General features: G+C 44.0%; 2 protein-coding genes and 1 pseudogene across 3 annotated transcripts; all 3 read right to left on the reverse strand.

The window, feature by feature from the left end:
- Positions 1–21,128: 21,128 nt before the first annotated feature.
- On the reverse strand, positions 21,129–82,419 carry LOC309601580 (amyloid-beta A4 precursor protein-binding family A member 1-like; the record flags this gene model as incomplete). Its single annotated transcript, XM_082334677.1, has 13 exons — positions 82,308–82,419; positions 53,152–54,356; positions 46,461–46,559; positions 42,880–42,919; positions 39,744–39,889; positions 36,358–36,390; positions 35,344–35,430; positions 34,521–34,706; positions 26,430–26,609; positions 25,448–25,660; positions 22,343–22,462; positions 21,562–21,702; positions 21,129–21,200 (listed from the first exon to the last, which is right to left on the reverse strand). The coding sequence occupies exons 2-13, from the start codon at positions 54,301–54,303 to the stop codon at positions 21,129–21,131; spliced, it is 2,469 nt and encodes an 822-aa protein (XP_082190803.1). The 5' UTR covers positions 54,304–54,356; positions 82,308–82,419.
- A 42,692-nt stretch (positions 82,420–125,111) lies between these two features.
- LOC309601715 (purpurin-like) lies at positions 125,112–130,678 on the reverse strand (the record flags this gene model as incomplete). The annotated part of the gene is made up of 4 exons (XM_082334879.1): positions 125,112–125,356; positions 126,689–126,801; positions 127,985–128,121; positions 130,562–130,678. 4 exons carry the CDS (start codon positions 130,676–130,678, stop codon positions 125,112–125,114), a joined length of 612 nt encoding a protein of 203 aa, XP_082191005.1.
- Positions 130,679–141,102: 10,424 nt separating this feature from the next.
- Positions 141,103–142,478, reverse strand: LOC309601716 (cyclin-O-like; annotated as a pseudogene). Its single transcript has 3 exons — positions 142,143–142,478; positions 141,874–142,029; positions 141,103–141,758 (listed from the first exon to the last, which is right to left on the reverse strand). The product of its transcript is annotated as a cyclin-O-like (transcript).
- Positions 142,479–144,179: the final 1,701 nt, after the last annotated feature.

Consider the following 144,179-nt stretch of genomic DNA (forward strand, 5'->3'; position numbering starts at 1 on the left):
CTTTTTCCTCAGATGATAACCGTCTGGAGGAAGGAATGTAATCATGTTAGGTTTAAGGAACATAAACTGGTACATGACCATGCAAATAGAGGCCAGCATAGTATATTGAAAAGGGTCTATACAGTGATAAACCTTCACCTTTTCACTGTCCTCTTTCTCATAGAATGTGCAACAGGTCATCATCATAATCTCATTCCTGTATGATTGGCAGGCCTCCCTCAAAATTTTTACATCTTGTTGGCAATAGTAACTTAGTTATTTTTGCAAGTCAAAGGTAAAAATTTAAAGAGGCTATGAAACATATACTCAGGCTGTGTACTTGGGTACTGCGCACATGAGTTTTCCCCCTTGGGTGATTAATTGCACATCCATTTTTTCCTTCAGAAGCTGACTAACATCAAAATAGCCATCATAGCCTTTGACATTATGCGCTAGGAAAGTGTAGCCATGGAACTTTGTGCCCATAAACAACTGAATAAAGTCCACAAGACACCTGACCCCTTTAAACTCCCATTCCCATTCAGTTTTCCTTTCTGCCCCTTCTTCTTCATCCCAAGGGGCATCCGGTGCTAACTCCATGGCAAAGATGTAGTTTGGGATATGTGTTCTGGTTTCCTGCATACAGTCCATGTAATAGCTAATATAGCCCCACCCTTCTTGTGGATTTTTTGATCACAGGCATGAAACACTGGTGCTGGTTTACATTACAGATCTGCTCTGAAGAGCATTCCGCACTTCCAGCCTTTGCTTTGCCAGTGCTGTTTTTTCTAGATAGGCCTTACGCTTTTCACAGAAAATCATAGCCAAACAGTCAATTTCTTTTTTGATAGCCAGGGCCCTGTGCCTCTGTAAGCATTCCCCAGACCTGCACAACAGCCTGCAGCTGGGGTACTTTATCATTGTTCCCAAGTTAAATGCACAGTCAGGAGACAAGCAGAGCCAGCAATAATATTTACAGCTAAGGCCATGGTTATACAATGTCTGACAAAGCTCACAAAATTTTCTCACCAAAACAACTTCCTGACTTCCTTAACACCATAATAATGTTCATCATGTCAAAGGAGGAAACACGTCTTGGAATATTTAAGACTGTCGTTTAACTTAACTTAAAAATCCCCCAACCCTTTTCCCCCTTGGATAAGAGGATGATGTGTATATTAAACTGTAGCAGATCCTCAAGCAAAAGGATGTCACTCAGCATGACCTTCCTGTGCACAGGCCACCCCAGTTGGTCATGTAGCTCTTTTGCTCTGCTTAACAATGGTGCATCTGTCAGGTCCCTCATGGCTGTAAGTGCTGCGAGACTCTCGGCAAAACAGAGATTATTGTTGCTCTTATTTAGATCAATTAAATAGCACTGTGTCATGGTTTAACCCCAGCCGGCAACTAAGCACCACACAGCTGCTTGCTCACTCCCCCCACAATGGGATGGGGGAGAGAATCGGAAGAGTAAAAGGGAGGAAACTCATGGGTTGAGATAAAGACAGTTTAATAGGGAAAGCAAGAGCCGCACACTCAAGCAAAGCAAAGCAAGGAATTCATTCACTACTTCCCAGCGGCAGGCAGGTGTTCAGCCATCTCCAGGAAAGCAGGGCTCCATCATGCGTAACGGTTACTTGGGAAGACAGACACCATCACTCCGAACATCCCCCCCTTCCTTCTTCTTCCCCCAGCTTTATATGCCGAGAATGACGCCATATGGTATGGAATAGCCCTTTGGCCATTCGGGGTCAGCTGTCCTGGCTGTGCCCCCTCCCAGCTTCTTATGCACTGGGCAGAGCATGGGAAGCTGAAAAGTCCTTGACTGGTGTAAGCACTGCTCAGCAACAACTAAAACATCAGTGTTATCAACATTATTCTCATCCTAAACCCAAAACACAGCACTATACCAGCTACTGAGAAGAAAATTAACTCTATCCCAGCTGAAACCAGGACACTCTGCTTTTTGTCTATAATTTTGGAATGGGGGAGAGACTGCCCAATGGCTTTTACAATGATGACAACCAGGCGGAAAGACTGATCAAAACACAGCTCTCTCACGTTGCAGGAGAGTACTGACCCAGTCTAAAAATTTTACAGCATTCATATTGTTCTAAGTAAGTCATGCATGCTGACAGTTTCAAGATGGAGCTGAGCTTAATCACCAGGATCAAACAGCTGGCATAAATGATCAGAAATTTGCTCTACACCCCAAACAAATGTTTCATAAGCTTCATGTAGTGATATCCGATCTAAATTAACAAATCTGGATTCTTCTACATATTGTCTAGCTCTGAACCTCTGGGTCAGCCAGTCCCACGGCCTAACATGCTCTAGGGAAGCCATGGGGTGGTCTGCTGCCTCCTCCACCACCCCTGCTTCATTGGAGGGTGGGGGGCTTTCAAATTCCCCCTCAGGCCTTTCAAGTGCAGCAGGCAACCTCCCCTGGGAAACATCCTCATTGTGTTCGACAGCCTCTTGCTCTGCAGGGGGCTGCAGTAACCGGGAAGTCCCTTCCAGGGGGTCATCTTCTACCCTTGTGGGAGATGTAGTCACTGGCCCACCACGTTTGCATTTAGGGGCCTTGTGGTCCTCTAAGCCCCTTGCCAATAAGATGCGTGCAGCAACACAAAATTAATTTAGCTTTCCTAATTAACAGTCTTCATTTTAATAGTTTTTTCTGTTCTGCTAGCCTGTAAGTCAAGGCCTCAGAACTAACAGCCCCACCAGCACTTTTATTACCACCATCCTGCCTGCTACTCCTCTGTGCTCGAAAATCATCATGGTCTTTGAGTGCTAAAATCATTTGCTTACTGTTGCACCCTGCCAAAAACTGGCTTAGCTGTACTAATTAATGGCCTTGTTTGGAACTGTGCATTTTGCTTCGATGTCCTGTGAACAGTAGCCACAGCCTTATCAGCACAGCTAGCACTTGTATGACCACCCCCCTGAATTCTGACAGCCTCTGTCATAGCACCACTGCCTGCCCTTTTCTCACCAGCATCCTGCTGGCTACTCCTCTGTACCACATAACAATCATGGTCTTTCAGCTCTGCATTGTTCCCATTGCTCTTACTGATCTGCTTGCTATTTCTGCAGTAGCTGTGGTCTCCAAGAGCATGGGGCTGCAGTCTGTCCCCCAAAGCCTGGGTCTGGCTGCTTTTGCAGTAATCAGGACAGTCTAACAGGACAGTCTTGTTTGCATGCTCAGTCTTATTTGCAGCATCAACCTAAGGACAAGGAGACACATATAGCACCAGCCTGCACCCCATAATGGTCTTACAGGTAGCTGTAAGATCCCCCACAACCACGGGGAAAGGGAGCTCCTCCACCACCACCTGCCCGCTCTGCGTGACACTTACCTCAAAATCCAGTTTGCAGTTCATGGGCCCATTGGCCAGTTCTTCTGGTTCACGTGGTCTTTTTTAGGATCCCCTTAGGATCTTTTCCTTATTGTCCCCACTCACATGTTCTTCTGAAGTTGGCATTTTATTCTGGTTTTCCATTTTTGCAGTGTTGCCACCACGACTAATGCCCTCAGATACTGCATACCTCCTTCAGTGGTGGTCCACCTGCCTCAGTAGTTTACAAGATCTTCCTTGAGGGGATACCTTGTCTTTACACTCCACAGGAGCCACCTCCAGAGGCTGCGGATTGTTGCCCCTTTTGCGATCCCTTTGTCAATGCCCTGGTCCCTAGCAAGGGATACCAGTTGCTGGGCTTCCTTGCCCTCTAATTCCTGACTGTGGGCCCCAGTATCTCAGTATCGGAGCAACCAGGTGATAATTTGCTCGCCTGTATGATGGCCGTAATCTTTCCACAGCTCGCTCAGAGATAGGGACCACGTGGTTTCTGACTGGTTTATTATTTCTGTTTCTTCCTTCTCCTGTTCTTTTGACTGCTTTGCTGCAGAGCATGCTGTCTCTTCTGATTCTCCCTCCTGCTCTGTCTTAGGAGAAGTTTATCCCTTACTAATCGAGTTGTCTTCTGCTTTTTGTTGTTTCTTCTTGACTATAGGAGTGACTGTTACAGTCAAGGGTTGGGTCTCTGGCTTAGCCACAGTGTCTGTACATATTTGGATCCAGAGACCTTCACAGTGTCCATTTGTATGTCTTCAGATCCAGACACCTTCTCACCCCCTTGAGGGGGCTGGACAGAGGCTTGGTAGGTGTAAGACAGGCCCCAGCACAGTGTGAGAGATGCTGTATCTCTTTGGCATAGCCAGGGCATCCTTTCTTCAAGTGTTCTGTCACTTTCATCAGGATTCCACACCATTTGGGGTGTGAAGTCCCACACCATCAGAGGTGAAAATCACCTGCCCAAATTCTCCCATGCACCTTGCCACTCATGACCTGACTGCCTCAGGGAACATCCCTGCATGATATTCCTAAAACATTTGTTAACCTTAGGAAAGGCCAGAAACAGATACTTGACATACACCGATATGAGTATTCTGATTACCCAAGGATGTTCAAGAAACTGAAAAGCCATCATAACATGGCAGAAAACATCTGCCCTGGAGGAAAAGAAGGAGGTGCCATTCTTCGTTTCCTCCACAAATTGGCTCTCAGAGAAGAGGAAAAATATATAATTGTTAATTGTCTCCACGAGATGATTCCCGGAGTACTGGGACAGCAGCACTGCAAGGCCCAAATACCAGATTAGGCTCAAGGCCAGTGCTTTTATCAGTTTTCCCAGGCAAAACACAACAAAGTGATAAACAGCACAGCAAACTGCAAAAGCCAAAAGCCACCATTAACAGCTTATGGGTAAGGATTAAAGAGAAGACAGGTATGGGTGAAATTATAATGGGTGTCTGCTATAGGCCACCTGACCAGGAAGAACAAGCGGATGAGGCTCTCTGCAGACAGATAAGAGCAGCCTCACTTTCACAGGCCCTGGTCCTCATGGGGGACTTCAACCACCCCGATATCTGCTGGAGGAACAACACAGCAGGACATAAGCAATCCAGGAGGCTCCTGGAGGGCATCGACAACAACTTCCTGACCCAAGTGATAGAGGAGCCAACGAGGAGAGGTGCTCTGCTGGACCTCATACTCACCAACAACGAGGGGCTCATTGGGGATGTGAAGGTTGAAGGCAGCCTTGGCTGCAGTGACCATGAGATGGTGGAGTTCAGGATCCTGAGGGGAAGGAACAGGGCAAAAAGCAAGCTCACAACCCTGGGCTTCAGGAGAGCAGGCTTGGGCCTCTTCAGTGACCTGCTTGGAAGAGTCCCATGGGATAGGGCCCTGGAGGGAAGAGGGGTCCAAGAAAGCTGGTTAGTATTCAAGGATCACCTCTTCCAAGCTCAAGAGGGATCCATCCACAATGAGCAAGAGGTGCACAAGAAGCTGGGAGGGGGCACAGCCAGGACAGCTGGCCCAGCCTGGCCAAAGGGCTATTCCATACCATATGGCGTCATGCTCAGTATATAAGCTGGGGGGAGTTGGCCGGGGGCCATCGCTGCTCGGGGGGCGTGCTGGGCATCGGTCGGCAGGTGGTGAGCAATTGTATAGTCTATCACTTGCTTTGCATATTATTATTATTATTATTATTATTATTATTACTACTACTACTACTACTACTACTACTACTACTACTACTACTACTACTATTCTATTTCATTTTACTTCAATTATTAAATGTTCTTATCTCAACCCATGAGTTTTCTCACTCTTCCGATTCTCTCCCCCATCCCACCTGGGTTGGGAGGGGAGTGAGCGAGCGGCTGTGTGGTGCTTAGTTGCTGGCTGGGGTTAAACCACGACATCATCATTTGCTTGGTAACTGCCTGGGTATTGGTCTATACGTGGGAGGTGGTGAGTGATTGGCTTTGCATCATTTGTTTTGTTTTGTGTTCTTTCTCTCTGCTTCCACTTATCCTTCATTTATTAAACTTTTTTTTAATCTGGACCCCCAAGTTTTCTTTCTTTTATTCTTCCTTTCCTCTTCCCCTGTCCCACTGGGAGTGTATGAGGGAAGTGAGCAAGCAGCTGTGTGGTGCTTAGCTGCCTACCAGGGTTAACCCACAACAGGCACCAAAAAGGACTGTGGTGGGTTGACCCAGGCTGGCAGGTAAGACCCCACCCAGTCACTCGCTCACTCCCCCTGCAGCAGGATGGGGGAGAGAATTAGAAAGGCACAAGTGAGAAAAACTTGTGAGTCGAGACAAAGACAGTTTTATAAGTGAAGGAAAAAAACAAGAAAAAGCCCAAGTGATCCAAAAGCAATATTCTTGTATCCAAATTGGGAAATTACAATCTGTATAGGTGGACAACCAGGTGGGTAAAAAAACCTGTTGGATGATCGGGCTCAGAGGGTGGTGATTAATTGCTCATACTTCAGTGGGAGCTCAATAAAAAAGTGGAATACTGCAGAGGCCTAGCCTGTGACCTGTCCTGTTTAAAAACCTTATCAATAACCTGGAGGAAGTGCTTGTTCATGAAGTTTGGAGATGACCCCAGTTGGGAGGACTGCTTGAGGGCAGGGCTGCCATCCAGAGAAACCTAGACAGGCTGGAGGAATGGGCCAATAGAAACCTCATGAAATTCAACAAGGACCAATGACAAGTCCTGAGCCTGAGAAGTAAGTAACCCTGGCAACAAAACAGGCTGGGGATTGACTAGCTGGGGAGCAACTAGCTGGGGAGCAGCTCTGCTGAAAAGGCCCTGGGGGTCTTGGCAGACAGCAATGATTAACATGAGCCAGCAGTGTGCCCTGGCAAAGGCAGCCAACAGCATCCTGGGCTGGTTTAAAAGGAGCATAAGCAGTAAATTGCAGGAAATGATTCTTCCTCTCTACTCAACACTCATTAGACCACCTCTAGAATACCACGTCCATTTTTGGGCCCCCAGCCCCCCCAATACAAGGAAGGCATTGACAAACTGGAGTGAGTTCAGCAGAAAGCTATCAAGATGGTCAGGGGGCTGGAGCACTTGCCCTATGAGGAGAGGCTGAGGGAACAGGGCTTGTTCAGCTTGGAGAAGAGAAGGCTTCAAGGAGATCTAACAGCAGCCTTCCAGTATGTATCAGGAGATCAAGAAGATGGAGCCAGCTTCTTCACAATGGTGCATGGTGGGAGGATGAAAAGCAACAGGCATAAAATGAAACAAAAGAGGTACAGACTGGATACACGGAAAACCTTTTTCACTATAAAATGATTAAGATGATTAAGGGACTGGAGCATCTGACATACAAGGAAAGGCTGAGAAAGCCCCTCAGCCTCATACTCTGTCTCTTTGTTTAGCCTTAAGAAGGCTCAGGGGGATCTTATCAATATGTATGGGAGGGAATAAAGAAGATGGTCCATCAATACGTATGGGAGGGAATAAAGAAGACAGAGCCAGATTCCTCTCAGTGATGCTCAGTGACAGGACAAGGGGCAGTGGGCACAAATTAAGATACAGGAAATTCTGTCTGAACATAAAAAAAAAAAATTTTTACTGTGAGGGTGGTCACACACTGGAACAGGTTACCCAGAGAGGTTGTGGAGTCTCCATCCTTAGAGGTTGTGTTGGGTTCACCTTGGCTGGCCACCAGGTTCCCACCAAGCCACGATATCACTCCCCCTCCTCAACAGAACAGGGGGAGAAAATACAACAAAAAGCTTGTGGGTTGAGATAAGGACAGGGAGATGAATTACCAATGACCATCATGGGCAAAACAGTCTTGACTTGGGGAAATTAATTTAAATTTATTGCCAATTAATAACAGAGTAGGATAGCGAAAAATAAGAAAAATAAAATCTAAAAACCCTTCCCCCAGCCCCTTCCTTCTTCCCAGGCTTAACTTCACTCCCAACTCTTTTACCTCCTCCCTCCCAAGCAACACAGGGGGATGGGGAATGGGTGTTGCAGTCAGTTCATAACACTTCATCTCTCCCACTCCTTCCTCCTCACACTGTTCCCCTGCTCCAGTGTGGGATCCCTCCCACAGGATATAGTCCTTCACGAACTTCTCCAATGTCCTTCCCACGGGCTGCAGTACTTCAAGAACTGCTCCAGCATGGGTCCTTTCAATGGGGGACAGTCCTTCAGGAAAAGACTGCGCCAGCGTGGGTCCCCCACAGGGTCACAGGTCCTGCCAGAAAACCTGCTCCTGCATGGGCTCCTCTCCATGGGCTGCAGGTCCTGCCAGGAGGTGTCTGCATAGTTGTTTCTCTCACATTTTCTCACTCCTCTCTCACAGCTGCTGCGCAGTATTTTCTTACCCTTTCTTAAATATGTTATCACAGAGGCACTACCAACTTTGCTGACTGGCTCAGCTTTGGCCAGTGGCAGGTCTGTCTTGGAGCCAGCTGATACCAGCTCTGTCCAGCATGGGGGCAGCTTCTGATGTCTTCTCACAGAAGCCACCCCTGTAGCCCTCCCACTACCAAAACCTTGCCATGTAAACCCAGTACAGAGATTTTCAAGACCAAACTGTACAAAGCCCTGAAAAACCTTGTCTGACTTCATAGCTGATCCTACTTTGAGCAGGAGGTTGGACTAGGGGACCTTCTGAGGGCCCTTCCAACCTGAATTTGCCTATAATCCTATGATATTTTCTGCTCTCAACTTTCAAAGCATATCTCCCTGCATCAGGACAGTGAAGGTCTCCCAATATTTATCGCACGGTTTCAAAAGTGTGCCATACAGATGCACTGGTACCCAACACTTTTCAAAGAGTATTCTCAAAACCAGCCTGGACTCCTATGTTATCTGGATAATGTTACTGAATTTCGAGGGCATCCTTAAGTGCCTGAAAAAACATTTGGACAGGCTGTACCTTTGATCATACACTACCTCCTATTAGGGATATTGGTGATCTTCAACCACCTTGGAAATATAGGCACTGCATTTGGACTATGTGAGAAAAAAATATCCCACTGTTGAAAAGGAAGTATCCATCCTTATATGGACACAAAGCACCTGATTTTCAGACAGTTAATTCAACTAGTGTAGAGCTTGCAGCCCTCAGCACTCTTAACATCACAAGGGTACACAGGAATGTGAGGAGCCTGATGGTCAGTGACTCTACAAACAGCACAAGGTACAGAGTGAAGCACCAAAAATGTGACTGTTCTTGCCTGGACTTGCCCAACAGGTTCCAAGTGCACTTTTTGCAGTTACAGGAAAGCACTTTGAACTGCTTGCTCAGCATGACTGATTGAACATGGGCAAACTTTGCTTTTACTATTGTTTGTCCCTTTGTTTATATCCCTCTGGACTGTGACTGTTCTGTCACCTGGAAAGATGACTACTCTGTATGGCTAAAATGCATCTTTATGTTATAAGCAATTTTTGCTACTATAATTCTTCCTGGGCAGTGTTTTCAGCTGAGAAGGTGACCTGAACAAATGAGCATCTGCCAGTGGACCATAAATTCACCTCCTTAGAAAAGGAAGCTTTCCTCAGCAGGGTATAAATTGAACAGTCCAGCTAAAACAGCAGAAACACACCAAAACCACAGAGTTGTGGTGTCAAAGACCCACAGAGTGACTAGGGTTAGCAAGGGAGAAAATGAAAACATGCCTTTCCACAGGCACAAGAATCAAAGCCAGATGAGTGGGTCAAGAGTACTCACCTGGTACCTGCTTCTCAAGCTGTTTCTCCTTATGTACCTGACTTGCTGTCCCTCTAAGGTGGTGATGGCCACTCTGCTGCATGTGTGCCTTGTGCCTCTGACTCCAGCTATGGGATGGAGCCTGAATGCCTCCCTGAGCTCTTTCATAGTGGGGCATGTTAGAGTGTACTCCTCTCCACTTTGAACACTTTCTAGCTCTAGGTCTGTTGCATTACCAGAGCAGCACTTGCCTCAGTAATTTACCAGATCATCCTTGAGGGGATACCTTGCCTTCACATTCAACAGGAGCCACCTCCATAGGCTGTGGATTGTCACCTTTCTTCCAATTTCTTTGTCAATTTCCTGGTCCCTACAAGGGGATCCCAGCTGCTGAGCTTCCTTACCTTCTAATTCCTGACTGTTGGCCCTAGTATCCCAGCATCAGAGCAACCAGGCAGCAAACCTCTTGCCTGGCTGGTGGCCGTAATCTTTCCACATGTCTTGAAGTTCACCCAGGGTTAGGGACCAGGTAGTTTCTGCCTCTTGTGTGATTTTTCTGCTTTCTTGCTGAAGGACTAGCTTCCTGATCAGACCCTCCCTCCTCCACCTCTCTTACTAATCGATGGTATGGACCTGTTGACCTCAGCATCCAGTTTCTTTTTCACTGCTGGGGCGATTACTGTAGTTGAGGTTTGGGTCCCTTTCTCAACCATGCTCCTCTGATGATGCTGAACAGAGGCTTGATAGGCACAGGCCAAGCCCTAAAACAGTGCTAAGAGCTGCTGGGTCTCATTGGGGTAGCCAAGGCATCCTTTGTTGTGGATGAGTGGAATGCACCTCACTCAAAAGAGAGAAGTGGCAATATGTTTTATTGAGGTAAAATAATAATTTGACAGAGTTCAGTAAATTCGATGGAATTTAACAAAGTTTGACAGGGGTTTACTAAGGTTCAATAAGTTTGATGGCAAGGTTCACCTTATGTATGGAAGAAACATACAAAGGAAAATTGAGTTAGCGAAACTTACAAAGCTTAACAAGCTATTAGTCACTTACTGAGGATCTATTGTGGCAAGGAATCTCTCGACGTCGAGGAATAAAGGATCTCTCAGTGTCGAGGAGTAAGGGATCTCTCCGCCTCGGGCAAGGAAGGATCTCTGAGTCTCAGGTGAGGAATCTCAACCCTTGAGAGGCGTCCCTGCTCAAGGGGAGAGTCAACTGGTGGCAGTCTAGCTGCAATTCAGGGGGAGCTCAAATCAGGCTTGTCCAATGATCTGCTGTTGGTATAAGGTCTCTCTGCCTTGAGGAGCAACCTTGAGAGGTGTCCCAGCTCAAGGGGAGATCACTGCCATGCAGCCATGCTGCCTAGCAGGGAGATCTCAAAGGCGGCTCACTTAAGTTGTCATATTTATGGGATAAAGTGGTTGGCTTGTAGTCAAATCACATGCGATGGAAAGGCAGGCATGAAACTCCTTGTACACACAACTTTGTTTTTTGATAAATGAATTTTGGAAAAGCCACCTGTTATTTATGCATTAATCGCATGATCAATGTTCCAAACTCATATATATTGATATTTACTGTGTCACTCTGTTCCTTTCTATGATGTAAGATTCTTCTTATTCAATCTCATTAAAGCAGTTATATTATTAAGCCATTTGTTGTCAGGGTGGGTAGGAATCCAATTGTAATACCAAAGAGATTTCGATTTCACAAGTACGTTCAACTATCCCTCCAAAGACATTAATTTTTATCAATCTGTTTCTTGGATATTGGGATGGGTTACCGCAAATTAAAGTGACCTCAGTCCCTGTGTCCATTATAGAATCATAGAATTGTTTAGGTTGGAAAAGACCCTTAAGATCATCAAGTCCAACCGTTAACCCAGCACTGCCAAGTCCACCACTAAACCATGTCCTCAAGCACCACATCTATACATCTTTTAAATACCTCCAGGGATGGAGACACAACCACTTCCCTGGGCAGCCTGTGCCAGTGCCTGACTGCCCTTTCAGTGAAGAAGTTTTTCCTAATATCCAACCTAAACCTCCCCTGGCACAACTTGAGGCCATTTCCTCTTGTCCTATCGCTTGTTACTTGGGAGAAGAGACTGACCCCCACCTCGCTACAGCCTCCTTTCAGGGAGTTGTAGAGAGCAATAAGGTCTCCCCTCAGCCTCCTCTTCTCCAGGCTAAACAACCCCAGTTCCCTCAGCCACTCCTCATTCATAAGACTTGTGCTCTAGACCCTTCACCAGCTTCCTTGTCCTTCTTTGGACACGCTCCAGCACCTCGATGTCCTTCTTGTAGTGAGGGGCCCAAAACTGAACACAGGACTCGAGGTGCGGCCTCACCAGTGCCCAGTACAGGGGCACTATCACCTCCCTGGTCCTGCTGGCCACACTATTCCTGATACAAGCCAGGATGCTATTGGCCTTCTTGGCCACCTGGGCACACTGCTGGCTCATGTTCAGGCGGCTGTCAACCAACACCCCCAGGTCCTTTTCCCCCGGCCAGCTCTCCAGCCACTCTTCCCCAAGCCTGTAGCGTTGCCTGGGGTTGTTGTGACCCACGTGCAGGACCCGGCATTGAGCCTTGTTGAATCTCATACAGTTGGCCTCGGCCCATCGATCCAGCCTGTCCAGGTCCCTCTGTAGAGCCTTCCTACCCTCCAGCAGATCAACACTTCCACCCAACTTGGTGTCATCTGCAAACTTACTGAGGGTGCACTTGATCCCCTCGTCCAGATCATCGATAAAGATATTAAACAGAACTTGCCCCAGTACTGAGCCCTGGTGTCCTGGTTTCAGCTGGGATAGAGTTAATTTTCATCTTGGTAGCCGGTATGGGGCTGTGTTTTGGGTTTAGGATGAGAACAATGTTGATGATACACTGATGCTTTGGTTCTTGCTAAGTAGTGCTAAGCTGTTGCTAAATATGAGCTAAAAGTGGCGCTCACACTGGTCAAGGACTTTTCAGCTTCCCATGCTCTGCCCGGTGCACAAGAAGCTGGGAGGGGGCACAGCCGGGGGGAGGGCTGACCCAGACTGGCCCAAGGGCTATTCCATACCATATGATATCATGCTCAGTATATAAGCTGGGGGAAGAAGAAGGAAGGGGGAGACATTGGGTATGATGGCGTTTGTCTTCCCAAGTAACCGTTACACGGGATGGAGCCCTGCTTTCCTGGAGATGGCTGAACACCTGCCTGCCGATGGGAAGTAGTGAATGAATGCCTTGCTTTGCTTTGTTTGCGTGCACGGTTTTTGCTTTGCCTATTTAACTGTTCTAATTTATTTTACTTCAGTTATTAAACTGTTCTTATCTCAACCCACGAGTTTTCTCCCTTTTACCCTTCTGATTCTCTCCCTCATCCCACTGGTGGGGAGTGAGCGAGTGGCTGCGTGGTGCTTAGTTGCTGGCTGGGGTTAAACCACGACACCTGGGGAACACCATTTGTGACTGGCCGCCAACTGGATTTAACTCCATTCACCACCACTCTTTGGGCCCACCCATCCAGCCAGATTTTGCCCAGCAAAGAGTACACCCGTCCAAGCCATGAGCAGCCAGTTTCTCCAGGAGAATGCTGTGGGAAATGGTGTCAAAGGCCTTACTAAAGCCCAGGTAGACAACATCCACAGCCTTCCCCTCATCCACTAAGTAGGTGACCTTGTCATAGGAGGAGATCGGGTTAGTCAAGCAGGACCTGCCTTTCATAAACCCATGCTGACTGGGCCTGATCCCCTGGAGAAGAGGAGGCTGAGGGGAGACCTTATTGCTCTCTACAACTACCTGAAAGGAGGCTGTAGCGAGGTGGGGGTCGGTTTCTTCTCCCAAGTAACAAGTGACAGGACGAGAGGAAACGGCCTCAAGCTGCGCCAGGGGAGGTTTAGGTTGGATATTAGGAAAAATTTCTTCACCGAAAGGGCAGTCAGGCACTGGAACAGGCTGCCCAGGGAAGTGGTTGAGTCCCCATCCCTCGAGGTATTTAAAAGACGGGTAGACGTGGTGCTTAGGGACATGGTTTAGTGGTGGACTTGGCAGTGTTAGGTTTACAGTTGGACTCAATGTTCTTAAGGGTCTTTTCCAACCTAAATGACTCTATGATTCTATAACCACAGTCATGCTTTGACAGACACCCATAGAAAAACAGTGTGGCAACAACAGCTGTTCCACGGGGTGTGTGTGGGTGTGGGTGTGGGTGTAATTGGAGTTATCCCCTTCCTTGAACAAGTATGCATACAGTCCCTCCCCATTCCCATGTTGATACTACTTATATTTCAATTTATGATTAGTGAATCAGTGCATGAAGCTCCAAGGTCAATTTTTCCTCTAGAGCATCTATGGTGTATATATTTATTTTTGCAGATTTAAAGTACTCTTTACTGTTATGTTATATGACCAAAATCTCTTCTACACACACCCAAGGACCAGAGAGGCAATGGCAGGTGGGGGAACCCAAGTAATACCCTGCCCCAGCTACTCCCAGGCCCATCACAGGAGCTATCTGCTCATCAAAGGCCCATCTCCACAAGACCAGAGGAGCACAGAGGCACTAAGGCAGGCAGGGGAACTCAAATTACAGACTCAGAGGAAGGGACCCCCTGTCCAGGTCTTTCCTAGGGCTCTCCCAGGAGACCCTCAGCCCCAGTCTCCAGGTATGAAACCCATCACCATGAGTCATTGGGAGCAGCTCTCCAGATAACCTTTCGGACTAAGGGTGGTTGCTGCCTAGGGGGCTGGACACATTATGGGATGCAGAGGAAAAGCATCTTGGGGTCACACAGGACTTATTATGGGATGTTTAGAGGAACCACCAAAGGCAGGGAAACGGAGGGATCAAGTAGGTTTAGGGAGGAACAAGCATGGGAAAATAGAGGGATAAAGGGATAAAAAGAGCCAGTCGAGTGTAAATAGTTGGCTGATCAGTATGCTTGTCCGGCCATGCCCTGCACCTGATCAGCTCAGTCTGTCCTATCTTCTTATTAAATTCCTTTCTAACTCTTTTCCTGGATGTGGGAGGGCTGTTTTGTGTGTATGGGGGTCTGAGTGCCACCAACTGGAGTGAAACCAGAGGTTGGAGGGCCTGTGTGCCAGCAACTGGAGTGAGAGTGGGTGTGCGAGTGAGTGTGTGAATGCTAGCGAAGATCAAGCCAGACTAGCCAGTGAGTAGGTGAAATAGCCTGGGAACCAGGTGTGTGTGTGTCTCTAAGGGCAAGACCACAGGAGGAGCTGGCTACCAGAGGGACCAGGAGAGTTCTGGACAACTTCCAGAAAGCTCTGTGTGTGTGTGTGTGTGGGACAGTCTGTACCAGCAACTGGAGTGGGACTGCAGCCTTGGGAGCTTGTATGCCCAGGTGCCAGCAACTGGGAAGACTGGGATCCAGGGGCAGCTACTGGTCAGACTGAGTGTGTGAGCCCAGCTACTGGAGGGATCCACATTGTAAATATGTATATATATTCCCACTAGTGGACCTTCATATTGAACTACTAGAGAGGGGAACAGGATGAGGCCATTGCTGTTTTTTGTGTTTGTGTGAGTGCTGAGTATGTCTGTGTTTATCTGTGAGACTGACCATATATATGTGTGTGTGTGAGTGTATGTATTGCATATGTGTATTTGTGTGTCTACTGGGAGTACATGCTCAGCCCTTCTACTGGTTGGACCTGGAGCTGCAGCAGCCTCACCTCTATTGGGCTACCAGATTTGGTCTGCCCCTAACACAACCTGTGGTTCTATGAAAACTTTGATAAGGAAATACTCCCCTGTTGACTCTGGCTTGATGTACTTCATATTCTTTCTCATGAGGCATAAGAAATTTAAAAGTTCTATTGACATCAGAGCTAGAAATATTCACCAACCATCCCTTTAATTTCTCAACCTGCACTGATATGATGTGCATGCTCCATGAATTCTATCTGCCCCTGAATTTAAATTCTGTGGGTATTCTCTATGTTCTTCTTATGCTTTAAAAAGATCTAATTTTTTATAATATCATAATCTTTGTGCATAAATAATTTTTCAATATTACCATGTTGGTTTTAAGTCAGCCTATAATAATACAAATATTTTTCAGTCTTCACACAGGCAGTTCCAGGATTTGCTTTAATGACAAACATATTACAACTAGATGTTTTTTATTCAAGTTGTGTTAGGTGTTTAGAATATATCATATTGAAGACTTTGGAAAAAGAATAGTAGTTTAAGAATTAGAATCATAGAATCATACAACGGTTTGTGTTGGAGGGGACCTTCAAAGATCATCTAGTGGGCAGGGACATCTTCAACCAGATCAGGTTGCTCAGAGCCCCATCCAGCCTGGCCTTGAATGTTTCCAGGGATGGGGCATCTACCACCTCTCTGGGCAACCTGTTCCAGTGTCTCACCACCCTCATCATAAAAAATGTCTAATGTAAATCATATGTATGTATATCATGTATGTATTGCATATGTGTATTTGTGTGTCTACTGGGAATACATTCTCAGCCCTTCTACTGGTTGGACCTGGAGCTGCAGCAGCCTCACCTCTTTTACTTTAAAATCATTACCCCTTGTCCTATCACTACAGGCCCTGGTATAAAGGTCTCTCTCCATCTTTCTTATAAGCCCCCTTTATACATTGAAAGGCCACAATAAGGTCCCCCCAGAGCCTTCTCTTCTCCAGGCTGAACAACCCCAACTCGCTCAGCCTTTCTCCATAGGAGAGGTGTTCCATCCCTCTGATCATCTTTGTGGCCCTCCTCTGGACCCTCTCCAACAGGTCCATGTCTTCCTTATGCTGGGGACCCCAGAGCTGGACGCAGTACTCCAGGTGGGGTCTCACCAGAGCAGAGTAGAGGGGGAGAATCACCTCCCTCGACCTGCTGGCCACGCTGCTTTTGATGCAGCCCAGGATACGGTTGGCTTTCTGGGCTGCAAGCATGCATTGCTGGCTCATGCCCAGCTTTTCATCTATTAGTACCCCCAAGTCCTTCTCTGCAGAGCTGCTCTCAATCAATTCAGCAGCCAGTCTGTATTGATACTGGGGGATTGCCCTGACCCAGGTGCAGGACCTTGCACTTGGCCTTGCTGAACTTCATGAGGTTCGCATGGGCCCACTCCTCAAGCCTGTCAAGGTCCCTCTGGATGGCATCCTTTCCCTCTAGTGTATCAACAACTGCACCACTCGGCTTGGTGTCACCTGCAAACTTGCTGAGAGTACACTCAATCCCACTGTCTATGTCATTAATGAAGATATATTAAAGAGTATTGGTCCCAGTACGGACCCCTGAGGGGCACCACTCATATTACTGGTTTCCACTTAGACATTAAGCATTGACTGTGACTCTTTGGTCACAGCTATCCAGCCAATTCCTTATCCATCTAACAGTCCATCCATCAAAGAGAGATATGGATCTCTCCAATTTAGCAGCAAGACTGTTGTGGGGGACAGTGTCAAAGGCCTTACAGAAGTCCAGGTAAATGACATCCATAGCTCTTCCCTTGTCCACTGATGCGGTCACACCATCATAGAAGGCTGCTAGATTAGTAATTAGTAATATAGGAAGAAGCTGTTTGTACTGGGTCTGTATGGGATGGAGTAAACTTTCTTCATAACAGCCTGTATGGTGTTATGATTTGCATTTGTGGCTAAAACAGTGTTGATAACACAGCAGCGTTTTGGCTGTTGCTGAGCAGCGCTTGCACAGCATCAAGGTTTTCTCTCTTTTTCTCCCCCCCTGCCCCCAGCAAGTAGACTGGGGGTGGGCAAGAGGTTGGGAGGGAACATAGCCGGGACAGATGACCCAAACTGACTGAATCGGCTATTCCATACCATATGATGTTATGCTCAGCAGTAAAAGCTCAGGGAAAGGAGGAGAAAGGGGGGACATTTGTGGTTATGGCGTTTGTCTTCCCAAGCAATTGTTACATGTACTGAGGCTCCGCTTTCCAGGAAGTGGCTGGATATCTGCCTGCCAATGGGAAGTAGCGAATGAATTCCTCTATTTGCTTTGCTTGCGCATGCAGCTTTTGCTTTCCCTATTAAATTGTTATTATCTCAATCCATGAGTCTTCTTGACTTCCTTCTGTTTTCTCCCCACCCCACAGGAGAGGGGAATGAGCGAGAGTCTGGGTGGGTGTTTTGCTGCTGGCCGGGGTCAACCCACCACACTGTTTTCTAAGTGAAAAACATATTTAGACAGTGAAATAACATTTCTGCCATATGCATTACATATTTAAATAGTGAACATATTTATGGAAAGATCCACATGGCAAGAGTTAAAAATGAAAGCTGGGACACAACCTTAGCTAAGTAATTGATATATTTTAGGAGCAGTCGTGTCATTTATTACCATAAACCAATGCTGTTTTAAATACATAGTTAATATTATGTATTTGATTCTGCAGATGCACATATACATTACTGCAAACTAAGTGGCAGAATTTGGACACCTTATCATACATTCATTCAGTTTTGGCAAGCCACTTCCTAAATCATTATCAGGAAACTCTCAGCCTTGTCTGAGGTATTTTTGTTCTGTATTTTATTGTTGCAATTCTTATAGACATCAGTGCTCTGCTAAATAAGGGAATGTAGCACAGTAAATACATCACAACAAAACAGATGGCAACTTCCCCTCAACCCAAACTCCCCCCCCCCAAATGAAACCCTTGCAGCTCCATTACAGAGAACAGGTCAAAGACCTGTGACAAAAAAACATCAGAGGAATTACATTCAGATATGCAGGCTCACATTCTAGGCTCATTTATATATATAAAGAGAGAGAGATCACCAAGTTCAGTGTTTACAAAGAACAATATTGTTACAAATACAATACTATACTTTTCCCAATACTTTATAATAATTCCTATTCAACCTTTTTACAGAACAATAATACAAGAGAGTCTAGGCACTGCACAAAATATGTACAAGAGATCTCATGCATATTGCCATCTTCAGAAACTGATTTCATTTAGAAAATTAAGGAAAAAACACACAAAACAAATCTGGAAATTCCAACCAAATCTCAAATCAAAACAAGATTCAAAACAAGTGGGGAAACTTGCTAATAAAAATTAAAAGGATGTTTCATCCTTAATGTAAACATTGAAGCATTAATAAGAATATATGAAATAGCAAAGAGGGAAAAAACTTTTTAGACCTTTTACAGAAGAATGAATGTAAAATGGCAGCTTATTCTTTTGAATCCATGGAGAATTCACACATCTAATCTAATAAACTACTGCACTACTGTAGAAAATTGCCAATTCTTCCTTTTGAGCTCATTTTTCTTGCAACTATCTTTACTTTTGCAAACTAAAACGGTGGGATTGTTTACAAGACTTATCAGGAGTGCGCACTGGAAACTTCCCAGTGTAGAAATCGTATACACATATTACAATTCATTGGAACAATGAATATTCTTCACTAGGGTCCAATCCTACAAGCATTCACATGCTTAGCTTTAAGCATCTGTTCACCATGAAGTCAACGGTTTAGGTACTCAGGTGCTTATAACTAGGTATAAGCTCGATATTGCAGGAAAACAGCCTTGTTTTTAATGATTCAATTTTTTGTGTGCTTAGGTTTTCTTCATCTCCCACTGAAGTCAATGGGAAGACCCCTCAACATGAGTTGGACAGAACCACAAAAACAACAAGTGAAGTTGAGGGTGTAAAACACAGCAGGAATCAGAAGTGTGATAACTGTCTTCAAGACTGTTGAGTTTCCTCAGGCAACTTATGGAAAGGCTGCACTGTATATAACCTACTAAATAGTATATGGTTATATATCATATTTTGATAGATTACTATATTTATAAGAAGTTATGAAAAATTTCAAATGACCTCCATAAGCCAGATGTCTACAATTAAAAACTCTAATCACAAGTCATTCACAATCTATTTACATCAGTCTGATAGCAGAGGTAAATACTAACCTGGAATACTAATACCATTTGCTTGCAAAATCTGCTATTTCAGAGACAGGGATTAAATTATGCAACAACAAGAACTGCAGTAAATCAAGTCATTGTACATTACTTTCAAACTAAAATGTATTCACTTACTACAATAGCTTATGCTCCGTTCCATTATATCTATCTCCCTTACTGCCCATTGAAATATAAAGCTTATTTTCTCTCTGTTCAGCCCATGTATGTCTGTGGTTTCTGAAAGGCAACAATAAACCTCTAACCACAGATGGAAACCAAGTGCTCAGATAAAACCAGAGTTTTCATGGCTCTCATCAACAAAAGTGTGCATGTGTACACACACATCCATGAAATCTCTGGAATAAAGTCCAGGTATCATTACTAGTCTCCAAACACAATGCACTGTAATTGAGAAACTAATGGCTATAAGCATCACACCATTTTCAAGCGAAAAGGATGGGTTTTTTTTTTTCCCCCATATATGTTCTGGTCTTGTTTTTAATCACACTGAGACTTTATATTACAATAAGACACGGCAGAAACTGTTGCTTTCAGAAAATTCAAGGCGTCAGCCTGGTCTAAATATATGGTTCAAATTCAGTGTAAACAGCAGTATGCAGTATGGACAGATGTAGCTACACAAAATGGAATGTTTTCTTCTTGAGGAAAAAGAGCCATCAGCTGCTTTATTCTTTTACTGTTTTTCCCTTTTGTCCCTGATATAAGTTATAGACCAGTCAAATCCTGCATTTCATACATCTTTACATTTCTTCTTCATACAAATCCATATAGTACTCACACATCCTCTAAGTGTCATATGGAAAAACAAATCACAAATTAACTTATATAACAAAATAAATAAATAAGTTTATTCCCACCTTACCTTTACTTCTCCCATTTATGTCTAAAGAAAAATGTCAATAAAAACTAGACATCTTTCAATAAAAAATACTTTTAAATTAGCTCAGTGTAACAAAATTAATTAGAACACTGTGCAGACCTATTATTTTCAAGCTTCATAAATATCAAGCACAATTTAAAAATGTCAGTATACACAAGCACACAGTTGTGTGCACCAAATCTGTAATTAAGAGCTTAGAATGTATAGCTTTTCAGCAGAGCCCCTCAATATTACTCTTGCTGGATATTTAGAGATCACTCCCGCCCCCCCTCATTTAACCTCTGAAATGGGCATATAAAAGACACATAGCATTTGAAAAATAAATATTTTAAAAATTAGAAACCTGGGGGACCCAACTGCAAAAAATCACATCTCCTGAATTATTTGCTGAAACATGTCAAAATTGCATTGTCTGTACCAACTCACGGAGCACCTTTTGGGGTTCTACTATCCTGAAGAACAGAAATTAAAGGGTGTGCATTTGAACAATGGGTTTTATGACAGCACCAGTTACTCATTCTTCATAGGCATCCAAGTCTTCTTTTTGTGAATCTTACCATGGACACTGCTGCTGCTCCTATTTACTCTGTGTGTGGAGTTGCATAAAGCTTTACTTGTATAGAGATGCAACCAAAAAGTCTCATGGCTATATTTTCCCTCCCCCTCTATACACAGCAAATATTGGGGAGAGAGAGAGAAATGTATCTGTGGACACAAATGCAGCACTAGAAACAGAAGCAGTAATGAGGAAAACTATCCTTCATGCATGTTGTGAAGGTGAGGTGTCAGCCTTAGATATAAACTGGTTGCTCTTGTGCAGTCAACAGTCTGTACATAGCAGCTGGCATGGTCTTCATATGAATCTAGAAGATAATAAGACATGTTAATCAATACTCCTATTAGGCATGCTACCAAAAATGTGAGTGTCCATAGCCTAGGGAGCACTAGGGAAGAAACTAGCTGAGGTAACATAGGACAGAAGGGAAAAGGAAAGCCTGAGAATTTTCATATCCATACTAAGGTCTGAGGAAAAAGGATTCTCTAAGGTGTTGAGTATCTACCAACCATCTCAATTTTATCTGAAGTTGTGGGCACTTCAATAATAAGAAAAACCTTGGTGGTTCTCACTCTCACTTCTAGTATTTATGTTTGAACAGTAACAACCCAAAAGAGGCGATGATGATGAAATATGCAACACTGTCTAGGCACACTGCTTGCTCCTACCTCACCAACAGCATTTGAGAGAATGTGAACAATTTTCTCATGAGGTGTTGCTACAACACTCTGCCCATTGATTTCAATGATACGATGGCCAACTCGCACTCCTCCTCGCTCTGCTATACCTCCTCTCATAAGGCTACAAATCTGGAAGGGAAAGGACAAAATTATCACAGTTCTGATATGGAACAGAGGTTTTTGACCACAAACGATAATTCAGTATTTAAATACATGTGTTTGCAACAAAGTCTAAAATGTAGTGGATCACTGATTCAAAGTAACATTTATTAGCAATCGAGTACTACACATTCTCTTCCAAAAGCAAAAGAAACCATCCACCAAAAGCTATCTGTATTATACTTGTTACTTCATGGTTTGAAAATTTAAGAGTGTATGAAGAACCATAGTTTACAAAAAGTTCAAAGTGCATAAGCCTTGCATTAAGAGACAATCAAAGACGGACTCTTTTGAGACAATATACAATGGTTTGGTCAGAGACACAAATGGTACAGACTGAAAGCAGCCTTCTCCATACGCTTTTGTTTCTTTAACCTAAACCAGCCTTTTTACTCCTCTGATTGATGCTTAAGCTATGAAATAAAGTTTCTTTTCCTACTTTTGACTGGGAAAAACATCAGATGAATAACTTTGACCAGTTCAGCTTTTATATCTTAGACTTAAAATGTGTACTGAGCCCCTGCTGCAGTGAGGGAAAAAATACAATTCATTACATATGTAAACTTTAACATATGTAAAAGCATCACCAGAAGGTCTGGAAGCTACTTACAATCCCATTCTGTACACTGAAGCCTAACTGGTATCTGAGGTCAGGTCTCCTGATCAAGACTGTGGTTACCGGAGGACATCTAACTACATTCAGTTTAACTTGGGCTTGGTTTTTCAAACCCTGCAAAAAATAACCATCACCATGAAAAATGCTGACAAAGATGGAGTGAAACAATTTAACATGAGCACTAGGAAAAACAATACTTAGAATGTTAACATGGGAATAGCCCTGAATAAGCAGTTCTTTGAATGTATCATTATGAAACAGGATTCCTGAATACCAGACACAAGCAACAGGATGCTCAGTGAATTGAATGATGCAGTATAAACCTCTTCTTGTCAAGAAGCTCATGTAGCTGTTTTAAGAAATCTAGCTTCCTGTTGGCAATTTCTTCATTTGAGAACACAAATTATTGTTCTAAAGGAAGCAAAGGAAATAAAAAGCAGGTCTATGCAGTTGACCAGAAAAACGCCAAACATTCTGGCTGGGAAATGAAATTTAAAAAATGCAGCTAAGATAGATACAAATAAGTGGCTTTTCTGGTGTAGTTGTATTCAATTCTGTAATGCAAACGTCAAGTCCTTGTATAAGCAATACTCACATTTACATTACCCCTCCCTTCTAAACTGGATTTATCACATTCGCCATTAAATCTTTGCTACCAGAAGAACTAAATGAAGAAGGAAAACCCAAACATAAAAGGGAAGATAATTGTAGAGTCTGACCATTACACATATTCAAACATTCAGAGCTGTTTCTTGTAGATAAATCCAACTCCAATGTTAGATTACTTTTTTCTGTACAACATATAGAACACACATTACTCTTAAATGTTGCATTTACACACATTTATCCTTCAATAAACAGAACGCATATGGGAAAGAGATGCTATGTAGAGAGTACGGTAGCTTCAAGCTTCATTTATGTTAACATTTATCAATTCCAACGCCTGCTTTTGAATTTCTTTCATATGCACAAAGTGAAATATGGGTCCCATTGAAAACAATGGGTTGCCTTCCACTGACTTGAAAACAAGATTAGGATTACATTCAGAAAAATAACTCCTATTACAGCTAAGGTAATATACTGATGTCTCTACATGCAGTTTACTGCTGCTGATTTTGTTGAGCCTAACTCTAGACTTAGTACTGACTTGAGACTGACATTCTGCTGGGATGAAAAGTCAATGCTTCTAACTGTCTGGACATGACAGTTGCACAGTTCCTGCATCTGTTTCTGATAGTAGTTAGCACCAGATGCTTCTGAAAAAGACATAAGTAGCATAATACAATTAGGGAATAACCATCACATATGGAAAGTTTCTTCCTAGATCTGTCAGTTTGTAAATGGTTTATAGTCAATTAGTAGCAAGGCTTACATCTCTAATTTAAAAATAACCTTATGTGAAGTACTTGCAAGATATTCTCCTCATCTATATAAAATGCTTATCTTTTCATAGGAGTCCTTATAGCATACTAAAAAAGTTTGCAATCTTAGGATATTTCTGTAACATTGAAATATATATTTATTTGGGTGACTGATGTTTCATTTGGGGGGTCATTTGTATTATCCAAAAATGTTACATAAACAGTTCTAGATGCATGGCTATAAAGACCTGCAAATGCATCAACTACCTTCTTAACAGAAAGATAAATGGCTAGCAGTTCCTCTGGCAACAGCCTCACGTATCCATGAAAAAAGAGCAGAAAGGCCTCTAAAGGCAGGAGACAGCAAAGCTAGCTTTTTGATTGTTTTTATTTTGAGAAAGTACAGAAGATTCTTAATGCATCACAGCAAAAGTCCGTATGTATGAGAAAAGCACATATCAGTTTTAGAAATAAAAAAATCAGTTTTCGAAATAAAACTGATATGGGATAGAAAACAAGTATGACAAAGGTGATAACATGAAGAGTGGTGAGCTTTGTTCCACTGAAGTTGGCACAGATATACTTAAGGTTTTTTTCTGCTTCAGGAAAAAAAAAAAAGAGTGTTGTTAACAAGGTTTTAATATACTGCATTCACAAGATATCATTTGAATTCACCGAATCCAGAATGGTTGGTCTCAGAGACTTAAATATCTATTACTTGTCAGTGCACGGTGTTTACATTTTCAGAAACCAGAATATCAGATCTTTATAGCAAATTTTTTAGTTCAAGCATTAAGAAAGGAATCCATGGGCAACAAAGACATACTTATTTTGTGAATTACTAAACAAACATTTTTTTACTGCAGAACACCACTACCCAGCAGGGACACAGAAGGATTTCTGTAGTCCTATATAGCATTACATTGCATGTCTACATGCTACAATATGCAGCAGTTCTGTGGTGATTGACTATTTGAATAGGTAACCCAGAAGACAATTTAGCTGAATTTCCAACATTTCCAACATTCTCAAAGGTTGCATCTTTCCCCCTCCTGAAACTTTGATGTTTAAATACCCATTCTCCTGTATGTTGCATACCTACCCCAGAGGCTCTTCATTTCCAGTTGACTCTCCTGCTTTTTGCATTTACATGCTCTCATGTCAATTAAAAGAAAGTTCTTCCAATTAAAAAAATCCCACCATTTAGCCAAGTTCAAAGAAACATTATACTTTCCAATACACTCAAGTTGTTTCTACAGAAAATAAATAGGCTTAATTTTTCTTTTAAATTCAAAGTATAGAAAAATGTTAAAATATATTTAAAAAACCCAAGCTTTTTAAAAAATTACTCCCTTCTCTAGGAACTAGATCACAGGAATCATTTAAATGGCTAAAATTGCACCAATGCAGATTTTAGGCACCTATGTCAGACTGTCCTATGAAGTTTAGGTGCCCCCAGATAGTAACAGGCATCTTCCTTTTGGATCCAAATATTCCCTTGGGGCCTGAATTCCTGCACTGTGCCCTGGTCTAAGCAGCTAAATGCATAGCTCCCTTCTTAGGGCTCAGAAAATAGGTAAAACAGAATTTGCCCTCTACTTTAAGGTCATCAAAAGGAAACTGCTATAAAATGCACAAGATCAGAGTTAACAAACAACAAATAGTTCTATACTTTTTGCTTTCCCACTACTCCAATAAAGGTTTTAAAACATGTAATATCCCAGAATATTCTCTGTACCTTTATAATGCTCTGGCATGTTGAGAGTGGTAAGCCAACCAAACTGGTCCCATTAATTGACATGATCTGGTCCCCTATATTTAGTTTCCCAGACTTCTCTGCTGGTCCTCCATGCATCATGTTGGCTATGATAACTGTAGGCAAAATGGATCCCCAGCCAGATTCCACAATCACTACACCTAGAATTTCTCCCTTTTGCTTTTCAATGTAAACCTGAATCATAAGAAAGAGAGTTTCAAACAAAAGCTTTTTTCTCAACTATGGAACTGATGATCCCACCCCCCCATATGTTTCCATATAAACAAACACAGACTTCTCATTTGCAAAATGCCTTTCTTATTCAAAGGCAAAACGCAATAGGGTAGTGTTTAACACAGTTTAAATGCCTTCAACCATCAAATAACATTATAACTAGAGATTTTGTTTAATTCAAAATCCCCCCCAAATAGAACTCATCTGTTCATATGGCTGGAGGGAGCTGATATAGAAGCAATCCTGGCATAATGGACTTTGGTGGACAGAACTAAGTCAGGGAGGGATTTAAAGTACTTGTGACTGTGTTTTTGGAAACAATTACCTGTGTGTTGCAGTGGTACACTACTTCATCTTTATTAATAAAACCAGCAGCAAATATATAGTCTTTTAAAATCTGGGGTCAACCACTCTTATCAACCTCAATGCCTCCAAAAATTTTATACTGTCTACTGTATATTCACTTCACTGACATATAATGTCTCAAATGTGAAAATTTTTGGTAAACATTAAATCAGACAGTAAATCATTCCATTATTGATAAATTTAGGGTTCACTGCTTGCTTTTAAAACAGAATTGCCCGCAGGATAAACCTACTGGGAAGGATAGAAATTACCTCAGTGAGGTTATTTATTGGAAGCACTAATAGCTTTCTAATTGTTGCCAGTACAGGCCTGAACTCAGGATACATGAGCTTAATGGTGTTATGGAAAAAAAGCAGAGACATACATCTTTGCAGTTTTCAGATTTGGAAAAATGAATCAGGTCATCATTGTACATATCCTGGGTATTGAGCAAGTCACTATATTCCTTCTGGCTTAGGTCTTCTGGATTGATTCCATTTGCCCTCAGAAATTCCTGGTAGGCCACGCTAAATGCTTGACCTATAGACTGTGCAATCAGCTGTGCCTGTAGTAATTCCCAAAGAAAAAAAGAAGAACATCAAACATTCCAATGGTTTCATTCACTGACACTTTCTCTGTTATAAACATGCTGCAAAATGGTTTATGCCTACAAGTTAAGGAATTGCAATACATTTTTAAAAAATGAATCTAAATTAATAATTAAAAAAGCAAAACAGAACGTCAACATAGTCATCCATGCAGTGAACCCAGCTGAACAAGTAACTACACATAAGTAACACAAGTAAAGTCTTCCTTTCACAGCTAACTGCTGCTAACATAAAGGTATACCCATTGCATTACTTGAAATTGAGACTCCAGAGGGAGAACTTGAGCTCTCGCCTGTGCTAGTTTTCACTTCTGGCACAAAGTCAAGCCATCAATAAAAAATAAAAATATCTTCTAGAAAACACACAACAGCATTTTAAAAGATAATGAGAAGGCCTTTAAAAGAAGGCAAAAGTATCTTGGGCTGCATTAGGAGGAGTGTTGACAGCAGTTTGAGGGAGGTGATCCTTCCTCTCTATTCAGCACTGGTGAGGCCACACCCAGAGTCCTGTGTCCAGTTCTGAGCTCCTCAGTACAAGAGAGACATAGACATAATGGAGAGAGTCCAGAGAAGGGCCACAAAGATGATTCAGGGACTGGAACATCTGACATATGTGGTGAGGCTAAGAGAGCTAGGACATCCTAGAGAAGAGAAGGCTCATGAGGGATCTTATCAATACATATAAATAGCTGATGGGAGGGTGTAAAGAAGATGGAGCCAGGCTCTTTTCAGTGGTGCCTAGTGACAGGACAAGAGGCAATGGGCACAAACAGAAACACAGAAAATTCCACTTAAATCTAAGAAAACACTTTTTTACTGTGAGGGTGTGGTTGAATACCAGAACAGGTTGCCCAGAGAGGTTTTAGAGTCTCCATCCTTAGAGATATTCAAAACACAACTGGACAAAGTCCTGGGAAACCTGTTCTAATGGACCTTGCTTGAGCAGGGGGGGTTCAACTAAACACCCTCTAGAGGTTCTGTCCCACCTCAGCTATGCTATGATGCTATGGTATTTCCTACTCTTCCTTCTCGCCCATGCTTTCCTTTAAAATTCTCACAACCATGTTTGAAGTTACTGTCAGATAAAGTATGGAAGGGGTGGAAACAACTGGCCCATTGAGCAGATCCAGCCCTTAATGTGACTGGAAGCAGTCCATGATCACAGAATCATTCAGGTTGGAAGGGACCTCAGAGGGTCTCTAGTCCAACCTCCTGTTCAAAGCAATCAGCTGTGAGGTCAGACCAGGTTACTCAGGGTTTTAGTCAGGTATTGAAAATCTTCAGGGACAGACTATATAACCTCTCTGGGCAGCCTGTTCCAATGCTTGACAGTCCTCATGATGAAAAAGTTTTTCCTTGTATCCAGTCTGAACCTTTCTTGTTTCAATGTAGGCCTGTTAGCTCTCATACTCCCACCACTGTGAGGAGTCTGGTTCCACTGTGAGGAGTCTGTCTCTGTCTTCTTGATGATCTCCTCATGGATATTAGAAGGCTGCTGTTAGGGGCCCCTGAAGCCTTCTCTTCTCCAGGCTGAACAAGCCCTGTTCCCTCAGCCTCTCCTCATAGGGCAAGTGCTCCAGCCCCCTGACCATCTTGATAGCTTTCTGCTGAACTCACTCCAGTTTGCCAATGCCTTCCTTGTATTGGGGGGGCTGGGGGCCCAAAAATGGACGTGGTATTCTAGAGGTGGTCTAATGAGTGTTGAGTAGAGAGGAAGAATCATTTCCTGCAATTTACTGCTTATGCTCCTTTTAAACCAGCCCAGGATGCTGTTGGCTGCCTTTGCCAGGGCACACTGCTGGCTCATGTTAATCATTGCTGTCTGCCAAGACCCCCAGGGCCTTTTCAGCAGAGTTGCTCTTCAGCTAGTCAGTCCCCAGACTGTTTTGTTGCCAGGGTTTCTTCCTCCCTAGGTGCAGGACTTGTCATTGGTCCTTGTTGAATCTCATGAATGAAGTTCAGTGGGCTTCCAGCCCACTCTGCCAAGTCTATATGGCTCTCTCCGATGCCTATAGCTTGCTCTTGGCTGCTCTGCTCCTAAAGATACTGGATACTCCATAGCTTTCACTCACTGCTGCATTACTCCCTGTGAGCTGTTGTAGTAACTGGAGAAAAGGGAATATTGCACCCAATTTTAAAAAAGGTAATAAGGAGGATCCTGGAACTACCAACCAGTCAGCTTCACCTCCGTGCCTGCTAAGATCATGGAACAGATCCTCCTGGAAGTTATGTCAAAACATACGGAAGACAGGGAGGTGATTAGAGACAGCCAACAAGGCTTCATCAAGGGCAAATCGTGCCTGACTCATCTAGTGGCCTTCTATGATGGAATGACCGCATCAGTGGACAAGGGAAGAGCTATGGATGTCATTTACCTGGACTTCTGTAAGGCCTTTGACACTGTCCCCCACAACAGTCTTGCTGCTAAATTGGAGAGATCCATATCTCTCTTTGATGGATGGACTGTTAGATGGATAAGGAATTGGCTGGATAGCTGTGACCAAAGAGTCACAGTCAATGCTTAATGTCTAAGTGGAAACCAGTAATATGAGTGGTGCCCCTCAGGGGTCCGTACTGGGACCAATACTCTTTAATATATCTTCATTAATGACATAGACAGTGGGATTGAGTGTACTCTCAGCAAGTTTGCAGGTGACACCAAGCCGAGTGGTGCAGTTGTTGATACACTAGAGGGAAAGGATGCCATCCAGAGGGACCTTGACAGGCTTGAGGAGTGGGCCCATGCGAACCTCATGAAGTTCAGCAAGGCCAAGTGCAAGGTCCTGCACCTGGGTCAGGGCAATCCCCCAGTATCAATACAGACTGGCTGCTGAATTGATTGAGAGCAGCTCTGCTGAGAAGGACTTGGGGGTACTGGTGGATGAAAAGCTGGGCATGAGCTGGCAATGTGCTCTCACAGCCCAGAAAACCAACCGTATCCTGGGCTGCATCAAAAGCAGCGCGGCCAGCAGGTCGAGGGAGGTGATTCTCCCCCTCTACTCTGCTCTGGTGAGACCCCACCTGGAGTACTGCATCCAGCTCTGGGGTCTCCAGCACAAGACAAACATGGACCTGTTGGAGCGGGTCCAGAGGAGGGCCACAAAAATGATCAGAGGGATGGAACACTTCTCCTATGGAGAAAGGCTGAGCGAGTTGGGGTTGTTCAGCCTGGAGAAGAGAAGGCTCTGGGGGGACCTTATTGTGGCCTTTCAATGTATAAAGGGGGCTTATAAGAAAGATGGAGAGAGACTTTGTACCAGGGCCTGTAGTGACAGGACAGGGGGCAACAGTTTTAAACTGAGTGAGGGTAGATTTAGATTAGATATAAGGAAGACATTTTTTGTATTATGAGGGTGGTGAGACACTGGAACAGGTTGCCCAGAGAAGTTGTGGATGCCTGTGATCCAAATGTAATTGAGTCTGACAACATGTTATAAAACAAAGCTTTACTGAGGCAGTAGGAAAGATGAGCAACAACACGCCCATACAGAGATTCACCCAATCACCAATAGCGAACACAGGATCATAAGTGATGCCATGGCTCTGGTGGACTGCCAGTGACACTTGGTGTCCGGGTCATCTGGCAGCAACAGCCAATTGTGCAAATGCCTTTTGAATGTGGGTAAAAGAGTTGTGCCGCCCCATGGCTCCACCAATGGTAGTGTGATTTGAGAGAATCATACCTTACGTTAATAATGTGGGTGGCATCCTGCCTACACTGCCGATGTCAGTCTGGGGCAGGATGTTGGCAGTCTGTCTACGCTGCCGATACTGGTCAAGGGGCAGGGCGTCAGGAGGCAGGGTGTCAATGTCCCATCATTGGAAGTGTTCAAAGTGAGGTTGGAAGGGGCTTTGAGCAAGCTAATCTAGTGAAAGATGTCCCTGCCCATGGCAGGGGGGTTGGACTAGATGATCTTTAAAGGTCCCTTCCGACCCAAACCATTCTATGATTCTAGCTCCTACCACCTGCTACTGGTGGCACAGGTTGGGATGGGTAGAAAAACAAAGGCATGTAAAAGGAAAGCTCTGATCTCTGTGCCATGCAAGGAAGCAGCTGAAAAGAGCAGACTAGTGGAATCCTTTGTTTTGAGGTGATCAAGGTAAACTTGGAATGATATACATATTGTTTACAAGTGGAAAGTAACATGGCATGAGTACAGAGCTGATGGGAGCAGTGCAGGAAACTGAGTGTGGAACAGTGCTGTGCATAACCAGAGTGCTGGGTGCAGGAAGCACTGTGGAGTGTAGGGGTGCTGGTCACAGTGTGGAATGAAACTGCCCTCTGGTGTGTAGTTCTGGTTAGGGAGAAGGGGCGGGAAAGAGGATGGGAGGACTCCATAGCCTACAGTGTGGGGGTGTGCTGGGGATGTAGGAACACAGCTAAGCTGTGTTTTTACATGCAGTCCAATTCAGGCCCCAGTAAGGAAAAGGTTCCCAATCCCAAAATAAAAACTGTTTTTATCTTATATCTACTCAAGCTAGCTCTAAATTTGTTGATGACAAAAACATGATTGCTGGCAATGAAAAGGTCGACAGCATACAGAGTCTGGACTTCCATTATTTTGCAGACTTTCAAATCAAAACAATTTGATGGCAAGAAGATGAGTGCACTGCAACTCATTAGCTCAGCACGCTATCTGCAAGAGAGGAGATAAATATGGACTTGTACATTCAGAGACAGACATCCAAGAAGAGATCAGCTGCCATTTAGACACCCAGAATTTGGCCATGTTTTAAGAGCTGAGCTGTCCTGAATATCCAGTGCCAACTACACTTGGAAAATCTGTTGTTGTTGTTGCTTTTTTTTTAAAGATAAGGACAGTTCCAAGCAGGGACACATTTTGGCCATCACCCATTTGAAGGCTTAAGACATATCACAGTCACCTTAACTGGATAAATTCTTCTAGATACCCAGCTGTGCCAGAAGAAGAAAAGATGACAGTGAAATATGTGAGATTTATATATAAAAGAGGCTCTACTACTCCATTGGATTTACAAGCTCTTTAGAGTGGAAATCTCTTTGCTGCTAACAGATACATTTCTATCTTAACTCTTCCCGAGTTATATTTTTTCCTACTCATTTGGATTTTTTAGAATGTTTATAAGCTATTTTTGAACTACTCTATGACTGAGGAATGCTCATGTCCTGAAAATCCTCAGAATATGTTCAGACTATTAAGTGATCAATGCTTTTTTTAGACCTACAGACATGTTGTACTTTCCAGGATAATATTTTCTGGCACAGGAAGGATCATGTCCGACACAAATATTAAATCATCTGACCAAACCACAGAAGGTAATAACAACAGTCCTCTAATGGAAGCACACATTTTGAATAGCCAAGAAAATACTGAGAAATAGATCCAGGAAGGCTATCATATTCTGGAAGAAAAGCAACCACTGCCTCTGGCATCTGACAATTTGATCTTTGCTTTTTGAACTGGCCAGTGAGAGAGTCCAGTAACATACAAAATGTGTGATTTGAAATACAGAAGCAATAGCCCGAAACTAGGCAGCACATCAGGTGATGCAATCACTAGTGATCTAGTGATGTGCTCCCCCCTTGGAAAAAAAACAACAAACAAAACCCAAAACACCCCAAAACAACAAAAAACATAGACTAGTCTTTCTATTTGCATACCAAATTTCATGAAGGGCATTACAAGAAGAGTGGCTTATATGCTATTTTGCATAAAAATCAATCTTTAAGGTTTTCTATCAGATTTGGTTTGGTAGAGGACTACCTCTAAAAAGGTAAAGCAAAACCACTGAGAATCCCAGCAGTAGGTTGCATATGTACCTGCAACCACAGAATTTATATGAACATGGTGCCTTCAGAACAGGTTCCCAAATACATAAAACCAGACACTTCTTAAAGGAAACTTTCCCATCTGGAAGACCTTACAAATATTTTTGAAGGCATTTAAGGCATTAGTGAGAAATTAATATTTTCACTTAAATTTTTATTAGTTTAATATACTCTGAATTGTACTGCAAAGTCTTTTTGAAGCCTAAGTAAGTGAGGTGCAAGGCACGAGAAGTAGAAATAGGCTATTACCTCGCCATCTGTCATTTGGGCAGGATGCCTTAACTGGCATGACTGCTGTAGTCTAAGCATTGATTTTCACATGGGAGTGATTCCTCTCCCTCTATATGAACCATCTGATCGGCATAAACATGGTGGTCACCATGGAGACATAATATCCTGTTATTTGGAGGGCTGAGCAATAAATGAGATTTGCTGTCTTGTCAATTAGATAGCACTGTGTGAGATCATTTTATTTGGGACTAACCTGATTATAAGACTGACAACTCTGTATCTCCCAACTTCATTTTGATGTATTTGTGTATGATTTTACCCCTTGCTTATTTAGTTTAGTTTTTTTTTTTAAAAATCAAACTACATAAAATCAACAAGTTATGTGCATTGATATTTCTTTCTCAAAATGTTTGGGTTTTAATTAGTGAGAACAGGACATCAGGATTGATAACAGACAACTCAGCCCTCTGTGGGGGTGCTTGTGCACCCACACTTGGTAAAATGGCCTTGGTAAGAACAGACGATAAGATGCTAGTGTGAGTGGGTATATTGGGTCTGGCTGGAATGGAGTTAACTTTCTCCACAGCAGCCCTCATAGTGCTGTGCTTTGTATTTGTAGCTAGAACAGTGCTGATAACACACCAGTGTTTTGGCTACTGCTGAGCAGTGCTCCCACAGCATCAAGGCTGCCTCTCCAACCCTCCCTGTCCCCAAAGGCCAGTAGGCTGGGGGTGGGCAAGAGCTTGGGAGGGGACATAGCCAGGACAGCTGACCCAAACTGACCAAAGGGTTATTCCATACCATATGATGTTGTGCTCAGCAATAAAAGCTGAGAGAAAGGAGGAGGAGGGGAGGCATTCATTATTCAGGCATTTGTCTTCCGAAGCAACTGCTACATGTACTGAGGCCCTACTTCCCAGGAAGTAGCTGGACATCGCCTGCTGATAGGAAGTAGAGAATAAATCTTTTTGCTTTGCTTTGCTTCTGCTCGTGACCTTTGCTTTTCTTCACTAAAATGCCTTTATCTCGACCCACGAGATTTTCATCTTATATTCTCCCCCTGTCCTGCTGAGGAGGGAGAGCGGGTTGGTGGGCACCTGGCAGCCAGCCAAGGTCAACCCACCACAGTGGGTGAGTGTAACAGTGGGTGTGAATGGAACACCCACAACTGTCTGAGAGGGCATTTGCCCCAAATTGATAACAATGAAGAGGAAGATGACCATCACCTGATTTAAACAGCAACCAAGGAATTATAAAGAGACTTTGCAATTACAAAGGACATTCTATTGGAATTCCCAACATTATTGATTGGGCTTTTTTTTGGGGGGGGGGGGGGGAATAATTTCAGCTACTCCTTCTGAACTCCATCATCATATCAAAAGGAAACACAAACAAACAAAAAAAGCCCAAAACATCCCTTTATGGCATATATCAGCGATCCTCATGGCAACACTAGGGAATGGAAGCTCCCTATGAAAATAAGCTGCTTTGATGGATGATCACTCTCACAGATCCTGAGCTGGTATATGTAAGCTGTGGCAACAGTGTTCTTTTAGAATCTGCCCCTCACTGTCTCTAGGAAAGTATTAAATTTACTTGAAAAAAAGGAAGTTTAATAAATACTGACTTTGCAAGTAAAACACAGGGTTCCATCATGCAAAGAGAAAGCAAGTTCTTCTACTTTGATGAAATATTTTTATGCAATTACCAAACAAGCCAAACAGGACCATTGGCTGTCCTGTCCAAACAGGACCATTTCAAGCCTGTCAAGATGTGCTCACATTTTACCTCCTAGAAAAATCACAAGATAGATAGAAAAAAATCCTTACATCCTCAGACTCAAAGACGTGGCAAATCATTTTGTATTGCCTTTTTCCATCTTGGGAGGGGTGAGATGCTTCCACATTGTCCCGGGAATTTGATCGTGGCATTCGTCTACGAGCCATCAGAACAACTATATTCCCTATATCCGCAATGTAAGAAATGGTCCTCAGAGGATGATCCATCATAGTTTCCTGGAGGACAGAAAAAATGGTATCAGACGCTGTTTTAAGCAAATTCTTATTGCACTTTTGGTGTTTTATAAAGAGATTAATGGCAGTATGACACCTTTATTAAGTAAATGTCTACAAAAAGGAAAAAAGTCTCCTGTATGAAAGGAGGTGCCAAGAGGAACCAACAGCCTCACTTTCAAAAAAAGCAAACCAAAAAAAAGCATATTTTGAAAATTAAAGTTACTGTGGAACACAAAGACTTGGGTATCTTGGCCTGAACACACACAACATGCTGAGGACTAAGGACTTCAAATTAGTTATCACAACCAAATACTTTAGGCTTGTCTGGGGACAATTGGTACTTGTCATATTATAGTACTAGACTGCCTAGAATGCTGTATAATGTGAACAAAGCTTCTTATCTTTTGGGCTGACTGCAATTAGCATACCTGCCAAATCAGTCAGACAACTCTGATTAATTCCATGTGTGACGTGGTTCTTGAGCATAGATTTCTGACCAGGAAGTCTTGGAGGGAACTATAAGAGCCAGCACTCCCTGAAAGTCAAATTTTGGCAGGTAGATGAAGGTCTGTTTCAAAGGACTATTATTATAACACTGACAAGGCCTGACCTGGCGAAGGTGCTTCTTTGTCCATACCTGTGTGTCTGCATTCAATACTTTTATTCTCTGTGTAGAAATGAAGAGGTCCACTTCAGTCACGGGTTGAGATTCACCTTCTGGAGCCTGCAAATAAATGGAATAGAGTCAATAACATTAGGTAACACCCTTAATAATGATATTAGATCACAAACAAGACATGGTCACCAGAACAGCAATTCAAAACAAAGTATTAGATTGCAAAAGCTAAAGCTAAACAAAAAGATATGGAAACCCTGTATTAGATATGAAAGTGGGTTAGATGTAATTTGCAAAATTTTTAATCCCATAAAAATCACTCTGATCTCCCTTCCCATACAGGGGCTTAACAATAGTGACTGCTCAGAATAATGGAAAAATGTGTACCACAGGTGCAGTTTTAAATAACTTATAGTGCAGTTCTGGCAAGAGGGTCTTCACAGTCAGACAACATACTATTAACGCGCAAACTCCCTCCAGAAGACATACCTTTGTAAACAAAAAGCAAATGCTTGCAATTTTAAGTGCCTTTTAAAAAATCTGATAACTATATAAGAACTCCATAATCATAACATATTACTAAAATATGAGTCAGTCAGCATATAATTGTGTGTCTATATGTTTTTCCTTTATTTGACACAGCTGTGAATCAAGCAAACCACTCTCTATAGAGGAATAAAAAAGCACTTTTTTTTACTTTGCCAGTTTACAGAATAAAACCTTTGACACATCAGTCCTATTTCTTTGGTATGCATTTTCGGTACTACCTGTATCCCTTTAATAAGTCCAATCTTTACCCTATTTCTAACACAAAATGGCTAATGATAAGCAATGGCTAATGATGGCCAACCAGGCAATTGATTTCTGAGAAATGAAATTTTCTGAGAATTGATTCTGAGAAATGACATAGTAGCTCAGAAATAACCCTAAAAAAAACTTGCAGAAAAGAAAAGCACAAAATAAAAAGGCAAAAAACCCCAACAAAGCAAACAAAAGAACAGACATAACATCAAGCTGATGGTGGTTGTACTGCACCTTCTTCCTGCCTTTGGCTAATTTCTGGGCCATCTGTTTAGCATGTAATAAACAGAGATGGAAAATAGTTAGAGAAGAACTTGCAAAGACTCTTAAGTCAAACAGGAATCTATACCCTAATGCCAGGGCTCAATCTATTAGTTGTTCTGGATTAGTCTCTGCTTAGATTAATTTCCTCCTTTTCTTTTTGGTTTAAGAAAAAAAAAATATTTCATGTTTAACAGTTTTTTAAAAATGAAGAGAGATCTGCACCAGGAGAGTATATAAAAGGATTTTTTCCCCATTTAAACATTACTCTGAAGAAACAGTTTCCTCCCCCACTCTCCAAGAGCCTTTCCTCATTTACAGCAGTACAAATTGAGAGTGACTCCTCCAAAGTAAAGTCAGCATAAGATGCAAGAAAAGAATCCCGCTTATTATTATTCCAACTTTCTCAGATTTAAAGAATTTAAATACAAATTGCTTAATAGTTTCACACACACATGGAATCATAAATCCCAAAGCATGCAATCTTTAATCCCAGACACAGAAATATGTTAAATTTTCCTGAAAAAAACATAGAAGTTATATCTGACCAAACCCTTCTGCCCCCAACTACATCTCCTCCTATGCAAATACACCCATGCATTTGGAGACCAGGTTTTTCTGTGACACCTTCATAAGGATATTTCTATACCATCACATTCTTCCAAGAATGGGGAAGATAATATACTTCATAAACACCTGAAATAATTGTCTCTTATCATGAAGCAGTATTACTGTAACTCTAACTGCTTTATACCCAAAGATATTTCATCCTAATCCCATGAAAACCTCTTATGTACTATTACTGTGACAACAACAATGATTGAAAATAAGCATCATTGCCATTCTATTGCTTTGCAGTTGGTTTAAATATAAACCCAAGGTATCTAAAGACCTGAACTTATGGACCTACTTATTGAAGAAATGCAAGATTCACCCTACTGGTAGATATCCTTTTTACTTCCAAGATGAACATCTCTTCTTAGGTAATTAAGTTAACAGGTGTTCTGTGAGGGGGCAAGGGCCTATTATGCCAAGGCCTATTATGCTCAAAATCTTGTTTACTGTCAAAGAGGAAGCACACCATTTTTTTTAATATATATATTCAATAATCTATTGTTAGTATAATTGAAGTCTTAACAGTCTAACCATTATTAGTCCAGATCTAATTATTACAGAAAAAGAACGAATAATAGTAAAGTTGAAATTGTTATACACCCACTCCTTAGTTTCTACCCCTGTTCCTGGTGTTGTGTTCACCCTTCCACTGCTCCTCTTGGGCCTAAAGTTGGTGGTTTCATTCTGGTGGGGGGGTGGGGGGTGGGAGTGCTACAGCAAGTTGTCAGCATCTGGAGTCCTTCACCAGGAAGAATATGATGTTCGTGTTGGTGGCTTCTTCTTCACTCCAGGATCCACTTGGGGTAATTTTTATATGTTTGCTAGCATGCTTTTACAATCTTTGCTCTTTCTTCATTGGTCTGCAGCTCTAGGTTACATCTGAATTTACTATATATGGTGGCTTTTTACAGATGCTAGGTACTATTTCAATATTCTCTGTTACCCCTAAAATCAGTTTTGTCCAGCTCCAGGTCTGCATTTCTTTAACTGACCACTGGTGAGTTTATAGCCATGGGGTCTCTGTTGCCAAAAGTCTGTGCTCCATCTCTTAGCATCCCATGCCTGTACTCCTCTACACCGTGTCCTGTGTCTCCAATTCTCAAGGCCCCTGCTATCATACTGGGCCTGTATTTCTCTACACTACATTATTATGTCAGAATCATAAAACCATGGTGGCACCATACAAAGATAAACAAAAGAAAATCATATTATCCATAGACACCTGATCAATTATAAAAATTGCTTTTATAGCTAAACCAAGTTAAAACAAAGCTATGAGCAGATCAAGAAAAGTTCAGACAGAGCAGGCCTGACAAATTTCAGTCCTGAGGCCTTGCAAACTCAATACAAAACTACCAATGGTAATACGGTATTACAGGACTACAGGGTAACACTTTATAGATAAAGATTTATGAATAATTAGTATTAGGAACTGTAAACAGAAAGCCTGCATCATGGATGCACTCAACATTTTATGTTCATGCTCACAACTTAAGTCTGCCAGATTTACTTTAAACCAGTCTGAAAGCAGCCGCTGAACCATTCGATTCTGTTTCTTATTTACAAATAAACCCAAGCATTTTCACATTTCTAATCATCTTTTTCAGATAGAGAAATATGCTATAGTTTGCTATCACCAAGCTATTGCAAAAGCAATTGGAACTGGCTCATACTGAAGACTCTCCATTAAATTAATTGACACTGACATTAAGAAATAACATACATATCCTGAACAACAGCTTCTGCACACACTGGTAGGATTTATTTTTTTTTTTTCAAACTCCCCAGATAAGCAATTGTAACTGTTCCCAAAATCAGATTCTTTTCCAGACAAAACTAGAAACTGTACACAATGATGGATCTCACACACGAAAAACAAAAGCACATGTCAAAAATAGAAAGGAAAAAATCTTGAGCTAAAACTCCACAGTGCAGACACTATGTCAAAGATGACTCAAAATACCCTATTCAGATTCACCCTGTTGTTCACGTCTCTCCATTAAAAACCATTCACCCAGATCCCTTCTAGCAGCAACCTTGACCTCCGCCTCCAATTACGGTCCAGGGCCAGAGAGAATATCATTTCTGGGCTATTTTGGATTCCAGGATGTCCTGGGGTACCCTGCAGTATTTGATTGATTGGGTAGGGTATGGCCTGGAGGACCATTCCTGGGAGCCCGCATCAGAGGTGCATACCCCAGCTAAGGTTCAGGCTTTTCGTGTCCATTATTCTGCTAAGCCAGGTCCACTGGAGGGTGTGGAGGCACACCCTTGGGGGGGGGAGGGGAGGGGAATGGTGTCAGGTTTATGCTTGTATCTGTTCAAAGGAGATGATGTTTTGTAAATAGTATGTCTACATCTGCACTTGGTTTGTTATCAGGACAGCTAATAAAACTGGCTAGCAGGCAGAGCTCAGCCTCTTTGAGCTATTACTTGCCTAGAGCCTTTGAATCGTATGTCTTTGTCTCTCATTTTGGGCCTGCCCTGACAATTATAGATTTTTGGCTAACGGAATAGAGCAGAAGTTGTACTGTACAAATTAGAATTATCTGGAACTTTTTTTCCTTTCACCCTTGTTCCAAAAGCAGCATTAAATAAGTGGTTTATCTTGCACAAAGAGAGATTAGTCACTTAATGTTTCTGAAACGACAGATAACCCAACATGAGAAGACTTAAGCATACAAGAAGTTTACATCTGCAGCTTTAAAACACCAACTTGAGAAACAGTAAGAGTCATCCCTCACCTTGATTCTGCTGACAGCCTCTTGTGCCTGCATCATTCTCACATTCTTGGAGGGAGTTTTGTCAGAAAGGAGTTGAGTGGAGCCGAGATAATTGGCAGCAAAAATTATTCCATCAATCAAGTCTTCAGGATCACAAGGTCCAGGAACTACAAATATAGGGGGGAAAAATCCATTAAACCATGGTTAAAAAATAATATTCTCACTATTTGAGCCTGTACCTAAGAGCTGTAAATGCTCCCCTGAACTACTTTAGCATGATGGCATGACAACCAATCAAGGCATACAAAACACTGAGCATATCTTCTCAACATCTTTCCAGCAGAAACTAATTGCTAATTCAATTTCTCACAATAGATCATTCTCCAATAAGGCAGGGTTTACTCTAGAGCAAAATAGCCTCTTTAGTTTTGTTCTTACATAGAAACAAGAATACTTAAATTGTTCTCTCAGCACTTTGAACAGGTAGTGGAATCTCCTGTGCTTTACAATTATGATACACCCACCCCCATAACAGAGGAGATCAATATTATCAAAATCACACTCGTTCCCAACAAGGGTATTGTGTTGGGGTGGGGAGAGGGGGGTATGTGTTAAACAAAAAGATTTTGATGGTAAATATACAGAGCAAGGGCTCTTGCATCTGGAAAAAGCTACTGTCTTAGTCCTGCAAGATACTTAATGACCAGCTCTCATCAGCTTCTGTGTAAAGTTAAAAGTCAATGAGGTATTTATCACCTCACAAGTCAGTACAGAGAAACATGTATAATATACAGGTTTTCAGGTGTTTGGGGATTATATCTGCAGAACAGGGCTTTTCTCTCTATATGTTAAAATTCTCATGATCTGAGAAAAAAGAAGGTTTATGCAAGAAGCTTCTTGTTTTGCTACAAGTAAAAAAAAAATCTATGTTCAAGGCCAGTGAAAACGTACAGATAATCATCATTTGAGAGAATTGGTAAAATTGTCTATATTTTATCAAGAAGTATAAACTGGTTTTGCTCTCTATTTTGCTAGGAACAAAACCTGATCCTTTCAGAACAGAGGTTTTGGTCAACTCAGGAGTTAGCCTGAGATTTAAGAGGTGCTAAAGCCTGAAATTGAACATAACACAAAAATGCCAATTTTCTTCTAATTCACCAAAAATGACATTAACAAGGACTGAGAACTTTACCCCCAAAAGAATATGTCATTATTAAGTTAAAAAAATTAGTAGCTAGAGCGAAATCTTAATCACACTCATAATATACACACAGATATGAGTACATACACAAACTTTATCATGAAGCTTTCCCAGTTTATGGCTTCTTTATAGATGAAAGTTTATGACTACTGATTTTGAGGTACCTTGAGTGTGCTCAATCTGTTCAGATACTACATAAATGGACATCCAAAAAATGAAAGTAATTATGGTCACTAGTCACTTTCAAGAATGAAACCCAAAGGAATGGAATTTATATTGTTAGGGCTGCAGGCAAATAATTGGGCCACTGATTAGGCTGTGGCCCAAGGTTCAGCTAATTGAACAGGATGTGGAAAACTACTGGCCGTGACATGAGAAATTACCGGACGTGACAAGTAAGAGAGTGAGAAGCTGTCAAAAGTTACAGGCAGCGCTGTGAGGGATGGCTGGATTGCACTGGTGGTTAAGGGGGAGCTACGTGAGACTTCACAGACACCTGACAGGGAGCACTGGGGGCCTTTGGGGGAGTGGAACCTTGCAAGGCCAGTAGTGCCTGGGTAACTGTAGCATATAAGGCTGAGAATGTCTAGGGACTGGTATCAGAAATACCAAATTTGGGTACGGATGTAGCAAAATGGACCAGTGGGGAAAAAGTAATTAGAGGTGGGTTGTTTATTTGAGAGGAGACCAGGGTGGAGAATGGGAGGGATCAAGGTAGATGAGGGGGGAAGTACAAGCATGGGAAAATGGAGAAAAAGGGGGATAGAAGAGGCCGGTTGCATGTAAGCAGGCTGCCAGTCAGTACACTTGTTTGACTGAGCCTTGTGCCTGATCACTGCAGTCTGTCCTGTCTTCTTATTAAATCCTTTTTCTTAATTCTTTTTTCTGTGTGTTTTCACCCTCTGTCCTATGTGAGCACTGCAAGGTTTAAGTGCCAGCAACTGGAGAAGGGGCCACAAGTCACAGGGCCCATAGGTCTAGGTGCCAGCAACTGGAGGAATCAGGGTGTGTTTATATTTCCCTAATGAATTTTAATACTCTGTGTGTGTGTGCGTGTAATTTGCTAGCAAACATCAACCTGGACTAGCTGGCAAGTAGGAGACCCACATCTGGAAAGACTCAAGGTGTGGGTGAGGGGCCCCAAGTCCAGGCATGGATATTAGAAAGGGAGATACAAGGGTGACAAAAAGGAGGGCCAAGGAGCAGGAAAAAGGATAATAAATTATGTCAATCATGATCTGTGGTGTTTGTGGGCCCCCATTGGGCAACCCTGTGCTTGATCACTCACTGCAGTCTAAATCAGGACAATGAACAAAACCTGTTGTTCTGACCATATGACATGTCACAGGTTCTAAAATATGCAACGTATACTTTTAAAGACTAAACCAATGCCAAAATTTACAGTCTACAGACAATACACTATAAAGCAATCAAGGAATTCAAAGACATTCCAAATTAAATATATCAGCTTTTTTTTTTTTCATTCTATAAAGCATAAGGGTTATTTAATCAGAGGATAAGTACCTGAAAATCAGTGCAAGTTTCCTCCTACTTGCCTCCCAATTAAATCTCAGTTTTGTGGAGATTTTGACTTTCGTCTAACCTCTATTCCTTATCAGACAACAAATTACTCTCTACATACACATTCACATACATTATGAATTCCACAGTGTTTTTTTTTTTAATCAGTGATTTAAATGATAACGATAACAACCCAGTAGAAAGGTGGCAGGAGCCATCAATAAAATGTTACAAAATGAGAGAGAGATTTTACTCTACTTCCAAAAAAAGCCTACTAGGGTTTAATTCAAGTTCCAGGTTGGACACAGTTTAATCTAAATTCATCCAACCTTAGCAAGTTTTATGTTCTGCACATAAAAATAAAGTTCTATACATTAAAAACATTGGAGTTCTTCATATAATGAAAAAAAATTTAAATTATGAACTATATCTTACCTTCAACATATGTTGGGAATGAAGCCAAGCTTTTTCTGGACTGTAATCAAGACAAATAGGATTTCAAACAGAACAATGTATGCTTAAATACACATTAAAAATTTCTCCATAAAAATGAAATCACAGTAATAGTTATTAGCAAAAGATGGTGAGAGTTTATTAGGAAAATATTTACTTTAAAATTAAAAGTCTGACCAATTATTAGAGGGTTATTATCCCTAAATATGGTATATTCTATTAACACGTTCATCAATCAGGCAACAACACTACATTATTTTGAATTAGCTCTTAGTGTTTGGCAATATGCTTCCTGACTACTAATTAGTGCTGTGCTCTCTTTAACAAATGGAAATACAGGAAAATACATCATCTTTCAAAGACATTTTCTAAATAAATACATATGGAGATATTTAAAATGGACCAATACTATTATTATTCATGACAAAAAGCATTGATCTGCTCTGTTAATTATGAACCAAATTTAATTACTTATTAGGATCGTTCTTGACAGGCTATGTAGCCACCTATATCTGCTGGAGTAAATGCATTTAATAACGGTCCTACACTGACTATGTTTATGCTGTAACAAGCACAAAAGTACATATAAACGTGCATGATTTAGACAATGAAAACTGCAAGCAAGGCATTTATTCCTTGTTTGTTGAATCAAGTAAAGCCTCACTTTCATGAAAGGTGGACTAATAGAAAAAAAAAGTCTGTCCTACATTTGTAGACACACAGACTAAAATAATACCTAATTTCCAATTGTAATTTTCTATGAAAGATTCTGTGGTAACAATATAAATATCTAGAAATTATAACTTCAGGGAGACTCATCATTTTGTTGTATTCAACAATATATAGATATGGGAGAATTTACTAAAGACAACTTTGTATAAAAAAACATGGTAATAGGTATACTAAAGCATATGCTGCTATTAAACCTTTCTGAAATAAAAGTTTTGGATAAGCCAAGCATTACAAGATGTTGACAAACCTGAACCTCATTCTACAATGTATTAAATTTGGAGCAACTCATATCTATCTATCTATCTATATCTATATATATATCTCAAAACAAGATCCATGTATGATCAGGATAAAGTCCAGCGTCTCAGAAGAAGTTCAGTTGCATTTACATATTCACATATATACCAAGTTGTTTTCCTTTATGATAGGCAGTTTAACAGGTTCTGTACACTTGTGACAAATCAATCACTTGGGAAGTACACACTTATGTGACAGGTAAATGACTAATCCAGTGAGTCTTTTCCATTTATTGTTACAAGGATGCAAGGAATAAGTAATATTTTTCATCCTACTATGCTGTCCTCACTGTAAAATAATCGGCGGCAGAAAAACAAAAGGCGCATGAAACAGAAAACAGAGCCTAGAGAACCTTAAAATACTTGGCCTTTCCTCATGAAAGAGAGTTGCTGAGTCGTCCAGCAAAACCATGAAAGCTCCTGTGGCGAATTTGGCAGTGTTAGGTTTACGGTTTGACTTGATCTTAAAGGTCTTTTCCAACCTAAATGATTCTATGATTCTTCTTAGAGACAATATCAGCAGAGAGAAATTTGTGACTAATGACCGCCTGCTGTCAAAATGCTTAAGGGAAATCAAGTGCTGAGAGGACACAAGCATTTATATTCAAATCAGGTGTGGCTGTTCTTTGGCTATTCAATCTGTTGTGATGACTTTATTTTTACTGCGCCACCTATACCCACTTCAATAATTGCATGCAATTGCTGCTACTGTGATGCTAGCAGAGATTCAATTAGCTGGATTCTGACAGGCCTAGAGAACAAAACAACTGTACACTTCCAAAAAATCAGAGGCAGCTTATCCATATAAGTATCCTTTTCAAAGCATACGTATAATTTTTTTTAAAGACTCAAGGCCTAACCAAATTTTATGTATATAATTACAGGTTTGACAGATATTCAATAATCTGACTAGCCAATAAAACTTCATTTCAGGATAAAACTGTGTAAACAAACATCAAATTAATGTTTTTATTACAAAGGCTCTACGCAGACAATTTTTTTCATTCATTATCCATGTCAAGAAACACTGATAAAACTAAAGTAATAACAAGGTATCAGATAACATTATTGAAAAAGGGGAATCAATTTTAATTATATATCCATGAGTAATAAAAATATAGGTCATTAATGTTGAATTACTGTTTTTGTCCATCAACTGAACACTGTAAAATTTACATTTTAAATAAAGGCTTTGTTAAGACCTAAAAGTGTTTCCCAAAAATGATGAGGCTTTGTCATTATTATTTTTGTAAGGGAGGTACTAAACCATGCAGTGTTGCTTATTTGCATGGAAAAAACCCCAGCACCCCACAACACAACTGACTGAAATTACTCTGAAAGTTTATTACTTTTAACACTGTATGTGATCACAGAGTGAAAACTAAAATCTTTTTTGTTTTTTCCTTTGAGTAAGATTAATGATATCCAACAACTGTCAGCCTTTAGAGTTGTCACAAAGCAACTACATCTGTAAACTGAATAAAGCCTTTTAGCAAGCTAAAGAGTATTGTAGATGAAATCATAATGACACAATCCAATACTGTTGAAGGCTTTGGTGCAGGATAAATTAAGGACAAACTTCCTAAGTCTTCTGAAAGCTTCCATCCCCTTCTAAATGCGAGCATAGATTTAAATTAATATATATACACAGGCTACAAGCTTTTTTCCCCCTAGATGGTAAAGAAGAAAAAAAAAAGGAATGGACTAAGTTTTGTTTAAATTTCAACCAATATTTCTGGTTACAGTAGATTGGTTTATTCATTTGTAGAAGATATCATGCTGTTAGCTGATAGCTAAGCACAAGTTATCTATCAGCAACTGTGTCTACTTGCTTAGAGATCTCTGTTAACAAATCTAACATTGAAGTTTGAAAAAAAAAATTCTCATCTCATATCAGTGAAATAAGAAGCATTTCTCATCTCAGTGGAACTATTGCAGTGTGGAAACCTGCCAGGTACAGGCCTTGACAAAAAAAAATGAAGTGTATAGCTTGCTTTCAAGGAGCCCAGAGTCAGGACTCCTAGATTCCAGTTCCAGTTCTGCCTGTGAATCATTGGCAGGCTATTGAGAAATCATTTACTTGTTCCTATGGGTCAGTTTGCCCATCAATAAGATAGTAGGCAGCATTAAATTACTACATTGGAAGGGCCTACTCACCTGGCTGAGAAATGTTATTTTCTTTATGGCAAGATATTCTGCAGAGATAAGGAAGAGGGCTAGCTCCTCTTGCCCTGAATACAAAGGTGACGTTGGCAGCTGTTCCTCAATAAATCAATACCCTCTAGCCTGTTAAACAAGTGTTGTTGCAGCCAAACACAGAGTAAGGAATGCCATCGCAAATGGTCTTAGATACAGTATGTTATGCATTCAGTCAGACAGGGAGGCAAGCACAAAGGAAAAAATGTCAAATCAGTTTTTTCTTTTTGTTGCTGTTTTGGTACAAGAGAGGAGATTACACATGTACAAAGAAGTAAAGAAAATAGAAAGGCATAAGCAATACAGAGAAGATGGTGGCTTTTAAAAAGATTGCGCTACCTCTTTATTAGTGGAGGTCTCTGCTGTACTGCAGACATCCTGATGATGTTGCCTACTTGGTTCAGCACCCCAGGGTGAAGAGGAATCAGGAGATAGAGACTAGACATGGTAAGAAAATAAAATTACATAATTTGAGTGACCGATGTAGAAATATCTCTGGTTTGGCAGTGGGAATAAGAAATGAGGAAAACACCAAAACATGACAAACACTTTCTGAAGTGTTATAGCCCTTCCTTTTCATTGCAATGATCACACACAGTCTATTGGGATGTTGAGACTGCTAAATCGTCACAGAAAACTTTTTTCTTTGTCAATAATCTATTAAATTAAGCACGTTGAAAAATTAATAGCTGCCCTCAGTGGTAGACAACTATGGTGGGTTGACCTCGGCCAGCTGCCACACACCCACCCAGCCGCTCTCTCACCTCCCCTCCTCAACAGAACAGGGGGAGAAAATAAGATGGAAAAGCTCATGGGTAGAGATAAAGACAGGAAGATCACTTACCAATTACTGTCACGGGCAAAACAGACTTGACTTGAGGAAAATTCCTTCAATTTTTGCCAATTAAAATAGATTTGGATTGTGAGAAACAAAGAGAAATTAAAACAACACCTTCTCCCTACTCCTTTTTCCCAGGCTCAACTTCACTCCTTCATTCCTGACTCCTCTGTTTCCCCACACCCTAAGCAATGCAGGGGGGATGGGAAACGGGGGATTTAGGTCAGTCCATAACAGTTCTTCTCTGCCGCTCCTTCCTCCTCACACTTTTCCCCTGCTCCAGCGTAGGTCCTCTCCACAAGCTGCAGTTCCTGTCAGGAAAAATCTGCTCTAGAGTGGGTTTTCCACAGGTCTCAGTTCCTTCAGGAAATATCTACCTGCTCCGGCTGCAGGGGAATATCTGCTCTGGTGCCTGGAGAAACTCCTCCTGCTCCTTCTTCTTTGACCTTGGTGTTCATACTGCTGTTTCTCACTTTTTTTCCCCCTCACTCCTCTGCTCGTCATCTGGAATTTTTGTCCTTTCTTAAATGTTTTCACAGAGGCGCCACCAACTTTGTTGACTGGCTCAGCTTCAGCCTGCTGTGGGTCCATCAACAAGCTGGCTGGAACCAGCTGTGTCCGGCACAGGGCAGCCCCATACCTCTTCCCACAGAGACCACCCCTGCAGCCCCCCCCCCCCCCCCCCCCCCCCCGCCTAAACCTTAACTAAATCTTAATGGAGAAACCATCTTTCAGACTATTTCCCCCACTCATTCACTATCATAAAGAATGTTCTTCTCTGTTCTAACTATAAAACCTCCATCAGATATGATATGCTTGGGAAAGTCATATTAGAAAAATAAAGCAAACAGCATAGAAAACCAGTATCATGAATTTTCTTTCTCTATGTGATCCACCAGCAAATACCTTGGTAAGCTGCTATGAGAAATGCTATCATACTAATAGGAGACTCCTATGGAATGCTGCTAATATTAAAGAGCTAGGTATCTAAAGTCAAGAGTAATACTTTAGTGCAATAAGATACAAAAATACAGCATGTAAAAGAGTGTAAAGCTTTGACCCAGCAAGTATTTCAAAACCAGATCTTTAGGAGATGTGGCAGTGCAGATGTCACAAAGTGAACCCTCAGAGGAAGCTTTAGTATTCAGTTATGCACACTGTTTGTTTGGTTTTTTAGCCCAGCAGCCCTGAAATTCTACAAAGTCTCCTTCAGGAATCTTGGTCCTTGCTTTGCCAGATCAGTACAGTTTGTCACTAACAGTAAAACAGTCAAATACTATCCTTCTAGCTTCATAAGCAATTATTGCATCCTTTCTCTAAGCCAGCTAGTGTTATGACACTGTAATATGACTATATTTCTGCTTTGAGATGGCAGCAGCAATAACCCAGAAGCAAATTCTTGGCTGCATTCCCACCCCAGCTTAAATCTTGAACTCTATCAAATATCATGCTATGAAGTCTAATTTCTGCTGCTTTTTCTTCATAAACACACAACAACAAAAAAATCCACCCCCCTCCTCCTTTTCCTCATTTCTTGAAAAGGCCTATCTATCTTGTATGTTTACTAAAAAGAAATTCCAGAATCACATTCAACTAATAGAGGCTACCAAAGAGTTAGAAAGCAATTCTTTATACAGATGCATCCTAGGTAAACAGTAGCCCTTGCTTTTATTTATTTTATTCACAACCGTGGGGTAAAAAAAGACATACAGAAAAGGTGATTTTGTGAAATGGCACCTAGAATATGGGAATATACTTGCACTATGAAAATGATGAATCATCTATCACCCATAAGATCCCTGGCACGCTCACAAGTACTTTGAGAGAGTTATATACTTCCTAACTTACCACGTGACATAAAATGTTACAGTTCTGTGCTGACTCAACTGCATAAGTAGCATTTCCTATTCCCTTGGGAAAGCATTCCCATCGCATTCCTATTCCCATTAGATATATTGTTTATATTATGGTTAAACATAAAAGGTGTGAAATACTGTCAACCTAACAATGACATCATATACAGATATTGGAAGACTGAGCTTTAAGCAGTAAGCAAAGACAAAAAAAAAATAAAGCATATGATCCTTCAACACCAAATGTATCCACAAAGAATTCTCTGAAAAGCCTGAAAGCTCTCATATTCATATGTCACAATAATAATAAAAAAGCATAAACATACATAAACTAATCTAATTGCTGACATATAGAAATTCAGCACTGCTTAAAATGTGTTAATGGTTGTTCCAGTAGCATCACAAAAATCCTAAACTAGTCTTGTCTACAGAATATTATTCTTATTGACCTATCAGAAAGATCATACAGCTGCCTTCTAGGAACTGTCTTTCCATGTTTGCTACAAAAGTTTCTGAAAGAACTACTGCAGCCTGACCACCCACCCACCCCAAATCCAAACATCATAAAATCTACAGTGTGCTACAAGACATGCAATTAGAGTTATTCCCAAAAATGCTTGTATGTCCAAGTTTTGTCTTTGAAGAATAATTGCCTGTTTGTCTTCCTCAGCAAAATAAAAGCACAGAGGTACAATATACAACATACACTACAGCCTGCAAGTAGCTTTTATACCAATAGCAAGAAATATTTGATAAAACATGGAGGACAGACAATTTATGCAGCTACTTGAAAACACTATAAACTAATGTCTAAAGCAAATGTCCAATATTGCTTCTTTAAGAGTTAACAGAACTGCTTTAGAAGCCTAACTAAAACTTTGTCAAGATACAAACAATAAATGAATGTCAGTCTTTCTATTATTACCATAGAAAACTTTGCTACTGACTTGTGAAGTGTTTTTTTCCAGGAGTCTTAATAATAAGCACCTGCAACCTTTTTTTTTCTCCTCCTTGAAGCCCTACCTATTTTTCTCTTTTAGCCCAGTACATCCAAAAATTCTCCATCTTAATTGCATTGCTTCAGTCTAACAATGTGATCCACTTCACCTGAGAGTCCTTCACTGCCCTTTACAATGGGATTTAATAACAAAACTCATAATAGGAAAGACAATAGCACTGTGTTGCATCAAACGTATCCTGCTCAACCCAGTTAGTTAGAATGTCTTCTAATACTGAAATCTGCTTGTTTTAGAAGAGTGATGTTGTTTATCAATTTTTTGCAGAGTATATCTCAAGACCTATGATTTGTGCACTGCATACATCTTCTATTTGTATACTATATGTATACAATACATATATACAATATATGTATACTCATATATATAATATATGTATACTCAGCTAAGAGCATTCACAACATACATACAATTTCTGGGTGGAGATAGCTCTTGCCCATCATTCTTCTCTAGGAGACTACTTTGAAGATACAGCGCCCTGCCCTTCCAGAGGGATGAGAGTATATACCTAGGAGAACCATGGCCTTTTCTAAAGGGAATCCCTGTATGCCATTCTCTCTGATGTGTATGTGCCAAAAAAATCCACGCTGGTCCATCATGCATTATTCAGGAGGGCATGAACTGCACTTCTCCAGTTCTATGCACAGAATATCCAATCTAACTTCAGCTGCATAGCCTTTTCCGTACAGTGTCAGTTTCTCGATGTCATTACTCTTGCTGCTGTGCAAAATAAACTGATATTATATTTAAAAACAGATGATACAAAACTGGGAGAAGTGGCTGATACTCCAGAGGATTGTGCTGCCATCCAGAGGGACCTTGACAAACTGGAGAAACGGGCAGACAAGAACCTCATGAAGTACAGCAACGGGAAATGCCAAGTCCTGCACCTGGGGAGGAACAATCCCAGACACCAGTACATGCTAGGGGCCACCCAGCTGGAAAACAGCTTGGCAGAAAAAGACCTGGGGGTCCTGATGGACACCAAATTGAACATGAGCCAGCAATGTGCCCACACAGCAAAGGCAGCCAACAGCATCCTGGGATGTATTAGGAAGAGTGTCACCAGCAGGTTGAGGGAGGTGGTGAGGTCACACCGAGTCCTGTGTCCAGTTCTGGGCTCCCCAATACAAGACAGACATGGACACACTAGAGCCAGTCAAGCAAAGGGCCATGAAGTCGATTAAGGGATTGGAGCATCTCTCATGCAAGGAGGGGATGAGACAGCTGGGACTGTTCATCCTGGAGAAGGATCAGGGGTGATCTTATCAATCTATATAAATAGCTGATGGGAGGGTGTAAAGATAATAGAGCCAGACTCTTCTCAGCAGTGCCCAGTGACAAGACAAGAGGCGATGGGCACAAACTGAAACACAGGAAATTCCACACTTTTTTTTTTTTTAAAAATACACCATGAGGGTCATTGAACACTGGAACAGATGGTGGAGTCTGCATACTTCAAGATATTAAAAACCCAACTGGACAATATCCTGGGCAACCCACTCTAGCTGCGCCTGCTTTGAGCAGGGGGGCTGAATGAGACAATCATCTCCAGTGGTCCCTTCCAACCTCTGATACTGTCCCTCACAGCATCCTTCTGGACAAGTTGTCCAACTGTGGAATGAGCAGGTACATGGTACTGGGTGAAGAACTGGCTGAAGGGCAGAGCTCAAAGGGTTGTAATGAATGGGGCTACATCTGGCTGGCAACTGGTCACCAGTGATGTTCCTCAGGGCTCAATTCTATGGCCAGTTCTGTTCAATATTTTTATCAATGAGTTGATAAAAGTTTATCAGGAGTTGAATGCACCATTAGCAAGTTTGCTGACGATACCAAACTGGGAGGTGCTGTTGACTCTCTCAAGGGACAAGAGGCCTTGCAGAGGGATCTAGATAGATTGGAGAATTGGGCAATCATCAATGGGATGAAATTTAACAAGTCTGAATCCCAGATTCTGCACCTAGGATGGAGTAATGCCAGGCACAAGTATAGACTGGGAGAGGAGTGGCTGGAGAGCAGCCCTGCAGAAAGGGATCTGGGGCTGCTGGTCGACAGCAGGCTCAATAGGATTCAGCAGTGTGCCCTGGCAGCCAGGAGGGCAAACTGCGTTCTGGGGTGCATCAAACACAGCATAACGAGCCGGTCAAAAGAGGTGATGATCCCTCTGTATTCAGCGTTGGTGCGGCCTCACCTTGAGTACTGTGTGCAGTTCTGGGCCCCACAATTTAAAAAGGATGTGAAGGTCCTTGATTGTGTCCAGAGGAGGGCAACAAAGCTGGTGACAGGGCTGGAAGGCATGTCCTATGAGCAGCGGCTGAGGACACTGGGTTTGGCTAGTTTGGAGAAAAGGAGGCTGGGGGGCACTCTCATTGCTCTCTAGAGCTTCCTGAGGAGGGGAAGTGGAGAGGGAGGTGCTGATCTCTTCTCCCTGGTATCCAGTGACAGGACGCCTGGGAATGGTTCAAAGCTGTGCCAGGGGAGGGTCAGACTGGACATTAGGAAGCATTTCCTTACCGAGAGGGTGGTCAAACCCTGGAACAGGCTTCCTAGAGAGGTGGTCGATGCCCCATGCCTGCCAGTGTTTAAGAGGCATTTGGACAATGCTTTAACTTTTGGTCAGCCCTGAAGCAGTCAGGCAGTTGGACTAGATGATCGTTGTAGGTCCTTTTCAACTGAACTATTCTATTCTGTTCTGTTCTGTTCTATTCTATGCTATTCTATTCTATTCTATTCTATTCTATTCTATTCTATAATATAATGCATGAGGACTCATAGAAAATCTCTAGAGACTGCAAGCAGATAAGGAGCCTGAATCTTTTCAGATCTGCATCTGTGATATTACCTTTATAGAAATAGTAAATAATATTAACAAATTTTTCATAGAAACTGTTAGCATTATTATCTGACAGAAAACAAAACTCACAAGTCCAGAATTAACAGGAACACACAAGGTTCTATACCGTAAGGTAAATTATTTGGTAGTTATTCTAATTATCCAGTGGATGTTAGGAAAAAAAAATGTAGTAGCACTTGTTTCAGAAAAAAAGTCAATAGAGCTTTCTGTGTCAAATTCATCTCTAATACAACTCTAATGAAGTCAGCAGTGTTTCATAAAGGAAAATTTGGTGCACTGGCAACATATATGTATACTCCTTATGCATCCTTTTGAGTAAAAATTTAAAATAGATACATCATTACATACTTTAGTGAGGAATAAAATGAATCACAGAAGAGTATAACCCTCTCAGTTTCACTGTAATGTATATTACACGGTCCCTGTTCCTTTAATTGTAACATGTGAGCCTATAGCTCTGTATACTTACATCTCCATCTAGTGGCCTCTGATCATCACAGTCCCTGGTTGGGCTAATGTCCTGCCTCATCACCCAAATAGGTTCTTTTGGTTCATCAGGGGTATAAGGAGAACGAACAGTCCTTGTCTTCACTTCCTCAATAGCTTCTTTAATATCTTTTATGGCCAGTGATATTGCATCCCTTTTTTCCTTTCTGCACCTCTGTACTGACTCTCCTGAGTTGACTGTGGCCCTAGAGCCAGCTGACAGTTGACCATTGCTTTCATGCCCCCTGCCAGGGAGAGCATGAGCATGCTCCAAGCTCTGCTCTGCCTCTAGCATGTCTTCAGCAGCTTTGCCCAAGCTCTGAGAGCTCATACTCTGTTTCACCTCTGCCACAATCTGATCAATATCTTCCTCTTGTTCATAGCTCTCCATTCTTGGATATGGAGCAAACTCTGCCTCTTTCTCAGGGCTGTCCGACTCTCCATCAGATCGTTCATCATAATGGTGAAGGCGGGCACCAAGAGCTTCCTTGCGATAGTTGTCAGCTTCCTCCCTTTCCCACTCATAGAGCTGAAGCCCCTCCCTAACATTAAGGTTCAGCACATCCCCTATCTCCTCATACACATGCTCCTGCTGCCTATAGTCAGCATAGGGTTCAGCATACCGCTCATCCTCTCCTTGGTGGAGGGGCTGGTGAGCATAGACATAACCTGAGTACGCTGCATTCATGACTTCCTCATGTTCAATGGAGTGGAAACGTACATGATCAGGCAGTGTTCGATTATGAACAGCCTCAGTATGTTCTGCTTCAGCATTTTCTGTGTACTCCTCAGACTCAGGCCTGTACTGCACTGCATATGTACTCTCATCCTCATTCTCCTGAACTATAGCTACATCATAGCCATCCTCTGCTGTGGCTTCCACATCCCCTTCCACCATGTCCATGTGATTGTGGAAATCACTCTCGGTGATGGCTGATCGAGCTAGCATCCCTTCCTCTTCCTGCCCAGACGGTACCCCTTGGTTGCTGATTCTGTGCCTTGAATAGCAGATCACAGACTGTCGTTCCTCTTCTACCTGTGAGTGCTCCAAGTCAGCTTCCACTGATTCATTCATATCTTCATGTGCTGGCTCTTCATTCACCTCCACTTCAGATGGTATGACCAACTGGTTCATGGAAAGTTCTGGTGTGTAGACCACTTATTCTATAGACATTTTGTCTACCAGGACTGGAAAGAAATTAAGAGAGTGATGTTATTAAAAAAAAAAAAACAAAACACACAACCACAAACAAAACAAACAGTCAAACAAAAAAGCCCCACAATGTGGAGTCAACAAACAACCCCAGAGTAGCAAAAGGCACCCTTGCTTCTCCAACAGACAAAGTTTTGGCTTCATCAGCTCTGAAGTCAGAGGACAACCAGCACAACAGCATGACCTTCCAATGCAAATTGCTTTCTACCAGCACCATTCATTCAGAGATAGGACCACAATTCCTTTGAGAACTGCAGTTTACAGTTTTATGGACAAATTCTCTGGGAAAGAATCCACTATCTCAGACCAGTCCAAGAGGTGCTTCTATGGACTTCTATGGACTAGACATCTAGACAATGCAGACAAGATGCACATCAAAGCAACTAACTTTCACCAGGGGCTCAATTGTGGTAGACATATTGTGGCAGTGTAAAATGACAAAGAGATTTTATCCCATTGCAGTAGTCTGCAATTGGTCAGATAAATGATACCTTTGCAGACTAGACATTTCCAACATATCTTCAACTGAGATCCTCATCCTAGGGCTCCTTTTAGTCAATGGAGAGAAAAAGACACTTTTAGGGTGCAATACAAAGTGCCAGATTCTCTTCCCTAGAGAAGCATAAGATAGCTAGCTCCAGTACAGACATCTTCATGAAATACATTTAAAATTATGCAAAATTACTTTTGGCACAAATGTCTTTCCTAAAGCAGGGAACAGACATCACAAATATTCATAACTGTGACCCTCGCCACATTGAGACCAGTGAGACATTTTAGTTTTACCAAATGCATTCTGCTCAGAGTAAAAAAATCTCAAATGATGACATAATTACAACAGAGGTCTGCCAACAATGATAATTATATACAGCATGGCAATAAGAAAAACATGTAAGAATACAGCTTATCCTCTAAGATGTTTCTCAGAGCAACCAAGTTTACCTATCTCAGAGGGTATAGTATTTACCTGCCAGTTGCAGCTATTCAGAACCTTGTCCAATGTTTTAAAATGTAGTGTCATAAGACCATCTCATGTATTTCAAGTCTAATCGCATACCCGTTTGAAAAATATAATTTTAACCTGTGGTTTACTACCAAATATAGAATCATAGAATCGTTTAGGTTGGAAAAGAGCCTTAAGATCATCAAGTCCAACCGTTAACCTATCACTGCCAAGTCCACCACTAAACCATGTCCCTAAGCACCACGTCTACCCATCTTTTAAATACCTCGAGGGATGGGGACTCAACCACTTCCCTGGGCAGCCTGTTCCAGTGCCTGACTGCCCTTTCAGTGAAGAAGTTTTTCCTAATATCCAACCTAAACCTCCCCTGGCACAACTTGAGGCCATTTCCTCTTGTCCTGTCACTTGTTACTTGGGAGAAGAGACCAACCCCCACCTCGCTACAGCCTCCTTTCAGGGAGTTGTAGAGAGCAATAAGGTCTCCCCTCAGCCTCCTCTTCTCCAGACTAAACAACCCCAGTTCCCTCAGCCACTCCTCATAAGACTTGTGCTCTAGACCCTTCACCAGCTTCCTTGCCCTTCTTTGGACACGCTCCAGCACCTCCATGTCCTTCTTGTAGTGAGGGGCCCAAAACCGAACACAGGACTCGAGGTGCGGCCTCACCAGTGCCCAGTACAGGGGGACAATCACTTCCCTAGTCCTGCTGGCCACACTATTTCTGGTACAAGCCAGGATGCTATTGGCCTTCTTGGCCACCTGGGCACACTGCTGGCTCATATTCAGCCGGCTGTCAACCAATACCTCGAGGTCCTTTTCCCCCGGCCAGCTCTCCAGCCACTCCTCCCCAAGCCTGTGGCGTTGCATGGGGTTGTTGTGACCCAAGTGCAGGACCTGGCACTGAGCCTTGTTGAACCTCGTACAGTTGGCCTCGGCCCATCGATCCAGCCTGTCCAGGTCCCTCTGCAGAGCCTTCCTACCCTCCAGCAGATCGACACTCCCTCCCAACTTGGTGTCATCTGCAAACTTACTGAGGGTGCACTCAATCCCCTCGTCCAGGTCAGTGATAAAGATATTAAACAGAACTGGCCCCAGTACTGAGCCCCGGGGAACACCACTTGTGACTGGCCACCGACTGGATTTAACTCCATTCACCACCACTCTTTGGGCTCAGCCATACAGCCAGTTTTTTACCCAGCAAAGAGTACGTCTGTTCAAGCCATGAGCAGCCAGTTTCTCCAGGATAATGCTGTGGGAAATGGTATCAAAGGCCTTACTAAAGCCCAGGTAGACAACATCCACAGCCTTTCCCTCATCCACTAAGTGGGTGACCTTGTCATAGAAGGAGATCAGGCCTTTCATAAACCCATGCTGACTGGGCCCAATCACCTGGTTGTGGAAATTGAAGATTTCTTACAACATGCATTATAAATAATGAGAAACCCCCACAAAACAGATGACTAGAGCTATGTTATTTAAGGAATCACTATAAAGAACAATAGCATTGAAGAATGTTAAATCTTAAGCATGGGTTAAACAAAAAAAAAAGTGAAAATGATAATGCATATTCGGATTTAGAAAAATCCATCCCAAGAAGAATTCATTTTTTGCATTGAAGTTTGTGGTAAAATTCCCATTGATTTACAGAGACAAAGAATTAGGCCCAAACAGAATGTTATTTAAAAATCCTGCCTTCAGTCAGTTGCACTCAAAGCACCAATGACATCTAGATTAGAGCCAGTGGCTCACTCACAGAGAAAGGGTAGTAGCAGAGAGAACTGAAGTTACACACACCCACACAGAATGATAAATTTTCTGAAATCTTTATCATTTATATCCTGCCACATATCTTTAACTGAACAGCATCAAGTTATGGACTGTGGTGGGTTTACTTTGGCTGGCTGCCAGACCCCCATCCAGTCACTCTCTCACTCCCCTTCCTCAACAGGACAGGGGGAGAAAATAAGATGGAAAAGCTCATGGGTCAAGATAAAGACAGGAAGATCACTTACCAATTACTGTCACGGGCAAAACAGACTTGAGGAAAATTCCTTTAATTTTTGCTAATTAAAATAAAACTGGATGGTGAGAAACAAAGAGAAATTAAAACAACACCTTCTCCCCACTTCTTTTTCCCAGGCTCAACTTCACTCCTTCATTCCTGACTCCTCTGTTTCCCCACACCCCGAGCAATGTGGGGGGCATGGGAAATGGGGGATTTAGGTCAGTCCATAACAGTTCCTCTCCGTGGCTCCTTCCTCCTCACACTTTTCCCCTGCTCCAGCATGGGGTCTTCCATGGGCTGCAGTGTGGATATCTGCTCTAGAGTGGTCTCTTTTACGGGCTGTAGGGAAATATCTGCTTCACCGTGATCTCTTCTAAAACTTCCACAGGATTCAGGGGAATCAACGCCTGGAGCACCTCCTCCCCCTCCTTCTTCTCTGACCTTGGTGTTTCTCACCCTTTTTCCCTCACTCCTCACTGCTGTGCAACGTTTTGCCCTTTCTTAAATATCATAGAATAATAGAATGTCCTGAGTTGGAAGGGACCCACAAGGATCATCGAGTCCAACTCCTGTCCCCGCATAGGACAACCCCAAAATTCACACCATATGTCTGAGGGCATTGTCCAAATGCTTCTTGAATATTGTCAGGCTTGGCGCTGTGACTGCCTCCCGGGGGAGCCTGTTCCAGTGCTTCACCACCCTCTGGGTGAAGAACCTTTTCCTAATATCCTAATATGTTTTCACAAAGGCACCATCAGCTTCATTGATTGGCTCAGCTTTGGCCTACGGTGGATCTATTGTCAAGCTGGCTGAAACCAGCTGTGACTGTCACGGGGCAGCCTTTGACCTCTTCTCACAGAGGTGTTAGGGAATTTTTATGGTACCCCTTAAAGCGAATTAAACACATTTATGCTTAAATATATATAAAAAAATATTCATGAACAATGCACTGGACAGAGTCCTACTGCCATAAGCAGTTCTACAAGGAGTCTGCAAAGATGCATCATGAACTGATTCCATATATACACTTGCACCAGCACCAATCCCGTGAGCGGTTGCATGGGGATCCTCAGCACACCCTTGGGTCCATCCCCCAGCACCAGCTCTGCTGCCCAAAGGTGGCCCCTGAGTAAGCACATTCCAAGATAGCTACAAGAGGATGCTGCAGCTGTTTCTTATCACCAAGGGAAACTTCACTCCCTTACAGGGAATCCTTCTGTCTCTGGCATTCCTGCTTCCAGCCAGTTTAACCTCTTCTTGCAGTTGGGCCCTCCATGCCAGATCATTCCTCAGTCACAAATTACCACTCTTGAGCAGTTACAATTAGAATTTCCCCTTCAGTCTCTTGAAAACCAGCTACTGGGAGGGACCAGAGTGAGGTGAGTGAGGGGCTCAGCACTGGCAGTTGGATCGGGAATGCCGGACGTAGCCCACTGGCTGCTGGTGCAGGCAGAGTGTCTGTATCTTCCCCAAACCTGGTGTGTGTGGGGTGTGTACACGTATTTGCTACCAAACTTCAAGCTGGACTAGCTGGCTAGTAGGAAGCCCTGGGTATGGGCAGGGGTATCAGGCAGGCACGGGTCCATGCTGGTATACCCAGGAGGACTTGTGAGTGTGGAGTGCATGTGGAATGAGTGTGTGAGAGTGCATGCGTTTTTGCTAGTGAGCATCAAGCTGGACTAGCCGACGAGTAGGGGACTAATGAAACAGGTAAGAGGGCCTGGGATCTGGGCAGGAGTACTGGACGGACAGAGGGGCTGTGCCATTACTCAGGGGATCTGCAAGCGTGCATGTGCTTGTGACTCTAGAGAGTGTTGTGTGTGCCTTCACTAGTGATCTTCTATTGCTGACAGCCAAAGAGGAGGAAAGGGACTTGGCTGCCTGTGCTTACATTTTATGCAAGTCCTATATGTAGGTGCTCTTGAAGGCAGTGCCTTGCCTGTGGGAGTCTATGTAACTGGCCGTGTCAGTGTCCTGCACGTGTCCTGTGTCTGTGTGTGTGTCTGTGTTTCTGGGACATGTGCTCAGCTTTGCTAATGGTTGAACCTGCAAACAGGAAAGTGGCAGCTGCATCCCTCAGCCTGGGCAGAGACCCCAGGTCCCCGGGCACACCGGGCTGGGCTCCGGGAACACTGGGCTGGGCTCCAGCCACCAGGCAGGAGGGAGTCCTGAGCCAGAGCAGCTGGAGGCAGCACCTGTCTTAACATCCCTTAACACATTAAACCTGTACTTATTGACTACTTGCTATACAGCTAGTATGCAGTCAACAATGAAGCCAATCTAATAGATGCAGGATAAAAAAGTCCCTTCATTGCCTGCCCACATCTCCCCCTCTATCTGAGGAAAAAGGAACTGCACCTGACATAGCCAATCTCCACAAGTTCCTTTATTATTAAAAAAAGAAACAGACCTAGAATTAAGTCACTCCCCATTAACGTTCACCTTTTCTTCCAATTGGAAGTCCCAATTTCCAATTTCTATTCTGTTTTGCTCTAGCTTTAAGTTTTAAAAAACATGATTCAGGTTCAAATCTTCAGTTCAGACACACCAGACCTTATAAATGTGTACAAGTGAATGAGAACAAAGTGACAGCGATCTCTGGGACACGAGAGAGAAAGAGAGAGAGAGAAAAGAAAGAACGTGTATGAGCAATCTCCGCTCAGGAAAGGAGTAGGCCTTTCTTAGCAATAAAGTCTTGCCAACAGAAGAAACAGAGCCAATGGACTCAAGAGGGATTTGATACCATCTATCTACCACCATAGAAAGGTTGCCCAATGTTATAACGCAAAGTAGTAGCAAACCAAAAGCAGTGAAGACAAAAATCTTTGCAAGCCTCCACAGATGACCATCTCTGTAACAACAGATTTCACACACAGACTGGATCAAAAATGATAAAAAAGACATGAACAAATCCTAAATAGCAAGTGGTACAGAGAATAAATGTGTGTGTTCTCGCCAACTGAAGTTACGGCTTAAGCATCGTAAATAAAATTACTAGTATAAAAGCCTAAGCTAAGGAAATTTTATTTTCTTGTTCAGTTTTTACCTCACAATTATTCACTGATAGCTTACTCTTCTTTTTTTTTCTGGGTTTATTATAGATTGTATCTTAAATTGGCTGCCAAGATCACCTACAATTTTGACCACTGGAATTGCTGCACTGGCATTTAAATCACGATTATTAAGAAGTCAGTTTCCAAAGAAAAAAGAGAAATTAGAATAGCATTTAAGTGAATATCAATATTATAATGCGAGGCTAGCTTTAATCTTTCTTAGAGAGATAATCCTCAATTAGGCTCCTTGGACTGAGTGCAGCAAGTTATAGAATGCTGTTCCAGATTGTTTCAAAGCAGAAAAAAGCATTAAAAGGCTAAAGTAGTAGAATACAGAGCATATGCAAGATTTGAAGTGCCTCTAGAACAGTTAAGCAATATTTTTTTTACTTCTTAAAGGCATTTGTAACAAAGAAATAATTTTAGCAGTTACCAAGACAAGTAAGCAGTAGCTCTTGATCTAAAGACCTATTGCTTCTTACCCTAACCAAACCTAAAGTCAAGAGCACAAAATCAATCCAATGAAAAACTAGAGGAAAAAGTGTTGAAACTCCAGTAAACTTCCAGTTAGCTTCTGTCAGACATTCAGTAAATAAATTCCTTTTGAGGAATTGGTTATACTTGAAAACTTCAAGCTAAGAGGATATTCCCTCATGGGAAGCCATCAGGATTCAAAAAATATAAAAGCAAGAGGGACTTGATTCTCCTTTGACTCATTTTTGTCAGGGAGCAGCAAGGGCCAGCTGCTCCGCAAGCAAAGGTGAGCCAGGAGTGGAGCACAAGAATAAGGCAAGCAGGAGCAGTGACCTCACCAACAAGGAGCCAGGATGCAGAGCAGCAAGTCTGGGTCAGGATCAGGGCCAGAGACAGTAGTTGGGGTCAGACACAGTCCAGTGATCACCCAGCAAGTCCGTAGTGATGAGGCAGGTCCAAGGCCAAGCCAGGAAGCCAAGCCAGCGGGTCCAGGTCACGGTCAGAATCACGGAGGTCTGAGACTGGGCACAGACACAGCTGCAATGTAGCACAGGCAGGGGCCAGTGGTAAAGCCTCAGCTTAAAAGCAGCTCTCAAGGGAAAAGGAGGGTCAGGCTCTCACTTCTAGCTCTCTTCACAACAGCTCCTATCAGTGAAGGAGCTGACCTTAGACTCAGCCAGCTAAACTCTTTGACTTAGCCAACTAAACTCCTAGAAGGGGGATGCACTCCAGGTCCTTACAATTTTATTCCACAAATGTCAATGTCACTTCTGGCTTTGAGTGGAACAGCCAATGAATACTACATAATTTCTTTATCTTTTATATTGTAATGTGCAGTTAAAATGTACCACTGCCTGAGAACCATAATACTTAATTATGCAGAATGAGGGGTTTAAAAAATAAATTTAAAAAAAATAAATCCTTAAATCCTAGAGAAATAGAAGGTCCAAAACCAAGAGCCCTCATTTCAATTAGGGTTGGCACCCTAATTTTATTGGGGGGGGGGGGGGTGTTAATGACTTCTAGAAAGGTTTGAAAAGGACAACGAGAAAGATGTGAGAATTATATGTACATCAGGGAGGAGATGAAGAGAACAGGGGACATGTGTGAGTATAAAATTTCAAAGTATTTAATGTGAGCATATCAGATCATTCCCACTCCCTTCTCCCCCTTCAAAAACAAATTAATTAAAACTTTATTGCTGCCATATCCTAAAGTTCCTTCTCAAGGATCTGAAATATTATTGGATTACATTATTGAGAAGCAGATTTTAAATATTCGATAGTTTACCTCTCCTTTCTCAGAGCCAATGAACCTCAAAGGCCCATACATGCTTCCATGCACAGAAATTAAATAGGTAAGCAAGAGCATACAAGAGTTGCAGATTTTTTAATACTCATAGAGAAAGGATGAAAATATAAAATTGAAGCTTCACAGTCTATTTATAGTCTAATATATTTGCAAATGAAATATCTTTGTTAAAGTCCCAACTAAAATGAGATTCAGATCTGCTAACACAATGAGTTTACCTGGAATATCAGGGATGCAGCCTACTATTGGACTCTAAGCATTATCCTTAGCTATGCTGCTGATCTCACACTAATCTTCTGGCATGTTCCGTCCTGTCTGCCCCCCCCACCCCCCACCCTGTATGATACATATAGGTCACTTCTTGATCAATAAGGCATCCCACCAAGTTAACGGGTGATAACAGAGGAGTGTTATTAACCCTGCCTACCCATTGGAGTGTTCAGGCCATAGCATCTGTGATCACCACCTTTTTGGGATCTCTTCCCTCTTGCCTGTCAACACACTCCAGCAGCCCAAGCAACTGTAGTTGATTATCCCCTTCTTAGTCCTTCCACAGGTATATCACATTCATGGGATCAACAGGATTGGGCTATTGCTCAACATATCTCTCCATTGGCCAAGCCCAAAGCCCACCTCTGTTGCACAGGGGAACGTCTAAAAGTGGCATAGGCACCAAACTCCCCAGAAGCCTGCTCTCAAGCCATCAGCTGTATCCCGCTGGCTCCAGTTTCCCAGCACATCCATAGCCACTGCAAGGGTATTTCCTCATAGTGGCGGCTGTAAGTTTTCTATATATCCTTAATCTTGCTCTGAGTAAAGGACACATTCTGTGTGGTCACATTCTGGGGAATGGTACTTCAATTCTCATAGGTCTGCCTAATTGCTGTAACTGGTGCTGCCTGATAGGACTCTGCTTTTAATTCATCATCAAAGTCCTTGCACTTGGAGACAGTCCAGGTGTAACCCATGGCAAAAATACAGAAAGTTGACACTAGGGAGGGGAGAGTCAATAAGCAGCATAGTAGGTTGAGGTCATATGCATAAGGGTTTCTTCCTGCCACTCTATTAGCATACCTGCTTTGGTGTGGGTCACCCACAGGTCACAATCTCTTCAGGGGTGTATGTACCCCCCCCCTTTTGGCACAGAGTCCCCCTCCAAGAGGGTATCCAACCGTCCATAGCTGCTGATTTCTTTCTTAAATATGTTTGATCAGGGGCTCCATGTACTTCTCCAACTGGATAAAGTTTTGGCATGCAATGGGTTTTCTTCCACTGTTGTTTACATCTGTGTCAATGCTTCTTCAAAGGAAGAAACCCTGGCAACAAAACAGGCTGGGGACTGACTAGCTGAAGAGCAGCTCTGCTGCAGCAAAGGCAGCCAACAGCATCCTGGGCTGGTTTAAAAGGAGCATAAGCAGTAAATTGCAGGAAATGATTCTTCCTCTCTACTCAACACTCATTAGACCACCTCTAGAACACCACGTCCATTTTTGGGCCCCCAGCCCCCCCAATACAAGAAAGGCATTGACAAACTGGAGTGAGTTCAGCAGAAAGCTATCAAGATGGTCAGGGGGCTGGAGCACTTGCCCTATGAGGAGAGGCTGAGGGAATGGGGCTTGTTCAGCCTGGAGAAGAGAAGGCTTCAGGGGCCCCTAACAGCAGCCTTCCAATATCCATGAGGAGATCATCAGAAAGATGGAGCCAGGCTCCTCACAGTGGTGCATGGTGGGAGTATGAGAGCTACGGGCATACATTGAAACAAGAAAGGTTCAGACTGGAGACAAGAAAAAAATTTTTCACCACGAGGACAGTCAAGCATTGGAACAGGTTGCCCAGAGAGGTTGTGGAGTTTCCGTTCTTGGAGATATTCAAAATCCAACTGGACACAGTCCTGGGAAACCTGTTCTAGTTAGCCCTGCTTTGAGCAGGGAGGATTGGACTAGATGAACTCCAGAGGTGCCTTCCAACCTCAAATATTCTGTAACTGTTATGGATAAGACTTACCCAAAATCTCTGGGGTACATCTGCTCTGCTCTAACAGTTTAGGCATGCACAGGAAAGAAACAAAGCAGAACAGGTAAACTCTTAATAACTCTGCTTTACATCCTTAGAACACATTTAGGGCAGTAGACCAGACAGCAACCCAGGTAAACAACTGCTAATTGGCCTTAGATATGGAGTAAGTCAAAGATATTGGTGTGGGGTGATGCAACCAATGAGGCCACCAGCAGCTTAGGCCAATCACCTAAGTGCAAAAGCAATAAACAGTGAAGACGATAGGCCCTTATTGGGAACATCAATACACAGAGGTCCAACACCACACAGAAGTCTGAGCCCACAGTGTAACTGTTACACATAATGGCCGGGCCACCAACAAGGATCCAGACACATCAAGTAATCAGAATGGGTGTCTAGTTCCCCTGGGGTCCATGGTGCCTATTTAAACTGGACCAGAGAGGGAGGGGTCTAGACTGGTGCAAGTGTGAAGTACAAGCACATCATAGAAGAGAAATCTTAGGATAGAAATCACTATCCCCCCACTATACTCATCACACTCAATAAATTTCATGTCACTGAGCAGTGTGGTTCTGTTCTTGCTGCTACCTTACCCCTAAATGCCTGAATTCTTAACCAAAGGTCGCAAAGGCAAGAGTGTCTTCCTGATGCTGAGCAATCCTGTTCTTCTGTATATTAAGTATCAGTGGTATTGAACTCTCCTTTTTTAATGTTAGGCACCTTTGTTTGCAGAGAATCCTATTCTTTTGCACACTGAATGCATTTGTGAGGATTTTTTTTTCTGTTGTGTATTGAGCGTACAACACAAGCCTTTTCACATACTGTGTTTTGACAATCTGAGTAGGACCCCAGCCCTTGGCATGCTTGTTTGAGACCCTGTCTATTCATAGGCTGAGTACAGGTATTTGCACGGAATTTTGTTTTGTTTGTGGTGAGGACATATAATCAGGAACAAGTGTTTGCATGGAACCCTGTATTAGGTATGATTGTTTGTCAGGTGTATGTATGTGGGGTCTGTGTGATGTGAGAGAGATCGCTGCTTGGGGGACGTGCTGGGCATCGGTCGGTGGGTGGTGAGCAGTTGTAGAGTGTATCGCTTGCTTTGTATTGCTGTTGTACTATTATTGCTTGTTATTATTATTGTTGTTATTATTGCTATTGCTACTGTTCTATTTTTATTTTACTTTAGTTATTAAACTGTTCTTATCTCAACCCACGAGTTTTCCCCTTTTGCCCTTCCGATTCTCTCCCCCATCCCACGGGTGGGGGAGTGAGCGAGCGGCTGCGTGGTGCTTTGTTGCTGGCTGGGGTTAAACCATGACACCAGGTGAACAGTATGCAGATATACTGCAGTATCTGGCATCTTGTTTGTGAGTACAAGCCAAGGAGTACAAAAAGCTATCATCATCTGAGATGTATGTGAATGAGTGCATGAGATCTGCTGGCCAGCACTGAGTCTGATTTGCCAGAGGGTAAGAGGAGGATCAGGACATTTGTCCTGTCCATGTTTATATGCATGTGCGGTAGCTGTAAAAACACTATTCTTCCATCTTTGTTGATCTACTGATGGTTGACCATGCCTGTGCCTATTGGGAATTTATGCTCAGACCTGGGACAAGCAGAAGCCCTAGCAAGCTGCAAGAGGTGAGATGCCCCTCAAGCAAAGTCCACAGGACTTGGCTGCTCCTTAACAACTGTTGTGAGGAGGGAATGGCAGGTACAGAACCCCTATATGAGGAAGGGACTGCTCCTTTTGCAAATGTGCCCAAATCATTAGAGTTTGCAACCAAAATGTGTAACATTCACTTGAAGGAGTATATTCAGGGTCTATTGAAAGCAAAAGAATACCACAATTATTGAGCCATGCTATATTGGCCATAAAGCAGGCAGAGACCCAGAGGCTGAGTTCTCTGCAAACTGGTCCCTGGAATGTGAGAAAATCTGTTACACAGGGAAAACAAACAATTGCAAAAGGATGTCTCCTCAACCTAAAGCAAAGTTCAATTTATACAGAACCGAGCATTCAGACTCTGAGTTATACAGAAAAAAACAAACTACAAACCTTTGTAAAAGGTAAAGCATACAGCAATCAGCTCCACTTTCCTATGAAGAACCACCTAATTCTTTTGTCTGTCTCTCATCTCCCTTTCTCCAATAATCCCCTCCCTCCTTTTTTTATTCATTTTGCTATAAAACACTACTTAATCCTGTAAACCCCGTAAATAATATACCTAGTAAAAATATCAAATATCCAAAAGCTCCTGTCACTACACAAATACTTGCCACCCCTGATAGTCAACAAGAAGTGGTTGAACAGAGCACACCAGGGCCTGACAGTCTGGTATAACTCTGACAGCAGCATAGGAAGTTTGTGTTGCAAGGATGCTTGGAGAAGGACCTTGAGCCAAGGGGATAAAAGAAAAGGCTTCTTTAAAAAAAAAAAAAAAAAAAAAAAGCAGCAGCAGCTAGGGACACCCTTCCCCAGTCAGGAATCCTTAAAACTTATGCCCTTAGAAGAACCAAATAATAAGAATAATCTATTCCCTGCCTTTTTAGGATAAAATGCTAGGCTGGGGAAGTGGGTTATTCAACAGAAGAGCAAATGCTTTAAATCTGGATCCTTGCAAAACTACTTCCAAATCTAACCAAACTGCAAAATTTAAATGCACAGTAATACCAAAACCCTCCCCTAAAGAGCTCAGGAGTGTGTGCAGTACAGTGGGTACCATTTAAACTGTTACCTTTACCAGTGTGACTCCCCAATACCCTTAAAGGTAGCAAAAGAGGGAGATGCAAAGCAAAAAGAAATAGTAATTTAGAAATACAAATGTATTGCCAAATTTTAATTTTAATTTAATTAAAAATTAAATTTCAAATTTAAACTAATTGTAAATTTGGTAAATTCAGGAGTTGATTAGGAAATAAAGAGTCCTTGTATTCTGCTGGATACTAACACATCCACTAAAGTATGAAGAAAAAAAGAGGAAAAATTAGAAACTGAAATGGATCCAATTTAAAGGTGTTAATTTCCAAAAAAGAGAAACCCTGTTTCTCTAAAGTGAGGATGGACATATTTCCCATTTTTTAAATAGTGATCAATAACAAATCCCTGATATACAAATGTAATGTCTATGCATGGTCTGTGTGTGCTCACACATGTATGTATAAATATCACCTTATGTGTTTACAGAACATACTCTGCACAATATTGGAAGGGACTGGAGGGGCTAGGGGAACTCATACAAACCCTCCTACAAGACTTGGGCCAAACTATGAAACAACTCTCTGCTCTGACAGGGTGGTACCAGTTGTGGCACATTGTTACCTTAAGAACCAAAGCACAATGGTTGGCCTTTGACTAACCAACAAATGAGTAAACAGGCAAACAATCATGAAAGGACCAATGATCACAGAATTTGTGAACAGTGAAATGCCACTCAGTAGGTGTATCTCTTACACACCTGTGCTGGTTTTGGCTGGGATAGTTAAATTTCTTCATAGTAGCTTGTATGGGACTATGTTTTCGATTTGTGATGAAAACAGTGTTGATAACACAGGGATGTTTCAGTTATTGCTTAACAGCATTTACAAAGTGTCAAGGCTGAAGGGGAAATTCTAATTGTAACTGCTCAAGAGTGGTAATTTGTGACTGAGGAATGATCTGGCATGGAGGGCCCAACTGCAAGAAGAGGTTAAACTGGCTGGAAGCAGGAATGCCAGAGACAGAAGGATTCCCTGTAAGGGAGTGAAGTTTCCCTTGGTGATAAGAAACAGCTGCAGCATCCTCTTGTAGCTATCTTGGAATGTGCTTACTCAGGGGCCACCTTTGGGCAGCAGAGCTGGTGCTGGGGGATGGACCCAAGGGTGTGCTGAGGATCCCCATGCAACCGCTCACGGGATTGGTGCTGGTGCAAGTGTATATATGGAATCAGTTCATGATGCATCTTTGCAGACTCCTTGTAGAACTGCTTATGGCAGTAGGACTCTGTCCAGTGCATTGTTCATTAATTATCTTTTTAATATTTAAGCACAAACATGTGTTTAATTTGCCTCAAGGGGTACCATAAAAATTCCTTGACAAGGCCTTTTCTGCTTCTCACACCACCCCACCAGCGAGGAGGCTGGGGGTGCACAAGAATTTGGGAGGGAACACAGCTGGGACAGCTGACCCCAACTGACCAAAGGGATATTCCACACCATATGACACTGTGCTCAGCAATAAAAACTGGGGGGGGGGGGGGAGGTTGGCCAGGGCTGCCATTGCTCAGGGACTGGCTGGGCATTGGTTGGTTAGTGGTGAGCAATTCTGGGGTTTTTTTTGCATCACTTGTTTTTCTTGGCTTTGTTTGTTTTTTCTTGGAATTTTTTGTTTGCCTTTGTAGTTTTCTTTTTATCTTTTTTTTTTTAATTACTAATCTGTCTTTATCTCAACCTATGATTTTTCTCACTTTTACCCTTCTGATTCTCTCCCCCATCCCACTGGGTGAGGGAGTGAGCGAGCGGCTGTGTGGGGCTTAGCTCCCTATCAGGGTTAAACCATGGCAGTCCTTTTTTGTGCCAAATGCGTAGCTCAGGTTTGAGATAACAACAGATTTGACAGCAGCAGATTCAGCATATGAAGGCATTCAAGCTGCTTCAGAAATAGTTGGTACTGAAGCACAGCTCATCTTGGCACCTCAATTGCCTGTGCCAGGCAAGGATGTTCAAAGGGAGGGTGTGACTGTTCACTCAACTGCTCAGATTTTTGGCTAACACAGCTCATGCTAAGGCCTCATGTATGCTGGGAGCAGTGCCATTAGGTCAAAGCAAGGGCACCACATAGGCAGGACAGGTGGCCAGAAAGAGCTAAAGGGCCATTATGCAGCCATTATCACCTGCAGCTTGCTGTCTCCTGCAGCCCTCATCTTTGCATATTGAGTGTCTGGCAGTTTCATCAGAATCTGCTAACTCATGGAAATGGCATAGACCAAACTTCCAAGCTGGAAGGTATAAAAATGTCAGCTTACCCCAAAAGTTTTGAAGCAGATCGCAGCAACTGGATTGCTGAGGGTTTCGTGCTTCACAGTGTGACAGGGGATGCCTGCACCATGACCGAGGAGGAAGGATGAGCACGCTCATCGCCAGCTAGGTAACTATTTGCTCATAGGTGCACAAGTTACAAGTTGTGAGTTGCGAGTTATGAATTGGAGAACTTGCGAGTGAGAAACCCCATGACTGAAGTGGTGAATTAGTGAATTCACGTGATAGACTAGTCTGTGCAAAGGGGACTGAGCCCTTGTTTGTCATGTTTCTTTGTTTTCTTTCCTAATGAGCTCATAAAATGAAGTTTAATTTACAGAGTACGTTGTCCTGTAAATTTGAGAGATCAAAACGGACCGTGACGGAGTCCCCTCTATGCATCATGCAACTGATGCTACGTGGAGTAAGTGGGTCACACTGATCACCCAACAGGCTCGAATAGGAAACCCTGACCACCCAGGAATCTTGGAAGTGATCATGGACTGGCCAGAAGGCAAAGATTTCGGAATATCGCCAGAGGAGGAGGTGACGCGTGCTGAGGAGGCCCCACTGTATAATAAACTACCAGAAAATGAGAAGCAATATGCCCTGTTCACTGATGGGTCCTGTCGTCTTGTGGGGAAGCATCGGAGGTGGAAAGCTGCTGTATGGAGTCCTGTACGACAAGTTGCAGAAACTGCTGAAGGAGAAGGTGAATCGAGTCAGTTGGCAGAGGTGAAAGCCATCCAGCTGGCTTTGGATATTGCTGAACAAGAAAAGTGGCCAGTGCTCTATCTCTGTACTGACTCATGGATGGTGGCAAATGCCCTGTGGGGGTGGTTGCAGCAATAGAAGCAGAGCAACTGGCAGCGCAGAGGCAAACCCATCTGGGCTGCCGCATTGTGGCAAGATATCACTGCCCGGGTAGAGAACCTGCTTGTAAAAGTACGTCACGTAGATGCTCACGTACCCAAGAGTCAGGCCACTGAAGAACATCAAAACAACCAGCAGGTGGACCAGGCTGCTAAGATTGAAGTGGCTCAGGTGGATCTGGACTGGCACCATAAGGGTGGATTATTTCTAGCTTGGTGGGCCCATGACACATCAGGACATTTGGGAAGGGATGCCACATACAAATGGACTTGTGACTGAGGAGTGGACCTGACCATTGACACCATTGCACAGGTTATCCATGAATGCGAAACATGTACCATAATCAAACAAGCCAAGCAGCTAAAGCCTTTTTGGTATAGAGGACAATGGCTGAAATATAAATATGGGGAAGCCTGGCAGATTGATTATATCACACTACCACGAACCTGTCATGGCAAGCATCACGTGCTTACAATGGTGGAAGCGACTACTGGGTGGTTGGAAACATACCCTGTGACCCATGCCGCTGCCCAGAATACTATCTTGGGCCTTGGAAAGCAAGTTTTATGGCGACACAGCACCCCTGAAAGAATTGAATCGGACAGTGGGACTCATTTCCAAAACAACCTCATAGACACCTGGGCCGAGGAGCATGGCATTGAGTAGGTATATCACATCCCCTATCACGCACCAGCCTCCGGGAAAACTGAATGATACAATGGACTGTTAAAAACTACACCGAGAGCAATGGGTGCTGGGACGATCAAGCATTGGGATACAAATTTAGCAGAAGCCACTTGGCTAGTTAACACTAGAGGATCTGCCAGTCGACCTGGCCCTGCCCAATCAAAACCCCTGTGCACTGTGGAAGGAGATAAGGCCCCTGTAGTAGGTACAAGGAACTGGCTGGAAAAGACAGTCTGGGTTATTCCTTCCTCGGGAAAAGGCGAATGCATTTGTGGGATTGTTTTTGCTAAAGGACCTGGGTGAACTTGGTGGATAATGCGGAAGGATGGGGAAGTCCAATGTGTACCTCAAGGTGATTTAATCCTGGGCGAAAATAATCCATGTTTCAAGTTGTATGATGCCAGTGTTACGTGATGCTGTACATCACCACTGCTGTGGCTGCCATATGTCAAAGGTATTATAGCAGGAACCCCTTGCTGCTAGCCAGGCTAAAGGCAAGGGGAGGAATTTATTGCAATGTTAAACCCTATGGCCTGGTCCAAAGGGAACAGGGGCAGAGATTGTAATGGATATACCTTTAAATTCTTTATCTTTAAATTGTCTTTAAATTGTTGTAACACATGATTTGAGTTGCATGTTATAGGAATTACTACAGCAGAAACCACCCAAACCAATGGAGGACAAGCCTTACAAGCAGCAGTGCAAGTACAGCAGCAACCCGACCTGAGCTGGCTTTGGTGTCTAGTAACTCCATGCAACACACCACCTCTCCTGTCCTGAGTGACCACCATCACAGATGGAGCCCAAAGTCATGGACTAAATGAACTCAGTGGAAATTTTACAGATATTTTATGGGGGTAGTCTAGACTAGGGGAATGATATCTGTGTATTATATCAAAGGATGGGAAGGGGAGTGGTGGTTAATGAGGACGTATTGGATAGTGTGGGACCCAAACATGATGTAAATGGTATGAAATAAAGGGTGGAGAATGTACTGGTTTTGGCTGGGGTAGAGTTAATTTTCTCCATAGTAGCTTGTATGGGCTATGTTTTGGATTGGTGATGAAAACAGTGATGATAACACAGGAATGTTTTCATTATTGCTGAGCAGTGCTTACACAGAGGCAAGGCCTCTTCTGCTTCTCGCAGCACCCCACCAGCGAGTAGGCTGGGGGTGCACAAGAAGTTGGGAGTGGACACAGCTGGGACAGCTGACCCCAACTGACCAAAGGCTATTCCATACCTTACGACACTGTGCTCATTGATAAAAACTGGGGGAGTGGAGCTTGGCCAGGGCTGCTGTTGACTGGGGACTGGCTGGGCATTGGTCAGTTGGTGGTGAGCAATTTTTGAGTTTTTTGCATCAGTTGTGTTTCTTGGTGTTAGATGTTTTCTTTCTTCTTTGTTGTTTTGTATTTTTTTTTTTTTAATTATTAAACTGTCTTTATCTCAATGGATGAGTTTTCTCACTTTTACCCTTCTGATTCTCTTCCCCCATCCCACTGGGTGGGGGAGTGATTGAGCAGCTGTGTGGCGCTTAGCAGCCTACCGGGGTTAAACCATAACAACACATATAAAAAACTATTGCGTTACAGGAACACGTCCTACATATGTTCCTTAACCAAACTGCAAGAACAGGTAGAACTTTTGTAATAAGACTGTGCATGGAACAGAAAGGCAAGAATTGCAGCAAACTTATCAATTAAGACCCCATCATATGGGACAAAGCCCATATTACAACTTCAGGACAGGATCACCTAGAATATGAACAGCAGATCACATGGGAAATAACCCACCAATTGAAACAGGGGCTGAACCATCAAGGCACAATTAACCTTGCCATTTAACATAATGTAGAACAGCTGATTTGTTTAAGTTTACAACTGCCAAGTACCTTAGACAGTTTGCAGAGATGCTTTCTTTGAATGTTCCCCCACAACCACAGGAGTGCTACACCTAATGTTACACCCAATTGTAGTGTTGTTCATACTAACTGAATTATGTATTATCTATTTCTGCTTATGTGGTTACACACAGTATACCACCTGCTAACTACAGCAATTTATCAGGTGGGATGACCCACATCCTTTAGAAATCTGTGAGGCAGAGGTTGCCACAGCACAGCCTAACTAGTGAGCAATTGATTGCTTCAGTCCAGCCAGGAGATGGGCATCTCCACAATCAACTACTGCACTCACAGAAGTGTCAGGATATTGCTGCGTAGTCATTGTTTGCTACTAAACACTTAAAGATATTGATATAAATATTGATAGTATAAGCTGAGGGATGGAATGTCAGAGTGAAGCCTGCTCAGAAGTATTACCTAGTTAAAGTGACACCTTGACTATATCAGCCCAGTTCTAAGTCATTAGACAATTTGGGTATGTGCTGGGAGGGAGAAAAAAAACACTAACAAAAAACCCAAACAAAAAACCACAAGCACAGACAATTGTTGTGGAGGAGCACATTGGATTTACGTGGCAAGGTTTTGGTAGTGGGGGCCACAGGGGTGGCTTCTGTGGGATGAGACCAGGGGCTGCCCCTGTACTAGACAGAGCTGGTTCCAGCTGGCTCTGTAATGGACCCACCATTGGCCAAAGCTGAGCCAATCAGCAAAGCTGGTGGCACCTCTGTGATAACACACAAAGAAAGGGGAAAAAAACAAAACAAACACCACCACCACTACAGAGCAGTTGTGAGACAGGAGGGAGAAAGAAAAAAAAAAAAAAAAAGAGAGAGAGAGAGAGAGAGAGAGAGAGAAACAACTCTGCAGACACCAAGGCAAGGTCAGTGAAGGAGGAGGGGAAGGAGATGCTCCAGGTGCCAGAGCAGAGATTCCCTTGCAGTCCATGGAGAAGACCATGGTGAAGCAGGTAGCCTGCCTGCAGCCCATGGAGGACCCCCACACTGCAGCAGGTAGATGTGCCCCGACGGATGCTGCAGCCCGTGGAGAGCCCATGCAGGAGTAGGTTTTCTGGCAGGAACCACAGTCCACAGGAAGGACCCATGCTAGAGCAGTTCCTGAAGTACCGCAGCCCATGGAGAGTGCCCACACTGGAGCAGGGGAAAAAGAGCGAGGAGGAAGGAGCTGCAGAGACAGTGTGTTATGAACAGATCGCAACCCCCATTCCCCCTGTGCTGCTGGGGGTGGGGGTGTTTGTTTCTCACCATGCTACTCTATTTTTAACTGGCAATAAATTAAATTATTTTTCCCCAGGTCTAGTCTGTTTTGCTTGTGACAGTAATTGTTAAGTGATCTCTCTGTCCTTATCTCAACCCATGAGCTTTTCCATTGTATTTTCTCCCCGGTCCTGTTGAGGAGAGGGAGTGAGAGCGTGACTGGGTGGGCACGTGGTAGCCAGCCAATGTCAACCCACCATAAGGAGGCTTATCCAAAAGCTCTGGATTACACCTGTCCTGCTCTAATGGTTGAGGTATGTGCAGGAAAGAAACAAAGCAGCACAGATAAACTTTTAATAACTTCACATCCTTAGAACATTTGGAGCAGGAGACTAAAAGGTGATAGTAACTCATGTACCATACCCATCCCACTCAGTGACATAAAACTTAAGTTATTTAGCAAGTGCTGTGCTTCTGTGACTACCTCACCTCTAAATTCCCACGACATACCAAATATCAAACTAGAAAGAATATTAGAACAATCCAATGCTTCTATGCTCAACTGTGAAGCTGCTACATGGACTTGTTATACAATGTTCAAGGCACTATACAGTTCAAGCATTTTGAGTTATAGCTGACAAAGTATAGCATTACCAGTTGTGAGAGTTAGTAATTCATTTTCTAGTCTATTTTTCTTTCTATAACATATAAATTTGCTTTACATGCTAAATTGCTCCTTTTTAGGAGTTTAAAAAGGCTCAGAAGGCATTGCTAGAGAATTCAGACGAGAAAATTAATGGATTAGCAAGTTAACCAGTTCAAGCATTAAATTTGACACTCCTCTATATACCTTATATCAAGCCCTCTACAAAGAGGAATTCAAGTAACCTAGACAACATTTTTACTTGCATATGCAAATGCTGCAGGGAAAAAATAGCAGAAAAATTATGTAGAGAGATCCCTGTCTGATAAATGACTATAGAAATCACCTCTGATTTATTTATATCTACAGTCTCCTCAATATTTAAGCATTTGGGATTTTTCCATAATAGCTTCTTAAAAAAAAAAAAAAAAACAAAAGAAAACTGGCTAATCTTTCTGTTCCAAGGAGCAATGAAACTTTCTAAATATGTGCTACATGAACTAGTAACTAGCACACAAAAATAAAGAAAGAAACCAATCAACCATAGAACTCGTTAGTAAATCCTTTTTGTTTCTTGGAGATTTAGTATCTGGAAGGTTTCTTGGCAATATGATTTCCCCCCTCCTTGGCATAACTGCTGCAAACTGTACCTCCTTCCCCCCCCCCCCCCCCCAGCAGTCTACAAGGTTTTTAGGTTGGGGGGGGGGGGGGGGGAATATGAAGAAATTCCTGAAATTGAACAGTGGTTCTGACATTTTCTAATTCTTCCTCCTTAAATAAGAAACTAGTTACCATGTTTAAAAAATTAGTAGCAACTTATTGGTATAAGGAACCAGTTATTTTTTCCAAAGTTGACTGTATGAGCCTTATTTTAATTAAGAGAACAGAGGTTATAGTTGCAACTTTAATATATACTTTTCAGAAAGTCATTTCCCCATTACTACTTGGTTCAAAGCATCAACAACTGTTGAGCAAAATAATCAGGTGGACAATTCATCCAATGACAGTTTTGACACAGGACTGAATCTCCTCTTCAAAATGTCTGATGAGCAAACAATGCAACTATGCCAGCATTAGTCAGTTATCCTCATAACTAGTGCAAACAGAAGATGAAATAACAACATTCTCTGTCATCTGCAACAACTAAAGTAATTCCAAAGAGGTACCTGATGTATTACATTGGTGAAAAAAGGTACAGAAGATAGCGATAGGTGCAGCCAACATACCACAATCTTTTAAAAATTCTCCTCTTGCAAGAAGTGGGGGAGGATGGTTCGTTGTTTCTTAAAAGCCTCTTCTACAGCTCATTTCAGTCAATTTTACTTACTTTTCCATAAACTAAATTTTACAGAAGTATTAAACCACTTCTGACAGTGGTCTTCTGCAGGTTCACAAAAGATGTATTCTTCATTTCAGTTCAGGTAAATTCAGTACTACTTTATAAACTTTTTATCACTTTCCAAACTGTGTATTTTCCTTTTCTAGTCTATAAGCAAGAGGAAGATCAAGAAGCTGAGATACCTTGGTAAAAAACAAAACCAAAAACACCTCCAGAAACCAGTTCAATAGTTACAGATACTAGCTCTTCATTAATGAAAACAGTTAGATTTGGTTCCAGAATTGTTTTCATGTATTAAAAACTGTCCATTAAATTCAGGTTTCTTCTCTCCCCTTCAATATTACTTTCTTGTACCCTATCCCTCCTCAATTCCCACAAGTAAAAACAAGTTTTGAGCAAAAGGCATTTCTTCTCAAATAAGATTTTGACGAAGCACTTATTGATTCTAGAAAGGCAAAAGTGGAAAGAATAGAAACCACCTTATTTTGCTACCTGCAAAAGATAAAATAATTAGAAAAATTAAATGACTTAGCCAGATCAATGCAGGAAATCAAATCTAGATCTCCTGTATATCCATCTGTTACCTCAACCACACACAGAGAAAAGCAGTTCCTCCCAAGTTGCCCATCTCAAGCACTACAAGAAAAATACAATAAAAGTTAATTTCAGAAACCTGCTCAAATGATCTTGATAGAAGATGACTGGGTTTTTAATAGACTCCACAGCTCTGCTACCCTGATATTTCTCTCATCTACACTTATCTTTTACAACTGAAAGTTTGAATATCAAATTCAGAAGGGATACTCTCAGTGCTTAAAGAGAGTGTCACAGAGGTTTTTAATAGCATAACTAGTTGAGAAGACAAATTATCACTTAAAAGGATTCACCCAAAACCTCAGGGGTACACTACTCATCTGCCATGACCTTTCCCCACAGATTTTGTTTGGAAGTCTCCCACTCTAACTCTCTTTCTACTCTGTGGGATAAGATGGTTTTCTATCTACAGAGAATAGGTTTTATGTAAGTGCTCATTTTAAAAAAAGAAAAAAAAAAAAAAGAAAAAAAAAAAGAAGCAAAGCTGAATCCAAATGTTACTTAATCACTGACTTATGAGCAAGCTTTTGAAGAACAGACAGATGATTCAAGAACACATGACAGCATGGGGAGAGAGCAGCCAGAGCCATGGAAGTCACAGGTCTAAAATATTTGCTTTTTTAAATTATCTTAATTTCACAGAATGTCATCTCCTTTCACTACAAGATAGCAGAAAGCGAAGTTCCTGGTCTATCTCATCTAGACTATTCATTGTTTTAAATACTTCTATCGCATTTCTTTTGCATACTTCAGAAAGGAAGCCAGTAACCCCACTGACTATCAGCAGTGCTTGCTTATACAGACTTAGACCATGGAAAATTCCTCCAATGAGAAAGCACTAGAACATACCTTGTAGGACATGACCCTATAATGATAGTAAAATGAACTAGTTTAAAGTAACCCAGCTCCTTAAGCAGCAAGGGCAGGATTCTACTTTATTAATGGTGGTAGTAGTAGCAGGCCCCCCTACATTAGAGATAAATGATCAGAGAATAACTTGCTAGATCTCATATCAAGTAGAAATTTTCAGCTTCTACTACAATAAGAAAACCACATTTAAAGTGTGGTACTATAACATCATGAGTTTGACATATCTATGCTGATATAATCTTGTAGGAAGTTATGCCTCAATTATGCTGCACTGCCTACTGGCAACATACATTAAACTATCAGGGACACTGGGGGTGGGGGTGTTGCAATTCTCATATGCAGTGAGAATCAATAATAATTACAGTCAATAGAGCTATTCATGTACAAAGGAAAAAATGGCCTGCAATACCTAGGCACAAAGATGAAAGTTTTAGCTTCTGTTTTGATTTTGTCAGCCTGAAGGAATCCAAAAACTTCATCTAGAAACCATTTTTTAAAAGGTAAGAATTTGTTTTAGGTTCTAATCCTGCCCTCACATTTATGCAGCAACATGGCAATGAATACATATTACTTCTACTATCTGATATTTTTGGTCCCCACAACCTAAAACCAACTAAAGCACTACAAATGGCTATATGTTAAAAAGCAAAAATAGAGAAAAGCAAAAATAGAGAAAAGCAAGAGATTCTATTTCCCCACCGCACTCATGCCTTTCACCTCCACTCTAATACTAAGTGCTACTCGTAATAACAGAAGGTTAAGAACATTCCATAAGCAAACATAATTCTCATGTTGCAGGCTTTTGTAGCTTGATTTTTCTTAATTTAAGAATAATAAATATTGTAAGTCTATGGTTTAAACTAACAAAGAAAAATTCAACCCCTTGTTCCATTAAAATCCATTCAGATAAATCATGCTTTTAATAGCTGTTCCATGGTTAGATTCTCACAAAGCTTAGCCTAGAAATTAGCAGCAAGATTTCTCTTCATTAAAAGCATTATGGATTTTTAATATGCACACACAGCAAACAAGACTTCCATATTTACCTCAGAAAATCCATACCACTTTATCAATCCTGGAAGAGTGAGGAAGGGCACAATTGACTACACCAGAATTTTCACCTCTGGCATCACTACTCCATCACATTCAGTGTCACAGAATCTCCTCCAAAGCATTACTTCCTATTATCTAAATATACAGTAGGACAGCTACAAAACAAGAAAATGCAGAGTGCTCCCATTCTTGCCAAAGATATAAGGAATTACAAACTTCTAACTACACATTTGGAGATAACATCAAGTTTGCTGACGATACCAAACTGGGAGGTGCTGTTGACTCTCTCAAGGGACAAGAGGCCTTGCAGAGGGATCTAGATAGATTGGAGAATTGGGCAATCATCAATGGGATGAAATTTAACAAGTCTGAATCCCAGATTCTGCACCTAGGATGGAGTAATGCCAGGCACAAGTATAGACTGGGAGAGGAGTGGCTGGAGAGCAGCCCTGCAGAAAGGGATCTGGGGCTGCTGGTCGACAGCAGGCTCAATAGGATTCAGCAGTGTGCCCTGGCAGCCAGGAGGGCAAACTGCGTTCTGGGGTGCATCAAACACAGCATAACGAGCCGGTCAAAAGAGGTGATGATCCCTCTGTATTCAGCGTTGGTGCGGCCTCACCTTGAGTACTGTGTGCAGTTCTGGGCCCCACAATTTAAAAAGGATGTGAAGGTCCTTGATTGTGTCCAGAGGAGGGCAACAAAGCTGGTGACAGGGCTGGAAGGCATGTCCTATGAGCAGCGGCTGAGGACACTGGGTTTGGCTAGTTTGGAGAAAAGGAGGCTGGGGGGCACTCTCATTGCTCTCTAGAGCTTCCTGAGGAGGGGAAGTGGAGAGGGAGGTGCTGATCTCTTCTCCCTGGTATCCAGTGACAGGACGCCTGGGAATGGTTCAAAGCTGCGTCAGGGGAGGTTCAGACTGGACATTAGGAAGCATTTCCTTACCGAGAGGGTGGTCAAACCCTGGAACAGGCTTCCTAGAGAGGTGGTCGATGCCCCATGCCTGCCAGTGTTTAAGAGGCATTTGGACAGTGCCCTTAGTAACATGCTGTAACTTTTGGTCAGCCCCGATTGGTCCAGCAGTTGGACTAGATGATCACTTTAGATCCCTTCCAACTGAAATATTCTGTTCTATAACAAAAGGACCTATGGATACTGTATTTAAGTAAATATAAAACTGAAAGAGTAATTCTAAACAGGACATCTCTCCCCTCCAATATACCACAGCTATCTTTTCTTAATAACTAGCTGTACTAAATCTACTTTCCCTGTCATTCTTTAATTTTTTTTTAACCGAAAGGCCAATCTATGAACACCATCTATAATAGCCTTATAAAAGGCTGGCCTTGTATCTGTTAGAAGACAGAATAGTCAGAAAAACAATACTAGTATTTTAAGTTATCACTGCATATCACTGAACTACATCTAAAAAGGTCCAATAAACCTAGACCATCAATTCTAGGATTCATATTATACAGCTAGCCTCAGTCAGCCATTACTTGGTAAAACGGTTTGGCCTCGAAGCTCATAAACCTCTTAAAACAAAAACAAAACACACACCAACAACCCCCCCCCCAAAAAACAGAAAAACAAAAAACAAACAAAACAAACCGCCATAAACCTCCCCCGACCCCACCACAACCAAATTACATACTCCGCCCCATTCCCCATGAACATAGGCTGCTTTTCTTCTTCCAAACAAACCGTTTTGCATTTCACCCATTAGACATACATAAAATCCTTCTCAAAATGTATTAGAATGCTGGATTTACTGCTTTTGTACAGTTTTCTCCACAGTCTTGCATTAATACTTACTGGAGGCTTAACTTTTCAGTGTAAATATACAGAAATACGCTGACAGAGCAGAATTACTCAGTTACTGTCCTTAGAAGTGGTGACAGTCACTCGCAAGTAGTAAGGAATAGTTTTTAAAAGAAATGACTGTTTCTTTTAAACAGAAGAAACAACTGTTTCTTCTTCTGTTTAGACTGCGGTTCCATAGAACTAACAAGAACAATATTTGAACTACACAGGCATGCAATCTTGAATTCTTACATAGTTAATTATTGAAAATCCTATAATATCCTACCTTAAATTAAGAATTGGAGAAAAAGCTGAAACAAATGGAAAAATATAAAATCTGTTTTGAACTAGCTGGACGGAAGAGCTGCATGCACCATTAGAAATTACTGCAATTAAAAATTATAGGTAAGCAGACTTCTGGGCACTCACACTGGTGGGCTTTTTTGGAGGCCTTTTTTGACTCAAAAGATAAACATGCACCTCATTTTTTATTAGTCGCATATCACAGTTTTAATACCTAGAAAATAAACATTCTTTGCTATTTTCAGCATTTGTAAAAAAAATATATTACACATCCATTTCTGGAAGTATGACAAGTACAGGCTGCAGAGATAAGGACAGTCAGTTCAGATTTTGAATGCAATGTGGTAGAATTTAAACCATTGTGACTGGAATACTTTAGGGAGCAAGTTGGTTGGGAGCCTGTGAGCTATGTTTAAAAAGAATAATCAAAATCCTTGCCATATAGATGTATTCTTATCACCTGACATAAGGTAATGCATAGATAAGAATCAATGCAAAGATAAGAATCAATGCTACATGTCTGATCTGCCCCACACCCACATTAGCTCACCCTTAATAATATGTAGAGTTTGGGAAAAATCTATGCCTTCCAGCCTTTCTACTTTAGTTTCTTAGTGGCTATGACAGTTAGATCCATAGGGAATGCTAAGATAAACTATAATTCTCCAGCCCAATAAGGCCACAAAAAGGGAAAGAAAAAAAATTTCTTTCATCCCAGGCTCAAGCCCTCAGTCTCTTTCCAAATGCAGCATTACGTGTAATGATAGTGAAACAAGCTGCAGTAAATGGCTTCTGTTAAGACTAAACTTCCCAGGAAAAAAAGGTAAAATATTTATGGCTGCACCAACCAGTAAGATAACTTAAGCAATCCACACCCTAATTGCACCAGAACCTATACAGATGCTCCTCCAGGAAGAATCAAGAGGTCTCCCTTTCCTAAAATTAGTATTTGATACTAACAGCTGATTAGCTCCCTCTCCCAGCTCAAAGATGAAGGGAAGCTTACAAATAGGGGTGGGAAGGTCTCCTCTCCCTTGAGCCCCTCCCACAAGCCAGCAGTCTAGTAGGACCCCGTCAGGACACGTCTTCACTCCCTGTCCTGTTGCAACCATGTTCTGCTTGCTCAGCAATTAGTTTCCTCTTGACCTCCGTTTCTCCTTTTAATCAGAGGAGGAATAAAAAAAAAAAAATTATGGTAGAGTATAAATAGTTCTATACAGTAATATTCCATACATCTCTCAATATTATTAAAATAACCCAGTGCACATAGTTATTTGTTGAAGCCACTATTTGCAGCTGGACCTAAGGCATTAATATATCTTTATATCTTTCACTGCAGCTTAAAAAGCAGATGCAGATTTCTCTCATACACACTCAGAGTCGTACAACCTACTGTCGTCCATTCCCATGTTCTCATTGGTGCATGATTCACACACCAAGTACCTGCCCCAGCACTGCACTCCTGATGCTAATGGCTGCCATTGCCTCATTTTTTTTCAGTTGCAGCATCCTTAACTGAAAAGAAATCCTGTGAAGCAGAAAGTATACTCCTACAACATTACACAGTTTATACACATCACAGATTATAATATACCCCCAGCACAATACACATGATCCTACATGCAGCCATCCAGACTCTCCTACCGTTACTCCAAACGAGCCCTATCCTTCCTCAGGAAAGCTTAGCAACTATCAGTACAACATGCAAATACACTTGTAACCGACAGGGATTCCCCCCCCCCCCCCCCCCCCCCCCGTACATCTTATTCCTAGTCCAATCCTCCCCCTATCTAGTTCAGCCCTAAAAAGAGCAGCCACCTTATACCTTGACTTGATTCCGTGCGGACTACCTCAGCACGCAGGACAGCAATTACGACACCAGTGAAACTGACAGCACAAATAACGACAGGAAGCCTAGAAAACAAGTCTTTCCTTCAACTGCTACTATCTCCAACTCCACCATCTTCTTTCTCCTCCTACTCTGGCAATCACCAGCAGAGCCTGTTCCTGCCTACTCCTCTCTTACCCCGCCTCCCTCCACGTGACCAGCTTTCTCTCTCCAGCCTCTAACACACCGAGAAAAGGAGTGCGGGATGAGTTCGTTTTTTCAGGTAGGCGCAGCTGATGCAGGCAGGAAACTAGCTATTCCTTCCCCCAATAGAAGAGGATGGTGCAGGATCCTAGCCGCTCTCCAACAGCAAGAGCAACAAATGCATCAAATCGGATCCTGTTGCTCAGGAAAGGGTACGTATGCAGCTTGCTTTAGTCACTATCAGCCCATACAGGAAAACATGCTACAGTAGAAAGCTTCCTACAAGCACTGACGAGTTTTTTTTATTTCTCTCCCCTAACAAACTAACCCAAATCACATCACAGACAGTACGTTTTAACGTGTTTGAACTTAAAAATACAGAAAATGTAAAAAACTGCATAACCATGTAATTGCACCAGTCTATTGGCTACAGATGTCTGTGCAAATCAAGATAATCCATCTTGCAGTGAATTGTAAGGACGTTAACTATATAGTTATATGCACGTTAACCTGATTTGCGTGTACAGCTCAGCAGGGCTGCCTTAAGCCCTTACAGCTGCTGAGAAAGTCTGCAGCACCTCAGCTCAACTCATTAACTAGCCCATTTCTAGCTCTAGCTCACCTAAAGCCACAGAGAAAGCAGGGAGGAACCCACACCAGATACCAAGCTGCATACCATGGAGGAAAAAAATATAGCCTCTCACCTGGAGAAGCATTTGAAGTAGGAAGTTTTATTGCTGTTTCAATTGCTTTAGTGCAGAAGTGACCGTAAACAATGCAGGCAAATCTCGCCTTCAATGGAGATGGAAGGCTGGAAGTGACTAGCACCCAGATTGCTATTCCCTGCCCCAAACATACCCCTAAAGGCTCAGAAACTTCTTACAAAGTATGCTAAAGAGTGAACCTCACATTAAGGTTATCATGCACAAGCACTTCCCTTGATAAAATAGTATTTAATGGCCCTAATTCACTGGAAGCAATGTATTACTTGAAGGTTTTAAATGACCATCCTCTTCCTTATGCCTTTGTCAGCAAAGTCAGCCTCACGTCATCCTCTCCACATGCCAGTGCCCCTATGCAAGGAATCACAGCTCAGTCTGCTCTTCTACAAACTGAATAGATGGAACCCCTAAAACAGTAATTTTTCAGGATTATTTTTTAGCCCCAGATCACTTTTGTGGTCCTTTTTCCAACATTCCCACATCTCTTGAAATGTGGTCATAAGAGCTATGCAGCTGACTAGTACAAGAGCAATCCTCAATGGGACTGAGACACTTCTTTCTCTCCTCCTTCTTTACATTAGGGCCTACAGCTCTCAACAGGTCAGGTGGGGGGCATGCCTCACAGATGAGGAGCAGCCTCTCAGCATGAAGCTGTATGATGGAAGGACAGATATACAAAGCACAGGCATGTTCTTGGTTGCTGCTAGCCAACATTGTGCTTTCTTTCCTGCCTTGGAGAAGCCAAGGAAAACAATGGTGCTGTAGAACCAATAGGAGTACCCTAACAGCCAACAATGTAACAGAACAATGGGAAGTGGAGGCTAATAACTCCTTTAGCTTCCCTGCAGTAACAGTTTTACCAACACTGCTGTCCTGGTTACAGCTGGGATAGAGTTAATTTTCTTCTTGGTAGCCGGTATGGGGCTGTGATTTGGGTTTAGGATGAGAACAATGTCGATGATACACTGATGCTTTGGTTCTTGCTAAGTAGTGCTAAGCTGTCTCTAAATAGGTGCTAAGCAGTGCTTACACTGGTCAAGGACTTTTCAGCTTCCCCTGCTCTGCCCGGTGCACAAGAAGCTGGGAGGGGGCACAGCCAGGACAGCTGGCCCAGACTGGCCAAGGGGCTATGCCATACCGTATGGCGTCATGCCCAGTATATAAGCTGGGGGAAGAAGAAGAAGAAGAAGAAGAAGAAGAAGGAAGGAAGGGGATGGGATGGGATGGGATGGGATGGGATGGGGGACATGTTGGACATGTTGGGTGTGATGGTGTTTGTCTTCCCAAGTAACTGTTATGTGTGATGGAGCCCTGCTTTCCTGGGGATGGCTGAACACCTGCCTGCCCATGGGAAGTAGTGAATGAATTCCTTGCTTTGCTTGCATGCATGGTTTTTGCTTTGCCTATTTAACTGTTCTAATTTATTTTACTTCAATTATTAAACTGTTCTTATCTCAACCCACGAGTTTCCTCCCTTTTACCTTTCCGATTCTCTCCCCATCCCACCGGGGGGGAGTGAGCGAGCGGCTGCGTGGTGCTTAGTTGCTGGCTGGGGTTAAACCACGACAACTGCCTTCCTGGGTGAGGGCATATCTGTTTAATTCTTTTTTATGTGTATAAAGATAGTGTTAGTCCTTACATTGCATTTACAGGCCTCACTAGTTAAGAAACATTTGCAGCTAATGGTCTTCCCAGTCAGCATGATTTACTCAACAAAGTAGTTGTTGTAAGGAGCCTCTAGTCAGGGCATCCTTTTATCTGAAGGATTTCTGTTGCTGTTATTTATCATATCCTGCTTATCTGACACAGTTTTGGTCAAGAAAAGGTTGTATAACCTAAAGGTTATATACATTTCATAACTGCCCCATTTGGACAGAGTTCATATCAGCGGAGACTGTCACTTGTCTGCTCTGTGTTCTCTCCTATAGCAATAAACTGTTTCTGTTCTGACCTAATCTAAATTGTATTCTGGTTATTTCTGCGACAGCTATTACTAAGTATATAGTGTAGGTACTCTTTCAAGCTACTGCTCTACATGGTAGTGCCCTATTTCACAGGTACAACCAGAATCCTTAATTTATAAAGATAACACCTTTCATTTTACAACATTTCAATACATATGGCTTGATTGTAAGAAATTAACAAAATTATCATAGGACAGACACCTATCCAAGAAAAAATTGCATAACCCTTTGTCCTGGTTTCAGCTGGGATAGAGTTAATTTTCTTCTTAGTAGCTGGCATAGTGCTGTGTTTTGGATTTAGGATGAGAATAATGTTGATAACACACTGATGTTTTAGTTGTTGCTAAGCAGTGCTTACACCGGTCAAGGACTTTTCAGCTTCCCATGCTCTGCCTGGTGCACAAGCAGCTGGGAGGGAGCACAGCCAGGACAGCTGGCCCAGCCTGGCCCAAGGGCTATGCCATACCATATGGCGTCATGCTCAGTATATATAAACTGGGGGAGCTAGCCGGGGAGGGGGGGGGCAACGATCGCTGCTTGGGAGACGGGCTGGCCATCGGTCGGAGGGTGGTGAGCAATTGTAGAGTGTATCGTTTGCTTTGTATTACTATTGTACTATTATTACTTATTATTATTGTTATTATTATTATTACTACTGTTCTATTTTTATTTTTACTTTAGTTATTAAACTGTTCTTATCTCAACCCACGAGTTTTCTCCCTTTTACCCTTCTGATTCTCTCCCCCATCCCACTGGTGGGGAGTGAGCGAGCGGCTGCGTGGTGCTTAGTTGCTGGCTGGGGTTAAACCACGACAACCTGGCAGAGCAGGGGAAGCTGAAAAGTCCTTGACCAGTGTAAGCACTGCTTAGCAACAACTAAAGCATCAGTGTGTTATCAATCAATCAAGATTATTCTCATACTAAACCCAAAACACAGAACTCTACCAGCTACTAAGAAGAAAATTAACTCTCTTCTAGCCAAAACGAGAACAGGACATCTGCAAACTCTCTGGGCAACCTGTTCCAGTGTCTCACCACCCTCATAATACAAAAAATGTCTTCCTTATATCTAATCTAAATCTACCCTCTTTTAGTTTAAAATCGTTACCCCTTGTCCTATCACTACAGGCCCTGGTACAAAGTCTCTCTCCATCTTTCTTATAAACCCCCTTTATACATTGAAAGGCCACAATAAGGTCCCCCCAGAGCCTTCTCTTCTCCAGGCTGAACAACCCCAACTGTCTCAGCCTTTCTCCATAGGAGAAGTGTTCCAGCCTTCTGATCATTTTTGTGGCCCTCCTCTGGACCCGCTCCAACAGGTCCATGTTTGTCTTGTGCTGGAGACCCCAGAGCTGGATGCAGTACTCCAGGTGGGGTCTCACCAGAGCAGAGTAGAGGGGGAGAATCACCTCCCTCGACCTGCTGGCCGCGCTGCTTTTGATGCAGCCCAGGATACGGTTGGCTTTCTGGGCTGTGAGAGCACATTGCTGGCTCATGCCCAGCTTTTCATCCACCAGTACCCCCAAGTCCTTCTCTGCAGGGCTGCTCTCAATCAATTCAGCAGCCAGTCTGTATTGATACTGGGGGATTGCCCTGACCCAGGTGCAGGACCTTGCACTTGGCCTTGCTGAACTTCATGAGGTTCGCATGGGCCCACTCCTCAAGCCTGTCAAGGTCCCTCTGGATGGCATCCCTTCCCTCTAGCTCATCAACTCACCACTTGGCTTAGTGTCATCTGCAAACTTGCTGAGAGTACACTCAATCCCGCTATGTCATTAATGAGGATATTAAAGAGTATTGGTCCCAGTATGGACCCCTGAGGGGCACCACTTGTTACTGGTTTCCACTTGGACATAGAGCCATTTACTGCAACTCTTTGGATGCAATCATCCAGCCAATTCCTTATCCATCTAACAGTCCATCCATCAAATCCATATCTCTCCAATTTAGAGACAAGGATGTTGTGGGGGACAGTGTCAAAGGCCTTACAGAAGTCCAGGTAGATGACATCCATAGCTCTTCCCTCATCCACTGATGCAGTCATTCCATTGTAGAAGGCCACTAGATGAGTCAGGCACGATTTGCCCTTGGTGAAGCCATGTTGGCTGTCTCTAATCACCTTCCTGTCATCCATATGCCTTTATATGTCTTCCAGGAGGGTCTGTTCCATGATGGGCATGGAGGTGAGGCTGACTCGTTGGTAGTTCCCAGGATCCTCCTTATTACCCTTTTTAAAAATGTGTGTGGTGATTCCCTTTTTCCAGATACTGGGGACTTTGCCTGACTGCCATGACTTTCCAAATATGATGGAGAGTGGCACTCACACTGGTCAAGGACTTTTCAGCTTCCCCTGCTCTGCCCGGTGCACAAGAAGCTGGGAGGGGGCACAGCCAGGACAGCTGGCCCAGACTGGCCAAAGGGCTATGCCATACCGTATGGCGTCATGCTCAGTATATAAACTGGGGGGAGTTGGCCGGGGGGCAGTGATCGCTGCTTGGGGACGTGCTGGGCATCGGTTGGCGGGTGGTGAGCAATTGTATAGTCTATCACTTGCTTTGTATATTATTAGTGTATTACTATTATATTATTATTATTACTACTACTACTACTACTATTCTATTTCATTTTACTTCAATTATTAAACTGTTCTTATCTCAACCCACGAGTTTTCTGACTTTCACCCTTCCAATTCTCTCCCCCATCCCACTGGGGTGGGGAGGGAGTGAGCGAGCGGCTGTGTGGTGCTTAGTTGCTGGCTGGGGTTAAACCATGACAGTGTTTTTTGGCATCCAACGTGGGGCTTGAAGGGTTTGAGATAATAACAGATTAACCAGAGCGTATTAAGGAATTTGTATCTGTTAACAGTTATCGGTTGTAATATTTATTCATCCATTCTCGGTACTAGTCTACCTGATCTGCACCATGCTCTTGTTTTTGCTGTGCTTTGCCATAATGAGTGATGTGTTGCCTGGAAGACTGGTTATTAAAACACTGGCCTTGAGTGCTATCTGGTATTTGGATTCTGTAGTGAAGCCATTACTGTATTTTGGGTACCACCTCATGGAGACAATTAGCAATTATACCTCCTCTTCTGAGAGTTTTTTTATGGAGGAAATACAGGATGGCACCTTTGTTACTTTCTTCTATGATGTTTTCTCCTTCATTACAACAATTTTTCATTATCTTGAGCATCCTTGGGTAGTTAAGATATATCCGTTGATAGTTCTTGGGAATTTTGTTTCAGTTTTATCTAAGGTTAATAAGCAGCTTAAGAATATCATCCAGAGATCTCCTCGAAGGCTGGATAGTTATGAGTGGCAGGGTGTGTGGGAGAGTATGGGCAAGTACCTAGGATGGTGGGCCCCTCCAGTGTTTTGGAACTTCACCCCCGAACAAGTGCAGAATCCTGAAAAACTAGTAAAGTATTTGGAAAATGTATGTTGTCACCCTGGCAACTCCAGAGAGACACAGATCACTGCAACGTGCTGGGGCCTGGCCCATGCCTACCGAGCCCTATTCAACACCATTCAGTACCCTCAAGGGAAAGAGAAGGTCTCTGGATCGGACGACAAAATGACGGCCCCCATGGCTGTGCCGGCCCCTGCCACAGGCACTGCGGCTGTGCCAGCCCCTGCGCCGGCCCCCGTGGCTGTGCCAGCCCCCACGATAGGCACTGCGGCTGGACCAGAGAACCAATCCGTGCCAGTATCACTTGCCCCTATACAGAAGAAAAAATACACAAGGAAATCAACTCATTTAGTAAGGGCTGATGATGAGCCAGGGCCATCAAGAGAACAGGAGGAGGAAGAGGCGGAACCCATAAATGAGATGGTAACCACCCGATCCCTGTCCCTGAGTGAGCTGCGAGATATGCGAAAAGATTTCGGTCGTCGTCCAGGCGAGCACATCATCACCTGGCTGCTCCGATGCTGGGATAATGGGGCCAGTAGCCTGGAACTAGAGGGTAGGGAAGCCAAGCAGCTGGGATCCCTTTCTAGGGAAGGGGACACTGACAAAGCAATTGGAAAAGGGGCAAAAGCCCTCAGCCTCTGGAGGCAACTCCTGTCAGGTGTGAAGGAAAGGTAGCCCTTCAAGGAAGATGTTATATGTCACCCAGGCAAGTGGACCACCATGGAGAGAGGTATCCAGTACCTGAGGGAATTAGCCATGCTGGAGGTGATTCATAATGACCTGGACAATGAGCAGTTATTCAAAGATCCAGATGAAGTCCAGTGCACACGACCCACGTGCAAGAAGTTTGTACAGAGCGCACCATCATCATACGCAAACTCTTTGGCAATAATGACCTGGAAAGATGAAGAGGGACCAGCGGTGGATGAAATGGATGGCCAACTCCGACAATACGAAGAAAGTCTCTCTTCCTCCCTACGGGCCTGCATCTCGGCTGTGGAGAAGAAACTGCCTGACGTGCTAGCTGAGAAATTATCCCGGGAGTTCCAGCAATTCAAAGAGGACATGCCCTACTCCTCACCTGTACGGACCAGTATCATCTCAGCCATCAGGAGTAAGCGTCCCTCTGCTCAAGAGAGAAGATATAGTGGATACACACCACGGGGCACCCTGTGGTTTTATCTGCATGACCACGAAGAGGACATGAGGAAGTGGGATGGAAAATCTACCTCGACCCTAGAGGCACAGGTACGTGAGTTGCAAGGAAAAACAACTACAAAAGGGGGTTCTCCCAGGAAAATTGCTGCTCCAGTTTCCAGTGAGCAGTTCCCCAGACAGAGTAGAAGGGCTGATTTTGCTTCCGATCTCAATAAAGGGATTTTTGATTTGCATTTACAAGAAGTGAGTAACGAATGCTACGACCAGGACTAGAGGGGCCCTGCCTCCAGCCAGGTGGAGGAAAGGGACAACCGGGTGTACTGGACTGTGTGGATTCGATGGCCTGGCACATCAGACCCACAGGAATGTAAGGCTTTAGTAGACACCGGTGCACAGAGTACCCTCATGCCATCAAGCTATGAAGGGGCAGAACCTATCTGTATTTCTGGAGTGACAGGGGGATCCCAACAGCTGACTGTATTGGAGGCTGAAGTGAGCTTAACCAGGAAGGAGTGGCAGAAGCACCCCATTGTGAGTGGCCCAGAGGCTCCGTGCATCCTTGGCATAGACTACCTCAGGAGAGGGTATTTCAAGGACCCAAGAGGGTACCGGTGGGCTTTTGGTACAGCTGCCTTGGAGGAAATTAAACAGCTGTCTACCCTGGTTGGTCTCTCAGAGGACCCGTCTATTGTGGGGTTGCTGAGGGCCGAAGAACAACAGGTGCCAATCGCTACCACAACAGTGCACCGGCGGCAATATCGCACCAACCGAGACTCCCTGATTCCCGTCCATAAGCTGATTCGTCGACTGCAGAGCCAAGGAGTGATCAGCAAGACTCCCTCACCTTTTAACAGTCCCATATGGCCAGTGCGAAAGTCTAATGGAGAGTGGAGACTAACAGTAGACTATCGGGGCCTGAACGAAGTCACTCCACCACTGAGCGCTGCCATGCTGGACATGCTAGAACTTCAATACGAATTGGAGTCAAAGGCAGCCAAGTGGTATGCCACAATCGATATCACTAATGCATTTTTCTCAATCCCTTTGGCAGCAGAGTGCAGGCCAGTTTGCTTCACTTGGAGGGGCATCCAGTACACCTGGAATCGACTGCCCCAGGGGCGGAAACACAGCCCCACCATTTGCCATGGACTGATCCAGGCTGCACTGGAACAGGGTGGGGCTCCGGAACACCTGCAATACATTGATGACGTCATCGTGTGGGGCAACACAGCAGAAGAGGTTTTTGAGAAAGGGAAGCAAATAGTCCAAATCCTTCTGGAGGCCGGCTTTGCCATAAAACCAAGTAAGGTCAAGGGACCTGCACAGGAGATCCAGTTCTTAGGAATAAAATGGCAAGATGGGCGTCGTCAGATCCCAATGGATGTGATCAACAAAATAACAGCCGTGTCCCCACCAACCAGCAAAAAGGAAGCACAAGCTTTCTTGGGCACTGTGGGTTTTTGGAGAAGGCATATTCCAAATTACAGTCTCATCCTAAGCCCTCTCTATCAAGTGACCCGGAAGAAGAACGATTTCAAATGGGGCCCTGAGCAACGACAAGCCTTTGAACAAATTAAACAGGAGAGAGTTCGTGCAGTAGCCCTTGGGCCAGTCCGGGCAGGACAAGATATTAAAAATGTGCTCTACACTGCAGCCGGGGAGAATGGTCCTACCTGGAGCCTCTGGCAGAAAGCACCAGGGGAGACTCGAGGTCAACCCCTAGGGTTTTGGAGTCAGGGATACAGAGGATCCGAGGCTGGCTATACTCCAACTGAAAAAGAGCTATTGGCAGCATATGAAGGGGTTCGAGCCGCTTTGGAAGTGGTTGGTACTGAAGCACAGCTCCTCCTGGCACCCCGACTGCCAGTGCTGGGCTGGATGTTCAAAGGGAGGGTCCCCTGTACACATCATGCAACTGATGCTACGTGGAGTAAGTGGGTCACACTGATCACCCAATGGGCTCGAATAGGAAACCCCAGTCGCCCAGGAATCTTGGAAGTGATCATGGACTGGCCAGAAGGCAAGGATTTCGGAATATCGCCAGAGGAGGAGGTGACGCGTGCTGAGGAGGCCCCACCGTATAATAAACTACCAGAAAATGAGAAGCAATATGCCCTGTTCACTGATGGGTCCTGTCATCTTGTGGGGAAGCATCGGAGGTGGAAAGCTGCTGTATGGAGTCCTGTACGACAAGTTGCAGAAACTGCTGAAGGAGAAGGTGAATCGAGTCAGTTGGCAGAGGTGAAAGCCATCCAGCTGGCTTTGGATATTGCTGAACAAGAAAAGTGGCCAGTGCTCTATCTCTGTACTGACTCATGGATGGTGGCAAATGCCCTGTGGGGGTGGTTGCAGCAATGGAAGCAGAGCAACTGGCAGCGCAGAGGCAAACCATCTGGGCTGCCGCATTATGGCAAGATATTGCTGCCCGGGTAGAGAACCTGGTTGTAAAAGTACGTCACGTAGATGCTCATGTACCCAAGAGTCAGGCCACTGAAGAACATCAAAACAACCAGCAGGTGGACCAGGCTGCTAAGATTGAAGTGGCTCAGGTGGACCTGGACTGGCACCATAAGGGTGGATTATTTCTAGCTTGGTGGGCCCATGACACCTCAGGCCATCAAGGAAGAGATGCAACATATAGATGGGCTCGTGATCGAGGGGTGGACCTGACCATGGACACTATTGCACAGGCTATCCACGAATGCGAAATATGCGCCGCCATCAAGCGAGCCAAGCGGTTCAAGCCTCTCTGGTATGGAGGACGATGGCTGAAATATCAATATGGGGAGGCCTGGCAGATTGATTATATCACGCTCCCACAAACCCGCCAAGGCAAGCGCCATGTGCTTACAATGGTGGAAGCAACCACCGGATGGCTGGAAACATATCCCGTGCCCCATGCCACCGCCCGGAACGCTATCCTGGGCCTTGAAAAGCAAGTCCTATGGCGACATGGCACCCCAGAAAGAATTGAGTCAGACAACGGGACTCATTTCTGAAACAGCCTCATAGACACCTGGGCCAAAGAGCATGGCATTGAGTGGGTACATCACATCCCCTATCACGCACCAGCCTCCGGGAAAATCAAACGCTACAATGGACTGTTACAGACTACACTGAGGGCAATGGGCGGTGGGACATTCAAACACTGGGATACACATTCAGCAAAGGCCACCTGGTTAGTCAACACTAGGGGATCTGCCAATCGAGCTGGCCCTGCCCAGTCAAAACTTTTACATACTCTAGAAGGGGATAAAGTCCCTGTAGTGCACATAAAAAATATGCTGGGAAAGACAGTCTGGGTTACTCCTGCCTCAGGCAAAGGCAAACCCATTCGTGGAATTGCTTTTGCTCAAGGACCTGGGTGTGCTTGGTGGGTGATGCGGGAGGATGGGGAAGTCCGATGTGTACCTCAAGGGGATTTGATTTTGGGTGAGAATAGCCAATGAACTGAATTGTATAATGTTAGTTGCTATATCAACAGTATACAGTAAGAATGACCCAAATTAATGAAGAATGAACTTTGAGGAAACCAAGCAAAGTGCAGCGGTGATGGAACCAGAACTGGCTTCAGCATGCAACAGTCCAACACCACACACCATCTCTCCTGCCCTGAAAGACTGTTATGATGGATGAAGCCCAAAGTCATGGACTAAATGAACTCAAACAACATTTTAGAAGGATAGCCTATAGACTAAGGGAATGATACTCGTGTATTGTAACAAAGGAAAGGAAGGGGGTGGTGGTTAATGAGGATGTGTTGGATTATGTGGGACCTGGGCATGACGTATATGGTATGGAATAAGGGGTGGATACTGTCCTGGTTTCAGCTGGGATAGAGTTGATTTTTCTTCCTAGTAGCTGGTATAGTGCTGTGCTTTGGACTTAGTATGAGAATAATGTTGATAACACACTGCTGTTTTAGTTGTTGCTGAGTAGTGCTTATACTGGTCAAGGACTTTTCAGCTTCCCATGCTCTGCCAGGTGCACAAGAAGCTGGGAGGGGGCACAGCCAGGACAGCTGACCCAGCCTGGCCAAAGGGCTATGCCATACCATATGACGTCATGCCCAGTATACAAACTGGGGGGAGTTGGCCGGGGGGCAGTGATCACTGCTCAGGGACGAGCTGGGCATCGGTCGGCAGGTGGTGAGCAATTGTATAGTCTATCACTTGCTTTGTATATTATTAGTGTATTATTATATTATTATTACTACTACTACTATTCTATTTCATTTTACTTTAGTTATTAAACTGTTCTTATCTCAACCCACGAGTTTTCTGACTTTCACCCTTCCAATTCTCTCCCCCATCCCACTGGGGTGGGGAGGGAGTGAGCGAGCGGCTGGGTGGTGCTTAGTTGCTGGCTGGGGTTAAACCACGACAGGAGGAACCAACATGGGAAAACAGAGGGAAAAGGGGATAAAAGGAATCAGTCACGTGTAAATGGGTGGCTTATTGGTATGTTTCTCTGGCCATGCTCTGCTCCTGATCAGCACAGTCTGTCCTGTTGTGCTGGTTTTAGCTGGGATAGTTAATTTTCTTTATAGTAGCTAGTATGGGGCTATGTTTTGGATTGGTGATGAAAACAGTGTTGATGATAACAAAGGGGTGTTTTAGATATTGCTGAGCAGTGCTTACACAGCATCAAGGCCTTTTCTGCTTTTCACACCACCCCACCAGCAAGTAGGCTGGGGGGTTCACGAGAAGTTGGGAGGGGACACAGTTGGGACAGCTGACCCCAGCTGACCAAAGGGCTGTTCCATACCATATGATGTTATGCTCAGCAATAAAAAGCTGGGGGAAGAAGGAAGAGGGGGACATTCGGCGTGATGGCATTTGTCTTCCCAAGGAACCATTGATGGAGCCCTGCTTTCCTGGAGATGGCTGAACACCTGCCTGCCCATGGGAAGTAGTGAATGAATTCCTTGCTTTGCTTTTGCTTTACCTACTAAACTGTTCTTATCTCAACCCACGAGTTTTCTCCCTTTTACCCTTCTGATTCTCTCCCCCATCCCACTGGGGGGAGAGTGAGCAAGCAGCTTTGTGGTGCTTAGTTGCCGGCTGGAGTTAAACCACAACACTGGGATAGATACTGGAGAGACCAGAGGTTCTGTGAGTTGGCTACTGGAGGGACCAGGAGGTCCAAGACTGCTACTGGGGAGACTAAGGGATCTGGGGACTGGCTACTGGAAAGGCCATAGGTCTGGACATGCTAGCAGAGAGACACACTGTATATGTGTATCTGTGTGTGAGGTATCTGGGAGAGCAGGGGATCCAGGGGCCAACCATCAATGAATTATTCTACAAGGAATTAAAGGATATCTCTAGATCAACTGCCCTTGTCCTTATGAGTGATTTTAACTTCCCAGACATCAACTGGGAATATCATACAGAAGACACAAACAGGTCCAGGAAATTCCTGCAGCACGTTAAAGATAACTTCTTGGTGCAGGTACTAAGGGAGCTGACTAGGAAAGGTGCCCTCCTAGATTTGTTGCTTGTAAACTGAGAGGGACTCATGGGCAAAGTGGTGATTGGTGGCTGTCTTGGTCACAGTGACGACAAAGTAGTTGAGTTTCAAATCGTTGGTGGTAGGAGAAAAACTGCCAGCAAAACTTCTATCCTGGATATGGGGAGAGCAGACTTAGGACTGCTGAAGGAGCTAGTTAGTAAGGTCCCCTGGGAATCTGCTTTTGAAGGTATTGGGGTACATGAATACTGGTCACTTTTTAAGAGCCATCTCTTAAGAGCGCAGGAGTAGGCAATTCCAAAGTGTCAGAAGTCAAGCAAGTGGGACAGAAGGCTGGCTTGGCTGAGCAGGGATCTCCTTCTAGAACTTAGGTGGAAAAGGAAAGTGTACAGACATTGGAAGCAAGGACAGGTGACATAGGAGGACTACAGAGATGCTGTTTGCCACTGCAGGGAGAAAATTTGTGTGGCCAAAGCTTGATTAGAGTTCAAGCTGGCCAGCACTGTGAAGGACAACAAAAGGGGCTTTTTAAAATATGTTAACAGCAAAAGGAGGATCAGAGATAACATTGGTCCACTACTTGATGAGGTCCATCACCTCACAAATAGGGATGTAGACAAAGCGGAGACATTTAATGCCTTCTTCGCCTCCATCTTTAACACTGATGATGGGCCCTGGGACTCCCCGGTGTTGGAAGACCATGACTGGGGAAACGATAAACTCCCAGCTGACCCTGAACTTGTTAGAGACTTGCTGCTCCAGCTGGATGCACGTTAGTCTATGGGGCCCGATGGGATTCATCCCAGGGTACTGAAAGAGCTGGCTGATGTCATCGCGGGACCTCTCTCCATTATTTTTAAACGGTCTTGGGAGTCTGGAGAGGTCCCAGTCGACTGGAAGCTGGCAAATGTCCCAATTTTCAAGAAGGGTAAGAAGGAAGACCCTGGTAATTACAGGCCTGTCAGTCTCACTTCAGTGCTTGGTAAAATTATGGAGAAGGTTATTCTGGGAGTTATTGAAAAACACTTGAGAGACAATGCAGTCATTGGTCATAGCCAGCACGGGTTCACGAGGGGAAAGTCCTGTTTAACCAACTTAATTTCCTTTTATGACAAGGTCACCCATCTAGTTGACCAAGGGAAGCCAGTAGATGTGGTGGTTTTGGATTTTAGCAAAGCTTTTGATACTGTCTCTCACAGTATCCTTCTGGATAAACTGTCCAGCACACAGCTAGACAAGTCTATAATATGTTGGGTTAGCAATTGGCTGATGAGTTGGGCTCAGAGGGTTATAGTAAATGGGGTTACATCAGGCTGGCGGCCAGTCACCAGTGGGGTTCCCCAGGGCTCAGTTTTAGGGCCAGTGCTCTTTAATGTTTTTATAAATGATCTGGACGCAGGAATCGAATGTACATTAAGCAAGTTTGCCAATGATACTAAATTAGGAGGAGCTGTGGACTCCCTCGAGAGTAGAGAGGCCTTACAGAGAGATCTGGATAGACTAGAGAGCTGGGCAATCACCAACCCTAGGAAATCTTTAACAAGAGCAAGTGCTGGATTCTTCACCTGGGTCGGGGTAATCCTGTTTATGCATGCATATTGGGGGATGAGAGGCTGGAGAGCAGCCCCGTGGAAAGAGATCTGGGGGTTTGGGTTGATGGCAAGTTGAATAGGAGTCGACAGTGTGCCCTGGCACCCAAAAGGGCCAACTGTGTCCTGGGGTGCATCAAGCACAGCATAGCTAGCTGGTCGAGGGAGGTGATTGTCCCACTCTACGCTGCACTGGTGCGGCCCCACCTCAAGTGCTGTGTGCAGTTTTGGGCACCTCAATACTCATCAAACTATTAGGGTGTGTCGAGAGGAGGGCGACCAAGATGGTGAAAGGCCTTGAGGGCAAGACTTACAAGGATCAGCTGAGTTCACTTGGCTTGTTCAGCTTGGAGAAGGCTGAGGGGTGACCTCATCGCAGTCTACAACTTCCTCAAAGGGGGCAGCGGAGGGGGAGGTGCTGATCTCCTCTCTCTGGTGACCAGCGATAGGACACGAGGAAATGGAATGAAGCTGCATCAGGGGAAGTTCAGATGGGACATTAGGAAAAGGTTCTTCACTGAGAGGGTGGTCAATCACTTCTCCCCCTGTCCTCCTGTTGATGGAGGGGGTATGAGAGAGAGCGGTCTGGTAGGCACCTGGCGGCCAGACAAGGTCAACCCACCACAATACTTTTGTGACTTCCAACCTGGGGGTCTCGAGGAATTCGAGATAAGGACAGAAACTGGGAGAGGTAACAGGCAAAAAATGACATGAACATTGATAGAGAACGGAATAATTGTGGGGACTTTATGTTGTTGTAATTGTGGTGAAGGGATGAGGGGTGGAGTGTGTGTAAATGAATGAGGGATTACAACTCCCTTTTCTCCTCTGGGATTGATGTGACTATCTTTGTTGCATGGGCTCCTGAGGTTCTTGTGCATCCTTGTGTAAGCTGCTTGATTCTGTTTGTTGGGTGTGTGGAACCTGGTTTTATCCTGGCATAAGAGGAAACAACTTCTTGGTGCGGCAACAGAAAAAGGTGCCCCAAGGCAGTTGATCCCTGGGTGGCAGAGCGTGTAGGAGGATTTGGGCAGGTGGCTAGGGCAGTTATCACGTCCTATAGCCTGGGATTTTACACCTAAACAAGCATGTAATCCCACTGAACTGGCATGCCACCTGATAGAAGAGTGCCTTGTCTATCCCATCAACAAGGCCAAGTACAAGTTCTTGCACCTGGGTCGAGGCAACCCTCAGTATCAATACAGGCTGGGGGATGAAGGCATTGAGAGCAGCCCTGCAGAGAAGGACTTGGGGGTACTGGTGGATGAAAAGCTGGGCATGAGCCAGCAATGCATGCTTGCAGCCCAGAAAGCCAACCGTATCCTGGGCTGCATCAAAAGAAGCATGGCCAGCAGGTTGAGGGAGGGGATTCTGCCCTTCTACTCTGCTCTGGTGAGACCCCACCTGGAGTACTGCGTCCAGCTCTGGGGTCCTCAGTACAAGAAAGACACGGACCTGTTGGAGCAGGTCCAGAGGAGGGCCACAAAAATGATCAGAGGAATAGAACACCTAACACCTCTCCTATGAGGAAAGGCTGAGCGAGTTGGGGTTGTTCAGCCTGGAGAAGAGAAGGCTCCGGGGAGACCTTATTGCAGCCTTTCAATGTATAAAGGGGGCTTATAAGAAAGATGGAGAGAGACTTTTTACCAGTGATTGTAGCGATAGGAAAAGGGGTAATGGTCTTAAACTAAAAGAGGGTAGATTCAGGCAAGATATAAGGAAGAAATTTTTTACAATGAGGATAGTGAGACACTGGAACAGGTTGCCCAGAGAGGTTGTAGATGCCCCTTCCCTGTAAACATTTGTCGTGGTCTAACCCCAGCCAGCAACTAAGCACCACGCAGCTGCTCACTCACTCCCCACCCCCTGGTGGGATGGGGGAGAGAATCGGAAGGGTAAAAGGGAGAAAACTCGTGGGTTGAGATAAGAACAGTTTAATAATTGAAGTAAAGTGAAATAGAATAGTAGTAGTAGTAGTAGTAGTAATAATAATAATGATAATAATGTAATAATAATACAATAATAATATACAAAGCAAGTGATAGACTATACAATTGCTCACCACCTGCCGACTGATGCCCAGCCTGTCCCCAAGCAGCAATTGCTGCCCCCCGGCCAACTCCCCCAGTTTATATACTGGGCATGACGCCATACGGTATGGCATAGCCCTTTGGCCAGTCTGGGCCAGCTGTCCTGGCTGTGCCCCCTCCCAGCTGCTTGTGCACCGGGCAGAGCAGGGGAAGCTGAAACGTCCTTGACCGGTGTAAGCACTGCTTAGCAACAACTAAAACATCAGTGTGTTATCAACATTATTCTCATTCTAAATCCAAAACACAGCACTCTGCCAGCTACTAGGAAGAAAATTAACTCTATTCCAGCTGAAACCAGGACACCAGCCTTCAGAAATTCCAGGCCCCTGAGACAAGAAGAAAAGTCTAGATGAAGGAAGACTTGTCCTCAGTGGAAGAAGATCAGGTTATGGAATGTTTAAATAAATTGGACATACACAAGTCCATGGGGCCTCAAGATGCACACACAAGTACTGAGGGAGCTGGCTGATGTCATTGCAAGGTCACTGTCTATCATCTTTGAAAATTTATGGCAATCTGAAAGAGGTTCCTGAAGACTGGAAGAAAGCAAATGTCCCCCTACTCTTCAAGAAGTGCAAGAAGGAGGATCCGGGGAACTACAGGCCAGTCAGCCTCACATCGATCCCTGGGAAGGTGATGCAGTGGTATGCAGTGATATTATGTTTGCATTCAAAGTGTGCTTGGCTTTGTGTGTCACAAGAAAAGAGAGGCCCCACCTGGGAACTCAAGCCCAAATCACAGTGCTTTTTATCTTTGCATTTACCGTTGTTGAACTTCACAAGGTCCATTTCTCCAGCTTGTTGAGGTACTTCTGAATAGCAGCCCTACCTCCCAGTGTATTGACCACTGCCCCCAATTTGGTGTCATCCAGAAACTTGCTGAGAGTGCACTCTGTCCCATCATCCAGGTTGTTAAGAAAGACACTGAACAGTATTAGCCTCAGTATCAAGCCCCGAGGGATGCCAGTAACCAGACACCAGTTGGACTTTGTACTGCTGTTCACCACCTTTTGAGCCTGGTGTTCCAGCCAATTTTCTACTCACTTTAAAGTCCGTCTTTCCAAACAATATTTCACCAGTTTGGCTAATATGGGAGACTATGTCAAAGGCCTTGGTAAAGTCAAGGTAAGCACCATCCACATCTCCCCTCATCCACACAGCCAGTCATCTCACTATAGAAGGCAATCGATCAGGTTAGTCAGGCACAATTTGCCCTTTGTAAATCCATGCTACCTGTTCCTACTCACCTTCTTGTCCTTCATATGCTTGGACATGGTTGTTTTAGTGGAAAGAGATGTATTTTCTGTTTCTTGAACTGATTCTTTAGGGCAAACATATAGGGGTTCTTTCCCTCTTTCCTCCCTTTGGAAGGAGATGCATTCCCTTTTATCTCTCTTTCCCACCTCCTTTCCACTCTATCTAGGATGAGACCTAGGTTGGCTTTCTGCTTCTCTTGATCAAGTAAAGTTATCCTTCTACGGAGCACCTCTCTGTCCCTAGTTCCCACTACTTCCTTCCTGGTGTAATGCAATCTGGGGTCTGATGATTCTTTTCTCCAACTCTGTCCTTTTGTTGCACAGTTCCTTAGGTGCCTTAGCCTTTGTACTGCAACTCTGCAGCTCTGTAACCTTTCATCCAAGCTGCCATGATGGTGGTTTCCAGAGCTTCTGGGGCAACATTTTTTTGTCCTTGTTCTCATGGTGTTATTCCCAGGGCCTTGCAGCTGAAAACCTCGACGCTGTTGTTGTAGCAGGTTCTCATAGGAAGTGATTGCCACCAGTGCAAGAATCACCCCTTCTTTCCTCCCTTTTCCTACCCTTTGATTGTAGCTTTTGGTTTACATTAGGGGACTCAATAATATACCTGCACAAAGCTTAGCAACCAATCAGCCTGCAGCACCTGCCTCCTATCAAAGCATGCTCCAATCAGTGCTAATAGCATCATAAGCCAGAACAGTGAATAGGCAGTCTGAACAGGTCCTGATGCAACTGATCTTGTTACCATGGGAAAAGTATTTGGGGGAGGGAAGATCAGGAAAGGACGCTCATCTGTACCTTGAAAAGTTAGTGATCCACATAACAGTTAACCTGAGTAGGCCCAGGCCTGTGTTGTGCTATGTTGCACGTACACCTTAGCCTTCAAGCCTGTGCTGCACAAATCCCTTGGCCACAGGATAAACTCAGCCAGCTCATTGTAACAGAGGAGCCTGCAGGCAGCTCCCACTTGGTACCGGTGATTACGCCACTTGTGTGCCCTTGCCTTTATCTAAAAGTGCAGCAGGAAGTTCTCATGTGAACACCCTTTACGTACAGAGTTGTTTCCTTGTAAGGAAATTATGTAATAGCTCGAATGACCAAAAGGGAGAGCTTCTCTCTCCATGGACAGGATCTGCACAGTGTGCCGTGGAGAAATCCATCTGGGCTCCAACCGGTGCTGCATGAAAGCAAGGTGCCCAGCATCTGAAGGGATGTAAGATTATCTGTACTACTCTCTCTTTCTTTATAGTGTTAGCTCTAATAAATATCATTTTAAATGATACTTTACAGAATCTGAGTGCCTTTCTGGGATCATAATGGACCAGCACCTCCTAGTGCAAAACATCCCCCCACTGCTTCTCTTCCCAGCTGGCCACTGGGGAGTTTTCCCTTTCCCTTTTCTCTCTCTCCAGTTTTTTAATTTGTACCCAAAGTAACTTTCACCATTAGAGTGAACGTACACCATCCATTACAGACCCCGCTGATAAATCTTTGTATATTTGAACCTGTCTCGGCACCCTTTGTACAAGAACTTGTTGGAGAATGCAAGCAGTTGAGTGCTGACAGGCAGCTGAGTACTGACTGCAGTGGTGCTTATCTCTGGTGCATGTAAAGGCAGGTGTTTGAGAAGTGTGTAAGTGTTGTCGTGGCCCTGTTTCAGAAGGGCAGAGCTCGAGCAGGGGGAGAACCCTGACTGCCCTCCCGGATGTGCTAGAGGGAGAAAAGACATGGGGCTTTGAAGATCCTGGTTGGGGAGCATGGGGGCCAACCCCTGGGATCTCACAGATCATCTTTCCAGGGTAACGATCGCAGGAGGAGTAGGTGAGGTGTTTGCTTAGTGCTGTTCTGTGTACTGCCTGGATAAGCTCCAGGAGTATGAGGCAGGTCTCTGGCTCCTCTGGCTGTTGTTCTTGCAAGAAGTCCAAGTCCAGGCTGTTGCTGAGCAGTGTGTGGAGTGGCGGCTGCAGAGGTGATGGTACCACCAAGTGTCATGGGCAGGTGGCATGGATGAAACAGTTAGAAGTCAGGAAATTTTACTTGAGTTACTTTGCTGCCAACCAACACAGACCTCCGATCACTGATTTGGGTACTGAGAAAAAAAGAACACAATTAGACAAACACTTACATAAATATCTACCCTCCTCCCTCCCCAGTCTCAACTTCCTTTATGAGCAGGGCACACTCAGTCCTTCCAATTTTCTCCAACAAGGAGATGGGTGATGTGATAGCAGTTAGCAGAATGGTTCTTTCCAGTACATTCCTTCAGGAACCCTGTTCCAGCATGGTATCGGCCACAGGCTGCAGTTCCCTCAGGAGTGCACCCCCTTTGGCATGGAATTGTTGTTCTCCCTCCATTTGCAAATAAATATGTGTGTTTGTGTGTGCGTGTGCGTGCGCGCACGCATGCATGCACACACATATGCATATCAGTTAGGGAATTTGAGATGGCTGTCACAGGAGTGTTTAGAAGACTGACAAATCATGCCAGTTTTAAAGTTTAAACTTTACTAAATTTGTTCATTAATAGCACACTTCTTGCTAATGGCCAATTCTTACACATTATTAATCATCATCACTACATATGCAAGACTGACTGTGTTTAGCACTTATATCCTAACTTAGCTGTGAGTATACAATACCACGGAGCTGATGTCTTATAGGTAGCACTGATGGCTATGGTTCTTAGTGGCTTTTAGTCCCTGAGGTCAAGGTGATCAGACTTGAGATCTTGTTGATGAGAGAAGTTGGAACCAAAGCGGGCTTGTCTTCTTTCTTCTCTGATTTTCCTTGCTTATGCTTGATGTTTTTATGCTACTGCCCCTGCCCAAAAAGGGAGGGGGGATCTCCTCTGTTCCCAGTGCTGCTTATATTGGTTTTTGTTTTGCCAGTCCTCCTCCTTGTGCATTCAGGAGGATGGCCTGCCCTGCCTATTTGCTTATCTTCTCTGTCTGGCAACTTTTGTTACTGAGATGCCTCTTACCTGTAAGTACATCCATCTTTGCCCCTTTGGATGTCACATTGCTCACATACTTATGTAAAACTATATCTGGCTATGCCATTACAGTGTTACAAAATACTGTTAATGTTGTTAGTTACAATATTTTAGTACACCTATATTCAGGTTCAAAGCAAGTTATTATTAATTATATCCTGATTAGTGCATTTATTATTTCTAGGCATCACAAGCCTCTGTTTTGGTTACAATTCCCTTCCTTGATGGGATGGACATTTTCCATTCCTATCACCATGAGTCTGAGTCCAGGATGCTGTACTCTCCCTGCTGGCTCAAAGCTAGGTACTGCTACCAAGCAGAGTTTTTCTTCTTAGGGCATAGTATTGTCCTGTTCTAGTCTTGCCTCATGGTTTTCTTGAAAGACCTTTATAGGCCCTTTGCTGCTCCCAGTATGCATATAGCACTTGGACTGTTCATCACACACTACAATCCATACCATAACTTAAAAAAAAAGACAGCCAATTAGTACACAAATAATAATTAAGGGGTGCAATAATACATATGTGGTTCCTGTTCCTGTATTTGACCATCCTGTAAAAATATCATATCAGTGATGTACAGTAAGGGTTTCTGCATCCTTTCCAGGTGTGGCAGTTGTCGATTCTCTAAGGTAATAGGAAGTTTCCCTGCTTGGTGCCTATTCATTAACTCTTTAGCAGATATTCCTCTGCAGCCCATGGAAGAGACCACGCTGGAGCAGGTATTCACACTGTAGCCTGTGAGGGACCCCACACCAGAGCAGTTGTATATTTCCTAAGGGAATTGCAGTCCATGGAGAGGGCCCACGCTGGAGCAGTGGAAAAGTATGAGGAAGAAGGAGCATTAGAGAGAAACTGTTATGAACTGACCATAGCCCCCTATCCCCCAGCCCCCTGCGCTGCTCAGGGGTGAGGGGTAGAGGAGATGGGAGTAAAGGAGTGCAGTTGAACCTGGGAAAAACGTGCACCGATATATGCTGGGGGACGCTCATCTGGAAAGCAGCATAGCAAAAAAGGACCTGGGGGTCCTGGTGGACACCAAGTTGAACATGAGCCAGAAATGTGCCCTTTCTGCAAATATGGCAAATGGTATTCTGGGATGCATTAGACAAAGTATTACCATCAGGTCAAGGGAGGTGATCCTTCCCCTCTACTCAGCACTGGTGAGGCCACACCTGCAATCCTGTGTCCAGTTCTGGGCTCCTTAGTACAAGAAGAGAGACATGGGCATACTGGAGAGAGTCCAACGAAGGGCCACAAAGATGATTAAGGGACTGGAGCATCTCTCCTATGAGGAAAGGATGAGAGAGCTGGGACTGCTTAGCCTAGAGAAGAGAAGGCTTGGAGGAAGGGAAATCTCATCAATGTCTATAAATACCTGAAGGGAGGGTGCAAAGAAGACAGACACAGGCTCTTTTCAGTGGTGCTCAGTGACAGTACAAAAGGCAATGGGCACAAACGGAAACACGGGACGTTCCATCTGAACATCAGGAAACACTTTTTTCCTGTGAGGGTGTCTGAGCACTGGAACAAGTTGCCCAGGGACGTTGTGGGGTCTCCCTCCTTGGCTCCTTAAAGTTTGAATTTCTCTTTGTAAATCAAGGACATCCTTCAACAATTTTTTATATTACTTCTGTAACTGATTTTCTCAAATTCCAAGGGGCAGTTTGCAGAGATCTTGGCCTTTGCCTGTTTCTCTCACGTTTCTGCCTGCTGTATTGCTAATACGGTTTGAAAATTTAATAATTTGTGGTCTATTGTTTTCAAGATACCCTTAATATTTTTATGCCTCTTTTACAATTATTTTTATGGTTACCTAATATGTTTTCAGTCCAATTACCTCAATCATCCCAGGGGATGGACATTCTCCATTCCTATCATCATGAGTCTGAATCCAGGATGCTGTACTCTCCCTCTTGACTTGAGGCTAGCTACTGCTGCCGAGAAGAGTTTTTCTTCTTAGGGCATAGTATTGTCCTGGTCTAGTCTTGCCTCATGGTTTTCTTGCAAGAGTTTTATAGGCCCTTTGGTGCTCCCAGCATGCAAAGTAACTTTCACCATCAGAGTGAATGTATGCAATGACATCAGCCAGGTCCCTCAGAACACCAATGCAGTGATGACACCAATCATCCAATGTCTCCTGACTAGTTTTTCTTTAGGATTTTATACCTTTCCCACAGTCTGAGCCAAGGTTTTGCAGCTGATCCGTAGTAGATCTGGGCTTTAGATCCTTGGTAATACAGGCAGCTGAACTTGAGGGTAGGGGGATGAGGGGGGTGTTATAGGATAGAAGTTTTTGAATTTTGGGTACCTGACACGTGCAGTCTGGTTAGTGCTTCAGTGCAACTGCCTTGAAAGTACATAGGCTGCAATAGCAGTAGATGAGTGTCTCATTAGATTTTTGTTTGAAATAGAAAAGTGTGCATATTTTTATGGTACATTGTCCTTTCCATTGCTGTAATACCAATAACTTAGTCAATAAAGTAATAACAAGGCTAAATATACAACCAATTCAGCCTGTGAAGACAATAGAGGCCACTTACATAGTTCTGTTTTGGGGTGTTTTATTAAGTATTTTGACCTGTAATGGTGTTTTTTCAACTGTTTTTGAGGCTCCCTGAGAAATGAAGATCTAAATCCCTTTAGAAAATCATGACTCGTGAAAGCTTCTGTGCAACTACAGGAGGCATTGTATAACTATACTGGCTTTCCTTATCCAGCTTTCAGGGACCCTTTAGAGTTTTTCTACAGATATTTGCGAACTCCAGAGCTGATATCTGCGCTACAGAGAGGTTTGGAAGAATAAAAACGGTTCAAGATTCTTGGCTAAATCGTAGCTAAAACATCCCAAGCTCACAAACTGATGTAAGGGATTGGATAAGCTTGAGGCTGTTCCAGTGACTCTAATTTCTGAGTAAATCAAGATATTACTCTAAAGTGGTGAGACTTAATTATACATAGGTTTGGTGGTGGTGACCTAGAAATACGTGCAGTCAATGATGTTCTGTTAAAGCTGTTCTGAAAAGCAACAGCAGGCAGTTGATGCACATGACTCTATATACTAGAATAAGACTGAAAGACTTAGCAGTACATATTATTTTATTTTTAGCGTAATGCTGAATTGGTCCTGTACCATTCTGGATTTGGAGAGGTATGCATTAGAGGAAAATATGTCATGCTGGATACAACAGCCTGAGAGAGGAGAGGCTGCTCCCTCTTCATATCCCCAGGTCCAGCCAGTAGAGGCTGAAGATGTATTTCCAGCAGGTGCATGCACAAACAGCACACATATACACTATATATATATATGTATTCATATATACTCTCTCTCTGAATTCTCTCAGTGCCAGGAGGCACACAAGGCACGAACATCGTTCTTCCACTTCGATCGGTCTGCGGCTGCGTGCCGTGCCGCTTCCCAAGAGTTCCAGCCTGCACCATTCCTCTCATCCTCCACCATCCGACGCCAGGTCGTTTTTGGGCGACCCCGCTTTCTTCTTCCCTCTGGAGTCCACCCAAGGGCCACAGCGCAGTCTTCTGTTGTTTTTTTCCTCAGGACATGACCGATCCAGTTCCATCTCCTCCTCCTCACTTCATTACTGATTTTCTCCATCTCCGCCATTTCGGTTTTTTTGAAAGTTGATGCTCGTCGTTTCTGCAACTTTTTATTTTTTTTTTCCGGGAGGAGGTAGTTGGCCTCCTGCCCAACCCCCATGACTTGGAGGGCCAGTGGTTTTTCTGTCAGGGTGGCCTTCCCTTAGGCTGCATTGGTTCACGGCACCTTCTTCAATTTTATCCGGTGCACCCTCCAGAGAGGGATCCCCTATCCACCACCCAGGGGACGCGCCTTCTAGCCGTGCAGCCCCAGCCGAAGGATTCATATATACAGATGTATGTATATACACAGCTGGCAACACAGATCACAGATACTCAGAGCCCTCACCTGACCACAGACAGCACCAATGGCCTCATCCTGCTCCCCTCTCTGGCTGAGTAGGATGGAAGTCCACTAATGAGACTATATATATGCATATGTGCAAGGTGGATCCCTCCAGCAGCTGGGCTCACACACTCAGTCTGCCCAGTAGCTGTCCCTGGATCCCGGTCTCCCCAGTTGCTGGCATCTGGACATCATATGAGCCCCCGAGGCCGCAGTCCCACTCCAGTTGCTGGTACAGACTGTCACTTGCACACACACAGAGCCAGCCGGGACTTTCCAGGTCCCAATAACTGCCCCCCCGCTGTGCTCTCACCCCTAGAGATATACAGGTGCTCTCACATCCAGAGTTGGCTGGGACTCCCCTGGTCCCACAGAAGATCCCTCTGTGCTCTCACCCTTAGAAGACACACAGGCACACTTACACACAGAGCTGGCCCTTAGAGATCTATTCACCTCACTTGCACCCAGGCTACTTAATCTCTTCAGCTAGTCCAGCTTGATCTTCACTAGCAGTGACACACTCACTCACACACTGGCACTCACTTCCGTTGCTGGCACCACAGACCCATGGGCCCTCTGACTTGTGGTCTGACTCCAGTTGGTGGCACTCAGACCCCCATACACACATGCGTGCAAAATAGAGAATCACTCACCCAGGAAAGAATTAGAAAGGAATGTAATAAGAAGATAGGACAGACTGCTGATCAGGCGCAGGGCTTGACCAGACAAGCATACTGACCAGCAAACTATTTACATGTGACTGGCTCTTTTTATCCCCTTACCTCTCTATTTTCCCACCCTTGTTCCTCCCCAAATCACCTAAACCCCTCCCTTTTCCTGCCCTAAACATCCCATAATAAGCTCTGTGTGATCCCAAACTGCTTTTCCCCTGCATCCCATAATGTGTCCCTTACCCCTAGGCAGCAACCCCCACTTAGTTCGAAAGGTGATAGAGAGCTGCTCCCGATGACTCATGGCATTGGATTTCACGGCTGGACAATGGTGCTGATGGCTCTGCTGGGCCAGCCCTGGGAGGGGCCTGGACAAGGTGTTTCTGTTCAATAGATGTTTCTGTTCAAGGTGTTTCTGTTCAACATCTTCATTGATGATCTGGATGAGGGGATGGAGTGCACCCTCAGTGAGTTTGCAGATGACACCAAGTTGGGAGGGAGTGTTGATCTGCTGGAGGGTAGGAAGGCCCTGCAGAGGGACCTGGACAGGCTGGATTGATGGGCCAGGGCCAACTGTACGAGGTTCAACAAGGCTAAGTGCCGAGTCCTGCACTTGGGTCACAACAACCCCAGGCAACGCTACAGGCTGGGGGAGGAGTGGCTGGAGAGCTTCCCGGGGGAAAAGGACCTGGGGGTGTTGGTCGACAGCAGGCTGAACATGAGCCAGCAGTATGTTCAGGTGGCCAAGAAGGCCAATGGCATCCTGGCTTGTATCAGAAACAGTGTGGCCAGCAGGACCAGGGAAGCTGTCGTCCCCCTGTACTCAGCACTGGTGAGGCTGCACCTCGAGTCCTGTGTTCAGTTTTGGGCCCCTCACTACAAGAAGGACATGGAGGTGCTGGAGCGTGTCCAAAGAAGGGCAAGGAAGCTGGTGAAGGGTCTAGAGAACAAGTCTTATGAGGAGAGGCTGAGGGAACTGGGGTTGTTTAGTCTGGAGAAGAGGAGGCTGAGGGGAGACCTTATTGCTCTCTACAACTACCTGAAAGTTACTTCTCCCAAGTAACAAGCGATAGGACGAGAGGAAATGGCCTCAAGTTGCACCAGGGGAGCTTTAGATTGGATATTAGGAAAAACTTCTTCACCGAAAGGGCAGTCAGGCCCTGGCACAGGCTGCCCAGGGAAGTGGTTGAGTCTTCATCCCTGGAGGTATTTAAAAGATGGGTAGACGTGGTGCTCGAGGACATGGTTTAGTGGTGGACTTGGCAGTGGTAGGTTAACGGTTGGACTCGATGATCTTAAGGGTCTTTTTCAACCTTAATAATTCTATGATTCTATGATTCTAAGGTGTCCATTCCTCTGGAGTCCTTGATTTGGGTTCACGCCTGCCACTGTCTCTCTATGTTCCTTTGTGTATGTGCAGATGAGTTTTTATTCACATAACCTAACTATATTATTCTATGATCCTATACTGCTAGGAGGCTGAAAACAGGGAATCATACATACTGTAAAGAGGATTAATTTTGCTATGCAGGGATTTAGTGCAAAATATATAGTTGTTGAAATGAAACAAATTTAAAGATCAAAAATCACTGTCCTGTGCAATTTAGCAGACAACTCAGATATTACTCCTCAGAGATTGGCTCAGTAATGGGATATATAGGGCAAATGACATAAAAATGATGTCCCCCATGGAATGTTTCTGCAAAGATGCAGTACATAGAAGGAAGATTCACTTCTCACATTCTTTTCACTGTCTGTGAGTGTATCCTTGTGTCCTGGTTTCAGCTGGGATAGAGTTAATTTTCTTCTTGGTAGCCGGTATGGGGCTGTGATTTGGGTTTAGGATGAGAACAATGTTGATGATGATACACTGATGCTTTGGTTTTTGCTAAGTAGTGCTAAGCTGTTGCTGAATAGGTGCTAAGTGGCGCTCACACTGGTCAAGGACTTTTCAGCTTCCCCTGCTCTGCCGGGTGCACAAGAAGCTGGGAGGGGGCACAGCCAGGACAGCTGGCCCAGCCTGGCCAAGGGGCTATGCCATACCATATGGCGTCATGCTCAGTATATATAAGCTGGGGGAAGAAGGAGGAAGGAGGGAGACATTGGGCGTGATGGCGTTTGTCTTCCCAAGTAACCGTTACGCGTGATGGAGCCCTGCTTTCCTGGGGATGGCTGAGCACCTGCCTGCCCATGGGAAGAAGTGAATGAATTCCTTGTTTTGCTTTGTTTGCGTGCACGGTTTTTTGCTTTGCCTATTTAACTGTTCTAATTTATTTTACTTCAATTATTAAACTGTTCTTATCTCAACCCACGAGTTTCCTCCCTTTTACCCTTCCAATTCTCTCCCCCATCCCACTGGTGGGGAGTGAGCGAGCGGCTGCGTGGTGCTTAGTTGCTGGCTGGGGTTAAACCACGACACCTTGTTATGCAAAATAGGAACCAGTTTCACAGATCTCCATTCAAGAAGACACAGACATAAGCTAAGTACACATATTCAATTGCATTTATTGATTATATTCATGAGCCCTCTGGCAAGGAGAAGTCCCAGGACCTTGCAGGGAAGCAGCAGGGGATTATCAGGCACAGCAGAGTGTCTGTCCGTGGTCAAGGCTTCAGCGAGTGGTTAGTCTCAAAGTGTTTTTCTAGGAAGGGGGGATAGATCACACGTGCGCACTATTAACTATTATACATGATATAGCTATGTGGCTGGCTGTGGTCAACAAGATATGTATCTGCTTTAGCAGGTGTCCTGGCCTGATAAGCACGAGCTTGCTACATATCTGGCCATGGTTCAAAAGCATTGAGGAATTTTACTTCGAGGACATTCTAAAGTTCAGTAAGTGCTAAGCAACGGGGTGAATCGCTCAACACACTTCTGTCTCCTTGCCAATCTTCCGAATTCTTTATCCCCCCTTACACTCCTCCCCGTGAGCGATCACATTTCTTCTATGCACTTACTCTAGTGTGCTTGGCAAGGCTAGAGCAACATTGCATAAAACACTACAAATCCTAATAGACATATAATTATTGCAATGAGATTCTTTTTAGCCATTGGTTTAATCATGGTATCCAGGAGGTTAACCATGTCCAGACATCAGAAAAGCCTGTGGACGTGACATTTTGGCTAACTTGATGGAAGAGAGCCACCTGTTGCTTTATTTTATGAATGTTGGTTTCCATTCTTTCATGCTGGTTAATAAAAACACAGCAGCTAGAATTAATTAAGGCACAAACACCTCCCTGAGAAGCTAAGAGATAATCCTGAGCCATACAATTTTATAAGGCTACTTGAGATAGTTGAGATATTTCATTTTGAAGGGTGGCCAAAGCATCCACGCTGGTGTTTCCCATGGCCTCTAAGGCCGTGGAAATGTTTACTAAGTCCTTTCCTAACTTACTGACGTCTAACCAAGTTAAGAACCAATGCACAAATGAGTGAACACCTGTTGGTTGTGTGACAAGAGGGTTATCAGGAATAGCTCGATGTATGCGCCACACGTAACTCCAAACCCAGCCTTGGAGTGATGGTGTAAAGTGCACTGTAATCACTGCCACTACAGCTCCTAGAGTATAGGTGTCACACTACCCCGGGGTAGCGGTTTATAGGCAATGTGATTGCAATACCATGATCTGTGTTATATTTGGAAGGGCTGTTATCATTCCAAAATTTGATCAGTGCATTGACTGCTGCACCAGTACCAGATAGCATTACCATGATGGTCACCATCCATGATGTTACCATTGCCATGCGAAAAGGACAATCGACAGACAGGCCAGCAGAACATCATCCGTGACAGGCTTGTTGGTGAGGTGGTGGAGTTCTCTTGGACATGCTTTGCTGCACTATTATTCATGGATGCTTATCTATTAGAGAGAATACAGTGACAATTTGTGGAGCGGAACATATATAGGATTAGAGGTATTGTCAGCTAATACCAACGCGGTGCCACCAGTCTTCAGCAATGATCGTATACACTTGCAGGGTTTGAGAGGGATGGTGAATCCATACCAACCAACCCGCACTGTAGGAACCCCTATTTTCTAATGTAGCCTTTTGCCATTGTTCAATTTCTTGAACCTGTGGCATCCACGTTTGCTCACAGATTACTTGAGCTATGTGGTTTCCTTGTAGTAATGTAATTGTGTCACCTGCATTATGTAGTAGGATTTTAAGTTCTCCTGTATAGTCTGAATTGACGATCCCATTTTGTATGCTTAGTCCCTTAAGGGCTAGTTCTTGTCTTAGTGCAATAAGCAAATAAGCTCCTGCAGGTGCTGTGATTTGCAGTCCAGTGGGGACTAAATCACGAATATGGGAGTATAATGTTAGTTGTTGAAGGGAAATTATACATCTAACCCCACACTGCTGGGGGTAGCCCTAGTAGGTAGTCATGCCCAAGGGTGAAGTCTAACAGCATGGAGTATTGGTGCAGTTATACCACGTGCGCCAACCAGATGTTGGTATGGGGTCATTGTCCCTACAGTGCAACTATTAAGCAATGTCAATGTTTGGGCTAAATGAGTCCCCCAGCCTGACAGGATATGAGTGGGGGATAATTTTCGCAAATGATCGTTTAATAAGCCACTATAGCGCTCTATTAACCTGTTGGCCTGCGGGTGGTAGGCAATGTGGTATAGCCACTCAGTTCCTAAATCTCTCACTCAGTCTTGCACAGTGGTACTGGTAAAGTGGGTGCCTTGGTCACTTTTGTATTTGTTTTGGCTCCTCATATTGAGTGATTAGTTGAGTCAAAGCTCTAAGCGCGCTATGCCGATCAATACACAGAGTGGGAAAGGCAAACAACGGTCCTGAATAGGTGTCCACAGCTGTCAACAAATAGCGTTTGCCCTGCCAAGATGGCAGGGACCCAATGTAATCTACTTGCCATATTTCACCATTGCCCTCTTTTAATTAAGCCTTTAACAAAAGGCAGACAGACAGGATTAAGTCAGAAGCAAGTAGGGCAATTCAAACAGGTTGCTTGCAAAGCCAGTAATGACACTTGTGTCCTGTCCCCCCCCTCCCCCCTTCTCAGCAGCCCATGCTTTGGCTGCAGTTACTCCTTGGTGCCCTGAAGCTATATGTATTTCAGTAGCCTTTGTCATAGTAGCGTCTTTAGTCATGGAATCTACTACTGCACTGTGGACAGCTGCTAAGGTATTACGCTTTGTATGCACATCCACATGTCGTACCCAGATTGATTTTTGCAAACTAATGTGGTACATTTCTTGCCACAATTCTTTACCACACAGAGGCTTTGCATTGATAGTCCACTCCTGTGCAGCCCAATAGGCCATCCATGTCAGTAGCCCTTTATAAACAACCTAGCTGTCAGTATATACATACACAGGCCTGTCTGTATAAGGAAAATGGGCCACATGCAATTTGGCCCACTGGCTAGATTGGCCTTCACCATCATCTAACAATATTTGTTCCCAGTTTTGATTGTAAGCTACTGCTCACCATGTTCATTTACCCACAGTATTGTATGTCAGCGAACGATGCAAAATCCTTCTGTTCTTTTGTTAGATCATCATATGGTGGGGCCTCCTGCACCAGGCTATCAATGGCTGGTTGAGGAATCATTGTTGATTCTGGAGAATGAGTAAAAGTAACAGCTCCCAGAAGGGTAGAATGAGCATTAGTGATGTTCAGTTTACCCACAAGCATACGTTGCTGCAAATAATGCTTCCATTTAAAATGAGTGGCCGCTTGGGCTACACCCAAGTGTGCCCTTGTGGATGCATCTGTGACCCATCCAGTTAGTGGTATAGGGTTATGTACCACTATAGCAGAAGTACCAGTAACACGTTCAGTATTCCACAGAGCCCATACCACTGCTAGTATTTGTTTTTCCAAAGGGTATATCACACTTCAGAAGGCCCTAGGGATTTTGACCAAAACCCAATGGGTTACCGTTGTTGTTCACCCACTTGTTGCCATAGGCCCCACAAAACAGTATAATCATGAATTGTAACTTCCAATTCAAAAGGGAGATCTTTTCACAGGGCACCGAGTCGAACATGCTGCACAACAGCTTCTTTGCATAGCTCAAAAGCAGTCTGGTGGGTCGGTGCCCAGGATCACAAAGAGGCTTTACGGGTTAATAATTGCAATGGTCTCATTAACATAGCAAGGTGTGGTATAAATGCACACCAATAACCCAGAAAGCCCTAAAATGCTTGCAATTCTTTCACATTATTTGGGATGGTGTGCTGGTTTTAGCTGGGATGGAGTTAAATTTCTTAATAGTAGCTAGTATGGGGCTATGGTTTGGACTTGCGATGAAAACAGTGTTAATAACAAAGGGATGTTTTAGTTATTGCTGAGCAGTGCTTACACAGCATCAAGGCCTTTTCTGCTTCTCACACCACCCCACCAGCGACTAGGCTGGGGGGTTCACGAGAAGTTGGGAGGGGACACAGTTGGGACAGCTGACCCCAGCTGACCAAAGGGCTGTTCCATACCATGTGACATCATGCTCAGCATATAAAGCTGGGGGGAGAAGAAGGAAGGGGGGGTGGCATTTGGACTGACGGTGTTTGTCTTCCCAAGGAACCATTGATGGAGCCCTGATTTCCTGGAGATGGCTGAACACCTGCCTGCCGATGGGAAGTAGCGAATTAAATCCTTGTTTTGTTTTACTTGCATGCGCAGCTTTTGCTTTACCTATTAAACTGTCTTTATCTCAACCTATGAGTTTTCTCACTTTTACCCTTCTGATTCTCTCCCCCCATCCCACTGGGTGGGGGAGCGAGCAGTTGTGTGGGGCTTAGCTGACTACTGGGGTTAAACCACGACAGATGGGATACTGTTGTATGGTATCCAAATCTTTCTTTGACACTCACCGCGTACTTCCACTCCATTAAATCCCCAGAAAGACAACGTCTTCAGCTGGGCCATGTATCTTTTTAGGGTTAACAGCCCACACTCTCGACTGGAGGTGTTTTAACAATATCGTCAAATAGCTATCCACCTCGCTTTGACTAGGCCCTGAAATTAGACTATATCATCTATATATAGTGGAATTGTGCCATCCCCAAAGGAACTGGGAGCCTAGCTAGGTCAGCCTGCACCATATGACGACATATGGTGGGGCTATGCTTGTACACCTGGGGCAAAACTTGAAATGTACAGTTTGCCTTGCCAGGTGAAAGCAAATTGGTATTGATTTTTGGGGGCTAGGGCAAGTGAGAAAAAAAATGCGTTAGCGAGATCGACAACGGTGTGCCAGGACTTTGCTTGTGCCATGATATTCTCTATGATTGATACCATGCCAGGAACTATCATGGCTAGCGGGGGGCTATGCTTATTCAGTGCCCGATAAGCTACTGTCATTAGCCAGGTTCTGTCCTTTTTACATACAGGCCAGATGATAGGATTATTAAAAGGGCTCATGGCTGGCCACAATATCTCAGCTGCTACAACTTGAATGTAAGTGGGTCACCTGAAAGTAAAAACTCCTAAATCAGTTTGCAACACTCGCCTCATCAATATATCAATACCAAGAATATATTTGTATATAGGGGCTATTAGCACTGTGGCAGTAAATGGTGCAGATTTACCAATAGCCAATTTAAGACAGATTGGGTGTGCTCAGACCTCCACCCCACCAAGCCCATTAAGTGGAATACTGGTGCGGGAGGATGCACAAAAGCTATGCAAAATAGTGACTTCTGCACCTGTATCCATGAGAACCATCACTCACTGCTCTCCTACCCGAGACCACATTATTATTAGGGGCACATAGGGGCGTCAGTCACCTGCATGGTATGCTTGCATAGCAATCGGACTGGGTGTGGGGGGCCAACCTCCCTATCAGTCCTGAGAGGAGGGCAGTTCCCAATGCACCAACGGTTCAGGGGGAGCAGTAGGCTTTGCGTTTTTCCCTGGACCGCTCACCAATTGGGGGGAGGATGAGGGCAGCGGTTTCAAAGTTTTTTCCTGCCAGCAGCTGCTGCCACCGTTTGAACGGTTCTGCAGTGGGAAGGCCATTAATTTCATTCCGTGACACTCCCACTTGCAATAAATCTACCCACATAGTATGCCAAGTAACTCTTCTGGCACCTTTTTTTTTTTTTTACGGGCTTTCGACCCTGTCCCTCCACCAGGCAGGCTCCTCAAGTGACTTCCATCAGTTTCTCTTTCTCCATGAGGGTAGTAGTCACCAATTCCCCCACCAGACCATCTGCAGCTACAACAACTGACATCAATATGGGTTTTAAATGCAGAGGTGCCTGCCCTAAAAAGGCAGCTTTTGCCAATTTCTGTACTTGTACATCATTGGGGCTGATATTGGACAGTCCAACTGCCCAAGCAGCCCCCAATTGCTGAAGGGCTTGAACACCTTCAGGTATAGTTTTCCAGGGCTCTACCTTGGCTTCTAATTCTTCCAGTGAGGGATATACATAAGAAATAGCTTGAGAAATCCACCAAAACAATGAGGGAGCTTCTATCAGCCACCCGGCATTCCCATTTGTCCTGGTTTCAGCTGGGATAGAGTTAATTTTCTTCTCAGTAGCTGGTATAGTGCCGTCTTTTGGATTTAGTATGAGAATAATGTTGATAACACTGACGTTTTGGTTGTTGCTGAGTAGTGCTTACACTGGTCAAGGACTTTTCAGCTTCCCATGCTCTGCCGGGTGCACAAGAAGCTGGGAGGGAGCACAGCCAGGACAGCTGACCCAGACTGGCCCATGGGCTATTCCATACCATATGACATCATGCTCAGTATATAAGCTGGGGGAAGAAGGAGGAAGGGGGGAACATTCAGAGTGATGGCATTTGTCTTCCCAAGTAACCGTTACGCGTGATGGAGCCCTGCCTTCCTGGAGATGGCTGAGCACCTGCCTGCCGATGGGAAGTAGTGAAGTAGAAGCTTTGCTTGCATGCATGGCTTTTGCTTTACCTATTAAACTGTCTTTATCTCAACCCATGAGTTTTCCCCTTTTACCCTTCTGATTTTCTCCCCCATCCCACCGGGGAGGAGTGAGCGAGCAGCTGTGTGGTGCTTAGTTGCTGGCTGGGGTTAAACCACAGCACCATTAATCTGGTGTAACCCCTGAAAGGATACACTATCCTGTGTACAGATACAAAAGATACAACTCCCTGTGCTGCAGCTATTAATTTAACGGTTTGCTCAATTTTTCCCTCTTGTTAGAAGCCAATGTGAGGGCGTTATTTTTCCCAGAGTTTCAAGGTAACATTTCATACATTATCATGTTGCTCATGTGAAGTCCCACAGTTTAGGACTTCCATGAAGCAGGCCTTTTATTTGCCAGGGTAGAACATGGCATGTTATGTATGTAAATAAAGTAATAAAAACTCTTAGGATGACCAAGTCCAACAACTTACTTTCCAGTAGTCAAAATCATCTGAAGTGTGAAAACATGTTCTGGAATATTTCTGCTGATGACACAATGCTATTTGAAATATTTTCTTGATCGTGCAAATCCACATGAAAACCAAATCTGGAAAGCATGGTAGGCTCACTGTGCTGAAACAGGTTTTGGATAGTCAGCATTGGTTTTTCCTCTTTAGTGTCTTGCAGAAATATTGGTATAAATACTTTAGGCATTGAACTAATCTAGGACATTCTACCAGAGTGGATGATTCAATATTTACAGGCTGGAGCTCATTTCCAACAAAGTATATATGTTTTAGGCTGCTTTGTTCTTTTTTTGTGAATTAATCTTCTACAAAAGTTTACTATTTAATGCATGGAACTTCAAATTTTCCTTAAGGATCTCGCACTGATTCCCTCTTTTAGGGCATCTACTATTAAATGCTTAATTCTTCAACACTAGTGTTTCGGACAGCAGTGAGCCCCCCCCCCCCCCCGGTTTAGTTTTCAGGAGTGCCAAGTGTGCTTAGTTCTAAGTGGAAGCTGCAGGTACTTATTACCTCTAGAACGTCAGGACCAAAGCAAGACTGATGAGCATTCAAACACATCTCTTGTTGGTGATAGATGTGAGTAAGAAAGTCCAGTTGCAGCTGTGGGAGGAGATTGTTTTGTTGAGCAAAAATTATTTTTCTAGGCTTATACAACATTTCTGCAGCTGATTCTTAAAGAGAAAACAGGAAAAAACTTTCAAAAGGCATTTCTATATTGTCTAACTGTATATAATGTATGTGTCACTGTCTTTTGTGAATATCTATACTACACAATAAAATCAGTTCTTAATCTTTCACATGAATTCTGTAAGGAATAGCATTTGATTGATAGTTGTGTTCTGGAAACTCTTCAAAACAACTCTCACATTGACAATTTAATCTCAGGTATGTGAAGTAAAGCCTCTGTTCTCAAGGTACAGAAGACAGCTTGATTTATGGAACTTGCACTGAGTGCCAACACCACATAGAAATTAAGTACAAGAACTGTGCAACCACGAGAAAATGTCAAGGTTAAGCTAGGTACTTAAATACATAGATAGCTTTGTGCTTAGTTATTACAGCCCTAGGCACTCCTGTTAGAGCCTGGGGTGGGGAACAGGTGATTGGTCTAACACAGCATGATACCCTAGTATATAGGGTATACCCCTATATCCTAGAGCTCAGGACTTGGAATTGCTCTTGCTGGGAGGAGAGTCACTGATATGTGAAGGGCAAAAATTTTGCAGGATTCCTCCTGCCGCTGAGCAGTCAAAGCCACTCTGTGAGCACCTCAGGACCATCTGTGGACAAAATCATAGAATCATTTAGGTTGGAAAGAACCTTTAAGATCATCAAGTCCAACCGTTAACCTAACACTGCCAAGTCCATCACTAAACCGTGGCCCTAAGAACCACATCTACCCGTCTTTTACATACCTCCAGGGATGGGGACTCAACCACTTCCCTGGGCAGCCTGTGCCAGGGCCTGCCTACCCTTTCAGTGAAGAAGTTTTTCCTGATATCCAATCTAAAGCTCCCCTGGCGCAGCTTGAGGCCATTTCCTCTTGTCCTGTCACTTGTTACTTGGGAGAAGAGACCGAATCCCCCCCACCACCACCTCGCTACAACCTCCTTTCAGGTAGTTGTAGAGAGCGCTAAGGTCTCCCCTCAGCCTCCTCTTCTCCAGACTAAACAACCCCAGTTCCCTCAGCCTCTCCTTCATAAGACCCTTCTCTCTAGACCCTTCACCAGCTTCGTTGCCCTTCTTTGGACACGCTCCAGCACCTCCATGTCCTTCTTGTAGTGAGGGGCCCAAAACTGAACACAGGACTCGAGGTGCAGCCTCACCAGTGCTGAGTACAGGGGGACGACAGCTTCCCTGGTCCTGCTGGCCACACTATTTCTGATACAAGCCAGGATGCTATTGGCCTTCTTGGCCACCTGAACATACTGCTGGCTCATATTCAGCCGGCTGTTGACCAACACCCCCAGGTCCTTTTCCCCCGGGCAGCTCTCCAGCTACTCTTCCCTAAGCCTGTAGCGTTGCCTGGGGTTGTTGTGACCCAAGTGCAGGACTCGGCACTTAGCCTTGTTGAACCTCGTACAGTTGGCCCTGGCCCATCGATCCAGCCTGTCCAGATCCCTCTGTAGATCAACACTCCCTCCCAACTTGGTGTCGTCTGCAAACTCACTGAGGGTGCACTCAATCCCCTCGTCCAGATCATAGATAAAGATATTAAACAGAACTGGCCCCAATACTGAGCCCCGGGGGAACACCATCCAGGTGTCAGGCTGCAGGGTGTGACCTACTCTTATGCCAGTACCGGATGGCAGCAGTGAGCACACCTGTGGGAGGTGCACCCAGGTAGAGGAACTCCTCCGCTTAGTGACAGAGCTCTGGGAGGAGGTGAGTAGGCTGAGGAGTATCAGGGAGAGTGAGAGCGCGCTAGATTACTGGAATCGCACCCTACCTTCCCTGAGACAGGCCCAACAGGCAGACAGGATGCATGATACGGAGGATTCCCTATCCTCTCTCTCTGTCTGGCTGAACACAGTGACTTAAGGGATAGGGGGCAATGGCAACAAGTTCCTGGTGCAGCAGGCACGTCTCCTCTGTGACTACCCCACCTTCCCAGGTGCCCTTGCATAATAGATATGATGCTCTGCAAGTGGAACCGAACAATGATGAGGGGGCTGGTTCATCTAGCTCGGAGGTGTCGCCAAGGTGAAGTCGGCCTACACCCTGCGTCAAAGCCACATCCACAAAGAAAAAAAAAAAAGATGGGTCACTGTCATAGGACACCCTCTCCTGAGGGGGACAGAAGGCCCAGTATGCAGACCGGACCCACTTCTTAGAGAAGTCTGCTGCCTCCCTGGGGCCAGGGTTAAAGATGTGAAGAGAAAGCTTCCTACCCTGGTACGGCCCTCAGGTTACTAGCCATTCTTGATTTTTCAGGTAGGCAGCGATGAAGTTGCAACAAGAAGTCCGAGGGCAATAAAGAGAGACTTCAGGGCCTTGGGACAGCTGGTTAAGGGATCAGGAGCACAAGTAGTGTTCTCTTCTGTCCTTCCAGTTGCAGGGAATGATGAAAGCTTGCATGGCAGCGAAGGGAGTTCAGCACTTAGCTCTCCTACACAGAATACACCAAGCACTGTAAAGATGTTAGCATGTAGTTCCTGTTTGCTGGAACTCCCAGCTGTTGTAGTCATACAGATATTAAGTGATAACTGTAGGCCTTAAAAATCCCATTTCTCTAGAACTAGAAGAATGTCATGACTCTGGGGTTAAGAGTCCCAGGCTCTTCCAACTGAGCTAGTCGGACTGTGGTGGATTGTCCTTGGCTGGATGCCAGGTGCCCACCAAGCTGCTCTATCACTCCCTCTCCTCAGCTGCACAGGGGAGAAAAATAGTACAAAAGGCTCATGGGACGAGATAAGGACAGGGAGATCACTCAACAGTTACTATCATAGGCAAAACAGACTCGACTTGGGGAAATTAATTTAATTTATTGCCAATCAAAACTCAGAGTAGGATAAGGAGAAATAATACCAAATTTTAAACCACCTTTCCTCCCCACCATCCATTCTTCCTGGGCTCAACTTCACTCCAAAATTCTCTACCTCTTCCCCCCCGAGCAGCACAGGGGAGGGGGAATGGGGGTTGCAGTCGGTTCATCACACATTGTCTCTGCCGCTCCTTCGTCCTCACGCTCTTCCCCTGCTCCAGCATGGTGTCCCTCGCACAGGAGACAGTCCTCCACAAACTTCTCCAGCGTGGCTCCTTCCCACGGGCTACAGTTCTTCATGAACTGCTCCAGTGTAGGTCCTTTCCACGGGGTACAGGAACAGACTGCGCCAGCGTGGGTCCCCCACAGGGTCACAAGTCCTGCCAGCAAACTTGCTCCATCCTGGACTCCTCTCTCCACAGGGCCACAGGTCCTGCCAGGAGCCTGCTCCAGCATGCTCTTCCCACTGGGTCACAGCCTCCTTCAGGCGCATCCACCTGCTCTGGCGGGCTGCAGGTGGATATCTGCTCCACCATGGACCTCCATGGGCTGCAGGGGGACAGCCTGCCTCACCATGGTCTTCACCATGGGCTGCAGGGGAATCTCTGCTCGGCGCCTGGAGCACCTCCTCCCCCTCCTTCTTCACTGACCTTGGTGTCTGCATAGTTGCTTCTCTCACATATTCTCACTCCTCTCTCCTGGCTGCTGTTGCACAGCAGGTTTTTTTCCCCTTCTTAAATATGTTATCACAGAGGCGCTGCCACCGTCGCTGATTGGCTCAGCTTTGGCCAGCAGCGTGCCTGTCTTGGAGCCGGCTGGCACTGGCTCTATTGGACATGGAAGAAGCTTCTGGCGTCTTCTCACAGAAGCCACCCCTGTAGCCCCCCACCCCCCCCACCCCCACTACCAAAACCTTGCCATGTAAACCCAATACAACGCTCTTCCCCTGCTCCAGTGTGCGGGTCCCTTCCGTGTGATACAGTCCTTCACAAACTGCTCCAGCATGGGTCCTTCCCATGGGGTATAGTCCTTCAGGAAAAAACCTGCTCTACCATGGCTTCTTCATGGGCTGCAGTTCTGCCATAAAACCTGCTCCTGTGTGGGCTCCTCTCCACAGGCCAGAGGTCCTGCCAGGAGCCTGCTCCAGTGCGGGCTCTCCACAGGCTGCAACTTCCTTCAGGACAAATCCACCTGCTCCAGCGGGGGTCCTCCACAGTGTGCGTATGTGCTGTGGCATGGTCCTCTTTGTGAGCTGCAGGGAAATACCTGCTTCACCATCGTCTCCTCCATGGGCTGCAGGGGATTGATTCTCTGCTCGGAGGCCTGGAGCACCTCCTCCTTCTTTTCACAGAGGTGCTATCACCTTTGCTGATTGGCTCAGGTTTGTCCAGCCGCAGGTCTGTCTTGGAGCCAGCTGGAACTGACTCTGGCACGGAGGCAGCCCCTGGTGTCTTTTCACAGAGGCCAACCCTGCAGCTCCCTGTCCCTGCTAGCAAAACCTTTCCACGTAAAACCAATAAACCTTCATAGTCTTTGCCTAAATGGTTTTCCTTTTGAATTTCCTGCTGCTTTTCTGTTTCTGTCCTTAGCTTGAGATGGTGTCTGACACTTATCTTTCTTACTTTCTTTTTAAGGTAGCTTTTCTAGACTGGGAAAGCCAATAATACTTCTTCCTAATAGTCTTCTCTGTTGGCTGATAGGCTGAGGAATCTTGGGAAAAGCAAACTTATTTTGAGGGAACTCCCTGCATCTCTGGGCTACTATTGGTAGCCTTGGAGAACAGCCTTTGCTCAGCATTTTATATGCTCCTTCGAACAGCTACATTAGATAACGATTGGCAGTAGATAACAGAGTATGCCAGCAACTTGTAGAGGCTGCCTTATGATCTTGCTACTCTGAAGCTGTTCACTCAGGGCTAATATTGTGCCACACATTTTGCTAATGCCCCAGGGGCCAGGTCTGTACAGTCTGGTCTTCATTGTACCATCAGCAATTATGACCTGAAAAACCCTGTGATGTTGACAAACCATAGGGTTCAGTATAGTGTTCATTATGCAGTTCTGGACTGGTAGTTTTATTCATAGGAAACCATTCAAAGTGAATGTGATTGTCCCATGAGGAACAGGAACTGTGTGGCTGAAAAATGCTTATGTAGATTCCGCTTTTCTTACAAGGAATCTTCTAGGTAATAGTCCTTTGGTTCCCTACCTCTGTGAAATTCTTTTAGCCGCAAACCCTATCATCAGCTCTGTATTGCTCAGCTATTGAACATTGGAGGATGGCAGTGGGGAGTAAATTACTACCTAGGCCACAGGAAAATGTAAGTGGGAGCTCAGTTAAAGCAGTGGGTTATTGAGAAAACGAGTTGCTTTGTTGCATTCTTGATTCGGCTCTAGTTAGTTAGTTAGTTATGATACTAGTTCCATAATTTGATTAGAAATACTCAGTGCAGATCTTTGGACATTAACATGTACCATAAACCTAGCGTAGATATGTAGCAAGGAGCACATCGTCAATCTCGGCTCAGAGTTATTGTTCAACAGGTTTTTATAACTTCAGAATTAAAAATAGAAGTGCTGGTAAGAGAGGCATACTGTATGTAACAACAAGCAGGCGAAGAGATTGTGTTTAAAAAATATTTATTGACAAATGGCTTATTAGGTATTCCCTTGAAAATTCAGTTACCAATAATGTATTACACACACATCACAAACACATGACATTTTCTTGGTTTTCGGGAAGAAAACACAAGTCTAAACTCTGATTTTCTTTTTTAAAAGTGAATGACAGCTTCAAGACCAAGAAGTCTGGGTTCAGTGCTTAAAGATAGAACCAGAAGTGTATTTTTTAGCATGCCCCTGTAAAGAAAGTGAACTTTAGTCCATGCAAATGAATTTGCAAAGCCATCCCAGCACTTTAACAGCATTTTTAGTCCTCAGTGAAACTGTAGTGACAGCCATCCTAGGGTACTCCTGAATCACAGTACAAGGTTAAGTCAAGGGACTGTTTGTATTGTTCTGTGCCTGTTGGACAGTTTTGATTTCTGTTTGCCTTCACCAATCACAAAGGGTCATGAGTTTTTAGCTTACTCTAACACCTAGGCACTCAGCCCACAAACCAGTTAACCTTTCTCTGCTACAAGAAGCAATATAGAGTGCAAGGGACAGGGATCCCTCTACCAGCTCTGTGAGCTTGCAGGATGCCCATATGTGCGCTGTAACTGAGAGCTGGCTCACACAATGACATGCCAGAGTTTTGGTGTTTTGTTTTTTTTTAGCAGCTACTTCCTGTCCAACTAGGCCTAACATATGTGCTAATGAGGCAATCCCCCAGTCTAGGGCCTCAAACCTGGTTTAGTTAAGGGCCCATCTCCAGCAAAGTTGGTGTGCATGTATAGTGTGTGGGAGCCAAGATAGATAGAAACTTATCATCTCAGAGACAGCAGATGAGCTTGATGATAAGCTTCCATAACTCCAGTAAAAGGTACTCTCAAAACAGCTGTGAGACCCAGCAAAATGATCTGTTGATTTACTTGTATTTCTGTGGAGCGACAGCTCACTCCCACTATCAGCAGACCCTGGCAGAACTGCTGCTCAGAGCCCCTCAGTCTCTGTTACACAGGAAGTCTAGGGATCAAATCATGCCGACAGCTACGAAGGATGAGTGTTTTCCTTATTGAAACTGACTTTTCCTGTAGGGAACAGTGCTCAGAGTGAAGGTAATGCACTGTTATCCAAGAGGCAATGCCAAGCATTTCCAAGTTGGTAAACATCTTATGTCCAGGCCCTTGCATGTATCTATTATATGAGGAGAGCCTGACAGAACTGGGCTTAAGAAGAAAAGGCTAAGGATGGGGAATTGGAGGGGTGGTCTTATTGCTGTCTACAACTACCTAATAGGAGGATGTAGCGAAGATGAAGGTAGACGTCTCACACTTGCACAGACAAGAGCCAATGGACACAAGTTGCGACATGGGAAGTTCTGATTCGTTATAAGGAAAACCCTTTTTTCCCCACGAGGGTTGTCAGACACTGAAACATGGGCCCAGAGAGGTTTTGGGATCTCCATCCTTGGCCGTATTCAAACCTTGACTAGACAAGGCCCTGAGCAACCTGCTTTAAGTTAGCCTTGCTTTGAGCAGGGGGCCAGACCAAAGACTTCCAGAAGGCCCTTCCCACCTAAATTATTCTGTGAGTCTTTTGGGATAACAAAGACATTCTTCCTTTCATAGCATGCTAGCCTCAGAGCACAGGATTGTTATAAGGGAAAAAATAAAGGTTGCAGAACCACCCTAAATCTGACTCGCTCTCCGTTCCACAGACTTTGCTTTGCAGCCATATTGTTATTAAATATGACACTACAAAAAATGTTTCTAAAAGAGTAAAAATTAGTTTGCAATGTCTCTATTGCATTTACAGCAAGTTCAATTGCCTGGTCCTACATGCTGCCACTGCAGTCACTCCAATGCATTTAAGTAACTGAAAGTACCTGACTGCAGCACAGGCTGGAACTGGCCAGACATGCAGATTTCCTCCTGCTTCTGACGCAAAATGCGTTGAATGGCTGGGGGAAGGCCATGAGGGTTGCGTGAGAAGATCAGGGAGTAGCCATCATCACAGGAGCCGTCCTCTTTCAGACTACGGCAGGCATAGGTAATAGCATAGTTATCATAGTCCGTGTCAATCGCCCAGTAGTTGTCCCCTGAAACATCAAATCTGATGTTTTTGTCACGGTGGAAAACACAGAGCAAAGGCATGCATGTGCTATTCTAGCAGATGGAGACTTTACTATAATACATGGCAGGAAGAGCTTCCCAAAGGACAGAGGGTCACCTCTAATTGCTTAGCTTATGACTACACTGTGAAGTGAAATCCACCATATTTCCCATTATGGTGTTATAGCACATGGCAACTGTGCTGAGAAAGCACCAATGATGGGTGACTACCTATGGGCTGAGCTTGGCCCCGTTGCTGTCTGGTGTCTACCACACAGACAAGAGTACAGCCCACACCAAGGCATCAAACACATCCATGCTCTGTCTATCAGAGAGCTCCAGATCTTGGCTTAAAGCACAGGCCTGAGGGTTACAAGGTGGATGATGGGAAAGTGTGATTTTTGAGAACAGGCTCAATTTCACTGAGACAACAGAAATAGCCATGAAGTTCTTAACACAAAGTCTGGGTATCTCTTTCCAAGATAGACTCTTGTTCAGCCAAGATTTGAACTTAGTGCATTTTCACATTTGGTTTCTGTGACTAAAGGTGTTAGCTGGACCACATCTCTTTGGGTTTTAGATGACAAAATCTCTTTATATTTCCTGTCTAGGTGGGTGCATTGAGACAAAGGGCAAGCAGATCATATTTCTTATATGAATAGTCTCAATAAAAGATGGCTTCTGTTTTCCAGCCTTGTTCTTCAGCTGGGTACGTTTTAGTGTAGTTTTTTATTTGCCACTACAGAAGGAATGTATTTTTCTCATGCACTAACAAATTGAATCCCAACTGCCCAACTTCCAGAATTAGTCTCTCTGGCAACCCAACAGCTGTGGGAGATTCAGAAAGGAATTACAAGGTATGAAGCCTGCATAAATGAGGTGTGGCACAAGGAATTTCTGTGAAAGGGACTTAAGGTAGTGCTGAAAACTTCTGACATGCCTGCCTGACATGATCAGTTGGTGAGATGAAGATTTGGATTCATGTGTCATGTCCCACCAGTTATGAGGAATTCAGGGAATCCAGGAAGAATTGCTTCCCTAGGTTCAGCACAATGCTCAGCTGTACAAAGCCTATTTGCTATGTCAGCTCTCTCTAAGCTGTGTCTTCCTTGTTAACTAAACTGGTGGATAGGTAGGGTCCCTGGGGAATTTCTGGATCCTACCCATTTCTGTGGAAAAAGCTTCCCCTTCCAAGGATGTGTTGTCTCCATTTGGAATAATTTGAGCTTAGATGTTTTGACTGCTCATATACTGAAATACATAAGTTTGGGCAACCATAAACTATAAACTGACCCCAGGGGATGAAGAAATTCACTCACCACCACTGGACAGATAGCTAGCCAGGCCCTGGTATGTCATAAGCATTTTTGCTGGAGTGGTTGGATCAGGTACTGTGTACTGAGCAGCCATATGGGCACAAATCACCCAGAACCTGTAATGACATCCATTGAGATACTGCATGATTTCTGAAGAGGCCATTCAGAAATACACAACTATCATTTCCATATTCTTCCCACATATATTGTATGCCATATCTGTTCAGCTTCATTTCACCTTGTCTCAAAATACCCTAGAGTGCTTTGCTATTAAACCTAAGATTCAGGGCAGCCTGCTTTACTCCATTATTCACCCAGTTAAATATTTTGGTTAGTTAACACTGAATAGCAGCAGAGTTAGTATTAGCCTGTAGAAAGTCTCTGTTTTTCTTCTCTATCTATACCTGAAGGGAATGAGACACGGACTCCGCATATGAGTTCAGGCAAAGACAAGCAAAGACCCTTTATTTTTACAATCTATCCCTTTTATAATATGATTTAGTGTTCACGAGCAAGCAAAACCCATCTCATTGGCTACTGCCTTACGTCCACGCGTCTCTTCAGCGTTACTTATTGGTTCTTCAAGCTGGTGCACGCAAATTCCTCTTTCAGGGATGTATCCAATCTCATCCTTATTTTTCTGCCTCTGAGTTTCACAAACTTGTTTGTAACAAGCCTCAAGGCCACAGCTGCATTCCTGCGAACCTGTTTGTAACAAGCCTCAAGGGCACAGCTGCATCTCGTCAAAGTAAAACGCAATCATCTCACTTATTCCTACATATACCCAGAAAACCACTTAATCCCTTCACGTGTTGCAATGATATAGTAGCCATCACCAAGGGACTTACATCTGCCTATTCAGGTCTCACAAAAGTATCCAAGAGCTAATTGAGTATTTTCCAAAGAAATCTAAACAATATCACATTGAAAGCTCCACTAATGTAGCACTCATTTCCTTCCCTCAAACCCGTTGAGCTACTCACCTTCTGACAGGCTACACTGGCTCCCCTCTAAAATAAATTCCAATTTATTTGCTCTACCAGTCTGTCATTAAAGATGTTACTTTATCATTGAATTGGCAATTACACAATAGTTTTATCATGGGCCTAGACCAGAACTAGACTGAGAACTAACCCAGGACTCAATCACCTTTGGCCTCTAAGGTATTAATTTTATCGAGCTTGTCTTCTGGATAACAGCAACTGAGTCATGTTGTGCACTCAGGATAAATCACCATTCACACCATCTCTTTAGTATATCATGTCATCAGCTAGAGTTAGAAGTTAGGCACACACTTACTCAAAAAGCTTCGCTCGGCCTTTGGAAGATGCTGTCATTGTGCCATCTTCCTCAACACTGTATTCAGCAGAGATGTTGTCCTGAAGGAAAAGACCTTCTGGATCCTTCTTGGCTAGGGCATACCATTTCCCTGCATACTGAAATGAAAGATTATTGTTGTTGTTGACCTTGGCTGGATGCCAGGTGCCCACCAAGTCGCTCTATCAGTCCCCCTCCTTAGCTGGACAGGGGAGAGAAAAATATTACGAAAGGCTCATGGGTTGCGATAAGGATAGGGGGAGAGAGAGCACTCACCAATTGCCACCACGGGCAAAACAGACTCAACTTGGGGAAATTAATTTAATTTATTGTCAATCAAAACTCAGAGTAGGATAAGGAGAAATAATACCAAATCTTCAAACACCTCCCCCCCCCGTCCATTCTTCCTGGGCTCAACTTCACTCCAAAATTCTCTACCTCTTCCCCCCGAGTGGCACAGGGGGATGGGGAATGGGGGTTGCGGTCAGTTCATCACGCATTGTCTCTGCCGTGCCTTCCCCCTCACGCTCTTCCCCTGCTCCAGCGTGGGGTCCCTCCCACAGGCTGCAGTTCTTCAGGAATGGACTGCTCCACCATGGGTCCCCCACGGGGTCACAGCCTCCTTTGGGCACATCCACCTGCTCCACTGCGGCCCTCCATGGGCTGCAGGGGGACAGCCTGCCTCACCATGGTCTTCACCATGGGCTGCAGGGGAATCTCTGCTCTGGCACCTGGAGCACCTCCTCCCCCTCCTTCTTCACTGACCTTGGTGTCTGCGGAGTTGCTTCTCTCACTCCTCTCTTCCAGCTGCTGTTGTGCAACAGTTTTTTCCCCTTCTTAAATATGTTATCACAGAGGCGCTACCACCATTGCTGATTGGCTTGCCTTGGCCAGCGGTGTGTCTCTCTTGGAGCCGGCTGGCGCTGGCTCTATTGGACATGGGGGAAGCTTCTGGCATCTTCTCACAGAAGCCACCCCTGTTGCCCCCCCTCCTCCCCGCTACCAAAACCAATACAATTTTCTGGTTTAATCACCACTGCAAGACTGGCAGAACACTCTAACTAGCCACTGCCTGGCCTATGGTAAAAGTCTGATTTTGGGTGAGTATGTACCACAGAGGTTCTGCTATACAGTTCAACACCTGTATGCTCTTTTGTGAGGCACTAAAATAAATAGTTCTAGGAAGTCTGAATTTCTCAATGCATTTATTCTTTAGCAGTTGAGACATTCATGGAGTGGTGGCCCAACACTGTAATCTTCTCTGAAATGCCATCCTGAAATGCTTCACCCATAACTCAGGATTTACTGCTGTGAATCATTTCAGTTATTCTCTATTCCCCTTTAGACCTTAGTTTCTTTGTGAAGGATGTCAATAAGGACACCAAATCATAGACACAAAGCCATTACCAAACTGGCTGGAACCATTAGCCAGTTTCTCCTGCTGTGGCTGACAGCCTAAAGTCGAGCTCATGATCTCTGATGGTGTAAAGTGTCTATACAGAGAAGCAGAAAATGCTGACTATGCCCATGACAAAGAAAGAGTGTGTTAGGGTGACTAGCAATAGGGGGAACGGAGATGAAATTAAGAAAAAGAATAAAATTCCTAGAAAAAAGTGACCTTGAAAATTTAAAACCAATATGTGCTGAAATCAAAATAGGGTACAAGCAAGTGATTGCATGACTGGGAGAGCCTCAAAAATTACCTGTATCAGTAGAAATAATGGGGGAAGCAGAACATAGCTCTGATTAACTGAACTCTTCAGTTAAAGAAGTGATGAAATCTGTCTGGGAAGTTACATGCTTAAGGAAGATTGAGATAAAATTTGTAACTTCCGAATACGAGGCTAAGAATAACACTGCTTTATCAAAACACTGAAGTTCTCAAAGCATTCTCCCCAGAAATGCATTTGTTTTCAGCAAGGTCAATTTTGTAGGAAAAAAAATTCTGGAGCACCACAAATTCTGGATGTGGCTGGAAATGATATGACGGCATGTTCTGTAGACAACCAGTCCAAACAGGTACAGGCAAACCATTCTGGACCATTCCAAAACAAAGTTAGCCCTGGTTTTCTGTTCAGAGGCAGACAAATAAGACACCCTATTTAGAACTTAGACAGTGTTTGCTTAGGATAACCATCTTAGTTAAAAATTTGTCTTGACCTGACTCCCAAGAACGGACAGCAGTGGATGTAGGTCCTCCAGGGTACTTGTTTGACCTTTCCCTCTATTGATAATCTAAAAAGTGTTCCATTCATGGATTCCCCAAAACTGAGAGCCAATCTGAACTTGAGCTAATAGAATATTATGTCAAATATAATAGTCTAGCATCCCCAACATCTCCGTGGTCAGTGTTACTGTAACGTCCATTGGGTTAAACACTAGCAAAAAAAAAAAAAAAGAGCAAACTGCAGAAACAGTGTTCCAGAAATGGTATATATAAAAAGATAACATTCTAGTGACAAAGTTTAGATTAATATGTCCTGTACACTGGAAAATCAGATTATACAGTGAAGCTTCTCCTGGTATATTGTGTTTAGCAGATGAAGTAGTCATAATTACCCTTTTTGGATCAAAATTGTCTTTCACAGAGAAAGACTCCACTGTACATGTCTGAGCTAGGCTATATTCAACAGTGGAGAAGAGCAATGCCAGGAAAACATACTGTGCATATTCCATCCTGCAAGACAAAAGTAAACATGCAGAGTCTTATTTCTTGTAGCACATATGGATAGCTAGTGCTGTGCCTAGAAATACATTCCCCCATTTTAAAACTAGTTTCATTCCATGCTGAACACAGTACTATTTCACTGAGAAACCTGGACCAATGCTATGCCCGAATCCAGCCAGATCTATATCCCTGACCACCAATGGCAATTACTTTGCCAGAGTGTTTTGCTTTCCATTAGCAATAGTGCAGTTCACATAATTTTTACATTAAAAATCAAGATAGACTCTGGATAAGGTTGATAAAATTAGAAATTAATTGATTTTTTCGTTTTGACATCAAAAAAAATGTTCTGATGAGCTCTGGCAAAATCTTGTTGGTTGGAAATACATAGTTTCTAAATTTTTCATGGTGCTTATGCACTATGCTTTAAAACTGGCAAAACTGTGTTCTTTATGTTCAGTTTTCAATACCTAATCAGGCATTTCCTGGCTGTCTGCTCTAACAGCAAAATGCATTTTAACAATAGTCTCAGTTAGATCATTTCCTCTACAAAGTTAACAGATGATATTCAGTCTCTGGAGGCTTGATCTGCCATCATAACACAGCTGCAAGCTGGCCAAGGTTATATTTATCTCCTAGTCTATGCCAGTTTACCCATATTCCGATATGCTTGATTTCAACACTTTGGGAGAAGAGAGCACCTACCTAGACACTCTTGCAGAATATTTATGCCTGAATATCTGTTGTAATGCAAAGTTAAAACACAAATATTTAAAACTGATCTGAGCTACCAACCCTGGACTTCCAAACTCCCAAGCAGCTAGTCTGTACCCAGCTGCAGCCACAAGCTTCAGTTTTCTATTTTAGGAGATCCTAACCTGATTCTTCTCTGCTGAATCTTGACCTACCTGTTGGGACAGAGATGCTGGAGGTCACTGAGACTACTCTGCTACAGTCTTTGGGCTGTAGTCAGCAGGAGAGTTTTGTGTGAATTGCCCTCCATCTGCTTTAAATAATGGGTCTGCAAAGTTTCTAATTGGTTATTTTAGCTCATGTGCCTGAATAAAACACTTAATCTTGGATAAGCCGTTATGTAAAAACCAGCAGTAATCCCCATACTGGTGGGGCTGACTGCTATACTAATACAAACACAGCTTTTGCATAATGGAAAAAGCAGCCCAGAAAGCTAATAAGCCTGCTGAAGTGCCTTGCACCACGCTCTTGTCTCATTCAATTCTTCCTGCTCCTTACACATGATAATCAGAAATCATGGACCAGACATCTGCATAGGCATGTTTTCACATTTGCTCATTTGCCTTGGATAGATCTAGCATGAGCCCTTCTAATACTTGCATCATCAAATTAAGGTGATCCTCCTGCAAGAGCTGACATGTTACACATACATTATCTGCTGAATGAAAAACAAGATTTTTGCCTCCAAGTCCACATCAAAACCTTGGAGACCCAAGTTCCCCTATGCATCAAAACTTCTCCATACACATTCTTCCCAGGTTGGCTCATCAACATTTCCAGTTGCACAAATGCTATAGCTCTCCTTCCCCAGATGTTCCTGCTAGAACCCTTCCATGCAGGTACAATAAAGTACAAATTAATAGGAAGCCAGAAAACACTTGAAAAAACTTTTTGGTAGTGAACCGTATCCACCTTCCTTATTTAATTTCTTTGACCGTCCAGAGAATTTATCTTCTGCACAGACTACCCATGTACCCAGACTTTTTCTGCCCAGAACTTCTTACCTGGGTAGCAGTTAAAAATGCAGGAAAATTGTCGAGGACTTGCCAGCTTTGACAGTTACTTCTCCAACTGGGCCTCTGGGCATCCAGAAGTCTTGGACATATCCGTTAAGCATGACTCTACAGTTCCTACAGTAAACCTAGGGAGTCCTGAACCTTTTGGTATTGCTTCAGCAATCTGGGCATTCACGGTAAGTCTGAAGCGTTCCAAACGTTGGACTTCCTGCAATCACTTGTCCAGGAACTCTGGAACAGAAACATGCAACCTCTCCCCATGTGTGTAATGTGTTGCTTTCCAGACAATTTTTTTAGGATTGCCCATTATATGGGAAAGACAATGTTTGCTGCCAGGGGAAAATCTTATTCGAGCTGCCTCTGCAGATTTCACCTACATTTTAGAGGCACTGATATTCTGCATGTGCATGTCTTGGAGGAAGGACTTAGTGTAATCTGTTCTTCCAAGTGTTCAGAGTAAAACTGGTTTTGGTGGTTGTTTTGTATGCAAACCCTTCACAAACAATACCCTAAGTAGAAAAAAAAAAAAAGGCAGAAGCTTGCTGAGCACAGAATTGCTGCTCCCCTCTCATTCCAAAAGGCATTGGCCCGTTGGTCAAGAGAGCTGGCTTGAACAGTGCTTATTTGCATAGGATGTTCCAGGAACCAGGAACAAAGCTCTCTGGGGGTATCAAAGCTGCAGGGGGGAAGTTACACATGGGGGAGACAGATGGTTTTGCTCATTGTAGGGACACTAAGAGCCTAGAATAGCAGCCCTTTGGCTCCTATTAATGTAGGGATTTTTTAAATTTTTTCATTTTTTTTGTTTAAATCAGCTACATCAAAAAGTAAGTACCCTTGTGGCTACTTCCTCACAGCAACACCTCAGCATCTACATTTCCATAGAGCTCAGTGTACTCAGTAAGTGGTTTGCTTTGGGGAAGATGGAGCACTTTAGTGCTGTCCAGCATTATACTGCTGGGAAAATTTTGGGAAATACCAGAGGTCCCTTAAGAGAGAGCTCCACTCTTTATCCCACCTGCAGGTCTCTCAAAGCAATGGCCCCTTCTCCCTGGGCATTTTGTCTTATCTGGGGACACCAAGACCTGGAAGTATAGGGAGATAAAATATGCTCAGCTGCTGTGACCAGTTCCTGGATGCTCCATGCCCTGGGCAATGTGGATCTACCTTGTCCTGCTTGAACCCTTGGCCTGTTTTTCTAGAATGATGCCAAATGGCCATACTCTGAGATGAGATCCAGAGATCAGCAGGGTGCACAAGGCTGGCAGCTTTCCACACTGAGCATCAAGATAACAAGCTCTCTTAATTCAGGCACAACTTCTCCTCATGTACACACTATACCAGCTACCTGTTTGGCTTCCCTGGGCAGCATCCCTTTTCCTCGCATTTCTCACCAACAGCATTTACTTTGTTTAGGAGTGAAAGGAAAATCATCTAAAGGCCCATTTGATTTCTTTTACATTGGTTTTTAAATGGCCAAATAATGCAAAGTGCTTTTTTTGAGATCTGGATGCCCATCAACTTCTCAAAGGATTCTCACCTGAAACAGAATCCAAGTGCAAAATGGTTCCTTTCCAACACAAACTGAATGGTGATTTGAGAGAGGCTGAATTGAAGCATTTTCTGTAAATTAGAAAGGCTTCAAAATACTTATCACTTTTAGTCTATTTTCAACAAAACAGCTTAGTTTGGGTTCCTGTGAAACATAGGTGACACTTGAAGCCATACTTAGGTGACCAGTTAATCCCAAAGGGATTATACACATGTTAATAATAGCTAATTACAGCACAAGATTTTGGTTGGTGGCCATAACATCTGTCACTGCATGATTTGCTGTTTGCAGCAAGAAGAAAAAAAAAAAAATTGCACTAGCCCTTCAGTTTCACAATATTATGGTAGTTCATGTTGGTCTTAGAAAAAAAAGAGAGGATTCTAGAAAAAAAATCAAAGTATATTTCTGAATCAGTTAAAACTGATGTAACATGAAATGACCCTTCCAAAAACAAAGAGGTGCAGGATGAACTGGCTAAAGAACAGAAGGGCCAAGGGCCCTTTCCAGGCCTGCCATCATGATGCATGTCTTCAGATCAAAACTGAGACTGACTGTTGTTTTCGGAAAAAAAGGTCGTCTGAACAAACAAAACGTATGTTCCATTTACTGGACTCAGCACAGGTGTAATCAGTAGATTTAACAGTCTGCAGTAAAACATATATTCAGACAAGATGCTTTAGTGATACGTTCTGCCCTATCCTATGAGACATAGGAAAAGCAATTTTGGTCTTGGAATAAGCATTGTGTAAGCTGCTCTGGGATTTACTGCAATTGCTCTGTCAGCTTAGATTTAGCAATCTGTGCTAGCTCAGCAACAGATGGAACATTGTGAGAGCTCTAAATAGCCTTTCCCATCAGGAATTAAATTCCCTGCTGTTCAGCTAGCAATCAAGTGGTGTGCTTATTTACTAGGGTTCCTGAGAACAACTAAATATAGATGCATTTTGAGTTGCCTTTGACAAATGGAGGGGTTATTTTTCATTAAGTAGAGAGGATTTACTGCTATAGCTTTTTGTCTAATTGATATTCTTAACAAAGCAGAGCTTCCTTACAGAGTATCCGTGGTGGGTTAACTGATACTGATACTGGGGATTGCCCTGACCTAGGTGCAGGACCTTGCACTTGGCCTTGCTGAACTTCATGAGGTTCGCATGGGCCCACTCCTCAAGCCTGTCAAGGTCCCTCTGGATGGCATCCCTTCCCTCTAGTGTATCAACTGCACCACTTGGCTTAGTGTCATCTGCAAACTTGCTGAGGGTGCTCTCAATCCCACTATGTCATTAATGAAGATATTAAACAGTATTTATTGGTCCCAGTACGGACCCCTGAGGGGCACCACTCGTTACTCGTTTCCACTTGGACATTGAGCCATTGACTGTGACTCTTTGGATGCGGCCATTCAGCCAATTCCTTATCCATCTAACAGTCTATCCATTGAAACCATCTCTCTCCAATTTAGAGGCAAGGATGTTGTGGGGGACCGTGTCAAAATGATCTATACCATCTTCTTTTTCCTTATAGTGTTAGCTCTAATAAATGGCATTTTAAGTGATACTTGACAGAGTCTTAGTGCCTTTTGTACTGGGAGCATAAAGAACCAGTACCTCCTTCAGGGAGCAAAGGACATTAGGGACATTAAGGACGTTACCTTCATCACAGAATCACAGATCTGCACACAGATCTCTAACTCTTCATGTTTGTTACCCATACTGTGTGCATTAGCGTACAGGTACTTCAGAGAGGCACCCCAACATGCTGATTTCCCTGAAAGGATCTGTTTTTTTTCCATAATGGTGCCTTGTAGGCACTTCCTTGCTTACATGCAAATGCTGAAAGTGACCCTGCTTAAGACCCATTTTTGTGATCCCTTCCTGTCACATCACTCCAGGCCCTTTGCTCGTCAACCTCATCCATTACTCCCTCATAGGTCTGCTGGCAACTCCCTTCCTCCCCATCATTCCTAGTTTAAAGCCCTCCTTACCAGGTCAGTCATCTTGCTGGCCCTGCTTAGTGAGGTGGATCCCATCTCTCCCAAGCAGATGCTGATCTGCAAACTGGGTCCCATGGTCATAGAAACCAAAACATTGTCACCAACACCAGCTCCACAACTTGCATTGTCAGTGCCTTCCTCCTCACACCCTTTCCCCTCACTGACAGGATCAAGGAGAATACCACCTGGGCTCCCATGCCCCTGACTACTGCCCCCAGAGGTCTATAGTCACTTTTGATGCTCTCCAGGTTGCCCCTGGTTGTACTATTTGTGTCCACAGGGAAGAACAGCAGGGGTTAATAGACAGAGGCTGGATAAGCCTCGTCAGTCCCTCCACAACATCCCAGACCCTGGCCACTGGCAGGCAGCAAACCTTTCTAGATGATAGGTCAGGTCGACAGATGGATGCCTTTGTCCCTTGCAGCAGGGAGTCACCTGGTAGTCTGGCATGGTTTAGAGTTATGTGGACCAGGTTCTTTGCTTGTAGGCACATCTGGTTGTTCTTCAACTTTGTGGGCAGTGAACCTATTTTGCAGTTGTAAGCTGTTAGGTGGGTCAGGAGCCTTTATCTTGGTGCCAGAAGTCACCAACTTCCATCCTTCCCCCTTCTCCAGTGGTTTCTCTTACTTTGATAGTAGGGGGTAGACATTGCCTGCTTCTCTATTGCAGGTGGGGACTGAGGCTCTTCAAGCTGTTGAGTCTCAGAGAAAAGCCTGTCTATCTCCCTTTCATCTGCTCTGATGCTGCGCAGCCTGCTCACTTCCTTTCATAACACCTCCACTTGGCAGCACAGCTCCTCCAAGATGGCACACCTCCTACAGGACAGAGGGCCATCTCTCCTGGCCTCAGGGACAGGTCCCAGACACTCCCTGCAGCCTGGGACTTGGAGGGCTGCATTTGTCATCTGAAGCTCAGTCTGTGTGGAAGTCTCTGCCCTAGCAAGGACAGCTGCTCCAACATCTACTGGGAAAACTGCTCTGTGGCATGTTACTACCATTTCTGAGACTAGCACAGTGGCACAATTTCAGCTGAGGCCCCCTTACCTCGTGCCCTTCTGTGCAAACTGCTGTGTCTGTTGGCTGCCTCTGTGTCATGCCCTATTCAAAGAGGATTCTCACTTGAGCTATTGAATATAGTTTTGCCCATAGGTCTTTCCCCCTAGACTTCCCTTCCTTTAATTTTCCATCCTTCAGCTTTACAGTATGAGAGCCACTGAGAGGCCCCAGACCATACCGCATAAGAATCAATATATATTGTGTCGGAGCCCAGTTCGGCAGCTAGCACTACCGCTCTTTTCTGTTTCGGATGTTGCGTCCGAAGGCCGCAAGAGGGCAGCTCTTCCCTTCCATTTCCCTTTAATCCTTCGAGCTGATGCATCTGTAAACCAGACATTAGATCAAATCTCAGTATCTTTTTGTAAATCAGATGGGGATAGTGCATCTTGAATGGATGAGGGCCGCATATCAAGGGGTGGTTCAGCACCCCCTTGCCACTGAATATTATATTCTCTCAATTTCCCTGTAAACCCTGGTTTCCCCTCAATTCAATGCTGATGTGCTATGTACATTACCATTTTCTGAATTGCACTAGAGTGCGCAATTCCCTGTTGCACAGAAGTAGACTCTGATTCTTTTAATGATAGGGAATGGGGTTCATATTTCTAAGGATGTGTCTAATGATTTCTGTATCTAATAGGGCTGTATAAGTAGCCAGTAATAATTTTTCCCAAAGTGAATACCATGATTGGAAACCTTACCCTCCCTTCGATCTGAACCATATAGGAGTTAATTGGGCCTTACTGAGAACTCGTTGCCACAGTCCCCATTGATAGCCGCTTTCTGTGAGTCCTATATGTAGGCTAAAGGGGGGCCCTGGTATTACTGGGCCCATAGCCTGATATTCTAAAACTAAGTAAAAGCAAACAAATGACTCAATGTGTTGTAAAACAGTGGTGGGGATGGGCTTGGAACATTCTGATATTGTGAAAAAAACATTTTGACTGCTGCAACACTTCAGATCCTTTCCCAGACAGTGTTTGCTCATGTTAAGAGATGTCTGCTACATTCATGTTTGTCTCAATTGCTATTTTCCAATTTTTGTTACATTCATTCTGTTGGAAAACTGAATGCACTTTGGACCATAGCTATTATTTTAAACACCTGGTGAGCTTTCCTACCTGAAAAATTGAGCTTGTCATCCATTGTTCACCTTGACTCTCGACTCAAGCAAGCATAACCTCTGTCAATTACCAGGCAATAGAGCCCCATGCACCAGTAGAGGCTGGGGGCTGGTTGGCTAGAAAGCAACTTTGCTGAAAAGGACCTGGGGGTCTTGGTGGACAACAAGTTGAACAGGAGGCAGCAGTGTACTCTTGTAGAGAAGGTGGCCAACCACATACTGGGCTGCACTAGCAAGAGTGTAGCCAGCGGGTTGAAGGCAAAGATTCTTACCCTCTCTTCAGCACTTCCAAATCTTGGCACTTGCAAGTCCAACAGAAGATGGAACATGGGAAATTCTGACTAGATATACGGAAAGATTTTTCCCCCATGAAGGTGGTCAGGCCCTGGAACAGGAGCCCAGAGAGGTTGTGGGATTTCCATCCTGCGAGACATTCAATCCTCAGATGGGCAAAGCCCTGAGCAACCTGATCTATGCTACCAATTTTTGCAGCCAAATTACAGAATAGATTGCTTGAATTCCCACTAGTTTGTTACACTCAAAATCTTGTTATGGACAAAAGGAACATACCTTATATGCAAAATTAAGAATTTATTGTTGACCTAATTAGTCTTAACAGTCCTCCTCACACCCTTTTCCCTTACTGATAGGATCGAGAATACCACCTGGGCCCCCATGCCCCTGACTACTGCCCCTCGAGCTCTGTAGTCACTTCTGATACTGTCCAGGTTTGCCCTGGCAGTATCATTTGTGCCCACATGGAATAACCAGCAAGGGGTAGTAGTCAGAGGGCTGAACAAACTTCGTCAGTCCCTCCACAACAGCTTGGATCCTGGCCCCCAGCAGGCAGCAACCCTTTCTAGATGATTGGTTGGGTTGACAGATGGGTGCCCATGGTGGATTGGCTTTGGCTGACCACCAGGTGCCCACCCAGCTGCTCTATCATTCCCCCTCCATCAACAGGACAGGGGGAGAAAATATGACGGAAAGCTCATGGGTCAAGATAATGACAGGGAGATTACTTACAAATTAATGCCACAGGCAAAATAGGCTTGACTTGGGGAAATTAATGTAATTTGTTGCCAATTAATTGTAACAGAGTAGAATAGTGAGAAATAAGAACAACAAAGCTAAAAACACCTTCCCCCCTTCTTCCTAGGCTCAACTTCACTCCCAAACTCTTCTACTGCCTCCCCCGAGAGGCGCAGATAGTGGGAGGGACCGGCATGAGTGAAGTGAATGAGGGTCACAGCATCAGCAGCTATATTTGGGCCATGGGTCACAGGCCTACGTTGCCAGGGTGCCATCTTCTGGGGGGGATGAAAGACTATGCAAGACTATCAGTAAGAAACAGTAAGTCATCGTAATGGGTGACTCCTTGCTGCGGGGGACAGAGGCACTGTATTGATTCTGGCTGGGATGGAGTTAACTTTCCCCACAGCAGCCCTCATAGTGCTGTGCTTTGTATTTGTAGCTAGAATGGCTTTGATGATAAACCAATGTTTTGGCTACTGCTGAGCAGTGCTTGCACAGCATCAAGGCTGTCTTTCCAACATCCCCCCCTCACCCCCAAAGGCCAGTAGGCTGGGGGTGGGCAAGAGCTTGCGATGGGACATAGCCAGGACAGCTGACCCAAACTGACCAAAGGGCTATTCCATACCATATGATGTTGTGCTCAGCAATAAAAGCTGAGAGAAAGGAGGAGGAAGAGGGGGCATTCGTTATTCAAGCATTTGTCTTCCAGAGCAACCACTACACATACTGAGGCCCTACTTCCCAGGAAGTGGCTGGACATCGCCTGATGATGGGAAGTAGAGAACAAATCTTTTTGCTTTGCTTTGCTTCTGTGCACAGCCTTTGCCTTTTTTTTTTTTTTTATTAAATTGCCTTTACCTTGATCCATAAGTTTTTCATCTTATTTTTCTCCCCCTGTCCTGCTGAGGAGGGGAGTGATAGAGCGGCTTGATAGGCACCAGGCAGCCAGCCAAGGTCAACCCACCACACTATTTGACACAATGGCATTATGTATCAGGCTTCAAAAAGATTGACAGAAGGGTTCTTATTTTTATGAGATTCATTTAAATACATGCTTGAAATGCAGTGGAGGTAAACAAAATACAATCTGAAGAGTGGCTTTTTCATTCTTTGTGTAACATTAAGCATTTACCTTTTCTCAGAAGACCCTTAAAAAAAACCCCACTTATCTGTTTCCCTTAATTACTGCTCTCTGATACTGACATCCTACAGCAGAATGCAAAACGATTAGCAGAACTGTGAGTTTTTTTCCTTTGTACAGAAATCTTTTAAAATTACTTTAAAAAAGAGTTAACAAAATACAGTCACACTATTTTTTCTCTTCAGGAATTCAAGTTAAGCCATTGTCTTTTTAAAAAATATTTTACAGCATTATGACTCTTCCCTTGAATTTTTCCCATGCTACAGTGCCAACTTGATTAAGAGTATGCACCTGGATTACAGATCTGCTGGAAAAATAATAACCAGTTGCTTTATTACTTAATGTTTTATTTTCCTACACTTAGGTAAGTGCATCTAATTTTTTTTTCCCCTGAGCCATTACCAAGCCAGCACATTTCAGTTTGAAATGGGGAATCATACCATCGGGCAATTATGTAGGCATTTTTGTGGGGGCTGGAATTAACTGTTGAGGTGAACTCATTCTGTGCCTCTCCCAGTTGTGTACACATACCACCAGCAAATAAACAAGTACAGGTGACAAGTAGAAAAGAGTTTATTCAACGTTCAGTTATCTTTATGGACCATCCTCCAAATAAATAATACAGTACTTGAGATTGTGTATATTATTTACATGCTGGATTTTAAAAACAACAAAGGGACAATGCAACTGACATACAATAATGCCATGTGCAAAACGTCATCTAATTTTTAAAACTCCAATGACACTAATGCTTAGTTGATTAAACTCTAAATCAACTCTATGGAGCACAAATAACGTTTTGAATCAGCACAGAGACAGCTCAGCTCAAGTCTAAGGCAAATACTGTCGTTGCTAGAGATATAGGCAGCATTGCCGTTATCACCCCGCAGAGGCCCGATGCCGAGGAGGCGGCGCAGGACGGTGTCCAGCCGTCCCCTCGGCCCCGACTCCGTCAGCGACCGCTCCGTAGCCAGGGGCACTTCTGGGCCACCGCCGGGGGCAGGAGAGGCAGGGACTGCCCGTTCAGAGACACCAGGAGCTGCAGCTGCCCAGCTGCAGTCCCGCAGGAGCCCCTCCGGGTAGCCGCTGACCCGCAGGTCCAGGGGGCTCCGGTGGCGCAGCAGCCGGTCCGCCAGGCCCAGGCTGCCGGCGGCCAGCAGGGAGGGAGCCTATTTGGTGAAAGCGTAGTCGGCCAGGCTGAGCTCCGCTACCCCCCCCCGGCCAGGCTCCTGGCGTCCGCCGCCTCCCCCGCGTTGTCCCCCCGCGCCTCCAGCCAGGAAGAAGCTGACGGTGGGCGCCGCCAGGTCGAAGCCCAGCCTATGCAGGATGATGCACTCCAGGTTGCGGAGCTGTTGGCGGGTGAAGGCGTCGCAGCAGAGGGCGAGGAGCTCCTTCACGCTGGGGGTGGAGGGTGCACCTCCACCTGCAAGGGGGCACAGGCGGGCAGAAGGTGGGGACGCTGCCCTCTCCCCGCGGGCTGCAGCGCGGTGGGAAAGGGTGCGAAGCCCGGCCCGGCTGGTGATGAGCTAGCGCCGGACCTGCTCGGAGTGACCGAGGAGGGCTGCAGAGACCCCGGCGGCGGGACAGCCGCCTGGGGACAAGTGCGCCCAGCTCAGCCCTGCGAAAGAGAGGCCGAAGTGCCGGTGCACGGGGATGAGCCAGCTGACCAGCTTGCAGCGCGCCTCCGCCGTCCCCTGCGGCACCGAGGAGCGGGTATCAGGCGGGTCCGGCACCGGGGAGCGAGTGTCAGGCGGGTCCGGCACCGGGCTATCCCGCCCCCCGCCGCCGGCGGCTCCTCTGCCCTCACCTGCGGCTGCCGGGCGAGCGGCTCCCGTGGCTGGAAGCGGCTCTCCAGCTCCTTGCGGGAGCGGTACCAGCTCTCCCCGTAGTCGCGGAAAGCCTGCAGCTCCTGCGGGCTCACTCCCCCGCCACCGCCGTCGTCTTCCCCGCCAGGCGCCGCCGCCGTGCCGGGCGCCGCGGGTAGCCGCCGGGGGGTCCGCCGCGGTCCAGCCGCTACGGAGTGGCGCCGCGCCGCCGGCCAGCCGGTCGCGGTCACCATGGGGGGGCGGCGGCGGTGCGGGCTCTGCTGAGAGGCGCGGGCGCGGCGGCGACTATTTGAGCGGCGGGGCGGCCCCTCGGCCATCACCGCCTGCCTTCCCGAGCACCGCGCCACCGCCTCCGATCTCCAGAGAACAGGGCCGAGCGCTGGAGCCCTCTTTCTGGAAGGGCACGGAGAACAAACTGGACAGAAGTACCATAAAGCCAGTCATGGCAGAGCCTGAACCTAGTCAGCTGAAGTTGCTGCATTTTCCATTTTGCCACTACTAAAATAAATGACTCTCCAGCTCCTAGCATTTTAACTCAGAACCCAGTGAGCTTTAACAACTACAGATCGCTCCGCATAAATAATACTTTCATTTGAGGTTACTAGGAAACATAGCACAAATACAACAAGGAGATATCAAGAATGCTGGAGTTCTCTGGAAGGTTTGGGTCTTGATTCCGCTTCCATCTATTGACTATTTATGTAATGGAGCACTATTTTAAACAGCCGAATGGAGGGAAATCAGAATGTTCCTGCACTGTGAGCACTGGTTTATGGAAGCAGAGTTGAGGTCAGACATGACTATTTTATCAGATACGCTTGGGCTATATGATCCATTGATCAAGTCCACTATAGACTAGGAAAGACTTGTAGAAGGAAAAGGAAAACCTCTCCTGGGTCAAGTGATGGGGAAGACGCGAAAAGGAAAAGAGAGCTTCAAGCAGTCTACGACCCCAACAGCAGAAGAGAGGAGGAGACAGGAATTCTGCAGCTTGAATAGCAGGAACAGGAAATCCTCTCAAAGGAAAGGATGCACAGAGACCAATAGGCCATGCTGCCTTTAAAATAAAGTACACCCCAAAGAGCCCTATTGTGACTACAGTGAGAAAGATCCATTGATACTGGTCTCGTGTTTGACATGCTTTGAGAAAAGTAACGCAAAGGTGTTAACAGAAGCATCTATTAAATAAATGGAACAAAAGAGAAAGTTCATCCATCCAAAAGAGCACAGGCACAAAAGTTGCTTGCATACACTGCGGAAGCAGAAATTCACCATAGTCTTTGCTTTTTGAGTTTTTTGGTGGTTTTTGGTTTTGTTTTTTAATTTTAAGGTAACTGTGCTTATCTGTACACCACAGTTTGTCCTGTTTAATCTGATTTGCAGAAACCTGTTGCTCACTCAGGAGAGTGAGCAATTTCCTAGTTATTACAATAAATCCCCTTAATAACAACTGAAAGAAGATATTTCTTTAAAAGATTACAAAGCAGGGTGTGCTAGAGGAACACAAAGAATGTCTCTGCATTTCAACATTACCATACATAAATGGAATAAAAACTCTCTATTCATCATGGTTAAATAAGGGAGAAGAACTCAAGGACAATTAACACTTTCACTAGTATTTAGCCATTTAAAATTAACAACTGATATGTGAAATTCAAATCCAGAAGAAACAGGAGCATGTTAATTGTTAAATTACTGAAATATATTTCTAATTCTTGTTTCCAAAGGATACAAATAAAAGACCTTGACTAGAACAAAACCTAGGAAATTGTTCGGGATGCAGATTTAATTTTTATCTTCAAGGAATGCAGTTTGTAGGTTTTTATATCTATGCCTCTGACATGAAAGAAGAATGCATTTGAGAACACAGAGTACAAAATTGAAGTCTTCAGAACAAACTTTAACTGTTTACATGCTTCCTTTTATAAGTGTTGTACACTTTGTAATTAAAAAACCCAAAACATTTCCTGGCTTTTCTAGAAATCCAGGACTACCACTAGTTTATCACAATTCATAAA

This window comes from Platalea leucorodia, assembly GCF_965183815.1.
Source record: "Platalea leucorodia genome assembly, chromosome: W".
Taxonomy (NCBI): Eukaryota; Metazoa; Chordata; class Aves; order Pelecaniformes; family Threskiornithidae; genus Platalea; species Platalea leucorodia.